The sequence below is a fragment of the Catharus ustulatus genome, chromosome 23 (assembly GCF_009819885.2).
Source record: "Catharus ustulatus isolate bCatUst1 chromosome 23, bCatUst1.pri.v2, whole genome shotgun sequence".
Taxonomy (NCBI): domain Eukaryota; kingdom Metazoa; phylum Chordata; class Aves; order Passeriformes; family Turdidae; genus Catharus; species Catharus ustulatus.
Genome location: NC_046243.1, coordinates 839,081 through 941,134, shown reverse-complemented (window position 1 = coordinate 941,134; position 102,054 = coordinate 839,081). Strand labels below are relative to the sequence as shown.

Sequence of the window (102,054 nt, the reverse complement as noted above, 5' to 3'; positions counted from 1 at the left end):
TTTTGGGTCCTTTCAGGTTCCAAATAATCCCAATTTTGGTCCTTTCTGCAAACAGAACACGAGGTGAGGACAGGAATTTCACATTGACATTTTTATTAACGCCAACTCTTTTAAATCTTTTTTTTTTATTATTATTATTTATTTTGTACTCTTTTTTTTTTGTTGATTTTTTTTAATTTTTTTGCAGAGTTTTTTGATTTTTTTTGTGATTTTTTTTTCTTAAACAATAGCACAAAAATGTCTCGAGGGAGGAGGGGGAAGCTCTGCCAAGTTAAATCTGATTTAAAAAACAAAAAAAAATTAAAATTAAACAGTTAAACCACACCAAATACAAATTATTAAAGAAAAAAAAAAAAGGAAAAAAGGGGAAGGGGAAAAAAAAAAAGAAAATAAATCCCAAATTTGTGGATTTTGTGGTGGTTTGATGGCACATCTTCATCATCTTCATCATTTTCATCAATTTAAGGCTCTGAATCCCAAATTTTTTTTTTTTTTTCAAGGGAAATCAAGGGAGGGAGGAGCTGGATGGGAAATGAAAAAAAAATCAAATTTTGCTGCACCAAACTGGGGGGTTTGTGTGGCTGGGAGAGAAAAAAAAATTTAAAATTCCACAAAGGGGAGGGGGGACAGAAAAGGGGGAGTTTGGGTGGGATTTGAAATTTTTTTTGTGGGATTTTAAAATTTTTTGGTGGCATTTTAATTTTTTTTTTTTAAGGATTTAATTTTTTTTTAATTGGGATTTTTAGTATTTTTCGTGGAATTTTTAGGGATTTTTTGTGGGATTTTAAATATTTTTTGGTACAATTTTAAAAATTTTTTTTAGTGGGATTTTACTTTTTTTTAGTGGGATTTTAATTTTTTGTAGGATTTAAATTTTTTTTTTGTAGGATTTAAAATTTTTTTGGATGGGATTTTAAATTATATTTGTGGGATTTAATTTTTTTAAAGGATTTTAAATTTTTTGATGGGATTTTTAGTATTTTTTGGTGGAATTTGTAATATTTTTTGTGGGGTTTTTAATTTTTTGGTGGGATTTTTAGTATTTTTTGTGGCATTTATGCTATTTTTTGGTGTGATTTTAATTTTCTGTGGAATTTTAAATTTCTTGGTGGCATTTTTATTTTTTAGTGGGGTTTTTAATAATTTAGAGGAATTTTTAATATTTTTTGTGGAATTTTCAATATTTGTTGGTAGGATTTTTTAATGGGATTTTTAATATTTTTGGTAGGATTTTTAAATTGTTTTGTCTGATTTTTAATTTTTTCTGTGTGATTTTTAATTTTTTTTGGTGGGATCTTTAATATTTTTTGTGGTATTTTAAATGTTTTGGGTGGAATTTTTAGGTTTTTTGTGGATTTTTAGAAATATTTTTTGGTGGTACTTTTAATTTTTTTTGTGGGATTTAAAATTTTTGTGGTGGGATTTTAAATTTATTTTGAGTGAGATTTTTAATATTTTTTGGTGGGGTTTTTTTGTGGAATTTTTAATGGCTTTTTTGTGGTATTTCAGTTTTCTTTTGTGGGATTTTAAATAATTTTTGTGGAATTTTTAATATTTTTTGTAGGATTTAAAAAAAAATTTTTGGTGGAATTTTTAGTATTTTTTGTAGGATTTTTTTGGTGGGATTTTTAATTTTTTTTGTTTGATTTTTAGCATTCTTTGCAGGTTTTTTTTGGGTAGGATTTAAATTTGTGTGTGTGTGTGTGATTTTTAATTTTTATTTTTTTAATTTTAATTTTTTAATTTTATTTTTTACAGAGAAATAACACAAAAAAAAGGAAAAGGGGGAACTCTGAAAATCCTCAAGGAATCTCCCCAAAAATCCAAATTCTGCCCCAGTTCCACACAAGACACAAAACCCCCTGGATTTTCTTTTTTAGGGTGAAAAAATGTAAAAAAAACCCCAGAAAAATCTCAATAAATGTCAGGAAAGGGAAAGGAGTTAAATATTTGAATTATTTTCAATTACTGACAAGGCTTGAGGAAGTTTCACAGTTTTTTTTTATGCTCTATTTTATTACTATCATATTTACAGATTTTTCTCTTTATTTTCATTTTTTAATTTTTTTTTTATTTTTTTGTTTGTTGTGGTTTTTTTGTTTTTTTCTCTCTTTTTTTTTTTCTTTCTGCAGAATTGTGGATAAATTTTTTGTTGTTGTTGTTTATTCCAGAAGAGAATTTTTTCCAAATTTCTTGGAGTGTGAGCAGGAACCAGAGAAATTTGACATTCACGGTGCAAATCCCCAGGGCTGGAGGAGGAGGAGGAGGAGGAAGAAATAAAGGAAAAAACACAGCAAAAAGGGAAAAAAAAATTAGAAAATGAGGGAGAAATAAAGAAAAAATAAGGGAAAAAATAAAATAAAAATAAGGGGAAAAATATAGAAAAAATTAGGGGAAAAATGAAAATAAGGGGGAAAAAAATGAAAAAAAAGAAGGAGAAATAAACAAAAAAGGGGGAAAAAACACAAAAAAAAAAAGAAGAAATAAACAAAACATAAGGAAAAAAAAATAAAAAAAGTGGGAGAAAATAAACAAAAAATAGGGGAACAAAACAGGGAAAAAACCAAAAAAAGAGGGAGAAATAAACCAAAGGAGAGGGAAAAAAAAAAAACCAAAAAAGGGTGGTGGAAACCAAAAAATAAAAGGGGGAAGAAAAACAAAAAATGAGGGGGAAAAAAACAAAAAAAAGGGGGAAAAAGACAGAAAAAAAGGGAAAAAATTCAAAAAAGGAGGGAAAATAAACAAAAAAAAAGAAAATAAAAAAAAAGGGGAAAAAAGAGGGCAGAAAATTAGAAAAAAGGGAAAAACAAAAAAGGGAAAAAAACAAAAAAAGAAAAAACCAAAAAAAAGGAAAAAAACACAATAAAGGGGAAAATAAAACAAAAAAAAAAGGAAAAAAAGAAAGGGGGGGGAACAAAAAAAAATAGGAAAACAGACCAAAAAAAAGGGAAAAAACCCAAAAAAGGGGAAAAAAGAGAAAAAAAAAAGGAAAAAAAAAAACTAAAAAAGGGGAAATAAACAAACAAAAAAAAAAACAAACCAAAATAAGATGGAAAAAAAAGAAAGAAAGGGAAGAACTAAACAAAGAAAAGAGCAGGGAAAGGAGAGCTGAACCCAGAGTGTGGATTGGGGCTGTCCTGGCTCCTCCCATCCCGGGGTCACCCGGGGTCAGTTGGGGTCACCCAGGGGTCACTGGGGTCACCCAGGGGTCACTGGGGTCACTCAGGGTCACCCAGGGGTCACCGGGGTCACTCGGGGCCGCGCCGCTGCTGCAGGAAGCGCTGGAGCTGCTCCGAGTCGCGGCGCAGCCAGGCCGCGTTCAGGGCGATGTTCTCGCAGCACTGCTGCACCGTGCGCTCCGCCGAGGGGGCGGGGTGCGACTCGAAAAATGCCTGAAAGGGACAAGGGACAGACAGGGGTCACTTTGTGTCACTCTGTGTCACTTTGGGATGTCACAGCACTGCTGCACCGTGCGCTCCGCCGAGGGCGCCGGGTGCGACTCGAAAAATGCCTGGGGAGACAGAGATGGGACACTGTGTGTCACTTTGGGGACATTTTGTGTCACTTTGTGTCACTTTGGGTCAGTCAGGGTCACTTTGGGTCAGTCAGGGTCACTTTGGATCTCTTTGTGTCACTTTGTGTCATTTTGGGACATTGGGGTGTCACAGCTCTGCTGCACCGTGCGCTCCGCTGAGGGCGCCGAGTGCGACTCAAAAAATGCCTGGGGAGAGAGAGATGGGACAGAGATGGGTCATTGGGGACATTCTGGGTCACTTTGGGTCACTTTGTGTCACTTTGTGTCACTTTGGGACATTGGGGTGTCACAGCACTGCTGCACTGTGCGCCCCACGGAGGGAGCCGGGTGGGACTCGAAAAATGCCTGAAAGGGACAGAAATGGGACATTGTGTGTCAGTTTGGGTCAGTCTGGGTCAGTTCGGGTCACTTTGTGTCACTTTGGAACATTTTTGATTCACTTTGTGTCACTTTGTGTCACTTTGTGTCACTTTGGGACATTGGGGTGTCACAGCACTGCTGCACCGTGCACTTGGCCGAGGGCGCCGGGTGCGACTTGAAAAACGCCTGGAAGGGATAGAAATGGGACAGTTTGTGTCACTTTGGGTCACTTTGTGTCACTTTGGGTCAGTCAGGGTCACTTTGGGTCACTTTGTGTCACTTTGTGTCATTTTGGGACATTTGGGATGTCACAGCTCTGCTGCACCGTGCGCCCCACTGAGGGCGCCGAGTGCGACTCGAAAAATGCCTGGAAGGGACAGAAATGGGACACTGTGGTCATTTTGGGTCAGTCTGGGTCAGTTCGGGTCACTTTGGGTCACTTTGGGACATTTTTGATTCACTTTGAGTCATTTTGGGTCACTTTGGGTCAGTCGGGGTCACTTTGTGTCACTTTGGGATGTCACAGCACTGCTGCACCGTGCGCTCGGCCAAGGGCGCCGGGTGCGACTCGAAAAATGGCTGAAAGGGACAGAAATGGGACACTTCGAGGACATTCTGGGTCACTTTGTGTCACTTTGTGTCACTTTGGGACATTTTTGATTCACTTTGTGTCACTTTGTGTCACTTTGGGACATTTTTGATTCACTTTGTGTCACTTTGGGTCCGTCGGGGTCACTTTGGAACATTCTGGGTCACTTTGGGTCACTTTGTGTCACTTTGGGTCACTTTGTGTCATTTCGGGTCATTCTGTGTCACTTTGGGACATTGGGGATGTCTCAGCTCTGCTGCACCGTGCGCTCCGCCGAGGGCGCCGAGCGCAACTCGAAAAATGCCTGGAAGGGACAGAAATGGGACAGTTTGTGTCACTTTGGGTCACTCTGTGTCACTTTGGGTCAGTCAGGGTCACTTTGGATCTCTTTGTGTCACTTTGTGTCACTTTGGGGATGTCACAGCTCTGCTGCACCGTGTGCTCCGCAGAGGGAGCCGGGTGGGACTCAAAAAATGCCTGGGGAAACAGAGATGGGACACTGTGTGACAGTTTGGGTCATTTTGGGTCACTCTGTGTCACTTTAGCACATTGGGATGTCACAGCTCTGCTGCACCGTGCACCCCACTGAGGGCGCCGAGTGCAACTCGAAAAATGCCTGAAAGGGACAGAAATGGGACAGTTTGGGTCAGTTTGTGTCACTCTGTGTCACTTTGGGTCAGTCAGGGTCACTTTGGATCTCTTTGTGTCACTTTGTGTCATTTTGGGACATTTGGGATGTCACAGCTCTGTTGCACTGTGTGCCCCACTGAGGGCGCCGAGTGCGACTCGAAAAATGCCTGAAAGGGACAGAGATGGGACATTGGGGACATTCTGGGTCACTTTGGGTCAGTTCGGGTCATTTTGGGTCAGTCTGGATCAGTTCAGGTCACTTTGGGACATTTTGGGTCATTTTTGGTCACCTTGGGTCACTTTGGGCCTGAATTCTGCATATTTAAAATTTTTCTTTTTTGGGGACACTCAGAGCTGCCAAACTCTACTGAAATGAAAGAACCAGAAAATTCCAAATCCCTTCCAAAATCCTGATTTAAACCACTCCAACAAATCCAAAAAAACCTAAAACCCCAAAACCCACCAAGATTCGACCCCAAATTCATCAATGCCTAATTAACAAACCCAAATCCTCACCTTCACTTCTGCAGCCATTTTATCATTTGCAAATCCATCCACTGTGAGCTGAAAAAAAAAGGGAGGGAAAAAAAATAAAATTAAAGCTAAAATTCAACATTTCCACCCCAAACTTTGAGAGAAGGGCTTTTCCTCAGGGGATCTTAATTACCTTAATTAATCTGGATATTAAAAATCCACCTTGGTAGCGATTATAAAGCTCCTCCCAGTTGTCCCTTAGGAATTTCCAAGCTGCTTTCCTGCCCTGTTTGCTGCCTCCAGCCACTCCTCCAATCACTGACACCGTGTCCTGGGGACGTACCTCTTCCTGGGGAGGCAAAAATTCAAATTATTTTCACATTTTTTTTTCAATTACAGTAATTTCACGATTATAAACCGCAGGTTACAACACAGGGTGTGATCAAAGGTATTGATTCTATCAGCAGCTGTTGAGGGTGGGGCAGTGATCCTGATCTCTGTGGGAGATATTCTGCTAATGGGTCATATTTTATAAACCAGGTGGGGCAGTGTTCTTTATCTCATGGGGTATCTCCTGTTCATGGCCATGGTTTATAAACCAGGCAGGGCAGTGTTCTTTATCTCATGGGATATCTCCTGTTCATGGCCATGTTTATAAACCAGGCAGGGCAGTGTTCTTTATCTCATGGGATATCTCCTGTTCATGGCCATGGTTTATAAACCAGCTGGGGCAGTGTTCTTTATCTTTTCACAACCCATCCTTCCTCCAGCCAGTCATTTTCTGCTCCTGGCCATTGAGTCCCACTGTGGCACTGATAAAATTACTGCATCCCATTGGGAGTTGCTCCAGCCAGGGGGAAGAGCCCAACATTTCTTACCAAGATAAAAACAGAGGGTTTGGGACACTAAGGGAGCCCCTTTCTCCACTGGACTCCAGAGGAAAACCGGATTTCTCCACATCTCCACTGGAGCTTGGGAGGGAAACTGCACCTTGTACAGGAGCACTGCTCCAGCTGAGCCACATCTGTCACTGCAGGAGGATGCAGCCACCATGGGATGGGACTGCTGCCAACACCCTGCCTGACTGATGGGTGTCAGGTTGTATCTGACAGAATCCTGCAGCTCCTGCCCCAGAGCTCCCAATTCCTTTGGGAATATCCCAAATTTCCCAGGAATTTGGCCCAGGAACTCACTGAAAGTGCAAAGGTGAGAACTTTCTGGATCAGCTCAGGCTGGGAGATGGCTCCGAGGACGCGCTCGATCCGGTTCTTCTCCTCCTGCATGTCGGCCTGCTTGTGCAGCTGCAGGGCAGACACACCCCAGGTCATTAATAATCCATTAATAATCAATTAATAATCCTTAATCCCCCTCCTAATGAGCCCTCTGGGCATGGCAGAGCCTCTAATTATTCATCAGAGTTAATCAGGGATCAATCGGCCTCGCTGGAATAAATGATTAAATGTTCATGTGAAATTATCAATAATAAAAGATTGATAATTATATTTATATTGTATTATTAGTATTAATATTATTCATATTTTAAGAAGCCCTGATGTTCACCAGTTAAAAGAAAGGTCAAGGAGGACAGGGAGAAATTCTCAAGGGAATTTTACACCAAAACCTGGATTTTGGGCTGGATGTGGATAAATCCCAATGATTCCCCATCCCAAAAATAAATTGATTTTATAGAAAGGTCAAACAGGACAAGGAGAAATTCCCAAAAAGTTCTACAGCACAACTTGGAATTAGGGCTGGCTGTGGATAAATCCCATAAATTATTCCTTTTTCCAGGAATAAACTGATTTTCAAAAATTTATAGAAATTTCCAAGGGAATTTCACACCACAACCCCAGCTGTGGATAATTCCCAATGAATTCTCATCCCAAAAATAAATTGATTTTGTAGAAAGGTCAAGCAGGACAGGGAGAAATTCCCAAAGGAAAATTACCCAGGATTTGGGGCTGGCTGTGGATAAATCCCATAAATGATTCCCCATCCCAGGAATAAACTGATTTTCCAAAGTTTATAGAAAGGATTTGGGCTGGCTGTGGATAAACCCCACAAATGATTCCCCATCCCAGGAATAAATTGATTTTCCAAAGTTTATAGAAAGGATTGAAGCTGGCTGTGGATAAATCCCATAAACCATTCCCCATCCCAGGAATAAATTGATTTTCCAAAGTTTACAGAAAGGATTGAAGCTGGCTGTGGATAAATCCCATAAACCATTCCCCATCCCAGGAATAAATTGATTTTCCAAAGTTTACAGAAAGGATTGAAGCTGGCGTGGATAAATCCCATAAACCATTCCCCATCTCAGGAATAAATTGATTTTGAAAAGTTTACAGAAAGGATTGAAGCTGGCTGTGGATAAATCCCATAAAGGATTTTTGGGGAATGAGAGGTTGTGCAGGGTGAGCTCCCACCTTGAGCATGGTGTCCAGAGTGGAGCTGTCCCCGTGCTTCAGCACAGTCACATAGACCTGGGGGAAAAGAGCAATGAAATCCAAAATCAAAAACTTCCATCACACTTTGGGAAATGCAGCAATTCTTACTGAACTGGCTTGGAAATTTCTGCCTGAAAATGCACTTAATTTATTTTAAAATTTAATTTATTTTTCATTTATTTTTGATTTCTGATTCAGTTAGTCTATGACAGCTTTCTGAACATGGTGGAGAAAAGTTTTTTATATTTCAATTAAAGGAATCTTCCTGAACATGGTGGAGAAAAGTTTTTCATATTTCAATTAAAGGAATCTTCCTGATATGGTAGAGAAATTTTTTTTATATTTAAATTAAAGGAATCTTCTTGAACATGGTGGAGAAAAATTTTGTGTTTCAATTAAAGGAACCTTCCTGATATGCTGGAGAAACATTTTTGGTATTTCAATTAAAGGGATCTTCCTGATATGGTAAAGAAATTTTTTTAATATTTCAATTAATGGGATCTTCCTGATATGGTAAAGAAATTTTTTTAATATTTCAATTAATGGGATCTTCCTGATATGGTAGAGAAAATTTCTTCATATTTCAATTAAAGGAATTTTCCTGAATATGGTAGAGAAATTTTTTTTATATATTTTAATTAAAGGGATCCCCCTGATATGGTGGAGAAATTTTTTTTTATATTTCAATTCAAGGAATCTTCCTGATATGGTGGAAAAACAAATATTTGTGTTCCAATTAAATGAATCTTCCTGAATGTGGTGGAGAAAATTTTTTAATATTTCAATTAAAGGGATCTTCCTGAATGTGGTGGAGAAAAATTTTTGTGTTCCAATAAAAGAAATCTTCTACATGTGGAATCCCCAGCACTGCTCCTCCCTGAGTTTTAACAATTTACTGCAGTGATGTTTTTATGTTTTCCTCAATCCCAGCAAAATCTCAGCAATTCCAAAAGCCGGGAAAACAAAACTTTGATTGATCCCACCTCCCCCCCTGCCTCAATCTCACTGTGACCCTTTTGCCAAGGATTGGGGCAGATTTTGGGGAGCCCAGGATCCCCCCAGGACTCACAGGGCTCCTCAGGTCAGCAGACAGGAGCTGCTTCCCCTCCACGTGCTCCCGGAACCTGCGCCGAGCCTCCTCCAGCGTCGCCTTGTGCCCGGCCTTGCCCAGCTTGCCCAGGACCAGGCCCCTCAGCAGGGCATCCAGGTGGCCTAGGAATAAAAGAAAAATGGAAAAATGAGATTATTTGGGAGTTTTCCCCAGTTTTTCCAAGACTAAACCCCGTGAAAAGACAGCTGGGAGTGAGAAAAACAAAAAAAATGGGATTATTTGGGAGTTTTGCCCAATTTTTTCAAGACCAGACCTCTCAGCAGGGCATCCAGGTGGCCTAGGAATTTATAAAAATGGAAAAATTGGATTATTTGGGAGTTTTCCCCAGTTTTCCCAAGACCAGACCATTCAAAAGAGCAGTTAGGTGGCCTAGGAGTGAGAAAAAATGGAAAGAATGGAATTATTTGGGAGCTTTGCCCTGTTTGATTTTTCCCCAAATTCCTAGTTTATTGGCACTCAGGATTCCCAAATCCACTTGGATTTCCCAGCAGTTTTTTCCCCCAAATCCCTGATTTACTGACACTCAGGATTTCCAAACCCATAACTGAATTTCCCAGAAGTTTTCCCCTAAATCCCTGATTTATTGACACTCAGGATTCCCAACCCCATAACTGGATTTTTTCCCCCAAATCCCTGATGCCTTATTCCCAAATCCATTTGGATTTCCCACAAGTTTCTTCCCCAAATCCCTGATTTATTGACACTCAGGATTCCCAAATCCATAACTGAATTTCCCAACAGTTTCCCCCAAATCCCTGATTTACTGACACTCAGGATTTCCAAACCCATAACTGGATTTTTCCCCCCAAATCCCTGATAATTTATTGACACTCCAGTTTCCCAAATCCATTTGGATTTCCCAGCAGATTTTCCCAAATCCCTGATTTACTGACACTCAGGATTCCCAACCCCATACCTGAATTTTCCCCTAAATCCCTGATAATTTATTGACACTCAGGATTCCCAAACCCACTTGGATTTCCCAGCAGATTTCCCCAAATCCCTGATGCCATATTCCCAACCCCATAATTGAATTTTTTCCCCCAAATCCCTGATAATTTATTAACATTCAGGATTCCCAAAACCACTTGGATTTCCCAGCAGTTTTTTCCCCGAATCCCTGATTTATTGACACTCCATATACCCAACCCCATAACTGAAATTTTTCCCCAAATCCCTGATGCCTTACTTCCAACCCCATAACTGAATTTTTTCTCCCAAATCCCTGATAATTTACTGACACTCCAGATTCCCAAATCCACTTGGATTTCTCAGCAGATTTTCCCCAAATCCCTGATGCCTTATTCCCAAATCCACTTGGATTTCCCAGTTTTTTTCCCCCAAATCCCTGATTTATTGACACTCCATACCCCAACCCTATAACTGAATTTTTTCCCCAAAATCCCTGATGCCTTACCCCCAACCCCATACCTTAATTTTCCCTCAAATCCCTGATTTATTGACACTCAGGATTCCCAAATCCACTAGGATTTCCCAACAGATTCCCCCAAATCCCTGATGCCTTATTCCCAACCCCAAAACTGAATTTCCCAGCAGATTTCTCCCAAATCCCTGACAATTTATTAACACTCCTGATCCCAACCCCATAACTGAATTTCCCTCAAATCCCTGACAATTTATTAACCCCCCACACCCCACCCACCCCCCAAATCCCCCCAAATCCCCCTCAAATCCCCCCCCAAATCCCCCCCTACCCTCTCCAGGTTTGGGATCCCAGCCCAGCCTCTCCCCAATGGGGGAGAAGACGTCTCTGACGAAGGCCTGGATGTCCTCATAGAAATCAGTGTGGGACAGCAGCGTGCCCAGGATGCCCAGGTTGCAGCTCAGGTCGCTCCACACCGTGTAGTTGGGCTCATTCACAAAAGCTTCCATCACTTTGAGAACCTCCACGGTGCTGATGATTCCAGCTCGGGCCTGGGGGGAAAAAATAATTGGGTTTTTTAATTATTTGGGAGGGTATTGGGTTGGTTAGTAGGGAAATATAGAGATTAATCCCAATTTTTTTATGGTTTATCAAGTTATTTTATTGGTTATTAGGGAAATAAAGGGATTAATCTCAATTTTAAATATTTTAGCAGGTTATTTTTTGGATTATTGGGGAACTACAGGGATTAATTTTATTAATCTTGATCCCATTTTTTAAATAGCTCATCCATTCTGCCCCAATCCCAGAGCATTTTCCCCTAATCCCATGGGATTTTCTCTATCCCAGGATATTTTCCCCCAGTCCTATGGGATTTTCTCTATCCCAGGATAATTTCCCCCCAACTCCATCATATTTTCCCCCAATCCCATGCAATTTTTTTCCCAACCCCAGTGGATTTTCCCCCATCCCAGGATAATTTCCTCCCAACCCCAGAGGATTTTCTCTATCCCAGGATAATTTCCCCCCAACCCCAGTGTATTTTCCCCCAATCCCAGAGCATTTCCCCCAACCCCAGGATATTTTCCCCCAATCCCATGGGATTTTACCCCAATCTCATTGGATTTTACCCCAATCTCACAGGATTTTTTCTGTCCCAGGATAGTTTGGTTACCCCAATCCCAGTGGATTTTCCCCCAACCCCAGTGGATTTTCTCCCATCCCAGGATATTTTCCCCCAATCCCACGGGATTTTCTCTACCCCAGGATATTTTCCCTCCACCCCAGGATAATTTCCCCCCTCCCAGGTCTCACCAGGGAGAAGAGGTCGTTCTGCAGCCCCAGCCTGTCCACGGGGGGCAGGGACAGGTCCCTGATGGCCGGGATGAGGCTCTCGAGCATGGCCGGGCTGTACTGGGTGCGGTAAAACCCCACCGTGCCCAGGTTCAGCTGCAAACACCAAAAATGCACAATTCCACATGGATTCCTACATTAAATATCTTATCATAATTATTATAATGGTAACAAAATAATAAAATAATAACAATACCCATAATAAGGATAACAATGACTAAAAATGCCACCACATCTCAACTCAAATCCTGCCTTTAATTTCAGATTTTCCAGGTTTAATTCCCAAAAAATTCCAGTTGACATTGTAGGAAAATAGGAAATAAAAAGAGGAGGAGTAGGAAATAAAACAGGGAGGAAATCCCAAATTCCAAAGGGAAAGGGAAATAAAAAAGGGAAAAGGAAAATGAAATGTTGAGGACTCACCTTGACCCAGTGCTCTGGTTTGGTGTCCTTCAACACCACAGTGAGCTCGGGTTTGTCCATCAAAATCTGCATTTTGGCACAGCTGGGGTCCTCACTCGTGCAAATACTGATGGGCACCATCCACATGGGGAAATCCTCTCCTGGAAAAGAGAAAATGGGAATTAAAAATGGGAAAAATGGGAAAAAAACGAGCTCAGATGGGTCCCAGCTGCAGGGCCGGCACTGAAAATGGAATCGGAAGTGAAGGCCCAGATCTCAAGGCCCAAATCTGAAATATCAGTTTTAAAAGTAAAAATCTGAGGGAAAAATGTCAGTTTTAGAGTCAAAAATCTGGGAGAAACGGGAGGTTTAGAGGTGAAAATCTGAGGGGAAATGTCACAATTTTTAGAGGTAAAAGCCTGAGGACAATGCCAGTATTAGAGTTCAGTTTGTCCCTCAAAATCTGCATTTTGGCACAGCTGGGCACCATCCACATGGGGAAATCCTCTCCTGGAAAAGAGGGAAAATGGAAATTAAAAATGTGAAAAATGGGAAAAAATGGGAAAAAATTTGAAAAAACGAGCTCAGATGGTCCCAGCTGCAGGCCCAGATCTCAAGGCCCAAATCTGAAGGCCCAAATCTCAAGGCCTAAAACTGAAGTATCAGTTTTAGAAGTAAAAATCTGATTGAAAAATGTCATGTTTAGAATCAAAAGTCTGAGGGAAAATGTCAGTCTTACAGGTAAAAAAAAAAACCGAGGGAAATTTTAGGCTTAGACTCAATAATCTGAGGGAAAAGTCAGTTTTAGAGGTGAAAATCTGAGGGAAAATGTCAGTTTTAGAGTCAAAAATCTGAGGGAAATGTCAATTTTAGAGTCAAAAATCTGAGGGAAATGTCAGTTTGAGTTGAAAATCTGGGAGAAATGTCATTTTTAGAGGTGAAAATCTGAAAGGAAATGTCGTATTTTTTAGAGGTAAAAGCCTGAGGAAAATGTCCAGATCTCAAGGCCCAAATCTGAAGGCCCAAATCAGAGGCCTAAATCTGAAATATCAGTTTTAGAAGTAAAAATCTGAGGGAAAAATGTCAGGTTTCGAATCAAAAGTCTAAGGGAAAATATCAGTTTTACAGGTAAAAAAACACCTGAGGGAAATTTTAGGCTTAGACTCATAATCTGAGGGAAATGTCAATTTTAGAGTCAAAAATCTGAGGGAAAATGTCAAATTTAGAGTCAAAAATCTGAGGGAAATGTCAGTTTTACAGGTAAGAAAACCTAAGGAAAATATCAGTTTTAGAGGTAAAAACATGAAGGAAATGTCAGGTGAAAGCCTGAGGGAAAATATCCATTTCAAACTCAAAAATCTGAGGGAAATGTCATGTTTAGACTCTAAAATCTGATGCAAAATGTCCGTTTTAAAGTCAAAAACCTGAGGGAAAATGAGAGTTTTAGAATAAAAAATCTGAGAAAAGGAACAGTTTTAGAGTTAAAACCCCCCAAAATCTTCAAATCAACTTTGAAGCCAAACATTTTAATTTAGATAAGCACAGAAAATGAGTGGAATCAGCGCTGGAATCAGCAGTGGCTCCTCCTGAGGACTTTTTATTTCATTTATTTCATAAATCATAAATCAGCTCTGGCCCTAAAATTTCCATTTTTGAAGGAATTTTGAGGCAAAAAATGCCAAGATATGGAAACCACGAGTGGGTGAGGCCCAACTTTGGATTTCCTCAGATTTTCCCACATTATCCAGGCCAAAATTGCTGCTTTTGGTAAAAAAAAAAAGTAATAAAAATTAAAATATCCATTTAAAATTGGGATTTTTTTCCTACTCTTACCTGTATAGGGCCCACTGGCACAGAATTTCTTCTGGACCAACTTCAGCACTCTGTCATCTTCTTGCTGAGAGGAAAAAAAATGGGAAAAAAAAGGAAAAAAAGCAAGAAAATGAGACAAGGGGATGATTTGCAGGTTTAATTCCAGTCTCTGTGTGTCACTGCCCTGGGTTTGATGGAATAATTTGGGTTTTTCCCAAAATTAAAGTACAATTCCATTTTTGCCATCCCCTAATTCCATGGGAATGCACAAAATTAGGAAATATTTTAAATTTCGATCCAAAATTAAAGCATAATTCAATTTTTATCACCCTTATTGCCAAGGGAATGCACAAAATTAGGAAATATTTTTAATTTTGATCCAAAATTAAAGCATAATTTTATTTTTACCTGCTCAGCCTCCACATAAATGAGTGGAAATCCCATTTGTTTGGTCCACGTGTTCATCACAGCAGCGATGGGTTTGCCACTGGCTTTTTCCAGGCTGTCCCAGAGATCCTCTGCAGGAAAAAAAGGTAAAAAAAAAGGAAAAAATGTAAAAAGGAAAAAAGGAAAAAAAGGGATCTGAATCAGGACTGTCAGACTCAGCTTTTATCAAGGACAGGATTGGGAATTTTGGGTTTTTCCTCCACTTTTTATACTTTGGTGTTTTATTGAAATTTAAAAATTTAACAGATGACAGGCAAAAAAATAAATTAAATATTTTAAAACTCCTCAGGGAGGAGAGAGAGGAAAATTCAACTTCTTTACTACTAAAAATATCCAATAAATCCACCTTGTGATATAAAAATTAACATTAAATTCTTCATTATTTTTATTTATTTATATTTATTTATATAATGTTTTATTTCATTAAATAATTTTAAAGTTTAATAATTTTCAATTAAATTTTATTAAACTAAATATTTTTATTTTATATAGAAAATATATTAATTATATACATTCTTTATTAGTTTTTATTTATTTACAATATATTTATTTATATAATTTTTATTTCATTAAATAATTTTAAATTTTAATAATTTTACTTCTCTCAGGTGGGAAATCAGGAATTTTGAGTGCAGAAATGATTTTTTGGTGCCCACCCCACTCACCTGTGGCAGCATTTCTCTGCTGGAACTTGGTCAGGTACAAATTCATTCCTTTCCTAAAATCCTGGCAAAACACAAAAATGGAAATTTCACATTTTTCTTCCCCAAAAATCAGGCTGTAAATATTAAAAAATGCCCTGAAAAATCTGCACCTGAGTAACTTTATAAATTAAAATATTTAAATAAATTTATTTTTTTACCTCATCCCCAATAATTTCTAAAAAATAATAAAAAAAATTTAAAATAAAAAATTTTAAAATGCCCTGAAAAATCTGCACCTGAGCAATTCTATTAATAAAAATATTTCAATAAATTTTATTTTTTTTTACCTCATCCCCAATGTAGTTGTGCAGCATCCTGATGACAGAGGCTCCCTTGCTGTAGGAAATGGCATCAAAAATTTCATCAACCTCGGAGGGGTGGCCCACACTGACCTGGGAAAAAAAATAAAAACAGTGAGAAGGAGCTGGGTGGACAAAAATCAGATTTTTAGAGGTGAAAATAGGAAGGAAAATCAGTTTTAATGTGAAAAAAAGGAAGGGAAATTAATTTTAGAGGTGAAAATTTGAGGGAAAATCAATTTTAGAGGTGAAAATTTGAGGGAAAATGTCCGTTTTGGAGGGGAAAATCTGAAATAAAATCAGTTTTAAAGGGGAATATCAATTTTAGAGGTGAAAATCTCAAGGAAAATCAGTTTTAAAGTCAAAAAGCAGAAGTTTTTTTGGGGGGCAGAGCCCTTCAGAGAGAACAGAACTCCCGGAGTTTCCACAGCTCCGGATTCCGCTTTGCTCATGACAAATTCATTTCCCAAAATTAATTTCACCAAATTTTCCTTATTAAATTAGAATCCCAAGGAATTAGAATCCTGAGGAATTAGAATCCCAAGGAATTCAATCTTTAGGAATTAGATTTCCAGGAATTCCAGAGGAGTTTTTCAGGGCAGAACCCCCAGAGCTCAGCCCCAACTCCGGATTCCGCTTCGCTCATGACAAGGTCATTTCCCAAAATTTATTTCACCAAATTTTCCTTACAACATTTGAATTCCTAGGAATTAGAATCCTGAGGAATTAGAATCCCAAGGAATTAGAAACCTGAGGAATTAGATCTCTACAAATTAGATCTCTAGGAATTCCAGAGGAGTTTTTCAGGGCAGAACCCCCAGGGTGCAGTCACAACTCTGGAATCCGCTTCGCTCATGACAAGTTCATTTCCCAAAACTTATCTCATCAAATTTTCCTTATTACATTAGAATCCCAAGGAATTAGGATCCTGAGTAATTAGAATCTTGAGGAATTAATCTTTAGGAATTACATTTCTAGGAATTCCAAGGGAGTTTTTAGGGGGGTAATCCCTCAGGCAGAACAGAATTCCCTGAGTTTCCACAGCTCCGGATTCCGCTTTGCTCATGACAAGTTCATTTCCCAAAATTTATCTCACCAAATTTTCCTTAAAACATTGGAATTCCTAGGAATTGGAATCTTGAGGAATTAGATTTCTAAAAATTAGATCTCTAGGAATTCCAGAGGAGTTTTTGGGGGGCAGAACCCATCAGGGAAATCAGAACCCCGAGTTTCCACAATTCCGCTTCGCTCCGCGCCGACGACAAAATTCCCTTTTTAACTCCAAGGAAAAGTTGAAAAAAAATTAAAAATTTGAAAAAAACAGGTGGAAAAGATGAAAAAAACCAGGTGTGACTGAGTGCTGACCTCGATGGGGTGGCTGTTGTCCAAGGCATCGAGCTCCTGGGCGCGGGTGTAGTCGGCCGACACGAACTGGGTCCAGATGTCGTACTCGGGGAAGCAGTGATCCACACACAGGTACTCGATCCACGAGGCAAAGCCCTCGTTCAGCCACAGGTGTGTCCACCACTCCTGGGGACACAAAAAACCAGAATCAGGGCAGGAATCATCAGGGAATTGGGTCAGGTTAGGGCAGAACAGAATAGGATTTATTGGAGTTAGAGAAACAGAATTATTTCATATATTATACATATATAATATAGAAAAATATTCAATTTTACACCTGTTTGATGCTTGGTTTGGTGCAGAGCAGAATAAGATTTATTGGAGTTAGAGCAATAGAATTATTTAATATATTATGTATATTATGTATATTATGTGTTTTATTTATATTATGTATATTATGTATATTCCACCACTCCTAAAGGACATAAAAAACCAGAATCAGGGCAGGAATCATCAGGGAATTGTAAAGTTTGTGGTAGAGCAGAATGAGATTGATTGGAGTCATAGTTATAGGATTATTTTATATATTATGTATATATAATATAGAAAAATATTCAATTTTTACACCTGTTTGATGCTTGCTTTGGTGCAGAACAAATAAATATTTATTAGAATAATAGCAATAAAATTATATATCACATACTACATTATATGTGAGCTCTGTGTAAGGACACCCAAAACCAGATTTTGGTCAAGATAGGAAACAGATTTGAATTAAAAATTGAATTTTTATGACCATAAATCACCATTTAAATAAAAAATTAATTCTATTATCACAGTAAGGACACCCAAACCCAGATTTTGGGCAGGAAAAGGATCAGACTGAACTAAAAATGAGATTTTTGGGGGTTCAGGTACCACAAATCACCATTTACATAATAAATTAATTATTTTAACACATTAAGCTCTGTGTAAGGACACCCAAACACAGTTTTTGGTCAAGATAGGAAACAGATTGAAATAAAAAATGGAATTTTGGGGGCTTCAGGTACCATAAACAACCATTTAATACAAAATTAATTATTTTATCACAGTAAGGACACCCAAGCACAGATTTTGGTCAGAATAGTATAGGAAGACTTAAATTTAAAAATTGAATTTTAAAGGGTAAGGTACCAAAAACCACCATTTAAATACAAAATTAATTATTTTATCACAGCAAGCTCTGTGTAGGGGCACCCAAATACAGATTTTGGGCAAGAAAAGGATCAGACTGAACTAAAAATGAGATTTTTGGGGATTCAGGTACCATAAATCACCATTTAATCACCATTTAAATATAAAATTAATTATTTTATCACAGTGATCTCTATGTAAGGACACCCAAACACAGATTTTGGGCAGGATAAGAAGCTGACTGTAAGAAAAAATAGGATTTTGATTACCATAAATCACTATTTAAATAATAAATTAATTATTTTAATACAGTAAGGACACCCAAACCCAGATTTTGGGCAGGATAAGAAGCAGATTGAAATAAAAAATGAGAATTTTGGGGAGTTCAGGTACCACAAATCACCATTTAGATAATAAATTAATTATTTTAACACATTAAGCTCTGTGTAAGGACACCCAAACACAGTTTTTGGTCAAGATAGGAAACAGATTGAAATAAAAATTGGAATTTTGGGGGGTTCAGGTACCATAAATCACCATTTAAATAATAAATTAATTATTTTAATACAGTAAGGACACCCAAATACAGATTTTGGGCAGGATAAGAAGCAGATTTAAATAAAAAAATTGAATTTTGATGACGATAAATCACCATTTAAATATAAAATCAATTCTTTTATCACAGTAAGGACACCCAAACCCAGATTTTGGTCAGGATAAGAAGCAGATTGAAATAAAAAATTGAATTTTAAGAGGTCAGGTACCATGGTGACGAGGTTCCCAAACCACTGGTGAGCCAGCTCGTGCCCCACCACCAGAGCCACCCACTGGCGCGACGACGAGCACGAGTTCTTGGGGTCGATGAGCAGGGCAGTCTCCCTGGGAGAGAAACACAAAAGAGTGGGGAAATGGTGGGGAAATAGTGGGGAAATAATGGGGAATTATTGGGGAATTATTGGGGAATAATTGGAAAAAATTGGAAAAATATTGGGAAATAATCGGGAAAATATTGGGGAATAATCGGGAAAATATTGGGGAATAATTGGGGAATTGTTGGGGAATTGTTGGGAAAAAATGGGGAATTGTTGGGGAAATATTGGGGAAAAGATGGGGAATTATTGGAGAAAATAAAGGGAATTATTGGGGAATTGTTGGGGAAATATTGGGGAATTATCGGGAAATATTGGGGAAAAAATGGGGAATTATTGGTAAAGAAAATGGGGAATTATTGGGAAAAAATGAGGAATTGTTGGGGAAATATTGGGGAATAATTGGGGAATAATTGGGAAAAAAATGGGGAATTATTGGGGAAGTATTGGGAAATTATTTGGTAATTATTGGGGAATTATTGGGAATGATTGGGGAAATATTGGGGAATAATTGGGAAAAAATGGGGAATTGTTGGGGAAATATTGGGGAAAAATGGGGAATTGTTGGGGAAATATTGGGGAAAAGATGGGGAAATATTGGAGAAAATAAAGGGAATTATTGGGGAATTGTTGGGGAAATATTGGGGAATAATTGGGGAAAAATGGGGAATTATTGGGGAAATATTGGGAAATTATTTGGTAATTATTGGGGAATTATTGGGAATAATTGGGGAAATATTGGAGAAAATAAAGGGAATTATTGGGGAATTGTTGGGAAATATTGGGGAATTATTGGGAAATATTGTGGGGAAAATGGGGAATTATTGGGGAAAATAAAGGGAATTATTGGGAAAATATTGGGGAATTGTTTTTTTCCCAATAATTCCCCAGTATTTTCCCAATATTTTCTCCAATTTTTCCCATTTTTTTCCTATTTTTTTCCCAATATTTCCCCAATAATTGCCCAATAATTCCCCAATAATTCACCCAGCAATCAGAGCTGTCTGAAATGAATTCATTAATAACCCAATTAATTAACAACCAAATTAATTAATAACCCAATTAATAATCCAACAATTAATTAACAAAGAGAGGGGAAAAAACCAGAATTTTAAACCATACCTATAAGTAACAAGGCCCCAGTTCTCCATGGCACCTTCATAAAATAAATAGAAAAAAAATAATTTATTATTGATCTTCTTCCTAATGTTGTTGTTTATTTAATTAAAAATTTTAAATTAAATAATTGCAGCAATAAATGGAATTCTTTACCAGCAGCAAAGTCTGCAATAGCTATGAGATCAATTTTGGGGAGGGGGTAGGGGACGTTGAAGTAATCCTTGTAAAAAGGCAGAGTTTTAGCAGCAACCTGGAAAAAAAAGAGAGGAGAGGAGGGGTTAAAGGGGGGAAATGGTGGGGGAAAAATGGGAAAAAATGAGAAAAATTGGGGAAAATGAATGAAAAACCCCAAAAAAACCCATTAAAAATCCTCAAAAACCCACGAAAAATCTCAGAAAAACAACGAGAAATCTCCCAAAAATTGACAAGAAATCTCCCAAAAATTGATGAAAAATCTCCCCAAAATTGACTAAAAATCCCCAAAAATCTCATGAAAATCCCCCAAAAAACCCATTAAAAATCCTCAAAAAACCCAAGAAAAATCCCCCAAAAATGATGAAAAATCCTCAAAAAAAGACGAACAATCCTCAAAAAATGACAAAAAATGCCTAAAAAAACCCCGAAAAAATTTTTAAAAATTACAAAAAATCCCCAAAAACCCAGGAACACAACCCACAAAGTCCCAGATATTTTAATTAATTGAAATTAAATTAAATTTCTCTTTACCTCGAGGGCGATCTTGCCCTGCTCGGCCTTGCCCGCGGGCGTGTAGACGGGCACAGCCACTACCCACAAAAACCAAAACAAAAACCCCAAAAAACAATGAAAAATCCGCCAAAAAAGAGGGGAAAAAGCCCAAACCAACCACCTAAAATCCCCCCAAAAACCCATGAAAAATCCTGAAAAAACCCCAAGAAAATTCCCTCAAAATTGGCGAAAAATTGCCACAAAAATGAGAGAAAAATCCCAAAACCGTCATGAAAAAAAACCCAAAAAACCCCATCAGCAATCCCCAAAAAACCCAAGAAAAATCCCCAAAATTGATGAAAAATCCCAAAAACTGAAAAAAAACCCACAAAAAACTCATTAAAAACCCCAAAAAACCCATGAAAAATCTCTGAAAACCAACGAAAAATCTCACAAAAATTTACGAGAAATCTTCCAAAAATTGACGAAAAATCCCCCAAAATTGAAGAAAAGCCCACAAAAAACTCATTAAAAACCCAAAAAAACACAAGAAAAATAAAAAAAACCCCCATGAAAAATCTCAGAAAAACAACAAGAAATCTCCCATAAATTGACGAGAAATGTCCCAAAAATTGACGAAAAATGCCAAAAAATTGACGAAAAAATCCTAAAAAAATCAACAAAAAATCCCCAAAACCCAGGAACACAAAAATCCAAGATAAACTAAATTAAATTGAATTTCTCTTTACCTCGAGGGCGAACTTGCCCTGCTCGGCCTTGCCCACGGGCGTGTAGACGCGCACCAGCACGGAGTGCAAAAAATGCCCCAAAAATGAGCAAAAAACCCCAAAACCACCATGGAAAAAAATCACAAAAAAACCCATTTAAAAACAAAAAAAACCCATTAAATATCCTCAAAAAAACCATGAAAAATCCTCAAAAAACCCATGAAAAATCTCCAAAAACCAACGAGAAATCTCCCAAAAATTGACAAGAAATCTTCCAAAAACTGAGGAAAGATCCCCAAAAATTGACAAAAAATCCTAAAAAAAATCTACAAAAAAGCCCCCAAACCCAGGAACACAACCCACTAAAAATCCAAGATAAATTAAATTAAGTTTAGATTAAATTTGTCTTTACCTCGAGGGCCCTGCTCGGCCTTGCCCACGGGCGTGTAGACGCGCACCAGCACGGAGTGCAAAAAAAACCCCAAAAATGAGGAAAAAACCCCAAAAAATCACCATGGAAAAAATCCCAAAAAACCCCCATGAAAAATCCTCAAAAAACCCAAGGAAAATTCCCAAAAATTGATGAAAAATCCCAAAAAAATGATGAAAAACCCCAAAAAACCCCATTAATTATCCTAAAAAAACCCATTAAAAATCCTCACAAAACCCAAGAAAAATCCCCCCCAAAAACCATGAAAAATCCTCAAAAATTGACGAAAAATCCCCATAAAAAGATGAAAAATTCCCCAAAAACCATGAAAAATCCTCAAAAAATAACAAAAAGTCCCCAAAACCTACAAATACAACCCACAGAAAAGCCAAGAAAATTCCCTAAAAAATGACAAAAAATCCCCAAAAAACTCATGAAAAACCCCAAAAAAGCCCAAGAAAAATCCCCAAAAAACCCATGAAAAATCTCCAAAAACCAACGAGAAATCTCCCAAAAATTGACGAAAAATCCCCAAAAATTGACCAAAAAATCCCCCAAAAATCCCCAAAATTCAGAAATACAACAACAATCCAGAGATTAAAACAAAATTGAATTTGTCCTTACCTCGAGGGCGAACTTGCCCTGCTCGGCCTTGCCCACGGGCGTGTAGACGCGCACCAGCACAGAGTGCAAAAGAATCCCCAAAAATGAGGAAAAAACCCAAAAAACCACCATGGAAAAAAATCCCAAAAAAACCATGAGAAATCCTCAAAAAACTCATGAAAAACCTCTGAAAACCTACGAGAAATCTCCCAAAAATTGACGAGAAATCTTCCAAAAACTGATGAGAAATCTCCCAAAAATTGACGAAAAATCCCCAAAAATAGACGAAAAATCCCCAAAAAATCTACAAAAAGTCCCAAAAACCCAGGAATACAACAACAATCCAGAGATTTACCTCGAGGGCGAACTTGCCCTGCTCGGCCTTGCCCACGGGCGTGTAGACGCGCACCAGCACGCCGTCGGTGGAGCGCGCCTCCACGAAGTCGTACTCGCCCACCACGAAGGCCACCAGGTAGGTGGACATGACCGGCGAGCGCGCGAACTTCACCTCCACCAGGCTCTCGTCGTCGGGGTACGGCCGCCGCTCCAGCACGTTCTGGGGACAGACACAGGGGTTGGGTGCCATCAAAAATGCGCTTTGGGCAACCCAAAAATGGGAAATTTTAACCTAATGTTGGGTTTTTGAAGGCTGACCCAAAAATTTAGGGGTTTTTACTTAAATGTTGGGGTTTTGAAGAGGAGAGGGTTGTGGAGTGTTTGGGGATTTAAAGGTCTTGAAATTTAAGTCAAAACTTTCAATCAGAATTTTGAGAGCACTTCAATTCACAATTTCAAATCATAATTTCAAATCACAGTTTCCAATCAAAACTTTCAATCAGAATTTCAGGAGAATTTCAAATCACAATTTCAAATCACAATTTCAAATCAAAACTTCCAATCAGAATTTTGAGAGAATTTCAAATCACAATTTCCAATCAAAACTTCCAATCAGAATTTCAGGAGAATTTCAAATCACAATTTCCAGTCAAAACTTCCATCAGAATTTCAGGAGGATTTCAAATCACAATTTCCAATCAAAACTTCCAATCAGAATTTTGAGAGAATGTCAAATCAAAATTTCAAATCAAAACTTCCATCAGAATTTCAGGAGAACTTCAAATCACAGTTTCAAATCTAAATTTTCAATCAGCCCCAAAGCCAGACCAGAGCAATTTGGGGATAAAAGTTGAATTTTTTCACCTAAATGTTGGGTTTTTGAAGAGGAAAGGGTTGTGGAAATAGAAAAATATAAATTAAAATAAATAGAAAAATATAAATATAACCATAAATATAAATAATAATGTTATAATACAATACATGAGAATATATAATAATAATATATAGAATAATATAAGTATAAACTTACCATATTTGACAAAGCTACTCTGTCTTTGGGAACCACCAGGGAAATATCAAAAGTTGCTTTAATTGCAGGCTCATCCCAGCAGGGGAAAGCTCTGCGAGCATCAGTGGCCTGGAAAAAGAAAATCAAAATAATTAATGAGAATTAAAGAGAATTTAAAGGGAATTTAAAGAGAATTTAAAGAGAATTGAAAGAGAGTTAAAGAGAATTGAAAGTGAATTAAATAAATAAATAAATAAATTTAAAAAATTTAAAATACAATAAAATATAATACAATAAAACAAATAAAGATAAAAATAAATAAAAAATTCTTTAAAATAAAATAAAACTAAATAAAATAAAACTACATTTTAAAATAAATAAATAAATAAAATAAAATAAATAAAATTTAAAATACAATAAAATAAAGTAAAAATTAAAACATTAAAAAAATAAAATTAAAACATTTTAAAATTAAAATCCATAAAATAAAAATAAAATAAAATAAATAAATACAATAAATTACAATAAAATACAATAAAATAGAAATAAAAATACAAATACAAATAAAAATAAAAAATAAAAAATGCAAATAAAAATAAAAATAAAATAAAAAATGCAAATACAAATAAAAATAAAATAAAATCTAAAAAATAAAATAAAAATAAAATCAATAAAATAAAGTAATAAAATCTAAAATACAACAAAATACAATACAAGATACAATAAAATACAATAAAATAAAAATAGAAATATAAAATATAAAGTAAAATAAAATTTAAAAAAATAAAATAAAATAAAATATAAAATAAAATAAAATAAATTATAAAACAAATTATAAAAAAATAAAATAAAATAAAATAAAATAAAATAAAATAAAATAAAATAAAATAAAATAAAATAAAACAAAATAAAATAAAATAAAATAAAATGAAATCACCTCGAACTGCGTGACGGCGGCGTAGCGCGTGTCGCCGCTGGCCGTGCTGTACTTGCTGCGGTAGAATCCCTTCATCTTGTCATTGAGCTCCCCCACAAAGTCAATCTTGAGAGTGCCTGTGCCTGCAGAGAAACACCCTGAGACTGCAGGTGACAACAACACACCTGGGACACAAATACAGCTGGGGACACAAATACAGCTGGGGACACAAACACATCTGGGGACACAAACACACCTGGGGACACAAATACATCTGGGGACACAAATACACCTGGGGACGCAAACACATCTGGGGACACAAATACAGCTGGGGACAAAATCACATCTGGGGGGTCTGATCCCAAATCAACCCCAAACAAACGCCCTGAGACTGCAGGTGACAACAACACTCCTGGGGACACAAATACACCTGGGGACGCAAACACATCTGGGGACACAAACACAGCTGGGGACAAAATCACATCTGGGGAATCCCCAGTGAGGAATTCCAGGGAATAATTCCAGGCAGGAATTTCAGGGAATAATTCCAGTGAATAATTCCAGGGTAGGAATCCCCAGTGAGTAATTCCAGTGAGTAATTCCATGGAATAATTCCGGGGAATAATTCCAGGGAATAATTCCAGTGAGGAATTCCTGTGAGTAACTCCAAGGAATAATTCCAGGCAGGAATTCCAGTGAGGAATTCCAGGGAATCATTCCAGTGAGGAATTCCATGGAATAATTCCAGTGAGTAATTCCAGTAAATAATTCCATGCAATAATTCCAGGCAGGAATTCCAGGGAATAATTCCAGGCAGGAATCTCTGTGCAGGAATTCTAGGGCAGGAATCCCAGGGGAGAAATTCCCAGTGAGGAATTTAAAGGAATAATTCCAGGTAACAATTCGAGTGAGGAATTCCAGGCAGGAATTCCAGTGAGTAATTCCCAGTGAGGAATTCCATGGAATAATTCCAGGCAGGAATTCCAGTGAGTAATTCCACGGAATAATTCCAGTGAGGAATCCCCAGTGAGTAATTCCCAGTGAGTAACTCCAAGGAATAATTCCAGTGAGGAATTCCAGGGGATAATCCCAGTGAGTAATTCCATGTAATAATTCCAGGGAATAATTCCAGTGAGGAATTCCAGTGAGTAACTCCAAGGAATAATTCCAGTGAATAATTCCAGTGAATAATTCCAGTGAATAATTCCATGGAATAATCCCAGTGAATAATCTCAGCAGGAATTCCAGTGAATAATTCCATGGAATAATCCCAGTGAATAATTCCAGTGAATAATCCCAGGAGGAATTCCAGTGAATAATCCCATGGAATAATTCCAGTGAATAATCCCAGCAGGAATCCCAGTGAATAATCCCATGGAGTAATTCCAGGCAGGAATTCCATGGAATAACCCCAGTGAATAATCCCAGGAGGAATTTCCATCCCAGCCTCACCTTTCTGCAGGGTGCTGGGGAAGGACAGCGTCACCTTCTCGTCCTCGTTCTGGTAGTTGAACCCCGTGGCGTGAACCTCTGCAAGGGAAAAAACAAAATAAAAACAGGGTCAGAGCCAGCCTGGAAAGGGATTTGGGACCAAAATTCCTCAAATTCAAATTGGGTTGAAAACCCCAAACCTGCAAGAAAAATGGGATTTGATTGTTGTGGTGGGAATTGCAGAGTATGGAAAATTCCTGAAGGACCCAGGAGTGAAATTTGGGCTGAAAAACCCAAAAAACCACAAAAAAACCCCAAAAAACCATAAAACCCAAAAAAAATCCCAAGAAAAACCAAAAAAAAAACCCCAAAAAACCAAAAATCCCCAAACCTGCAGGAAAAATGGGATTTGAATGTTGTGGTGGGAATTGCAGAATATGGAAAATTCCTGCAGGACCCAGGAGTGAAATTTGGGCTGAAAAAACCCAAAAACCAAAAAACCCCCCCAAAAAAACCCCAAAAAACCATAAAACCCCCAAAAAATCCCAAGAAAAACAAAAACAAAAAAACCCCAAAAAACAAAAATCCCCAAACCTGCAGGAAAAATGGGATTTGAATGTTGTGGTGGGAATTGCAGAGTATGGAAAATTCCTGCAGGACCCAGGAGTGAAATTTGTGCTGAAAAAACCCAAAAAACCCCCAAAAACCCAATAAAACCCCCAAAAAATCCCAAGAAAAACCAAAAAAAACCCCAAAAAACCAAAAATTCCCAAACCTGCAGGAAAAATGGGATCTGAATATCATGGTGAGAATTGCAGAGTACGGAAAATTCCTGCAGGACCCAGGAGTGAAATTCGTGCTGAAAAAAACCAAAAAACCCCCAAAAAACCCAAAAAAACCAAAAAAACCCAAAAATCCCCAAACCTGCAGGAAAAATGGGATCTGAATTGTGGCAGAAATTGCACATCATTGTAATAAAATATATTAAAATAAAAAGCTGCTCTCAAATGACAAATTTTGGTGACTCCAGGGCTCGTGTTCCACGCTCAGGTGTCACTGCCAGGGTTGGGTTTCAGCCAGGAGGTGACAGGTGTGACACAGGGAAATGGAAACCTGGCTTGGAAAATTATGATTTTATTTTTTTAATTATATTTTTGTATATAATAATATATAAAATATATTTTAATTATATATATTATTAGACGTTATATTTTTATTTTATTATTATTTAAATTTTTTATTATATATATTATATTTTATTTTATATTATATTTTATTTAATATTATATTTTATGTTATATTTTATTTTATATTTTTTTATTATTTTGGGTTTTTTTTGGGAGGGTTGGTTTGGGTTTTTTTTTTTGCTTTATGGGATTTTTTTTTATTTTTGGGGGATTTTTGTTTGTTTTTTGGGGGTTTTGTGGGGGGTTGGTTTTTTTTCTGAGGTTTTTTTTTGTTTTTAAGGTTTTTTTTGTTTTTTGAGGGGTTTTGGGGTTCATTGAGGGTTTTTTTTGGGTTTTTTTCTGGGTTTTTTTGTGGATTTTGGGGGACTTTTTTTTGCCTTTTGGGGATTATTGGGGGTTCTTTTGGGTTTTTTTCTGGGTTTTTGAGGGGGTTTTTTGGGGGTTTGTTTTTTTTAGTTTGTTTTGGTTTATGGAGGTTTTTTGGGGGGTGGTTTGGGTTTTTTCTGGGTCTTGTTTGGTTTTGGGGTGTTTTGGGTTTTGGGGGGGTTTTGGATTTTTTTCTGGATTTTTTGGGTTTTGGGGGGGTTTATTGGGGTTTTTTTCGTTTTTCTGGGTTTTTCTTTTGGTTTTGGGGGGATTTTTGTTGGTTTGTTTGGGTTCATGGAGTTTTTTTTGGTTGAGTTGTTTTGGGATTTGGGGTTTTTGGATTGATCTGGTTTGGATTTTTGGGGGTTTTTTGTTTGTGTTTATGGGGTTTTTTGGTTGATTTGGTTTGGATTTGGGGTTTTTTAGTTGATTTAATTTGGGGTTTTTTGGTTGATTTGGTTTGGATTTGGGGTTTTTTAGTTGATTTAATTTGGGGTTTTTTGGTTGATTTGGTTTGGGTTTTGAGGTTTTTTTGGGTTGAGTTGGTTTGGGGTTTTTTTAGGGGTTTTTTGTTTGGGTTTTGGTTTTTTGTTGTTTTGGTTTTGGGTTTTTTGTTTTGGTTTTTGAGTTTTTTTGGGTTGAGTTGGTTTGGTTTTTTGGTTTTTTTTGTTTTTGGTTTTGGTTTTTTGGGGTTTTGTGGTCGGTTTGTTTTGGTTCATGGAGTTTAATTTTGGTTTGGTTGTTTTGGGATTTGGGACTTTTGGGTTGATCAGGTTTGGATTTTTATGAGTTTTGGGGTTTTGTTTGTGTTTGGGGAACTTTTTTATAATTCTTTCAAAAACAGTTTTGGCATGGCTGGAGCATTTTCCTTATGGAAATTGGATTTTTTTTTGTAAAAAGAGAAACCTTGAACCTTTTTTTCTATTCTCTGAAGAAGTTTTGTGGCACGGCTGTGGGATTTTCCTTATGGAAATTAGATTTTTTATTTTAAAAAGTGAAACCCTGAACCTTTTTTTAATTCTTTGATTTTTTTTACCATAACAAACTGAAAGAATTTCTTCACCATAAAAAACTGAAGGAATTTCTTTGCCATAACAAACTGAAGGAATTTCTTCACTGAAATAATTTCTTTACCATAAAAAACTGAAGAAATTTCTTTACCAAAACACAATTCAAGGAATTCAATTTTTTTACCATAACAAACTGAAGGAATTTCTTCACTGAAAGAACTTTTTCACCATAACAAACTCAAGAAATTTCTTCACCATAACACAATTCAAGGATTTTTTTTTTACCATAACTCAACTGAAGGAATTTTTCCACCCTAAGACGGAAAGAATTTCTTTACCATAACACAATTAAAGGAATCTCTTCACTGAAAGAATTTCTTTACCATAATTCATTGAAGGTATTTCTTCACTGAAATAATTTCTTTACCATAAAGAACTGAAGGAATTTCTTTACCATAACACAATTCAAGGAATTTCTTCACTGAAGGAATTTCTTTACCAAAACACAATCCAAGGAATTTCTTCGCTGAAGGATTTTTTTTACCGTAACAAACAGAAATAATTTCTCCAGCCCATGGGATGAATTCAGGGAATTCTGTGCTCCCAGGGCAGGGCTGAGCTCCCCAGGCCATGCCACCCTTTGAGCTCAGAGCAGAAATGGGAGCAGGGCTCCTACCTTCGTCCCCCTCGGGCGCGTAGGACGCTGTGATGATGTCGATGTCGGCGCAGTTCATCACGATTTGGTTCGTTGCATTTTTCACCTGCAACACAAACTCCATCAGCAGCAGGAAAAAATACAAAAAAGGGATTCCCACCTGTCTGGGGTTGTAATACAGGATGTGATAAAAGGTATCTGTTCTATCAGCAGCTGCTGAGGGTGGGGCAGTGATCCTGATCTCTGTGGGAGATATTCTGCTAATGGGCCAACTGTTAAAAATCAGGTGGGGTAGTGTTTTTTATATTTTCATAACCCATCCTTCCTCCAGGAGATATCTCCTGTTCATGGCCATATTTTAAAAACCAGGTGAGGAATTGTTTTTTATTTCCAAGGGGGATATCTCCTGTTAATGGGCATATTTGATAAACCAGGTGGGGCAGTGTTCTTTATCTCATGGGATATCTCCTGTTCATGGCCATGGTTTATAAACCAGGCAGGGCATTGTTCTTTATCTCATGGGATATCTCCTGTTCATGGCCATGTTTTATAAACCAGGCAGGGCATTGTTCTTTATCTTTTCACAACCCATCCTCCCTCCAGCCAGTCATTTTCTGCTCATGGCCATTGAGTCCCACTGTGGCACTGATAAAATTACTGCATCCCATTGGGAGTTGCTCCAGCCAGGGGGAAGAGCCAAACCTTTCCTACCAGGCTAAAAAACTGTGATTTTTGAGACACCAAGTAGTCCTTTTTCCACTGGATTCCAGAGGAAAACCGGATTTCTCCACATCCCCACTGGAGCTTGGGAGGGAAACTGCACCTTGTCCAGGAGCACTGCTCCAACTGAGCCACATCTGTCACTGCAGGAGGATGCAGCCACCATGGGATGGGACTGCTGCCAACACCCTGCCTGACTGACGGGTGTCAGGTTGTACTCTGACTGTGTCAGGGTTTGGGGTTTGTTCTTTGTAGTGCTGTATTTCTATTTTAATTTCCCTAGTACAGAACTGTTATTCCTATTCCCATATCTTTGCCTGAGAACCCCTTGATTTCAAAATTATAATATTTGGAGGGAGGGGGTTTGCATTCTCCATTTCAAAGAGAAGCTCCTGCCTTTCTCAGCACACACCTGCCCTCCAAACCAGGACAGCACCTCTCATCCATCCAAAAGCTGTTGGAAGGAGGGTTGGGATGGTGAAGGAGGAGGAGCTGTGCTCAGCTGCTCATCTCCAGTGGGAATTATCAAAAATAAATTTAAAAACGGAGCTGAAAACTCCACAGTGAGACCTTTGTGAATCCAAACCCAATAAAAACACACCCTGAGCCCAGCAGCCTCCTGTGGGCATGGCCTGAGGAACAACAGAAGGAAAACCTTGGAGCACAAGCAGGGATCTGTGGAGATGGTGACCAACACAAGCTCTGCGTGCTCCTCGCTCTCAGAGCTCCAAAAGAGCCAGGACATTTTCCTTCCCCTTTTTTTTTCCTTCACCTATTCTTTTTTCCTTCCCTTTTTTTTTCTTCCCATGTTTTTCCTTCCCCTTCTTTTTTCTTCCCCTTTTTTTATCTTCCCCCTTTTTTTCCTTCCCCTTTTTTTATCTTCCCCTTTTTTCTTCCTCCTTTTTTTCCTCCTTCCCCTATTCTTTTTTCCTTCCCTTTTTTTCTTCCCCTTTTTTTCCTCCCCTTTCTTTATCTTTCCCCTTTTTTCTCTTTTCCTTTTTTTCCTTCCTCTTTTTTTTCCTTCCCCTTTTTTTATCTTCCTCTTTTTTCCTTCCCCCTTTTTCTTCTTCTTTTTTCCTTTCCACTTTATCTTCCCCTTTTTTTTTCCCTTCCCCTCTTTTTTCCTTCCCCCTTTTTTCCCTTCTCCTTTTTTTTCCTTCCCCCTTTTTTCCCTTCTCCTTTTTTTTCTTTCCTCTTTTTCTTCTTCCCCCTTTTTATTCCCTTCCCCTTTTTTTTTCCTTCCCCTTTATTTCCCCTTCCCCTTTTCTTTTCCTTCCTCTTTTTTCCCTTCCCCCTTTTTTTTCCCTTCCCCTTTTTCCCTGTGCCAGCTCTTGGCTCCCCACTCTCTGCTTTATTTACCAGTGCCAGCTATTCCAGCAGGAACAAACCCTGTGCCAGTTCTCAGTTTGAATGCAAGAGCCTGAATACAGAGGAATTCAAATTAAATATAAATTAATCACAAAAGGAGGGGTGAAATGTTTGGGAGCTGGGCAGAAATTGATGGCTGGGATCACCAGAATGATCAGGCTGGATCAAGCTGGGAATGTTGCTTGGGCAGGACAGGATTTCTGGCAGTTTTTTAAACAAAGGAGTAAAAATTTCTTTAGATTTAACACATGAAAAAATTGCTTCCTACCCCAAAATCAGCTCATTAAAACCTAAGAAACTCAATTTTTTTTATTTTTCCCCATTATTATAACCTGGAATCCTCACTCCAGGTATCCAGGGCTGAACTGGGAACCAGGAGCTGCCTCCAGCTCTGGGATTTGGGCACAGGAAAGGAAAAGAAAAGATCCAGAGGGGATGGGGATGGAACAGGAAAAGTGGGAAAAGTGGGAAAAGTGGAATTGTGCAGCTGGAGGAGAGAAAGTTCTGGGCTTCAATGGGGTCAGGGAAAATGGAAATAATATCCAAGGGCCTGGAGTGCCTGGAAAAGGGGAAATGAATTTCCTGGAAATGGGGAAATGAAATTTCTAAGGGCCTGGAGAGGCAGGAAAAAGGGAGGAAAATTAATTTCCAAGAGTCTGGAATACCAGGAAAGAAAAATGGAATGAATTTCCAAGAGCCTGAGGTCCCAGGAAAAGGGAAAATGAATTTCCAAGGGCCTGGAGTTCTAGGAAAAGGGGGGAAATTAATTTCCAGGGGTCTGGAGTGCCAGGAAAAAGGAGGAAATTTAATTTCCAAGGGACTGGAATACCAGGAAAGAAAAATGGAATGAATTTCCAAGAGCCTGAGGTCCCAGGAAAAGGGGAAATTAATTTCCTGGAAATGGGGAAATGAAATTTCTAAGGGCCTGGAGAGCCAGGAAAATGGAGGGAAAATTAATTTCCAAAGGCCTGGAGTTCCTGAGAAAGGAGGAAAAATAATTTCCAAGGGCCTGGAGTTCCAGGAAAAGAGGAAATGAATTTCCAAGGGTCTGGATTGTCAGAAAAAAAAAAAAAAAGGGAAATTAGGGAATTGAAATTTGGGATTTAAACACTGACATTTGAGATTTAGGGAATTGAAAGCTGAGATTTAAGGAATTGAAATTTGGGATTTAAACATTGAAATTTGGGATGTAAGGAAGTGAAATTTGGGGTTTAAGGAAGTGAAATTTGGGATTTAAGGAATCGAAATTTGAGATTTAAAACACTGAAATTTGGAATTTAAAATATTGAAATTTGGGATTTAAAGAATTGAAATTTGGGATTAAGGAAATGAAATTTGGGATTTTCCAGATTCCCACACCCCTAAGGATTGGCCATCCACAATTCAAATCCTCTCTGACCTCACCAATCTCCCAGATTTATCCCCAATTATGGAATTAATTAATAAATATTAATGTCCAAATTCCTGCTCCCCTGCAGTGCTGTCACACCAAGAGGTTTTTTTTTTTCACCTCCTGATGGAATTCAAATCAAATTAATCTGAATTAATCAACCCAACCAAGGTGACACAGAGAAAATTTGATTTTTCCAGGAAAGATTTACAACCCAAAAATCCACTTTACAAAAAAAAAATTCTGAGTTCAGGAAACTGAAAAATTAAAACTTTTCCCCTAAACCCAAAAATCAAAGCTCAACAGTTTTTACCACAAAAATTTGGGGTTTTTTTCCAAGGTTTTTCTAGAAAAAAAAAAATCAGGATGAGAAAAGTTTTTTTATAAATGTCTGGAGATTTTTTTATTCCAATTTATAAATCCAAATCTCCCTGGATTTGGAGCTGTCCAAATTTCAGACAATGTGAATTTAACAATGGGTTGAGCTCTAAAAAAAAAAAAAACTTTCAGTGTTGAGCCTGCAAAATGAGAAAATTAAACAGAGAAAATCCAGAAGTTCCTTAAACAGAAAGTTCTTTAATTTCAGATTTTTTTAAAATTTATTTCCCACAATATGAAGCCAGTTTGATGAGAGGGCAGCAAAGTAGAAAATATCTAAAATGAGCCAGGAGGGTAAAAAAATTCATTTTTTAAGTATTTCCAAAAAAAGGGGTGAAATTCAATATACAGGCAGGAATTCTGGATGTAAATCTGTCCCAAAAAAGGAATTAAATTCAGTGTACAAGTAGAAATCCTGGTTGTAAATCTGTCCCAAAAAAACCCCTGAAATTCAATGTACAGGCAGAAATTCTGGCTATAAATCTGTCCCAAAAAAGGGGTGAAATTCAATGTACAGTCTTTTTGGGGGTAAAAAGGATAAAAATTTTGGGGCTGAAGGAGTTTTTTTGGGAATTAGAAGGGTAAAAATTATGGGGCTAAAGGTTTTTTTTGGGGAGAAAAGAATAAAAATTATGGGGCTGAAGGAGCCTTTTGGGGTAAAAATTTTGGGGCTGAAAAAGTCTTTTTGGGGAGGAAAAAGGTAAAAATTATGGGGCTAAAGAAGTTTTTTTGGGGGTAAAAATTATGGGGCTGAAAGAGTTTTTTTGGGGCTAAAAAGGGTAAAAATAATGGGGTTAAAGAAGATTTTTAGGGGTAAAAATTATGGGGCTGAAAGAGTTTTTTTGGGAATAAAAATAGTAAAAATTTTGGGGCTGAAGGAGTTTTTAGGGATGGAAAATCCTAAAAAAAATCTGATTTTTGATCTGCTGAGAGCTGCCATTCCCTCTCACCCTCCACTCCAGTTTTAATTTAATTTTTAACCAGCAGGGTCACTCCATCCAGCAGATATTGCATAATTCACCTTTTTTTTAACTATTTTATTCACATTTTCATTATTTTATTCTTTTTTTTCATTATTTTATTCACCTTTTCATTACTTTATTCACATTTTTTTCACTATTTTATTCACATATTTATCATTAAATAGGTCAGAGATACATTTAAAATGCTGCAAGAATTAAAGAGCCCAGGTTGGAAATTATTTTTTGTTCTACAATCAAAATTCAGAGTTTTGCAGTTTGGGAATTAACTCCAAGGAAGGGAATTTATGGGCAGAGAAACACCTGGAAGTTGGGATGGTGCATTAAAAAATTTGGGTTTGAAAAAGCTAAAATTCAATGTACAGGTAGAAAATCTGCCTGGAAATCTCCCCCCCAAAAAAACCCTGAAATTCAGTGTACAGGCAATAATTCTGGTTATAAATCAGTCCCAAAAAAGGGATTAAATTCAGTATACAAGCAGAAATTCTAACTATAAATCAGTCCCCAAAAAAACCTGAAATTCAGTGTACAGGCAGAAGTTCTGGATGTAAATCTTTCCAAAAAAAATGAGATTAAATTCAGTGTACAGGTAGAAATTCTGGCTATAAATCTGTCCCAAAAAAGGGACTAAATTCAGTGTACAGGCAGAAATTCTGGCTATAAATCTGCCCCAAAAAAAGCCAAAATTCAGTGTACAAGCAGAAATTCTGGATTTAAATCTCCCCCATCTGGACAGCACAAAACCAAACATCCCCTCTTTGTTCCAACCCTCCCAGGAGCCAAAAAAATGAGAAAAAAATAAAAATAAAAATCAAAATTTGACCCAGACACTGAGTAACACAAATGCCCTGTGCTGATAACCAAGGCTGGAATAATTAAAGCTCCAACTAACAGAGGAAAAATAGAAATAAATAGAAATGAAGAATAGAAATAAATAGAAATGAAGAATTTCCAGCCCAAAATTTGTCCCCACACCCTCAACAAATCAAATTGAAATTCTGGGAGGTGACAAAAGTGGCAGAACAATCCCAGGAGTGGGAGCAGGAAATTCTGTTCCAGTTTCCTTGGGAAAAAAGTTCATTTGAGGATTTATTTTTTAATTTTTTGGGGAATTTTCAGCTGTGATAAATGGGAATTTTGTGGGGTCAGTTCATGTAATTGTTGCACAACTTCAAAAATATTTGTGTGGTTGTAAATTGTATTAAAAAATCTGAAATTAAAGTCAAAATAAAAATTAAATTCAACTTGTCAAGATTTCAGGATTATTCCTGGAACAAACCACAAACAGGTCCCAACTCCTTTTTTAATTTTTTTCTGCCTTTAAAAATCTGCTGCCACTTTTTTTATCTTTTCTGCATCACCAGAGGTTTGATCCTCTGGAAGATTATTTGGAGTTGCCATGCAAGTGGCAGTTATTTATTTAATTTATTTAATTATTTATGATCTATTAATTTATGAATAATTTTATTATTTATAATTTCTTATTTTATTTATCTTATTATTTATAATTTATTAATTTAATAATAATTTGATTTTTTATAATCCATTGATTTTTATTTATTAATTTGTTGCATTTATTTGATTATTTATAATTTATTAATTTATAAACAATTTAATCATTTATACTTTAATAATTATTTTATTTATTTAATTATTTATATCTTATTAATTTATAAATAATTTAATTATTTCTAATTTATTAAGTATTTATTAATTATTGTGGCACTTCCAGGTTATTTATAAATCCTAAAGCCAACACAAGTGTCCAGCCCCAAAGCCAAGGCTGGGAGATTATTTTTTATTTTTATTTTTATTTTTTTTTAAGGGTTTGAAGGCCCCAAATTCTTCACAGAGGGCTGCAAATCCTATTATTGGAGTGAGTAAGAATGATCAAGTGTTTGCTTGTAATACCTTGACTAAACACTAATTCCACTCTGCCCTTAAAGATGCCAAATAACAAAGCAAACAAAGCACTCTGAAAGCTCTGGAAACTTTTTTTTTTCCTGTTTTTTGGGGTTTTTTAAATTTTTTTGGTGTCAAAGTCCGTGGGTCTTATTGCCATTATCCAGCTGGGATGGAGCAGAGAAGTTGGGAATTATTATTGATTAATATTTTTTTAAAAAATAAATAAAACAACAGTTGGATCTTCAAGAGGAAACCCACCCAAAAATTTAAAAAAAAAAATTTTCTTCACCTAAAAATCAAAATTTTGGTGTTTTTACAAAACTCTCAGGGGGTGCTGGAAAAGGAAACATCTCAGAAAAAGCCAACAGGTCCTGAACTGAAATCATTTCACCCCAAAACCACCAAATCTCTTCTTTTCTAGGCCAGCTCTGTACAAACACGCTGCTAGTTGTTATTTTTTTGTTCATCAAATATTATTTTTTTTGGACAGAAAGTATCCTGGGGGTGAGCTGCTTGTTCCTCTTGAATTTTATGGGGTTTTTCTGAATTTCCTGGGGTTTCCTCCCAATTTCCTGGGAGTTTTTCCCAAGTTTTCTGGGATTTCTCTGAATTTCCTGGGGTTTTCTCTCAACTTTCTCAGTTTTTCTCCCAATTTTCTGGGATTTCTCCCAATTTCCTGGGATTTTCTCCCAATTTCCTGGGAGTTTCTCCCCATTTCCTGGGAGTTTTTCCCAATTTCTTGGGAGTTTTTCCCAATTTCTTGGGAGTTTTTCCCTATATTTTGGGGGTTTCCTCACAATTTTCTGGGATTTCTCCCAATTTCCTTGTTTTTTCTCCCAATTTCCTGGGGTTTCTCCCAAATTTTCTGGGATTTCTCTCAATTTCCTTGGTTTTTCTCCCAACTTCCTGGGAATTCCTCCCCAGTTTTTCTGGGATTTCCTCCCCAGTTTCCTGGGGGTTCCTCCCAATTTTCTGGGATTTCTCCCAATTTCCTGGATTTTCCTCCCCAGTTTTCTGGGATTTCTCCCAATTTCCTGGATTTTTCTCCCAATTTTCTGGGATTTCTCCCAATTTCCTGGATTTTTCTCCCAATTTTCTGGGATTTTTCCCAATTTCCTGGGAATTCCTCCCCAGTTTTTCTGGGATTTCCTCCCCAGTTTCCTGGGGGTTCCTCCTAATTTCCTGGATTTTTCTCCCAATTTTCTGGGATTTTCTCCCCAGTTTTCTGGGATTTCTCCCAATTTCCTGGATTTTTCTCCATACTTTGTGCACTTGGCAGCTCCACCAAACCTGTGCAGATCCCTGATCCACTGGAGGCAGCTGGGAGGAGGCTCCTCCTTCAATCCCCGGTGTTAAAAGTTATCCAAAATAAAGATACATTCTTTAGATCTGTTTCAACAACCTCGCCCTCTGGGGTTTGCTTGTTGTTTTTTGGATTTGTTTTTTTTTTTTTCTCCCCTCCTTTTTGCTGTGGGAACACCAGAGAAGCTCACAAAGGATTTTTATTTTCACCCTGGAACCTGTGGGGTCACTGCTTTATTTTCCTGCACATCTCCAGGTGGAACCCACAGCAGGAAATTCAAAATTCCTCCCTAAGGAATCAAACCTGCAAAGGGATCAGCTCCAGCCAGGAGGGAACTCAGGGCAATTCCTGCATCCCCAAAGTTGCCCAGGCTGCTGCTCAGCTCTCCTCTCTCAGCAAGGGCTTTAAAAATCCTCTGCTCCCCTCCCCCCGAGTGTTATTTTTAACCTGGATGATTTCAGTGATCCCATTTACAGCCCCACAGCTGGAACAGGACGAGGACAGGAATAGGGATGGGATTAAGGAGGAAGAGATTGGGGAATTTCTCAAACTCCAACACTCCCCCCCAAAAAAAAAGCAGCAAAGGTTGGAACCAACCCCCGAGGCAGGATCAAATCCGCCAGGAGATTTTAGGTTTTCAATATTTCTGTCACATGGCACCAAGTTCCTCGTGTCTGGTTGGGTCCCCAAAGTCACAAATTGCCCAGCCTGGGACACTCCCCAGGGAAGAACTCGCCCTGTTCTCTACCTGGGCTTCACATCCTGCAGCTTTTATTGCCTTTCTGTATTTATTACCTGGCTTTAAAACCGAGCCACCCCTTCATCACAGCCAGGCTTGGACCTGCTCACATCTCAAAACCTCCCTCAATTATTTATTTTTTTTGTTTAAGCTCTCTGTGCGATCACTTAATTTTCAGGAAAAATAAAACAACAAACCGACCAGTTACCCCTTGATAATTCGGTATTGGAAAGGAAAAAAAAATAAAAAAATAAATTAAAAAAAAAAAAAAGACGTGAAAGCAAATTCGGGAAATGTTGGCAGAGCAGCCAATGAGAATGACTGGGAGAGACTTGAAGGATTTCACAGAACTGGTTCCGGCTCTGAAGCACCAGCAGGGCCGGGAGGATTTTTTTGGGCTCCGCCAAACCTTTTCCTCCCGTCTCTTCTCCCCAGGCTCTCTCCATGGCACCGAGGCCTACCCGGAGCCAGCCTCACCGGGGGGGAACTTCTCCTTTCAGCGCTTTTCCAGCAAAACCCCGCGGCGTCCCCCGGCCCGCCCGGAGCCCCTGAGGGCGGGGAGGGAGCGGGGGGGTCCCTGAGGGGCTCGGGGGTCCCGGGGATCCCGGCCCGGCACATCCCGGCCCCGGGAGGAGCCGCAGCGGGGCTGGGCGGGGCTCCAGGCCGGCTTTAGGGGATCCCGGAGGGGTTTTTTAGGGGGATTTGTTGGTTTAATCCTGAATGGAAGCGCAGGGGAGGAGGCGCGGGGGGAGCCCCGAGGGGCCGCCCTGCACCTGCCCGGCCCTGGAGCGCGGGGACCCTCAGGGCACGGCTGGGGAGGGGTCCCTGAGGGGGAAAAGGGGTGGGGGAGCACCCCGGGGTGCCCTGAGGGTGGGGGGGACCCCTGGGGGCGGGGCGGGAGGAGGAGGATGAGGAAGGCGAGGATGAGGAGGAAGACGAAGGTGGGGGGGCGGCCCTACCTGCACGGCGGCCTCCAGCTTGCCCTCGAAGGTGAAGTCGATGAGGTCCGGCTTGAGGCAGAGCCCATAGTTGAGGGGGGACACGTCGGCGGGCAGCCGCTCGAACGGCCGCTTCTCCGGCATGGCGGGAGCGCGGGGGGTGCGGGGCTGCGCCCCCCCCGGCGGGGCGGCGGCGGCGGGGGGGGCGGGGGGGGGGCGCGGGAAGGGCGACGCGGCGGCTCCGCACGGACACACCGAGAGGGAGCGGCGGCGGAGGATGAGGAGGAGGAAGATGAGGAGGAGGAGGAGGAGGAGGGAGGGGCGGGGGCGCGCGCGCGCTCCCGGCTCGAGGCGGCCCCGGTGGGGGAGTGCGGGGAGAGGAGAGCGGAGAAGGGAGAGGGAGGGGGGGGGGAGGGAGGGAGGCAGGCACGCGGACGGCGCGTGCGCGTGCGCGCGGCGGCGCCACGCGGCCGCGCACGTAGCGCGCGAGGAGAGGGGGGGGGGTGATGGTGAAGGGGGGGGAAAGGAGAAGGGGGAGTTGCGTAAGCGGTGGCGCGGAGTGCGCATGCGCCAAGGGCCGTGCTGTGAGGACACGCCCCCTAGTGAACTGGGCCACGCCCCCCTGAGCTGGGCCACGCCCCCTCCCGCCGGGCTACGGGATGGGGCAGCCCCGGTAACGGGGTGGGTGTTAATGGGGATCCCGGTAACGGGGTGGGTGTGTTTCAATGGGGATCCCGGTAATGGGGATCCCAGTAACGGGGTGGGTGTTAATGGGAATCCCGGTGTCTGTTAATGGGGATCCCGGTAACGGGGTGTGTGTGTGTGTGTTAATGGGGATCCCGGTAATGGAATGTGTGTTAATGGGAATCCCAGTGTCTGTTAATGGGGATCCCGGTAATGGGGTGTGTGTTAATGGGGATCCCGGTGTGTGTGTTAATGGGAATCCCGGTGTGTGTGTGTTAATGGGGATCCCCGTAGTGGGATGTGTGTTTATGGGGATTCTGGTGTCTGTTAATGGGGATCCCAGTATGTGTGTTAATGGGGATCCCGGTAATGGGGTGTGTGTGTTAATGGGGATCCCGGTAATGGGGTGGGATTTCAGGGAGGGAAGAGGGATTTCTGAGGGGGAACAGGGATTTCAGGGAAAGAACAGGGATTTCAGAGAGGGAATAGGAATTTCAGGGAGGGAATGGGGATTTCAGGGAGGGAACAGGGTGGGAACAGGGATTTCAGAGAGAGAACAGGGATTCCAGAGAGGGAACGGGGATTTCAGGGAGGGAACAGGGATTTCAGAGAGGGAACAGGGATTCCAGAGAGGGAACAGGGATTCCAGGGTGGGAACAGGGATTTCAGGGAGGGAACAGGGATTTCAGGAGGGAATAGAGATTTCAGGGAGGGAATAGAAATTTCAGGGAGGGACCAGGGATTCACAGAGACCTGGCGGAGCCGGCGGCACGAACTGGGGCAGGGAGAAAGTACAGACAGCTCTCAGCACATCGTCACAAAAACCCCAGCGCTGCCCGAGCCCGGGTTCATGCGGGGCTGCCGCGGGGCCGCATTGTGCTGCAGAGCCCCGGGGAGCGAAAGGGAGACAAGGGAACAGCTGGAAACAGCTGGAAACAGCTGGAGCCGCGCGGGGGGTTCGGGCGGCTGCCGCCCTGCTCCATCCTGCCAGCTCGGAGGGGACAGCGGGGACACGGGGACACGGGTAGCCTGCGGGATGGGGGGACAGGGGCGCTGGGAACCGCTCCAGGGAATGTTTCAGGGTTTTATGGAACCCTGGAGGGATGCTGGGCTGAAAATCCCGCCTTGCCCTGCAGCGAGGGAAGGGTTGGACCCCACGGTTTGTTGTGGCATGGATGGAATTGGGCTCGACCCGGCCGTGCCACGCTGGGGACACCCCGAGGCCACCGCAGAGGGATGGCAGGAGGAGCCCAGCTGTGGCACAGCTGTGCTGGGGGACTTTGCCAGGCCGAAAATCCCGTCCCCTCCCGTCCTGCACAGCCACTGGAAGGTCAGGGGCAGGATGAAACTATTCCTGGAGGGAAGAGGAGGGGATTGTCTCCTCTGAGCTTTAATTCCCATCCCCGATGGCCGCGGGGTCACTGGGTGCCCTCCTGGCCCCTGAAAGGTCTCGGTGGCCACGGGGCTTGTGCTTGGTCAAGGAGATTTCCACGGAGGTGACAGATGCTGCTGGCAGCAAGAATGCAGAAAAAAGAAATTAAAAAAGAAGGAAGAAAGAGAGAGAGAAGCTCCAGGGGGAAGCCGCCTCCTCCGCCGTGTCCTGACCAAACCGGGTTCTCCTGTAGTGCCAGATCTGCTGCGGAGGGCCCGGGGACAAACGGACGGGATGGGGTGAAACCAGGAGCTGTAATTCTGTAATTAGCCCAGAACCTCTGCAGCCACCAGCCGCCGTCAGGGGAAAAAAAAAAAAAAAAGGGTGGGGAGAAAGAAAAAAATAAAATTCCCATGAGAGTCTTTTTTCTTTTCTTTTCTTTTCTTTTCTTTTCTTTTCTTTTCTTTTCTTTTCTTTTCTTTTCTTTTCTTTTCTTTTCTTTTCTTTTCTTTTCTTTTCTTTTCTTTTCTTTCTTTTTCTTTTTCTTTTTCTTTTTCTTTTTCTTTTTCTTTTTCTTTTTTCTTTCTCTCGCCGGGAGCAGCCGGAGGGCACCGGCTAATCCTGCCTCGCAGGTCTGGGCCGCCGGCTTAGGGCTGGAATTTCTGGCATTCGGGAGCACGGGGACAGCAGCGCTCCGAGCTCTCGGGGCCTCTCATTCCGGGGGGTTGGGAATGGGTTGAATTTCCCTGATTTTCCCCTCTCCGTGTGTGTGCGTGCGGCTCTGCCCGTCCCCTCCCTGGGACAAGTTGCACAAGGATGGAGGGAAATGTGGCCAAGCCCCTGCCTGGAGCTGGAGGGGAGGATTTGGGGCGGGTGCTGAGCCCTGATCCCAGCCCTGATCCCACGGGACAAATCCCCACGTGGTGATTTTGCAAGGAGAGCGGCACAGGTGGGGTGGGGACATCATCCAGTGGCATCTCCCCGGCTCCATCCCGAATTGTTTTAGGGGTGCTGCGGGGCCCACAGGAGCCTCCCACGGGCTCCAGAGCAGTTCCAGAGCTCCCCAAGCGCTGCCCACGGGGGTGAAACCGCCCGGGATGGCATCGCAGGGCAGGGAGAGCCAGAAAGGCTGGGAAAATCCAACCCCAGAGCCCAGGACGGCATCGCAGGGCAGGGAGAACCAGACGGGCTGGAAAAATCCAACCCCAGAATCCGGGATGGCATCGCAGGGCAGGGAGAGGCAGACGGGCCGGGAAAATCCAACCCCAGAGCCCGGGATGGCATCGCAGGGCAGGGAGAGGCAGCCGGAATGGGAAAATCCAACCCCAGAGCCCGGGATGGCATCGCAGGGCAGGGAGAGGCAGCCGGAATGGGAAAATCCAACCCCAGAGCCTGGAGCTGTGGGAAAGAGCCGGGATCGTGGGGATCTGGGGCAGTGACTCAGCCCCGGCTGCTCCAGCTCTGGCTCCCACAAATCGGGGCTTCATCCCGATTTTCCACAGGGCTCCACTTTTCCCACCGGGAATTCTGCGGGATGACCGCTCTGCTATTTTTTGGCCCCTCTCAGTGAGCATCACACCGAATTTTGGGAGGTGTTGGCAGGCATCACACCGAATTTTGGGATGTGCTGTGAACACAACACGGAATTTTGGGAGGTGCTGGGGGAAAGGCAGGAATTTGTGAGGGGGAAACAGGAGTTTGTGAAGCAAAAGGCGTGAATTAATGTGGGGGAAGCAGGAATTAGTGAGGGGAAAGGCGGTGATTTGTGAGGGAGGGAAGCAGGAATTTGTGAGGGGGGAAAAGCGGCGATTTGAGGGGGAAAGGCGGAAATTTGTGAGAGCGAAAAGCGGGAATTCACGAGGTGGAAAAAGCGGGAATTTGTGAGGGGAAAAAGTGGGAATTTGTGAGGGAGAAACTGGAATTTGTGAGGGGAAAAGCGGGAATTTGTGAGGGAGGAAGCGGGAATTCGTGAGGGGGAAAAGCGGGAATTTGTGAGGGGAAAAAAACGGGAATTTGTGAGGGGAAAATGTAGGAATTTGGGGGAAAGGTGGGAATTTGTGAGGGGGAAAAAGCGGGAATTCGTGAGGGGAAAAGCGGGAATTCCTGAGGGGAAAAGCGGAAATTCCTGAGAGGGAAAAACGGGAATTTGTGAGGGGAAAGGCGGGAATTCGTGAGGGGGAAAAACGGGATTTCGTGAGGGGGAAAAGCGGGAATTCTTGAGGCCGCTCCCGGCTCGTCCCCGCTGCCGCCGGCTCAGATAAGGGCAGGGACCGGGATCAACGGTCCCCGGGCACAGCGGAGCCGTCACTACACATTAACCAGCTGTCCGATGGAGCAACGCGGCCTCGGAGCCAAGATCAACAGTCCCCAAAGCGAGCTGGGAGCGGGGCCAGAGAGCGGCCGGAGCCCCCCCGGGCTTCGCACCCCCGGGCTGGGCTCGCCTTGGGCTCCGCGGGGCCGTGGGCGGGTGTGGAGCATCCCCAGGGTGTCCCTGCGGCGCTCGGTTGTTGGGGTTTTAAAGGGTTTGGGATTTTGGGATGAGCCGGTTTGTGTTTTAGGGAGGGGGTGCTGCATCCTGGGTTGTCCCCCGGGATGTTTGGAGGGACTGACGAGCCCCCCGGGGGTGCCAGCCTGTCCTGGGGACATCCGAGGGACCTCTGTCCCCAACTCCCCCCGCCACCAGCGGCAGGGGCTGCTGCGATGCGAAATCCCGAAAGCATCGGACAAAAAACACAGAGCTGCTGGGGGGTGCAGGAGCCTGGGGGGGATTCTGAGGGTCCAGGGGGGGCTCTGGAAATCCAGGGGGGCTATGCAGATTTGGAGGGGGCTCTGCATGGCCGGAGGAGCCCTGCGGGCCTGGGGGGACAAATCTGGAAATCCAGGGAGGGCTCTGCAGATTTGGGGGAGCTCTGCAGGTCCAGGGTGGGGTTCTGCTTGTCCAGGGGGAGCTCTGCAGGTCCGGGGGGGCTCTGCAGGTGCAGGGGGGGCTCTGCGCGTTTTGGGGGGGGTCACCACAGATCCGGGGGGGCTCCGACACCCGCAGCATCCCTCGCTATGGCCCAGGCTGGGGGTCGCACATGACCCGTGTGGGAGATGGGGGGGGTTAACATCCCCCCCTCCCCATTCCCGGAGCCCCCCCTCACTGCGCCACACACGGGGGTCGCCCCTCCGCGCTCGGGGTGGGGGGTGCGGGGTGGGCGGAGCCTCCCTCTCTGGCCCCGCCCCCCGGGGCTCCGCAGCCGATGGAATTTTCCACTCGCGGGCGCGGCGCGGGCTCCCGCCGGCCACGCCCCTTTCCCGCGCGCGCGCGCCCCGCGTGGCCCCGCCCACTCCACTCCCCCTCACACCCCGCGCGCGATCGCGGCCCCGCCCTCCCTTCCCGCCATTCCCCACGGCGGGGAAAAGATGGCGGCCGCCATGGCGGCGGGGCTGGGCCGCAGGGCCCCGCGGCTCTGCTGGAAGGTGGGGCCGGGAGGAGCGGGGTGAGGGAGAGCGTGAAGGGCCGTGGGGCGTGCGGGGCGTGAGGGGAAATAAATCAATGTGCTGGCGGTGCTGGGCTCACTCCGCGCTCTGCTGTTGCCTCTCCTCAGGCTGCGGAGTCGCTGCTCCGTCCCGGAGCGGCCCTGCCCGGTGTCGTTGTGCCGGTGAGGGGCAGGAGGAAGCGCCCGCCGGTGCCCGAGTGGGCTCGGGAGCTGAGCCCTGAGGAGAGGGAGAGGCGGCTCAAATCCGCGGCGCCCATCTTCCCCGACGAGCGCATAGAGCGCACCTTCTTCTTGGCTTGCACTGGTACGGGAGCCAGCCTGGGCCGGCTGATGGCCTGAGAGACTGAATCAGGCGGGATTCCTTCCCCGCTGCTCCTTCTGGCCAGCGGGAGAGGTTTCCCTGATGGCCAAAGCTTCTTAAATCCTGGAATCCCCAGAGTGGTTTGGGTTGGGGAAGCGTTTTCAGTGCCAGCCCTGCCATGGTAGGGACACCTCGCGCTGTCCCTGGGTGCTCCAGCCTGGCCTGGGACACTCCAGGGATCCAGGGGCAGCCGCACTTTCTCTGGGAATTCCACTCAAGCTTCTTCCCACTCTCTCCTTCCCAAAATCCCCTCTAAAATTGATTTTGAAGCCATTTCCCTCCTCTTCCCCGCTATGAGATGGAAGAACAGAGCTTAGGATGAGCTTAGCCCAGGAATTCTCTGCGTGCTCTGATTTCCCCTCTTCATCCCCTCGGTTCTGAGCCTCCTCCTGAGCTGCTTTTCCCCCTCCCAGCTGAAATCATCGATCCCTACGTTCCTCCCGAGGGCGATGCCCGCATGACCTCGCTGTCCAAGGACGGTGTGAAGCAGCAGGTGCAGAAGCTGAGGCAGACAGCGGCGTCCCAGCTGGCGTACGTACCCCTCAGTAGCCAATTCACTCAATTAGCCTGCTGCAGCAGCTCTGCTCGGCCAGTCCTGGGAGATATTCCTCCCCCAGTTCCACCCAGAACCCCCTAAATCTCAAAACTCCCTCAGATTCCCTCAGGACACCCCTGTGTCCCCCAAAAGTCACCTCCAGGCCACCCAAGACCCACTGGGTTTCCTCAAAACTCTCCCCAGGACCCCCTCAAATTCCCTCATTACAGCCCTGTGTACCTCCAAGTCACCTCAACACCACCCAGGACTCCTCAAAACTTCTTCAAACCCCCTCAGGACACATCTATGTCCCCCAAAAGTCACCTCCAGACTACCCAAGACCCCCTGGATTCCCTCTAAACTCTCCCCAGGACTCCCTCAAATCCCCTCACTACACCCCTGTGTCCCTCCAGGTCACTTCCAGGCCACCCAGGACCCCCAAAATTCCCTCAAAACTCCCCCAAACCTCCTCAGATCACCCCTGTGTCCCCCATAGGTCACTTCCAGACCACCCAGGACCCCTCAAAACTCCCCCAGACCTTCCCCAGGACCCCTCTGTGTCCCTTCAGGCCACTCAGAACTCCTCAAAACTCCCCCAAATTCTCCCAGGACCCTCCTGTGTCCCCCCTAGGTCACCTCCAGGCAACCCAAGACCCCCTGAATTCCCTCGAAACTCCCTGCAGGACCCCCTCAAATCCCCCCACTACACCCCTGTGTCCCTCCAGGTCACTTCCAGGCCACCCAGGATCCCTCAAAACTCCCCCAAATCCCTGCCAGGACCCCCCTGTATCCTCCCTAGGTCACCTCCAGGACCTCCCAAATCTCCTCAAAATTCCCCCAAACCCTCCCCAGGATCCCCTTTGTCCCCCCAGGTCACCTCCAGGCCACCCAGGACCCCCCAAACCCTCCCACATCCCCTCAAGCATCCCCTCAGCCCCCCCCTCTGTGAGGGATCTCTGGAAGTTTTTTAGGATTAGGATTTAGGATTTTTAGGATATTTCCTCCCTGCTTTTCCCATTGATGTTGTTCCCCTTCCCCAGGAGTTCCCACCTTTCCTGCTGGGAATGGCCACACTGTGCACTCCTAATTTTTTTTTTTAGGATTCTTTGGATTTTTATGATCATCTGAAGGTTTTGTCTTAGTGAGGGATGTCCAATTCTCAGCTGGTAAAATCTGGGATTGAGTCCTGTAGAATCCAAACATCCAGGACAGCTCTGATTTGTTCTTCCCGTGATTTTTTTTTAAATTTTTTTCCCAGCCTGCGAAAGATCAAGGATCACATCCCAGATTTCAGCACCAAAACTTTCCCTGAGAAAGCCCAGGAGATATTTATTGAGGCCCACAACTCCCTGGCAAAGTAAGGCCCTTCCCTGAGCTGTGTGAGAAAAGCGGGAATTTGTGAGGGAAAAAGTGGGAATTTGGGGGAAAGGTGGGGATTTGTGAGGGGGAAAAGCGAGAATTTGTGAGGGGGAAAAGTGGGAATTTGTGAGGGGAAAAAGCGGGAATTTGTGAGGGGGAAAAGCGGGAATTTGTGAGGGGGAAAAGTGGGAATTAGTGAGGGGGAAAAGTGGGAATTTGTGAGGGAAAAATCGGGAATTTGTGAGGGGGAAAAGCGGGAATTTGTGAGGGGGAAAAGTGGGAATTTGTGAGGGGAAAAAGTGGGAAATTCGTGAGGGGAAAAGTGGGAAATTCGTGAGGGGAAAAAGCAGGAATTAGTGAGGGGGAAAAAGCGGGAATTTGTGAGGGGGAAAAAGTGGGAATTTGTGAGGGGGAAAAAGCGGGAATTAGTGAGGGAAAAAGTGGGAATTTGGGGGAAAGGTGGGGATTTGTGAGGGGGAAAAGTGGGAATTTGTGAGGGGGAAAAGTGGGAATTTGTGAGAGGGAAAGGTGGGAATTTATGAGGGGAAAAAGCGGAAATTCATGAGGGAAAAAGCGGAAATTCGTGAGGGGAAAATGTGGGAATTCGTGAGGGGGGAAAAGCGGGAATTAGTGAGGGGGAAAAAGTGGGAATTTGTGAGGGGGAAAAGTGGGAATTTGTGAGGGGGAAAAGCGGGAATTTGTGAGGAGGAAAAGTGAGAATTTGTGAGGAGGAAAAGCGGGAATTTGTGAGCAGGAAGAGCTGGAATTTGTGGGGAAAAGCAGGAATTTGTGAGCGGGAAGAGCTGGAATTTGTGAGGAAAAGCAGGAATTTGTGAGCGGGAAGAGCTGGAATTTGTGGGGAAAAGCAGGAATTTGTGGAGAACCTCTCTTCTTTCCTTTGCAGCTTTAACAAGCAGAAGCTTCACTCCCTGGTGACCGAGCGCTGCTACCCCGTAAGTGCCTGAAATTTTGGGATTTCCTCAGCTGGAAAACTTTCATGGCTTTTAAAACTCTCTAAATTTCATCCTCTGCCTCATTTTTAATGGAACTTTTCCATATTTTTTTATGGCTTTCTAAACCCTGACAATACCTCATTTTTTTCTGCCTACAGCAAAACAAACCAACAACCAACAAAATATTTGTGTTAATTTCTGAATTCACATCCAGACCGAACCAGAGCTGATTTTTTGCTGGCAGGAACAAACAGATTGTTAATTATTTTAATGAATTCCAAGCTGATTTCTCCTGGCAGGACATGGTGCGTGGCAACAGGTACAAAACCATCCGCTGGAGGTTTGTGGAGTCCCTGGAGCCCCCCAGGGTGGTGCACGTGCGCTGTGAGAGCATCATGAACCGCGGCAACCTCTACGGGCAGGTGACAGTGAGGATGCACAGCCGCCAGGTGAGCGCCTCAAATCCCCTCACAGAGAGGAATTTCTGCCCAACATCCCATCCCAATTCCAGTTTGGAGCCATTTCTCCTTGTCCACGTTTGCTGTCAGTTCTTTCAGGTCACAGTTAGGTCACCCAGGAGCTTTCTTCAGGATGAAAAATTTAAATTTTCCCAGCCTTTCCTCCTAGAAAAATCTGTATTTCCATCTTCCCTCACCAACCCCAACCCAGGGCTGAGAATCCCAATCTTTTTTGGATTGGAAAACCCTTAAATCCCATCCCATTACACCCCTGCCATGGGCAGAGACACCTCCTGCTCTCCCAGGTTGTTCTGACCTGGCCTGGGACACTTCCAGAGATGGGGCAGCCACAGATTCCATAGGAAATCAATTCCTGCCCTCACAGGGAGGAATTTCTTCCCAACATCCCATTTAAATTTCAGTTTGGAGCCATTTCTCCTTGTCCATGTTTGCTGTCAGTTCCTTCAGGTCACAGTTAGGTCACCCAGGAGCTTTCTTCAGGATGAAAAATTTAAATTTTCCCAGTTTCCCCTTGTAGGAAAATCCACTTTTCCATCTTCCCTCACCAACCCAAACCAGGGCTGAGAATCCCAATCTTTTTTAGGTTGAAAAACCCTTAAATCCCATCTCATTCCACTCCTGCTATCCCAGGGTGTTCTGACCTGGCCTGGGACACTTCCAGGGATGGGGCAGCCACAAATTCCCTAGGAAATCATTTCCCTGGTGCCCTCACAGGGAGCAATTTCTGCCCAACATCCCATCTGAATTCCAGTTTGGAGCCATTTCTCCTTGTCCATGTTTGCTGTCAGTTCCTTCAGGTCACAGTTAGGTCACCCAGGAGCTTTCATCAGGATGAAAAATTTAAATTTTCACAGTTTTTCCTTGCAGGAAAATCCATTTTTCCATCTTCCCTCACCAACCCCAACCCAGGGCTGAGAATCCCAAACTTTTTTGGATTGGAAAACCCTGAAATCCCATCCCATTACACCCCTGCCATGGGCAGAGACACCTCCTGCTCTCCCAGGTTGTTCTGACCTGGCCTGGGACACTTCCAGGGATGGGGCAGCCACAAATTCCCTGGAAAATCCCTTCCTGCCCTCACAGGGAGGAATTTCTTCCCAACATCCCATCTGAATTCCAGTTTGGAGCCATTTCTCCTTGTCCCTGTTTGCTGTCAGTTCTTTCAGGTCACAGTTAGGTCACCCAGGAGCTTTCTTCATGATGAAAAATTAAAATTTTCACAGTTTTTCCTTGTAGAAAAATCCACTTTTCCATCTTCCCTCACCAACCCCAACCCAGGCTTAGAATCCCAATCTTTTTTGGGTTGGAAAGACCTTAAATCCCATTCCATTCCACTCCTGCTATCCCTGGGTGTTCTAACCTGGCCTGGGACACTTCCAGGAATGGGGCAGCCACAAATTCCCTAGGAAATCAATTCCTGTCCTCACAGGGAGAAATTTCTTCCCAACATCCCATCTGAATTCCAGTTTGGAACCATTTCTCCTTGTCCCTGTTTGCTGTCAGTTCCTTTAGGTCACAGTTGGGTCACCCAGGAGCTTTCTTCAGGATGAAAAATTTAAATTTTCCCAACCTTTCCTTGCAGAAAAATCTGTATTTCCACCTTCCCTCACCAACCCCAACCCAGGGCTGAGAATCCCAATCTTTTTTGGGTTGGAAAACCCTTAAATCCCATCCCAGATCACTCCTAACCCCATCCATCCTGGTTTTTTTTGAATATTTTGCAGATTTTGGCCATCTATGACCGCTTTGGGCGGCTCATGTATGGAGGGGAGGAGATTCCCAAGGATGTTCTGGAATATGTTGTGTTTGAGAGGTACCTGGTGAACCCCTATGGAACGTGGAGGATGCACGGGAAAATCGTCCCAGATTGGGCTCCACCCAAGGATCCCATCATTAAGGTGGGAAAAGGATGGAAAATGGAGATTTTTTTGGGGAAAAAATGAGATTTCTGGGGGGAAAATGGAGATTTTTTTTTGGGAAAAAAAGGGAGATTGGTGTAGGGAAAAATGGAGATCCTGGGGGAAAAATGGAGATTGGTGTGGGGGAAAAATGGAGATTGGTGAGGGAAAAATGGAGATTCCCAGGGTGAAAAAATGGAGATTCCAAGGGTGAAAAAATGGAGATTTCTGTGGGGGAAAAATGGAGATTTCTGGGGGGAAAAATGGAGATTGGTGAGGGAAAAATGGAGATTCCCAGGGTGAAAAAATGGAGATTCCAAGGGTGAAAAAATGGAGATTTCTGTGGGGAAAAAATAGGAGGTTGGTGTGGGGGAAAAATGGAGATTTTTTTTGGGGAAAAATGGGAGATTGGTGGGGGTAGAAAATGGAGATTGGTGAGGGAAAAATGGAGATTCCCAGGGTGAAAAATGGAGATTTCAAGGGTGGAAGATGGAGATTCCAAGGGGGAAAAATGGAGATCCCAGGGGGGAAAATGGAGATTCCAAGGGGAAAAAATGGGAGATTTTTTTGGGGAAAAAATGGAGATTGGTGGGGAAAAAAATGGAGATGGGTGTGGGGAAAAAATGGAGATTGGTGTGGGGAAAAATGGAAGTTTGGTGAGGGAAAAGTGGAGATTGGTGTGGGCAAAAATGTAAAAAGGAAATCTCTGTGGGGAAAAAAAATGGGGATTCCTGTGGGGAAAAATGGAGATCTCTGTGGGGAAATAATCATTCAAGAATTCCCATCCCATTCCCTTCTCCCTCTTTTTTCCCTTTCCAGAACCCTCTGCTCCCCTTTTTTCCTTTTTCCCTGCTGATTTTTGTCCTTTGCTTTTCCAGACCGTGATGATTCCCGGCCCGGCCCCGGATCCTTCGGAGCAGCGTGAAAAAGTGAAGTAGAAAGTTCTGGAACGTGGACAGGGACAGCAAACAGGCTGGGATGGAAGGACTGGCAATGTCTTGGATGTGGCTGTGCAAATTTGGGAGCAAATTTGGGGGAATGGGCTCCAGCCACTCCAAATTTCAGGGAGCTCTGGAAGAGTTTGGCTCTGTCCTGGAATTCCATGGGAGAACCTTTGGAATATTTGTCACCTCCCTGGGAGGTGGCACAGACCTGCTGGTCAGTCATTAAATCTTCACCAGTGGCTTTTAGCACAGTTGTGGTTTTTTTTTTTTCCCCAAAAAATCTCCATTTTTTCCCCAAAAAGATCTCCATTTTCCCCCCAGAAATCTCCATTTTTCCCCCCAAAAAATCTCCATTTTCCATTTTTTCCCCACCTTAATGCTGGGATCCTTGGCTGGAGGATCTGGGACAATCTTCCCATGCATCCTCCACGTTCCATAGATTCCCAAACTCACATTTTTAAACAGACACCAGGAAGAGTTTAATCTGTGCTGAGGGGAGGTGCTGCCGTTGGGTTGCCATGATAATTGGATTTAATTTCACTTTTGGTTCCTCACCGAGGGCTGGGGGTGGTGGCAGTGCTGTCACCGAGGTTGTGGCACCATCCTGTGGACACGGTGACATCTGCAGCTGCTCCAGCCTGCCTGGCTTGGGGAAAACATTTTGTTTTTCCCATGGTTGGGAATAAACCTGTGAGGCTCCTGCTCTGCTCAGCCAGTTCTCCTCACTCACAGTTTAAAATCCTCCCTGCTCACCCAAGAACAAACTTTTTTCTCCTCCTTGTCCTGCTTTTTAACTCAGCCACTCACAGGGCATGGGAGAGTTCAGGGGATTTTTGTTTCTTCCTTGAGAGGGATTTTGCAGAGCTGTAAAAAAAGAGGAGCTGTGGCTCCTTTTTGCTTCTCAGTGTTGCTTTTTTTTCTTTTTTTTGGAGGGCAGGACCTCGTGGTTGTGCTGTGCTGGGAGAGGAGCCAGCAGTGGAATCCTTGCCATGGCTTTTGGGAAGTCACAGGGGTGTCACAATCCCTCTGTTCTTGAAAAAAAATTCCTTTTCCATCCTCAGCTCAGCTCCCTCTGGTTGTGTCTGGTGGAGCTCAGGGCAGGAGGGGATAAAATTCCTGAAAACCCAGAGGGGAGGAGAGGATTGGGATTGTTCAGGCTGGAAAAGGGGATTTTTGGGGTGACCTCACTGAGGATGGAGCTGCAGGAAAGATGGAACGAGGGATGAAGGGACAGGACACAGGGAATGGGTTCCCAGTGCCAGAGAGCAGGGATGGGAATTTGGGAAGGAATTCCTGGCTGTGAGGGTGGGGAGGGGCTGGGATGGAATTCCCAGAGAAGCTGTGGCTGTCCCTGGATCCATGGAAGTGTCCCAGGCCAGGCTGGAGCACCCTGGGACATTGGGAGGTGTCCCTGGATGGGCTTTAAGGTCCTTTTTTTCCAAAGCTGGGGTTCCCCAGCCCTGGCTCTGAATGAAAAGAAGTTTTTTGGGTGGAATGTGGCTTTTTTTTTTGGGAGAATGGCTTTTCCTTTCAGTCAGTCCCTCTCCAACGTGTGCCACTCAACCCCTCCACTGCTGGATTTCCTCACACTGAGCCTCTCCAAGCACACTCCATAGATAATTCCATTTATTTCCTGTATTTACACAAAATTACACAACCAGGACATTCAGCCTCACACCCCCAGAGCCCCCAATCCAACAGCAGGGCTGGGCAGGGGGAGCAGCCTCCAGCTCCAGCCTCTCCCTCCCTGGAAGGAGGGAGGGATCCATGGATGGATGGAGAGAGAGATGGATGGATGATGGATGGATGGATGGATGATGGATGGATCCATGGATGGATGGATAAGTGGATCCATGGATGGATGGAGAGAGGGATGGATGGATGGATCCATGGATGGATGGGTAGATCCATGAGTGGAGGGACAAATGGATCCATGAAAGAATGGATGGGTAGATCCATGGATGGATGAGTGGATCCATGGGTGGATGGACAGATGGATCCATAGATAGATGGATGATGGGTAGAGGGATGGATGGATCCATGCATGGATGGATGGATGGATGGATGGATCCATGGATGGATAGTTGAATGGATAGATGGATGCATGGATGGATCCATGGATGGATGGATGGATGGATGCATGGATGGATGGATGGATGGATAAATCCATGGATGGATGGATGGTAGTTGAATGGATGGATCCATAGATGGATGGATGGATCCATGGATGGATGGATGGATGGATGGATGGATCCATGGATGGAGCTGCTGGTGCTGGGATCCCCTCACACCCCACCCCCCTCCCGGGGGCTCCCCCCAGCCCTGCCGTGCCCGGGGCCGGTCCGGGAGGGTTCCGTGCTCTCCTCCTGCCCCGGACACACCTCAGAGCTTCTCCTGCTGTCCAAGCTGGCCTTGGCAGGAGCTGATGGAGCTTCCCAAGGACAGAGCTCAGCCAGGCCAGTGCTGGGGCTGGAGCTGCTGCCCAGCCCTGGGTGCTGGATGCTGGGCTGGAGCCGGCACAGGGGCTTGTGCCCGGTTTCCCCGTGGGATCTGCCCCTGGATTTTTCCACAAATGTTGGAGACACAGCAGGGGAGGCTCTGTGGGCTCCCTGTGGCTGCACACCTGGCTGGGAGATTTCCCCCTCTGACCCAAGGGGCTCTGCTGCTTCCCAGGGGCAAATTTCAGATTTCCTGCTGTCGGTGCTGTCCGATTTCTTGGATGGCTCCTTCCCCTCCGTGGTTTTCAGGGATGGCTCCTCTGTGGCCAGGCTCTCCCAAGGATGGATGGACTCTTGGTCTCTGCTCCTTTTCTCCAGAGTTTTGGAGGCTTCTCTTGCAGGGAGTTTCTCCTTTCCTTTCACCAGCTGAGGTTCAGCCCCCTCCCAGGGACAGATCTCAGATTTATCACTGGATTCAACCTCCCAGGGACAGATCTCTGCCTTCTCTGAGCTCTGGGATTTCCCTGAAGGAGATTTGGGCAGTTCTGAGCTCCCTGTTTTGGTTTTATCCAGAGGCTGCTCCGTGTCTGGGGTCTCCCAAGGACAGATTGATTCCCTCTCTCTGCTCGTCTTCTCCAGAGCTCTGGAGGCTTCTTTTCCTGGGAGTCTCTCCTTAGGGGTGGCTGTTCCTGTCTCCATCTGAGGTGCAGCCCCTTCCCAGGGACAGATTTCAGCTCTATCAATGGATTCAAGATCCTGAGACTCCCAGGGACAGATCTCTGCCCTCAGGCTCTCCATGCTCTGGGATTTTGCTGAAGGAGATTTGGGCAGCTCTGAGCTCCCAGTGTGGGCCCTGCCCGGGCGCTTCTCTGGGTCTGGGCTGTCCCAAGGAGAGATCGATTCCCTCTCTCTGCTCCCCCTCTGCAGAGCTTTGGAGCCTTTGTGTGGGGGCCTCTTCAGATCCGGGGTTGCTGATTTTTCCAGCTGATGTGCAACCACATCCCAGATACACATTTCAGCTCTTCCACTGGAATTGGAGTCTTGGGACTCCCGGGAAACAATTTCAGCTTTATCCTTGGGTTTAAGATCCTGTGTCTCCCAGGTACCGATCTCAGCTCTGTCAATGGATTCAAGATCCTGAGACTCCCAGGGACAGATCTCTGCCCTCAGGCTCTCAGAGCTCTGGGATTTCCCTGAAGGAGATTTGGGCAGCTCTGAGCTCCCAATTTGGGATTTGCCCAGGGGCTGCTCCGTGTCTGGGCTGTCCCAAGAACAGATGGATTCCCTTTCTCTGCTTCCCTTCCCCACAGCTTTGGTCTCTTCTTTTCCTGGTTGTTTTCCCTTTCCAGCTGCTGTTCCCTTCTCCAGCTGAAGTTCAGCCACCTCCCAGGTACCGATTTCAGCTCTGTCAATGGATTCAAGATCCTGAGACTCCCAGGGACAGATTTCAGCTCTGTCAATGGATTCGAGATCCTGAGACTCCCAGGGACAGATCTCTGCCCTCAGGCTCTCTGAGCTCTGGGATTTCCCTGAAGGAGATTTGGGCAGTTCTGAGCTCCCAGTTTGGGATTTATCCAGAGGCTGCTCCATGTCCGGGCTCTCCCAAGAACAGATGGATTCCCTTTCTCTGCTTCCCTTCCCCACAGCTTTGGTCTCTTCTTTTCCTGGTTGTTTGCCATTTCCAGCTCCTGTTCCCTTGTCCATCTGAAGTTCAGCCACCTCCCAGGTACCGATCTCAGCTCTGTCAATGGATTCAAGATCCTGAGACTCCCAGGGACAGATCTCTGCCCTCAGGCTCTCAGAGCTCTGGGATTTCCCTGAAGGGGATTTGGGCAGCTCTGAGCTCCCAGTGTGGGCTCTGCCCAGAGGCTGCTCCGTGTCTGGGCTGTCCCCAGCCCCGCTGGACTCTCGGTCTCTGCTGTCCAGGGATCTGTCCGGGCTGGCCAGCGCTGCCTGGCGCGTGATGCGCTTGTCGCCCTTGGAGCCCCCAGCAGGGACCTGCTGTGCCTTTGGCTGCTGGGAGGGAGCTTCAGCCCCTTCCCAGGGACAGATCTCTGCCCTCAGGCTCTCCATGCTCTGGGATTTTGCTGAAGGAGATTTGGGCAGCTCTGAGCTCCCAGTGTGGGCCCTGCCCGGGCGCTTCTCTGGGTCTGGGCTGTCCCAAGGAGAGATCGATTCCCTCTCTCTGCTCCCCCTCTGCAGAGCTTTGGAGCCTTGTTTGTGTGGGGGCCTCTTCAGATCTGGGGTTGCTGATTTTTCCAGCTGATGTGCAACCACATCCCAGATACACATTTCAGCTCTGTCACTGGATTTGGAGTCCTGAGACTCCCAGGGAACGGTTTCAGCTTTATCCTTGGGTTTAAGATCCTGTGTCTCCCAGGTACCGATCTCAGCTCTGTCAATGGATTCAAGATCCTGAGACTCCCAGGGACAGATCTCTGCCCTCAGGCTCTCTGAACTCTGGGATTTCTCTGAAGGAGATTTGGGCAGCTCTGAGCTCCCAGTTCTGGTTTTCTCCAGAGGCTGCTCTGTGTCTGGGCTCTCCCAAGAACAGATCGATTCCCTCTCTCTGCTCCTCTTCTCCAGAGCTTTGGTCTCTTCTTTTCCTGGTTGTTTTCCCTTTCCAGCTGCTGTTCCCTTCTCCATCTGAAGTTCAGCCACCTCCCAGGTACCGATCTCAGCTCTATCAATGGATTCAATATCCTGAGACTCCCAGGGACAGATCTCTGCCCTCAGGCTCTCAGAGCTCTGGGATTTCCCTGAAGGGGATTTGGGCAGCTCTGAGCTCCCAGTGTGGGCCCTGCCCAGAGGCTGCTCCGTGTCTGGGCTGTCCCCAGCCCCGATGGACTCTCGGTCTCTGCTGTCCAGGGATCTGTCCGGGCTGGCCAGCGCTGCCTGGCGCGTGATGCGCTTGTCCCCCTTGGAGCCCCCAGCAGGGACCTGCTTTGCCTTTGGCTGCTGGGAGGGAGCTTCAGCCCCTTCCCAGGGACAGATCTCTGCCCTCAGGCTCTCAGAGCTCTGGGATTTTGCTGAAGGAGATTTGGGCAGCTCTGAGCTCCCAGTGTGGGCCCTGCCCGGGCGCTTCTCTGGGTCTGGGCTGTCCCAAGGAGAGATCGATTCCCTCTCTCTGCTCCCCCTCTGCAGAGCTTTGGAGCCCTGTTTGTGTGGGGGCCTCTTCAGATCTGGGGTTGCTGATTTTTCCAGCTGATGTGCAACCACATCCCAGAGACACATTTCAGCTCTGTCACTGGATTTGGAGTCCTGAGACTCCCAGGAAACAATTTCAGCTTTATCCTTGGGTTTAAGATCCTGTGTCTCCCAGGGACAGATTTCAGCTCTGTCAATGGATTCAAGATCCTGAGACTCCCAGGGACAGATCTCTGCTCTCAGGCTCTCTGAGCTCTGGGATTTCTCTGAAGGGGATTTGGGCAGCTCTGAGCTCCCAGTTCGGGATTGGGCCTGGGGCTGCTCTGTGTCTGGGCTCTCCCAAGAACAGATGGATTCCCTTTCTCTGCTCCTCTTCTCCAGAGCTTTGGTCTCTTCTTTTCCTGGTTGTTTTCCCTTTCCAGGTCCTGTTCCCCTCTCCATCTGAGGTTCAGCCACCTCCCAGGGACAGATTTCAGCTTTATCATTGGATTCAGCCTCCCACGGACAGATCTCTGCCTTCAGGCTCTCCATGCTCTGTGATTTCCTTGAAGATTCTTTGGGCAGCTCTGAGCTCCCAGTCTGGGCTTTAGCCAAAGGCTGCTCTGTGTCTGGGCTCTCCCAAGGACAGATGGATTCTCTCTCTCTGCTCCCCTTCTCCAGAGCTTTGGTCTCTTCTTTTCCTGGGAATTTGCCTTTTCCAGGTTCTCTTCCCTTCTCCATCTGAGGTGCAGCCACCTCCCAGGGACAGATTTCAGCTTTGTCACTGGATTTATAATCCTGAGACTCCCAAGGACAGATTTCAGCTTTATCACTGGATTTAAGATCCTGAGACTCCCAGGGACAGATCTCTGCCTTTAGGCTCTCAGAGCTCTTTGATTTCCCTGAAGGAGATTTGGGCAGCTCTGAGCTCTCAGTTTTGGGTTTATCCAGAGGCTGTTCCATGTCTGGGCTCTCCCAAGGACAGATGGATTCCCTTTCTCTGCTTCCCTTCTCCAGAGCTTTGATCTCTTCCTTTCCTGGCATTCTCTCCTTTCCTGGGGCTGTTCCTTTCTCCAGCTGAGGCTCAGCCACTTCCCAAGGACAGATCTCAGCTTTATCACTGGATTTTGATTTCTGAGCCTCCCATGGACAGATCTCAGCTTTATCACTGGATTTAGAATCCTGAGCCTCCCAAGGACAGATCTCAGCTTTATCACTGGATTTGGAATCCTGAGCCTCCCAAGGACAGATCTCAGCTTTATCACTGGGTTTAGAATCCTGAGCCTCCCAAGGACAGATCTCAGCTTTATCACTGGATTTGGAATCCTGAGCCTCCCATGGACAGATCTCTGCCCTCTCCGAGCTCTGGGCTTTCCCTGCAGGCGATTTGGGCAGGGATTTGGCTGGGGGCTCCTTTCCTTTTTCTGGTGCTCTGGATCCCACTTTTTCTTCCCCTTTGGAAGTGCCCCACGTGTCCTGCCTCACCCTCTCCTTCCCCGATGGAGCTGCAGCCCCTTCCCAGGGGCAGATCTCGATTTTCGGCTGTGGCTCCCCCTCCACCTCCCAGGGACAGATGTTCTTTCTGCTCTCCGTAGTTCCAGCCCGCTGGGATGAAGGTTTGGGCAGAGCTGGGGGTTTTCCTGCGAGCCCCATCCCAGGCTGCTCCCCACGTTCAGATTTGGGGGCTCCCTGCCCGTCCTGCTCTGTGTCCCAGGGACAGATTTCTGCTCGGACACTCCTTCCCTGTTCCCGGCTCTCCCACGGGCACACCTCAGCCCTCCTGCCCTCCGCTTGCTGCGGGGCCACTCTCGGCACCTCCGGTGGTTTTTCCATGCCCGCAGAACGCTGAGAATCCCCCTCACTACCCCCCTTCCCAGGATAAATTCCAGCTTTGGAGCTGGAATCTCCCCGCGTTCCCGCAGCACTGATCTCGCTCCCAGCTCCGCTCCAGCTCCTCCCAGGGCCCCGCTCGGGCTCGGGCTGGCTTCTCCCCTTTTCCAGCGCCTTGTCCGGGCTCTCTGGGATCCCCCCATCCTCCCGGGCAGCGATCGCCTCCTGGCGCAGCAGGGCTCCCCTTGCAGCCGCAATTCCGTGCGGACCAACCTCGCCCCGCACGCTGCTCGGGGTGGGCTTTGCAGGCGGCCTCTCCTCCTCCTGGAAGGACCTGCTGGTCCCCTCGAGCTGTTCCAGTGTCCCTTCCTCCGCTGTGACCCCAGCGACGTCCTCGTCCCCTTCCTGTGGCTCTGCCACCTCCGCGGGACCTGCAGCTCCTTGGTGGCCTTCGCTGGGTGGCTCCGGAGCCTCCGCAGCCCCCGCGTCCCCTCGGGCAGCGCTGGGCTCCTCTGTCACTTTGTCCCCAAGGGCTGTCCCCAGGGCCAGGCTGTCCCATTGTCCTCCTGCCCCGCTGTCCCCCCAGTCCGCGGCTTCCCCGGGGATGGCGGCGTTGTTGTTGTGCTGGAGGGGGAGGCTCTGCCCGCTCCTCTCGGGGCTTTTGGCAGCGGGGGCTGGGCTGAGCCCCCCGAGGGACACGGCCGAGGTCTCTGCCAGCCCGGACTTGTCCCTCCTGCTGCTCCCCCTCTTCCTGAGGCTCCCCTCGCTTTTCCCTTTCAGGATCCCCTTCCCCCTGGAGCGGTTCAGGGCTTTGATGGCGAGTCCCAGGCTCCGAAAACTCTTCTTGGGGGGCGACTTGGGGCCGGGGCTGGTGGCCGCTGTGTCACCGGCGCTCCCTCCCTCTGCTGCCTCGGCCGCTTTTTGTTTCCTGCTCAGGATCTCCTCCTGGACCAGCTCCCAGGGACAGACGTGAGCCGAGCTGGCGCTCGGGGTCACCATCCTGCCCTTCCCTGCCGGGGGGGACGCACTCTCCGCCTCGTCCCCTGCTGTCCCCTCCGCCTTGTCCCCTGCTGTCCCCTCCGCCTTGTCCCCTGCTGTCCCCTCCGCCTCTCCCATCCGTGCCGGGGTCCCCGGCGGTGGCTCCGAGCCCTCCCCGAGCGTCCCCGAGCGCTGCAGGCTCTGGTAGCGAACGGGGGGCGGAGGGGGGATTTTCTTCACGGTCACCCTCACCCTTTTGGGCGGGTGGGCGCTGTCAACGCTGACACTCTTGACGGGCCCGTAGGTGACATGTTTGTGTCCCTTGGCATCGCCCAGCGGGGCCACATCCTCCTGCGCTCCCTTGTCGCCGGGGCTCTGCGGTGTCGCCGTGTCCCTGGGGACCCTCGGGGCCGGCGCGGACAGGTGGCGGCTGCCGTGCCACTGCTCCCTTCGGGCCGCCAGCAGCGCCACTTCCCTCGCCCCGGCGACAACGCTGTGCGACTTCTGCAAGGGCGGGGCGCGGCCCGGGGCTCTCCGCCAGTGCCCCGCCAGGTTTTGAGCGCTGGCCGATTTGCACAGGAGCGGGGCAGCATCCAGCGAGTCGCTGTCGGATTGTTCCAGGTCCATCCCCGCCTGCCGAGCCCCCTCGGGCGGGCTGGGGGTGCGCTGAGCGTCCCTCGGGGGTCCCTCGGAGCTGCGGGATTTGCGCAGGGCTGAGGAGCGGCGCCGGGAGCTCCCATCCCGCATCCTCACGCTGCTCCCCGCGGTATCCACGAGGCGTTTGGCCGAGGAGCTGCGCCGGGAGCTCTCATCCCGCATCCTCACGCTGTTCCCCCCGCTATCCACGAGGCGTTTGGCCGAGGAGCTGCGGCGGGACGCGCTCTCGGCCAGCTCGGCCCCGCTGCGGCGCAGGATGGAGCGGCCGAAGCTGCGGCGGGAGCTGCGCTTCTTGCCCAGGTGCGGGTTGTTGCTCGCCATCCTCCACGTCTTGTGCACCTCCAGCTGCCGGTAAAGCTTCTTCAGCTCCTCCTGCGCCGCGGGCGGGCAGAGAAAAGGGAGAGAGGAGAGCGCCTACAGCGGGGGCTGCGGCTGCGTTGTCCCCGTGTCCCCCGAACCCTCCGCGCTGCCCAGAGGAGCCCACCCGGGTGGGGTCACCCCCTCGTCCCCTCCCTCTGCTTTGCATCAGGAAAAGATTGCGAAAGGCACCTCTTACTCTGCACAGCTAGCGTCAAAAGAAGGTCCTGAGTGTGCCACCCACCCGAATGTCATCGGGGTCGAGACTGTGCTCGCTCCAGGCGGACGCGATGCTGCTGTTCATGCAGGAGCCCGAGCGCCGCATGTCCAGCTCGTCCTCGTACACCTCGGCCGTGATCTCCTCCCGCAGCGGCGAGCCCGTGTGCAGGAACTGCGCGGGGACACGGGGCACTCACTCGGGGGCTCCTGTCCCCGCTCCCCCGCTCTCTGGGATGAGTGTCAGTGGTGGAATCGTGGAATTGGTGAGGCTGGAAAAGCGCTCCGAGGGCAGCGAGTCCAGCTGTTCCCCCAGCGGTGACAAAGCCACCGCTACCCCACGTCCCCAGTGCCACATCCAGCACTTCCAGGGATGGGGACTCCACTCGTTCCAACGCCTGATCACCTTTTCCACGAGAAATTTCCCCAATATCCAACCTAAACCTCTCCTGGCACAGCCTGAGGCCATTCCCTCTGCTCCTGAACCCATTCCCTGCGAGCAGAGCCCGACCTGGGAGCAGAGCCTGACCCAGCTTCGCTCTCCTGTCAGGGACTTGTGCAGAGCCACAAGGTTCCCCCTGAGCCTTTTTTTCCTGCAGGCTGAGCCCCTTCCCAGCTCCCTGAGCCCCTCCTGGTGCTCCATCCCCAGCTCCCTGAGCCTCTCCCGGTGCTCCAGCCCCTTCCCCGGGAATACCTTGGGGATGAAGAGCAGGGCCAGGGTCATGGTGATGGTGCCGTGGGTGTGAGCGAAGAAGAGCAGCAGTGTCCAGTCCGGATGCAGCGAGGGGACAATCAGGAACCTGGGAAGGGACAGGAGGGCAGTGCCAGGTCCTTCCCCACCTCCAGACCCCACAGCCTCCCCACTGCCTGGGCACCCCCATTGTGGGGTTCCTGAACACCCAAACCCCCTTTCCTCTGGAGATCCGAAACACCCAAACCCCCAAACCCCCTTTCCTTTGGAGATCCCAAACACCCAAACCCCCTTTCCTCTGGAGATCCCAAATCCCCTTTCCTTTGGAGATCCTGAACACCCAAACCCCCTTTTCTTTGGAGATCCCAAACCCCCTTTCCTCTGGAGATCCCAAACACTCAAACCCCCTTTCCTCTGGAGATCCCAAACCCCTTTTCCTCTGGAGATCCCAAACCCCCTTTTCTCTGGAGATCCCAAACCCCCAAACCCCCTTTCCTCTGGAGATCCCAAACACCCAAACCCCTTTTCCTCTGGAGATCCCAAACCCCCTTTTCTCTGGAGATCCCAAACCCCCAAACCCCCTTTCCTTTGAAGATCCCAAACCCCCTTTCCTCTGGAGATCCCAACTCCCAAACCTCCTTTCCTTTGGAGATCCCAAACACCCAAACCCCCTTTCCTCTGGAGATCCCAAACCCCCTTTCCTTTGGAGATCCCGAACACCCAAACCCCCTTTCCTTTGGAAATCTCAAACTTCCTCTGGAGATCCCAAACACTCCAACCCTTCCCACCTCAGGATGTCTCCTGAGCACCCCCACGGGTGGGAAAGCTTTGATTTCCAGCCCTACCTGACCACGTGGAAGGCAGCAGAGACCATGAGCTCGTTGTGGAGGGCGATGCCCATGTAGCGGGGCTCGTGGAATGCCGAGGGCACGGCGCGCGTGGCGTAGCACAGGAAGCTGCCCCACAGCAGGAACAGCATCTCGGCTGTGGGGCACAGAGGGGACACCCTGAGCAGCCACACCCAGCCCTGGCAGCTTTCTGGGGGGGCTCAGCTGCTGCCCACCACCCTCACCCCGAAGTTTGGGGCTCAACAGCTGCACCAGGGGATGCTCAGGGTGGGTGGGAGGCAGCTGGGGCACCCCAAACCTCCAGGAGGAATAAAATGATAAGGGAATGAAAACCTCACATTTACGGGATGGGGTACAGAGACTGTGGGGATCCCCAAATCCTTGCAGCTTCCAGGAGGATTAAACAAATAAAATGTCTACAGTCATGGAATGGGGTCCTGGGGCTGTGGGGATCCCCAAATCCTTGCAGCTTCCAGGAGGATTAAACAAAGAAATAAAATGTTCACAATTATGGGTTGGGATCCCAGGGCTGTGAGGATCCCCAAGTCCTTACAGCTTCCAGGAGGATTAAACAAATAAAATGTCTACAGTCATGGAATGGGGTCGTGGGGCTGTGGGGATCCCCAAATCCTTGCAACCTCCAGGAGGAATAAAATGATAAGGGAATGAAAACCTCACATTTATGGGATTGGGATCTTAGAGCTGTGGGGATCCCAAAATCCTTGCAGCTTCCAGGAGAAATAAAAGCACAAGGGAATGAAAGCCCCACATTTATGGAATGGAGTTCTGGGGCTGTGGGGATCCCCAAATCCTTGCAGCTTCCAGGAGGATTAAACAAAGAAATAAAATGTCAACAATTATGGGATGGGATCCCAGGGCTGTGGGGATCCCAAGTCCTTGCAGCCTCCAGGAGGAATAAAATGATAAGGGAATGAAAACCTCACATTTATGGGATTGGGATCCCAGGGCTGTGGAGATCCCAAATCCTTGCAGCCTCCAGGAAAAATAGAAGGATAAGGGAATGAAATCCCCAAAATTATAGGATGGGGTATGGAGACTGTGGGGATCCCCAAATCCTTGCAGCCTCCAAGTGGATTAAACAGACAAAGGAATGAAAGCCCCACATTTATGGGATGGGGTCCTGGCACCATGGAGACCCCCAGATCCTCTCAGCCTTCAGGAAGATTAAAGGATAAGGGAATGAAATCCCCACAATTATGGGATGGAGTCCCAGAGCTGTGGCACCCCCAGATCCTTGAAACTTTCAGGAAGATTAAAGGATAAGGGAATAAAAGCCCCACAATTATGGGATGGGGTCCTTACACCATGGAGACCCCCAGATCCTCACAGTTTTCAGGAAGATTAAAGGATAAGGGAATGAAAGCCCCCAAATTATGGGATGGGGTCCCAGAGCTGTGGGACCCCCAGATCCTTGAAATATTCAGGAAGATTAAAATGATAAGAGAGTGATAGTCCCACAATTACATGATGGACTCCTGGCACCATGGAGACCCCCAGATCCTTTCAGCCTTCAGGAAGATTAAAAGGATAAGAGAGTGATAGTCCCACATTTATGGGATGGGATCCTGGCACCATGGAAACCCCCAGATCCTCTCAGCTTTCAGGAAGATTGAAGGATAAGGGAATGAACCCCCCAGATTTCCAGGTGGGACCCCAGGACACGTCGGGGCCCTCTCACCGATGACCATCATGTAATCCCAGCAGTCGTGGCCGCAGATGGAGAAGTGGAGGCCGCGGTTGGTCTGGGCGCGGATGACCAGCGGGATGTTCTTGTGGGAGTTCTCCAGCATGCCGATGGTCCAGGCTGCCAGGAACCAGAGCACCAGGAGCAGGATGGGCGCCAGCATGCGCAGCACGCGCCCGCTCGACACGTAGGGAGCGCGCTGGGCCGAGCGCGACAGGAACACCTTCAGCACCCTGCGGGCATCGAGGGGTCAGAGCCAGACCAGCCCAGGGAGACACCAACCCATCCTACTGAGACTCCAGTTCATCCCAGGGGACCCCAGACTGTCCCAGTGAGATCCCTGACGGTCCCAGTGAGACCCCAGATTGTCCCAGTAGATCCCAGCAGATCCCAGTGAGATCCCAGACTGTCCCAGTGAGACACCAACCTGTCCCAGTGAGACCCCAGCCCAGAGAGATCCCATCCCAGTGAGACTCCAACCCATCCCAGGAGACCTCAACCCATCCCTAGACCCCACCCCAGTGAGACCCCATGCATCCCAGTGAGACCCCAACACATCCCAGTGAGACCCCAGCCCAGCCCAGTGAGACTTCAGCCCAGTGAGACCCCAGACTGTCCCAGTGAGATCCCATCCCAGTGAGACCCCAGCTCAGTGAGACTCCAACCCATCCCAGGAGACCTCAACCCATCCTGAGATCTCACCCCAGTGAGACCCCAGCCCAGTGAGACCCCAGACTGTCCCAGTAGATCCCAGCCCAGCCCAGTGAGATCCCATCCCAGTGAGATCCCAGCTCAGTGAGACTCCAGCCCATCCCAGGAGACCCCAACTCATCCTGACACCCCATTCCAGTGAGAGCCCAACCCAGACTGAGACCCCCATCCCACTGAGACCCCTGTCCATCCCAGTGAGACCCCAGACTGTCTCAGTGAGAACCCAGACTGTCCCAGGAGACCCCAACACATCCCAGTGAGACCCCAACACATCCCAGTGAGACCCCAACCTGTCCCAGTGAGACACCAGCCCATCCCAGGAGACCTCAACCCATCCTGAGACCCCAACACATTGCAGCGAGATCCCAGATTGTCCCAGGAGACCCCTGTCCATCCCAGTGAGATCCCAACCTGTCCCAGTGAGACCCCAGCCCAGTGAGACCCCAGCCCAGTGAGATCCCATCCCAGGAGACCCCAACACCACCCAGTGAGACCCCAGACTGTCCCGTGAGATCCCAGCCCAGCTCAGTGAGACCCCAACCCATCCCAGTGAGACCCCAGCCCTCTCCACCACAAAGGTCCCAAGCTCCCAGACCTCCCCAATCCCCCCATGGGTGTCCTCAGCACCCAAACCTTCCCCACTGTGGGGGTCCCAATCCCCCAGACCTCCCCAATCACCCCATGGATGTCCTTAGCACCCAAATCCTTCCTGCTGTGGGGGTCCTGAGCCCCAAACCCTCCCCACTGTGGGGGTCCCAATCCCCCAGACCTCCCCAGTCCCACCATGGATGTCCTCAACACCCAAACCCTCCTCACTGTGGGAATCCAAATCCCTCAAACCTCCCCAGTCCCACCATGGATATCCTCAGCACCCAAACCCTTCTCATTGTGGGGGTCCTGAGTCCCAAACCCTCCCCACTGTGGGGGTCCCAAGCCCCCAGCCCCCCACCCAGCCACCTGTAGAGCTTGAGGGTGATGGTGCCGTAGACGATGGCGAAGCCGAGCATCCTCACCCAGCGCAGCACGATGCAGCGGAAGATGCTGGGCTTGAAGTACAGGATGAACACCTGGAGCAGCAGCAGAGGGAATTGCAGCCTGGATCCCCCCCTCAACAACCACCTGCTTTCCAGGCCAGCCCCGTGCCACCCTCCCCCGTGACCCTGCAGCACCCAGCGGGAGGGGAGAGGGGATTTGGGCAGGGATTAATTCCCGCAGCCAGCGGCAGGAAAAGGGATTTGGTTTTCTGAGAAGGTTTATACGGCAGCCCCCAGGGAGAGTGCCAACAAAATTAACAATTAGATGGAGCCGTGCCCTGCTTGGGGCAGCTCCACCCTGGAAACCCCACCCTGGAGCTTTCCAGCCCTGCGAACAGCCGGGTACTCACGGGGAAGTAGAGGAGGAGGGAGCCGAAGAGGATGGTCTCCAGCAGGATAATTCCTGATGTCCGGATCCTCTGCAGGGAGGGAAATGTGAGGCTGCAGCCTCGGAGGGGAGGGGAACCCCTGAGCCTGCAGTGTCGGGGTGCCAGCGGAGCAGGGGGACACGGGGACAGCTTGCCTTGCTCCGTCGGAAGTGGTAGGACACGAGCATGCTGAGGAAGATGGCCAGCATGCAGCACGCCTGGCACGCCAGCACCGCCGCCCGCAGCGCCTGGTCCTCCTGGATCAGGCACGGAGTGTCATCCTCACACGTGGCACAGCCCGGGCGGCACGGGCGGCACCGCAGCCGGGACCCCCCGTCCGTGCCCGCCGCACCTGGGGACAGAGCGATGGCCGGGTGGGGTGGTGGCATTGGGATGGTGGCATTGGGTGGGAGGGTGGCATTGGGGTGGGATCAGAGCACTCAGGTGAGATCAGCACATCCCAAAAGGGATCAGCACATCTCAGGTGAGATCAGAACATCCCAGGAGGGACTAGAGCATCCCAAAAGGGATCAGAACATCCCAGGTGGGATCAGAACATCAGAGTGGGATCAGAACATCCCAGGAGGTATTACAGTATCCCAGGAGGGATCAGAACATCCCAAAAGGGATCAGAACATCCCAGGTGGCATCAGAAATCAAAGTGGGATCAGCACATCCCAAAAGGGATCAGAACATCCCAGGTGGGATCAGAACATCAGAGTGGGATCAGAACATCCCAGGAGGTATTACAGTATCCCAGGAGGGATCAGAGCATCCCAGGAAGGATTAGTGCATCCCAGTGGGATCAGAATATCCCAAAAGGGATCAGAACATCCCAGGTGGGATCAGCACATCTCAAAGGAGATCCCCAGGAGGGATCAGAACATCCCAAAAGGGATCAGAACATTCAGGTGTGATCAGAACATCTCAAAAACCATCAGAATATCCCAAAAGGGATCAGAACATCCAGGTGGGATCAGCACATCTCAAAGGAGATCCCCAGGAGGGATCAGAACGTCTCAAAAGGGATCAGCACATCCCAGGAGGGATCACAGCATTGGGGTGGGATCAGAACATCCCGGGTGGGATCAGCACCTCCCAGGGCCTGGCAGTGCCCCCCACACGTGTTGTGTGTCCCCAAAGCCCCCAGCCCTGTCCGTGTGCCTCTGGGGACAACAGGGACCCACCTGCCCAGGCACTGCTGGCCGCTCCGCCGGCCCCATAGAAGCCCGGCTTGCACCTGCACAGGTACCTCCCGAGCACGAAGCCGCGGCTCTCCTGGGGGACACACTGAAGGAAACACCCTGAGACACATCCCCCACCCCCTGTGTCCCCCCCATCCCCAAATCCCCCCTCCCCAGAGGCTCCAGCACCCCCCAGCTCACGGCTACCTGACCCCACACCAGCACAGCCGCGAGGAATCAGTGGTTAAACATTTCAGAATTAAATCCCAAAGCTTGGCCCCAAATCCCTCCCTAAAACCTAAATGGACACCTAATGCAGCCGAGCGCCCTAATCCTGCCCAGCCGTGACGGCAGCCTCGGGCCGGGCCCCGCTCCCTAATCCCCCCCGGCCGCCTCCTGCCCGAACCCAGCGCTGCCGGCTCCGCTGCCCATTGTTGTTTTCTGGAGGGATGCCCGCAGCACAGCCCGGCCCTCTGGATGCCACCAGGAGCTGGCACCGCATTCCTTCCCCGCTTGGATGGGACCCCCCAAAAGCTGGGGGGTGCTGGTTGTGCCAAGCCCTGAGAATGCTCAGGCAGCGAGCCGGGGTGGGCACTGCTGGAAGGGCCGGGGCGATGCTGCCAAACCCCCGTGCCCGGGCAGCGAGCAGCCAGCCGGGTCACACGGCGGTGGCCAGGGAAGATTTGCACAATAAACCGCTCGGAGCGGTGCGAGAGCAGCTGAGCGAAGCAGATGGATCGCCCGGGAAGAGAGGATAAAGCTGGGGCCGGAGGGAGGGATGCGGGGCCCGGGGTACGGGGGTGGCTGAGTGCGGGGTGCCCCGCTCCCGGTGCCGGTACCTGGGTGCTGTTGAGGTCACAGCGATGCGTGTCCGAGAACCAGCCCGGCCCGCTGGAGCATTGGTCGATGGCCACATCCCGCAGCTCCACGTCCACCCGCACGACCCCCCTGTGACCAGGGACAAGGGGGTGGCGTGGGGCATCCCTGTGCTCACCCCGTGCCCCCCACCCAGCGCTGCCTCTGGGCCAGGGGGGCAATGACAGCGGCCAGCGATGTCCCCCAGACCCTCGGAGCCGTGTGTGGGGAGGCTGGAGCTGGGGCAGCAGCTCCTGAGTGTGAATTCTGCTCCTCGAGAGGGATTTTGGTGGAAGCAATCGGGAAATGGGGGCCGCTGGGGTGACCTCCGCGTGCCCTGCGGGACCAGCGCTGTCCCCTGGGCTCTCCGAAGGGGACACGGATGTCCCCTTGGAAATGGGGCCGTGTCCCCGCTCTGGGGCTGATCCCAGCTGACCCCTTCCCTCCCCACCGCCTCCCTCTGTGGGGTGCAGGAGAGACCCCCCCCCCCAATCCCGGGGACACCCCCAGCTCCCAGGAGGGGGTCCCAGCGCGGCTCCCACCCCCAAGGCAGCAGTGACAGGAGGGTGGCAGCATAGGGGACACCGAGGGGACACTGTATAAAAACACCTGCAGGTGCAGCCACGGGCGGGGCGCTGGGGACACCCCGGGGTGGGTGACACCCCCCAGCACACACACGGGGCACCCCCCAAACCCCTCCTGCCTCCACTTACTTGAACTCGGGGCTGAGATCCGGCTTGAGCCCGTAGAAGGCGGAGGAGAGCGTGACCACCCAGGTGGGCAAGAACTGACCCTCGCGGCACTCCAGGAACGGCGGGGACCAGCGCACGTGGCCCGGGTCGCCCACGTAGCTGTCCCCTCGCTGCCACTTGGGGGTCTCCAGGCTGCGCAGGTCATTGCTGAGCACCCGCTTGCGGAGCGCCGGCACCCGCTGCGCCTTCAGCGCGTTGAACCACTCGTTGTCCCAGCTGAGGTTGCCCAGGCTGGGAGCGGCGTTGGAAACGTCCTGCAGCAAGATCTGGCCGTCCCCTTTGGTGGCCTGCAGCATCAGCCGTGGCTTGGGGGCCAGCGGGTGGGCGTCGAGGGCCAGCACCGCCCTGCGCACCCACGGGTGCCCCTCGGCCAGGCTGCGCACCAGCGCCTGGTACCACTCCACGTCCTCGGCCACGCTGGCCTCGCGGATGTCGTTGGTCTGGAAGAGCATGTTGAGGAAATTGGCGGCGTGGGCCAGAGCTTCGGGAGCGGCTCGCAGGGCTGCCCGCAGAGCCGGGGGCGGCCCGGGCCCGGGGGCTCCCGCAGACACAGCCCCGCTGCAGTTGGCCCGGGCCAGGCGCTCGGCATCGCCCGTGCGCAGGAACGCCAGAGCCGCCGCCGAGCCCTCGCTGTCCCCCGGCGCTCCCGGCTCCAGGGTGGGCGCCCACGAGGAGGAAGGGGCCGGTGACCATCCCGCCGGCCGCGGGGGTCCCTCCTGCGGCCGCTGCCCCGCCGTGAGCACGGCGACCTGCACCCAGAGCAGCGGCCACCGGCACGGCCCCATGGCTGGGGCTCAGCGGAGCCCCCCGGCCCCCGGCGGCCCCTCCGGCCGGCGCGGGGGGCTCATGGTGGGCAGGGACCCCCGAGCTGCCCGGAGCCGGCCCCGCGCTCTGCCGCCCGTTCTTCTCCCTCGGCGATGCCGGAGCAGACGTCACCGGCTCCGAACCGTGTTCAGCGGCTGGCGCTGCCCGGAGCCCCCCCCGCTCGCCCCCGCGCTCCCGCTCGGGCGGCAGCGCTGCCCGGAGCCCCCCGGGCTGAGCCCCGCGGGGATCCCGCTCCGAGCCCCGAGGGGACCCCGCGCTCCGGCCCCTCGGGCTGCCCGTGATGCAAGCGCATCCTGATGGGAAGCCATGGCAACGGGGACGGGAATTTTCCTTGCCCGTATCCCCCTCCCCTCGGCTCCTCGGCGGCCGGGGGGGGACGGGGCGCCCGTGGGGTCCCCGCACGGTGGCGGGGGTGGCGGGATCCAATCCCGCAGTGCCCGACTCCTCCATCGGGTTTGGGGTGGGAATGGGGGGTGGCATCTTCACGGGGTGTCCCTGTGGGGCTGGGGGTGGTGGGTGCGGCAGGGGCAGCTTGTGAAGCCCCCAACCCTAACCCCAGCCCACCCCCCAAGTGTGATGTCCCGCGCAGCAGAGCCGGGGTGCAGAGGGGAAACTGAGGCACGGGAGGACGCTCCTTTTCCTTGCTGCAGCCTCAAACAACACCGACTTTCCCCAGCCCCAGCCCGCGGGGAGGTGCGGGGAGAGCCGATCCCCGTCCCCTCGGCTCCGCTTGGGACGCGCTGCCCGCCAGAACCGGGCAGGAGCCGCGCAGGGCTCGAGCAGCGGAACGCCGCCTGCCCGTGCCTCAGTTTCCCCCAGCGGATCCCCCGGTCCCGGCGGGAGGGACGAGTCCGATGGGTCACGGCTGGAGCTGCGTGTCCGGGAGCGCTCGGTGTCCCCGGTCCCACCATCCGTGACCCCCGGCCCCACCATCCGTGACACCCCCGGTCCCACCATCCGTGACCCCCGGCCCCACCATCCGTAACCCCCGGCCCCGTGGGTGCCGGAACCGCCGGTGGGTGCCGGGGTTCGGAACCGGTCCCGCCCCTGGGTGAAGGAGCTCGGAGCGGCTCCCGGTGCTCGGAGCGGCTCCCGGTGCTCGGAGCGTGTCCCGCCCGAGGATGCCGGTGCCACCCGTGGGTGCGGTGCCGCCGGTGGGCGCGGGGGCTCGGAGCGGCTCCCGGTGCCCGGTGCGTGTCCCCGCGTGTCCCCACGTGCAGCCGGTGGGGGGGTTCGGGGCCGCAACCACCGGGAGAGGCGGGACCGGCACCGGGGGGGCGCGGCCAGCGGCGGAAGCGGCGGGGCGGGGCGGCGGCGTTGGGGTGGGGGGGTCCCCGCGGCCGTGCGAGGGCGGCGGCGGCGGCCGCCGGTCCCGGTGCGGTGCCGGTCCCGGTGCGGGCCATGCGGCGGCCGTAGCCATGCAGCGCGACGGGGATGCGGCGGCGGCCGCCGCGGCCTCGTACCGGGTGCTCAGCCGGCTGCTGGGCTACGGCACCGGGCCGGAGGCGGGCGCGGCGGGCGGCGCCGGTGCCGGTACCGGCGCTGCGGGCGGGATGCCCGGTACCGGGGGGCGGCTGCCGGGGGTCGGGCCGGCTCTGCGCAGCCCGCGGCCGCAGCTGATGGTTTTCCGCAACGCTGCGGCCGAGGGCCGGCCCGGCGAGGACTGCGGCCCGGTGGTGGCGGCGGCGGCGGCGGCGGGAGGGGGGGTCCCGGGGGGCGGCGGGGCCGAGCTGTGCCCGCGGCACCGCTGCGCGCTGGAGCCCAAAGCGGCGGCGGGCTGGGGAGCGGCCGCGCACAACGGGCTGGAGCTGCAGCTGGCGGCGCTGGGGCTGCGCCCGCCGGGGCTGGGGGCGAAGGGGGCGGCGGGGGCGGCGGGGACCCCCTGCCCACCCTGCACCCCCTGCCCGCCCTGCACCCCCTGCCCGCCCTGCACCCCCTGCCCGCCCTGCACCCCCTGCCCGTGCCTCGGGCCGCCCGCCGGCGAGGAAACCAGCGATGCGCTGCTGGTGCTGGAGGCGCTGGAGCCCGACGAGGGCGGCAGCGGCTCCGAGGATGAGCCGGGGTCCCCCGGTCGCGGGGCCGCCCGCGCTGGCGGCAGAGCTGCGGCAGCCCCCGGGCCCGCTGCGCCCCCCGCGGGACCCGGACCCGGCACCGGACCCGGCACCGGACCCGGCCCCGGCGGCAGGAAGGGCTCGCTCCGCATCCGCCTCAGCCGCCTCTTCCGCACCAAGAGCTGCAGCGGCGGATCGGCCACCGGGGACGCCGCCAGCGCCGCCGCCTCGGCCGGGAGCCTCACGGATGTGAGCGGGGCCCGCGGCCGGGAGCAGGAACCGGGCAGGTACGGGCGGGGGGATCCGGGGGGTGCGGGGTGAGCCGGGGCTGTGTGACCGTGGATGGGGGCGGCCCCAGGGCTGTGCTGGGATCCATCGCTGGGATCCATCGCTGAGATCCATTACTGGGATCCCGTACTGTGAGTCATTGCTGTGGTCCTGTGCTGGAATCCATTGCTGTGATCCTGCACTGTGATCCATTGCCATGATCCCTTGCTGGGATCCATTGCCGTGATCCCGTGCTGGGATCCATTGCTGGGATCCACTGCTGTGACCCATTGCCAGGATCCATTGCCATGATCCAGCGCTGTGATCCATTGCCAGGATCCATTGCCATGATTCCATTGCTGTGGTCCCATGCCAGGATCCATTGCTGGAAACCATTCCTGTGATCCTGTGCTGTGATCCATTGCTGTGATCCATCACCATGATCCATTGCTGTGATCCATCACCAGGATCCATTGCCATGATTCCATTGCCAGGATCCATTGCCATGATTCCATTGCCAGGATCCGTTGCTGTGATCCATTGCCATGATTCCATTGCCGGGATCCATCACCATGATCATTTACCAGGATCCATTGCCAGGATCCATCACCATAATTCCATTGCCAGGATCCATCACCATAATTCCATTGCCAGGATCCATTGCCATAATTCCATTGCCAGGATCCATTGCCATGATTCCATTGCCATGATTCCATTGCCAGGATCCATTGCTGGGATCCTGTACTGGAAGGGGATGCGAGGTGCCGGGGCCATCCCGTGCGGCCAGTCCTAGTTGGGATCTCAAGCTCTTGGAGGCCTCATGGGGACCCTGGGGACACTCTCGGGGACTCTTGGAGAGGCTGGCAGAGCAGGGTCGGGCTGCTTCAGGCCTCCATCCTTACTGGGAGTGGCAGAAAAATCTCTGGGAGCATCAACCCCAAAATCTCTGGGAGCAGCAACTGGAGTGGGGCTTGGAGCATCAACCCCAAAATCTCTGGGAGCAACAGCTGGAGCAGGGCTTGGAGCATCAGCCCCATGAGGAGCTAGGGGGGCTCAGCCTGGGGGGCTCAGCCTGGGCAGGACGAGGCTCAGGGGGGACATTTTGGGACATTTTTACTTCCCAAATTCCTGCCAGGAAGGTGCAGCCAGGTGAGGGTCGGGCTCTGCTCCAGGTTGTGCCCAGGGAGGTTTTTGGGGGGATTTGTTGGTGGTGTGACCCTGGCCCTGCCCGTGGCAGGGGTGGCACTGCCATCCCCAGAATTGTCCAGCACGTGTGGGGATGTGGCACTTGGGGACACGGCGTGGTGGCACTTGGGGACACGGCTTGGTGGCCACGCTGGGATCTGTGCAGGGCTGGGCTCGCTGATCTCAGGGGGCTCTGCCGGGTTCTGTGATTCTGTGACCGATGAGGGGACGAGTGACTCGGGGGGCTGCAGCTGCTGGGACAGCTTTGGTGGCCCTGCTGTCCCCTCTGGTGGCCCTGCTGTCCCCTCTGGTGGCCCTGCTGTCCCTGTAGTGACACTGCTGTCCCATTCCCCAGGCTCTGGAACCACTTCTGGTGCCTGGAGGAGTTTCTGGCTGGAGAATGCTCTGGTGGTTGGAGAAGGTTCTGGTTGGAGAAGGTTCTGGAGAAGGTTCTGGTTGAAGGTTCTGACTGGAGAAGGTTCTGGTGGTTGGAGAAGGTTCTGGGTGAGGGTTCCATGACTGGAGAAGGCTCTGGTTGAAGGTTCTGGTTGAAGGTTCTGGTTGAAGGTTCTGGTTGAAGGTTCTAGAGCAGGTTCTGAAGGTTCTGGTTGAGGGTTCTGGTTGAAGGTTCTGGTTGAAGGTTCTGTTGAAGGTTTTAGAGGAGGTTCTAGAGGAGGTCATGAAGGTTCTGTTGAGGGTTCTAGAGAAGGTTTTAGAGAAAGTTCTGACGGTTCTAGAAAAGGTTCTGGTGAAGGTTCTAGAGAAGTTCTGAAGGTTCTGGTTGAAGGTTCTGTTGGGTTTTGTTGAATGTTCTGTTGAGGGTTCTGGAGAAGGTTCTGGTTGAAGGTTCTGGTGAAGGTTCTGTTGAAGGTTCTGATTGAAGGTTCTGTTGAAGGTTCTGAAGGTTCTGTTGGATTCTGCTGAAGGTTCTAGGGAAGTTTCTGAAGGTTTTGCTGAAGGTTCTGATTGAAGATTCTGCTAGGTTCTGCTGAGGGTTCTAGAGAAGGTTCTGTTGAGGGTTCTGCTGAAGGTTCTGTTGGATTCTGCTGAAGGTTCTAGAGAAGTTTCTGAAGGTTCTGTTGGGTTCTGCTGAAGGTTCTGTTGGGTTCTGTTGGGTTCTGCTGAAGGTTCTGTCCCTCCCCGCAGGAAACATCGCCTGACCAGAACCCAAAGTGCCTTCACCCCGGTCCTGTTCAGCCCCCTCTTCACAGGTGAGATTGGGGCGAGTTCCTGCGGGTTTGGGGTTTTTATTTGGGGTGAATTCCTGTGGGTTTGGGGTTTTTATTTGGGGTGAATTCTGTGAGTTTGGGGTTTTTATTTGGGGTGAATTCCTGCAGGTTTGGGGTTTTTATTTGGGGTAAATTCCTGCAAGTTTGGGGTTTTTATTTGGGGAAAAATCCTGCGGGTTTGGGGATTTTATTTGGGGTGAATTCTGTGAGTTTGGGGTTTTTATTTGGGCTGAATTCCTGTGAGTTTTGGGTTTTTATTTGGGGTGAATTCCTGCAGGTTTGGGGTTTTTATTTTGGAATTCCTGTGATTTTTGGGGTTTTTTGGGATGAATTCCTGTGAGTTTGGGGTTTTTATTTGGGGTAAATTTGTGTGAGTTTGGGGTTTTTATTTGGGGTGAATTCCTGAGTTTGGGGTTTTTATTTGGGGCGAATTCCTGCAGGTTTGAGGGTTTTTTGGGGTGAATTCCTGTGAGTTTGGGATTTTTATTTTGGGGTGAATTCCTGCGATTTTGGGTTTTTTGGGGTTCCCTGGCCCAGGTGAGACCGTGTCTCTGGTGGACGTGGACATTTCCCAGCGGGGGCTCGGCTCCCCTCACCCCCCGACCCCCCCGCCGCCGCCGCGCCGCAGCCTCAGCCTGCTGGGTACGACTGGGCAGACTGGGCAAACTGGGAATGGGCTGGGAATACTGGGAATGGGCTGGGGAAGCTGGGAATGGTGCTGGGTATGCACTGGGCAAACTGGGAGCACTGGGAGTGGGCTGGAGAAACTGGGAATGGGCTGGGGAAGCTGGGAATGGACTGTAGGTACACACTGGGCAAACTGGGCAAACTGGGAATGGACTGGGGAAACTGGGAATGGGCTGAGTATGCACTGGGCAAACTAGGAATGGTGCTGGGTACACACTGGGCAAACTGGGAATAGGCTGGGTACAACTGGGCAGACTGGGCAAACTGGGAATGGTGCTGGGAATACCAGGAATGGTGCTGGGTACGCACTGGGAGCACTGGGAATGGTGTTGGGAATACTGGGAATGGGCTGGGGAAACTAGGAATGGTACTGGGTACACACTGGGAGCACTGGGAATGGTGCTGGGTACGTACTGGGCAAACTGGGAGCACTGGGAATGGGCTGGGTACACACTGGGAGCACTGGGGAAACTGGGAATAGAGCTGGGAGTATGGGAATGGGCTGGGGAAACTGGGAGTGGTGCTGGGAAAACTGGGAATGGCGTTGGGATTGCTGGGAATGGCATTGGAGCCCTGGGAATTGTCCTGGGAGCCCTGGGAATGTGGGATCAGCCTTCCCTGTACCTCTGGAAATCCCAAACCCCTTTCCCAGGCTGTTCCCCATCCCTGACCCCAGGGGGTTCCCAATCCCAATCCATGACCCCAAACTCAATCCCTGACCCCAATCCCCAATCCATGACCCCAAACTCCAATCCCTGACCCCAGTCCCCAATCCATGACCCCAAACTCCAATCCCTGACCCCAGGGGGTTCCCAATCCCAATCCATGACCCCAAACTCAATGCCTGACCCCAGTGGATTCCCAATCCCCAATCCCTGACCCCAGTGGATTCCCAAACCCCAATCCCTGACCCCAAACCCCGACCCCAAACCCCATCCCTGACCCCAGTGGGTTCCCAGTCCCAATCTCTGACCCCAGTGGGGTTCCCAGTCCCCAGTCTCTGACCCCAGTCTCCAATCCCTGACCCCAAACCCATCTGTGACCCCAAACCCTCATCCCTGACCCCAAACCCCATCTCTGACCCCAATCCCCATCCCTGCTCTCCCCAGATGATTTCAGCTCCTCGCTGCCCCCGGTGCTGCTCGGGGGCTCGTCCCTGCAGAGTTTCCCTCTGCCCCCGCCGCCGCCGCCCCACGCCCCAGGTCAGCACAGCCCCCTGCCTTTAGTTCTTACATTTATTTTTAAATTTTATTTTTATTTTTATTTTTATTTTTTATTTTCATTGTTTTCTATTACTTCAAATTTCCTTTTCATTTTCCTTTTTCCTTTTCTTTTTTCTAATTTTTGTTCCTGTCCTTTTTTCCTGGGATTTCTGACAGTGACAGTGAGCCTTGGCTGTCCCTTTGGGTGACAGTGACTCTGACAGTGACAATCACAGTGACAGTGACAATGCCCCTGGTGTCTCTGTGTGACAGTGACCTCGGGGTGTCCCTGCCCGTGACAGTGACCCAGGTGTCCCTGTATGACAATGGCAATGTCCCCAGTGTTTCTGTGTGACAGTGACAATGACACTGATAGTGACAGTGACAATGCCAGTGGCAATGTCCCATCCGTCCCTGCAGATGCCTGCCCCTGTGTGACAATGACACCGACAGCAACACTGACAGTGACAATACCAGTGACACTGACATTGACAATGACAGTGACAGTGACAACGACTGTGACAATGTCCCCAGTGTCTCTGTGTGACAGTGACACTGACACTGACAATGACAGTGACAATGTCTCCAGTGTCCCTGTGTGACTGTGACAATGACAGTGACAATGGCGGTGACAATGAAAATTACAATGACAGTGGCAATCACAATGACAATGGCAGTGACAATGTCCCTCTGTCGCTGCAGACGCCTTGCCCCGGTGTCCCTGTGTGACAATGACAGTGACAATGGCAGTGACAATGACAGTGACAGTGACAATGTCCCTCTGTCCCTGCAGACGCCTTGCCCTGGTGTCCCTGTGTGACAGTGACAATGACAGTGACAATGACAATGTCCCTCTGTCCCCGCAGACGCCTTGCCCAGGTGTCCCTGTGTGACAATGACAGTGACAATGACAGTGACAATGACAGTGACAGTGACAGTGACAATGTCCCTCTGTCCTGCAGACGCCTTACCCGGTGTCCCTGTGTGACAGTGACAATGACAGTGACAGTGACAATGACAATGTCCCTCTGTCCTGCAGACGCCATGCCCTGGTGTCCCTGTGTGACAGTGACAATGGCAGTGACAATGACAGTGACAGTGACAATGTCCCTCTGTCCTGCAGACGCCTTGCCCCGGGCCGTGCCCCAGCGGCCAGCGGAGGCCCTGGGCCTGCAGTGTCCCCAAGGCCAGCAGTGTCCCCCGGGCCTGCAATGTCCCCAAGGCCAGCAGTGTCCCCAAGGCCAGCAGTGTCCCCCAGGGCTGCAGTGTCCCCTGGCGCGCCCCGACCCCGGCAGCTTCGCCGCCAGCCTGAGGGAGCTGGAGAAGGTACCGGGATTGGGATTGGGATTGGGAATATGGGCCCAGTGGGATTGGGAATCTGGGCCCAACTGGGATTGGGAATCTGGGCCCTCAGGGACTGGGAATCTGGACCCAACTGGGATTGGGAATCTACGCCCTTTGGGATTGGGAATCTGGACCCTTTGGGATTGGGGATCTGGGCCCGACTGGGATTGGGGAATCTGGGCCCTCAGGGATTGGGAATCTGGGCCCTCAGGGATTGGGGATCTGGGCCCTTGGGGATTGGGAATCTGAGCCCTACTGGGATTGGGAATCTGGGCCCACTGGATTGGGAATGTGGGCCCCTCAGGGGTTGGGAATCTGGCCCGTCTAGGATTGGGGTTTGAGCCCTCCTATCCTCTCTAGGATGGGATTTGGGAATCTGGCCCCTCTAGGATTGGGGTTTGACCCATGCCAGCCCATCTAGGGTTGGGATTTGGGAATCTGACCCCTCTAGGATTAGGGTTTGAGCCATGCCAGCCCATCTAGGGTTGGGATTTGGGAACCTGGCCCCTCTAGGATTGGGATTTGGGAATCTGGCCCCTCTAGGATTAGGGTTTGACCCATGCCAACCCCTCTAGGATGGGATTTGGGAATCTGACCCCTCTAGGATTAGGGTTTGAGCCCCCCCATCCCCTGCCAACCCTTTCTCCGTCCCCAGTGTGGCTGGTACTGGGGCCCCATGACCTGGGAGGACGCGGAGATGAAGCTGAAGGGCAAATCCGACGGCTCCTTCCTGGTGCGGGACAGCTCCGACCCGCGCTACATCCTGAGCCTGAGCTTCCGCTCGCAGGGCGTGACGCACCACACGCGCATGGAGCACTACCGGGGTGAGGAGAGGGTTAATGAGCCCATTATAATTAATATCTAATGGTAATTAATGGTGTTGTGGGCATGGAGCACTACCGAGGTGAGGAAAGGGTTAATGAGCCCATCATAATTAATATCTAATGGTAATTAATGTCATTGTGGGCATGGAGCTTCTGCTCGCAGGGCGTGATGCACCACCCACGCATGGAGCACTACCGAGGTGAGGAGAGGGTTAATGAGGCTGGGCTAATTAATATATTACAGTAATTAATGGTGTTGTGAGAATGGAGCACTACCACGGTGAGGAAAGGGTTAATGAGCCCATCCTAATTAATATCTAATGGTAATTAATGGTGTTGTGGGCATGGAGCACTACCGAGGTGAGGAGAGGGTTAATGAGGCTGGGCTAATTAATATATTATAGTAATTAATGGTGCTGTGAGCATGGAGCACTACCACGGTGAGGAAAGGGTTAATGAGCCTGTCCTAATTAATATATTACAGTAATTAATGGTGTTGTGAGCATGGAGCACTACCACGGTGAGGAAAGAGTTAATGGGGCTGGGCTAATTAATATCTAATGGTAATTAATGGAGTAATAAGGGGAATAATTCCCCTGTGCATTCCCAAAAATCCCCTGGGATAAGGTGACAATTCCCAGGGACAAGGTGACAATCCCTAGGGTGACAATCCCTGTGATAAGATGACAATCCCTGGGATGAGGTGACAATCCCATGGACGAGGTGACAATCCCAGGGACAAGGTGACAATCCTTGGGACAGGGTGACAATCCCTGGAACGAGGTGACAATCCCTGGGATAAGGTCACAGTTCCCCCTGGGACAAGGTGACAATCCCAGGGACAAGGTAACAATCCCAGGGATGAGGTGACAATCCCTGGGACGAGGTGACAATCCCTGGGATGAGGTGACAATCCCTGGGACAAGGTGACAATCCCCTGGGGTGACAATCGTTGGGATGAGGTGACAATCCCAGGGACGAGGTGACAATCCCAGGGACAAGGTGACAGTCCCTGGGGTGCCAGTCCCATGGACCAGGTGACAATCCCTGTGATAAAATGACAATCCCAGGGACAAGGTGACAATCCCTGGGACGAGGTGACAATCCCCTGGGGTGACAGTCCCTGGGATGAGGTGACAATCCTTGGGACAGGGTGACAATCCCAGGGATGAGGTGACAATCCCCTGGGGTGACAATCCCAGGGATGAGGTGACAATCCCAGGGACAAAGTGACAATCCCTGTGATAAGGTGACAATCCCAGGGTCAATGTGACAATCCCCGCTGTCCCTGCAGGGACCTTCAGCCTGTGGTGCCACCCCAAGTTCGAGGATCGCTGCCAGTCCGTGGTGGAGTTCATCAAGAGGGCGATCATGCACTCCAAGAACGGCAAATTCCTCTATTTCCTGCGCTCCCGGGTGCCAGGTGAGAGCCCAAAATCCCCTGGGATAGCAGGAATAATTCCCAAAAATCCCCTGGGATAGCAGGAATAATTTCCTAAAAATCCCTTGGGATAGCAGGAATAATTCCCTAAAAATCCCCTGGGATAACAGGAATAATTCCCCAAAAATCCCCTGGAATAACAGGAATAATTCCCCAAAATCCAGGAATAATTTCCCTGTTCATTCCCAAATATTCCTTATAATAACAGGAATAATTCTCCTGTCCATTCCCAAAAATCCCTTGGAATAACAGGAATAATTTCCCTATTCATTCCCAAATATTCCTTGGAATAACAGGAATAATTCCCAAAAATCCCCTGGAATAACAGGAGTAATTCCCCAAAATCCCTTGAAATAACAAGAATAATTCCCCTGTTCATTCCCAAATATTCCTTATAATAACAGGAATAATTCTCCTGTCCATTCCCAAAAATCCCTTGGAATAACAGGAATAATTTCCCTGTTCATTCCCAAATATTCCTTGGAATAACAGGAATAATTCCCAAAAATCCCCTGGAATAACAGGAATAATTCCCCTAAATCCCCTGGAATAACAGGAATAATTCTCTTGTGCATCCCCAAAAATCCCCAGGAATAACAGGAATAATTCCCCAAAATCCAGGAATAATTTCCCTGTTCATTCCCAAAAATCCCTTGGAATAACAGGAATAATTCCCCAAAATCCCTTGGAATAACAGGAATAATTCCCCTGTTCATTCCCAAATATTCCTTATAATAACAGGAATAATTCTCCTGTCCATTCCCAAAAATCCCTTGGAATAACAGGAGTAATTCCCCAAAATCCCTTGAAATAACAAGAATAATTCCCCTGTTCGTTCCCAAATATTCCTTATAATAACAGGAATAATTCTCCTGTCCATTCCCAAAAATCCCTTGGAATAACAGGAATAATTCCCAAAAATCCCCTGGAATAACAGGAATAATTCCCCAAAATCCCCTGGAATAACAGGAATAATTCCCCAAAATCCAGGAATAATTTCCCTGTTCATTCCCAAATATTCCTTGGAATAACAGGAATAATTCCCCTGTGAATTCACAATAATTCCCTAAAATCCAAGAATAATTTCCCTGTTCATTCCCAAATATTCCTTGGAATAACAGGAATAATTCCTAAAAATCCCTTGGAATAACAGGAATAATTTCCCTGTTCATGCCCCAAAATCCCCTGGAATTTCAGGAATAATTCCCTTGTGCATTCCCAAAAATTCCTTGGAATAACAGAAATAATCCCCCTGTCCATTCCCCAAAATCCCCTGGAATTTCAGGAATAATTTCCCTGTGCATTCCCAGGATAATGAGCAGTGTTGGGTGGGACTGGCCGAGCTCGGATCCCCCTCCCACCCCAAAACCGTTCCCCACAATTCCCCAGAAACCATTCCACTTCCAGCAAACCCCATCATTCCCACCCTCCTCCCTCCCCTCACTCTCCCAGCCCATGCTGAGCTCCAAAATCCCAATTTTTTCCCCCAAATCCAGGTCTGCCTCCCACTCCCGTGCAGCTCCTGTACCCCGTCTCCAGGTTCAGCAACGTCAAATCCCTGCAGCACCTCTGCCGCTTCCGCATCCGCCAGCTGGTCCGGATCGACCACATTCCCGAGCTCCCCCTGCCCAAGTGAGTCCTGGAATTCCCTCTGCATCAATCCCTGGGATTCCCTCCAGCCCTCCCAGGATGTGTGAGGACAGATTTCCCCGGGAAGAATTGGCTGTTCTGGATTTTGGGAGAATGTTGATGTGGTTTGGGGGAATTCGGAGAGGTTTGGGAGTGAGGAATTCCTGGTGGTGGCAGGGATTTGGGAGAGCAGCTCCTGTTCCCCTGGAGGGGCTGGGAATGTCAGAGGGGATCTGCTCTGGGAATTCTGGAGGAGCTGTGGCTCAGGGATCAAACTCTTCCCAATGTTTTTTGGGAATTTCTGGCTCAGGAATCCAGCTCTTCCCAGTGTTTTTTCTGGGAAAGAGGTTCTCAGGAATCCAGCTCTTCCTGGAAGATCCCCTGCTTGCGTTTTGGGAATTCCTGGCTCAGGGATCCAACTCTTCCCAGTGCTTTTTTCTGGAAGATCCCCTGGTTGTATTTTGGGAGTTCCTGGCTCAGGGATCCGGCTCTTCCTGGTGTTTTTCTGGAAGATTCCCTGGTTGTATTGTGGGAATTCCTGGCTCAGAGATCCGGGTCTTCCCAATGTTTTTCTGGATGAACCCCTGGTTGTTTTTTGGGAATTTCTGGCTCAGGGTTCCAGCTCTTCCTGGAAGATCCCCTGGTTGTATTTTGGGAGTTCCTGGCTCAGGGATCCGGCTCTTCCTGGTGTTTTTCTGGAAGATTCCCTGGTTGTATTTTGGGAATTTCTGGCTCAGGCTTCCAGCTCTTCCTGGATGATCCCTGGTTGTTTTTTGGGAGTTCCTGGCTCAGGGTTCCAGCTCTTCCCAATGTTTTTCCTGGAAGAGGCTCTGTTGTCTTTTGGGAATTCCTGGCTCAGGGATTCGGCTCTTCCTGGTGTTTTTTTGGAAAAGAGCGCCTGGTTGTGTTTTGGGAATTCCTGGCTCAAGATTCCAGCTCTTCCTGGAAGTGGCTTAGGTTGTTTTTTGGGAATTTCTGGCTCAGGGATCCAACTCTTCCCAGTGCTTTTTTCTGGAAGATCCCCTGGTTGTATTTTGGGAATTTCTGGCTCAGGGATCCGGCTCTTCCTGGTGTTTTTCTGGAAGATTCCCTGGTTGTTTTTTGGGAATTTCTGGCTCAGGAATCCAGCTCTTCCCAGTGTTTTTCTGGGAAAGAGGTTCTCAGGAATCCAGCTCTTCCTGGAAGATCCCCTGCTTGTATTTTGGGAATTCCTGACTCAGGGATCCAGCTCTTCCCAATGTTTTTCCTGAAAGAGGCTCTGTTGTTTTTTGGGAATTCCTGACTCAGGGATCCAACTCTTCCCAGTGCTTTTTTCTGGAAGATCCCCTGGTTGTATTGTGGGAATTCCTGGCTCAGAGATCCGGGTCTTCCCAATGTTTTTCTGGATGAGCCCCTGGTTCTTTTTTGGGAATTTCTGGCTCAGGGTTCCAGCTCTTCCTGGAAGATCCCCTGGTTGTATTTTGGGAATTCCTGGCTCAGGGTTCCAGCTCTCCCTGGATAATCCCTGATTGTATTTTGGGAATTCCTGGCTCAAGGTTCCAGCTCTTCCTGGAAGATCCCCTGGCTGTTTTTTGGGAATTCCTGGCTCAGAGATCCAGCTCTCCCCAGTGTTTTTTTGTTCTGGAAGATTCCCTGGCTGTATTTAGGAATTCCTGGCTCAGGGATCTCTCTCTCCCCGCTCTTTCCCAGGCCCCTGATCTCCTACATCCGCAAGTTTTACTACTACGACCCTCAGGAGGAGCAGTACCTGTCCCTGAAGGAGGCGCAGCTCGTGTCCCGGCACCGGCACGAGGCACAGCCGGGGACACAGCTGGGGACACAACCTGGGATACAACCTGGGATACAACCTGGGATACAGCTGGGGACACAGCCCCAGGCACAGCCCCAGGCACAGGCACAGCCCTCCACGTAGCGCTGACGGTGAGGGAATGGGGTGGGAGTGGTGGGAAGGGTGAGGAATGGGAATATTGGGAGATGTTGGGGAATGGGGTGAGGATGGTGTGGGAATGGTGAGGAATGGGGTGGGAAGGGGATGGGGATGGGGTGGGAATGGTGGGAAGGGTCAGGAACGGGGTGGGAGTGCGGTGGGAATGGAGTAGGGATGGGGTGGGAGTGGTGGGAAGGCTGAGGAATGGGAATGTTGGGAGATGTTGGGGAATGGGGTGGGAAGGGTCAGGAATGGGGTTGGGAATGGGATGGGGATGGGGTGGGGAGGGTGGGGATGGGCTGGGGATGCGAAGGGAATAGTGGGGAATGAGGTGGGAATGGTGGGAATGGGGTGGGAATGGGGTGAGAATGGGGATGGGGTGGTGTGGGGTGGTTGGGAATGGGGCGAGGATGGGGTGGGAAGGGTCAGGAATGGGGTGGGAATGGGAAGGGAATGGTGGATGATGGGGTGGGAATGGGGTGGGTGGTGTGGGATGGTGTGGGGTGGGTGGGAATGGGGTAGGAATGGTGGGAATGGGGTGGGGATGGTGTGGGAATGGTGGGGAATGGTGGGAAGGGTCAGGAATGGGGTGGGAATGGTGCGGAATGGAGTAGGGATGGGGTGGGAAGGGTGAGGAATGGGAATGTTGGGAGATGTTGGAGAATGGGAAGGGGTTGGGGTGGCAATGGGGTGAGGATGGGGTGGGAATGATGGGGAATGGGATGGGGTGGGAATGGGGAGGGTGGGCATGGGGTGGGGATGTGAAGGGAATAGTGGGGAATGAGGTAGGATTGGTGGGAATGGAGTGGGAATGGTGGAAATGGGGTGGGAGTGGGAAGGGAATGGTGGAGATGGGGTGGGAATTGGGTGGGATTGGTGTGGGAATGGGAAGGGAATGGTATGGGATGGTGGGAATGGTGGGAATGGGGTGGGAATGGGAAGGGAATGGTAGGAATGGGGTGGGAGTGGTGGGGAATGGTGAGAATGGAAAGGGAATGGTGGGGAATGGGGTGGGGATGGTGGGGAATGGGGTGGGAATGGTGGAGGATGGGGTCGGAATGGGAAGGGAATAGTGAGAAGGATCAGGAATGGGGTGGGATTGGTGGGAATGGTGGGGAATGGGGTAGGGATGGTGGGGAATGGTGAGAATGGAGTGGGAATGGTGGGGATGGTGGGGATGGGAATGATGGGGATGGGGTGGGGATGATGGGGAGAGGTGGGGAATGGGGTAGGAATGGGGTGGGATTGGTGGGGATGGGGTGGGAATGTGGTGGGGATGGTCAGGAATGGGGTGGGATGGTGTGGGAATGGTGGGAATGGGGTGGGAATGGAGTGGGGATGGTGGGGATGGGAAGGGAATGGGAATGAGGTGGGGAAGCATCAGGAATGGTTGGGAATGGGAAGGGAATGGTGGGAATGGGGTGGAAGTGGGGTGGGAATGGAAAGGGAATGGTGGGGAATGGTGTGGGGTGGTCTGGAGTAGTCTGGGAATGGCTCTGGAATGGTTTGGAATGGTCAGGAGTGGTTTGGGAATAGTGTGGGAATAGTGTGGGATGGTGTGGGATGGTTGGGAATGGGGTGGGGATGGGATGGGAATGACAACCATCCCCAGACTGTTCTCATTCCCCATTTCCCATCCCCATTCCCCCATCCCCATTCCCAACCCCAATCCCAACCCCAATCCCAACCCCAATCCCCACCCCCCTCTCCTCCAGACCCCAATCCCATCTCATCCCAATTCCTGGTTGTTTTTTATCCTGGCAGGAATTTGTTTTTTCCCCTCCTGCCGTGCTGGGGACGAGGCCAAGCTCCTGCTGCTGCTTCTGGAACATTCCTGGGAATCCCAAAATTCCCAAGGAAATCCCAACATTCCCAGGAAATCCCAACATTCCCAGGAAATCCCAAAAAGGAATCCTGAGGGAACCGAGCCCGGCCCCGCGGGATCCCCGCGGAACAAAGAATGTCATGGCACTACTCCCAACTTTTCCTGGAAGGTTTTTTTGGGATGTCTATGGAAATTTTTTTGGTTTTTAATTTTTTCTAAAATTTTTTTGGGGATTTTCAGCATGAGGAAAAAAAACAAACAAACTGAGCCTGCTGGATTTTGTGATCCCGTTGGATTTTCTGGATTTTCTGATCCTGCTGAATTTTCTCATCCTGCTGGATTTTTTCATCCCATTGGATTTTCTGATCCCATTGAATTTCCTGATCCCACTGGATTTTCTGGATTTTCTGATCCCATTGGATTTTCTGATCCTGCTGAATTTTCTCATCCTGCTGGATTTCCTGATCCCATTGGATTTTCTCATCCCATTGGATTTTCTGATCCTGCCTTGGGAATTTCAAGAGACATTTAAAAAAAAAAAGGAATTTTCTGGGAAGATTCATCTGCTCCAAGGCTGCAAACAGAGCTGGGGGGATGGAATAAATCTTGGGAAGAAATTAATTCCTGGGAATAAATCCTGGGAATAAATCCTGGAATTAATTCCTGGAATTAAATCCTGGGAATAAATCATGGGAATAAATCCTGGAATTAATTCCTGGGAATAATTCCTGGGAGTAAATTCTGGAATCAATTCCTGGGAATAAATCAACTCCTGGGAATAGATCCTGGAATTAATTCCTGGGAATAAATCAATTCCTGGGAATAAATCAATTCCTGGGAATAAATCCTGGAATTAATTCCTGGGAATAATTAAATTGTGGAGTTCTCCACATCTCCCCACTTTCCAGGATTTGGGAAAAGTGCTCCCAGTGCTCCCAGTCCAGGGCTCCACCCCAAACTCCAGGAATTTCCCAGGATCCAGCCTCAATTTTGGGGCAGAATTCCAGCAGGACCTGGCCAGGATTTTGGGAATCACCCTTTGGAATTAAAAAAAAAAAAAAGCAGCTTTTGCTTAATTTTATTTTTATTTTTAATATTTGAATTTTGATTTTTTAAAGTTTTTTTTTTGGTGTGTGTTTAATTTATTCGAATAGTGGCTGTAATTTATTTTCATAAATATATGAGAAAAGTTACTAAATGGTTAAAAAAAAGAATAATAATAATAATAGTAATAATAATAATAATAAACAAACAGACTTTGCAGGCCAATCTTTCAGATGTAATGAAGAAAAAAGAATTAATGAATAATAATAATATTAATAATGGGTTTTGATATGAACCACCAATGCACTTTTGGGTGTGTTTGGTTATTTTTTGGGGTTTGTGTGTAAATATTGTATTTATAGGCATGTTTGGCCTCTTGTGGGGGATTTTAGGAACTGCTGGTGTGGAATTCCTGAATTTTGGGGTTTTTGGGGTTTTTTTTTTCGGTTTTATTTTGCTGTGGGGTCAGCCAGGACCAGGTGTTTGTAAATCTGATTTTTAGAGTCGTTTTTTGGGGTGTTTTTTTGTTTTTCCTTTTTTTTTTTTTTGCTGTTGGGGGTTGGGAAGGGAAGAGAGGAAGGGTTTGAAATAAAAATCTTGGAAATTGTTGGATTTTATTTTAATTTTTTTTGTTGTGGTGCGTTTTAAATCCTTGACTCCTCTCCAAGTCCTTTTTTGGGGCATCCTGGTACCCAAAAATCCATCAGGGTTCCCCCAAAAAATCCATCAGGGGCCTCCCAATGTCCAAAAAATGTTTGGGGTGGGTTTGGGGTGCCCCAAAATCCAGCAAGGTGCCCAAAAAAAAATCAGGGGGAGCCCTGGGTGCCCCAAAATTCCATCAGGGTGCCCCCAAAAAATCCCCTGGATGTCCCCCTGGTACCCCAAAAATCCATCAGGGGTCTCCCAGTGCCCCAAAAATGTTTGGGGTGGGTTTGGGGTGCCCCAAAATTCCATCAGGGTACCCCAAAAAAATCCCCTGGATGTCCCCCTGGTACCCCAAAAAATCCATCAGGGGTCTCCCAGTGCCCCAAAAAATGTTTGGGGTGCCCCAAAATTCCATCAGGGTGCCCCAAAAATCCATTGGGGAACCCCCAGTGCCCCAAAAATGTCTGGGGTGGGTTTGAGGTGCCCCAAAATCCATCAGGGTACCCCCAAAAAATCCCATGGGTGCATCCCTGGTACCCCAAAAATCCATCAGGCATCTCCCAGTACCCCAAAAAATGTTTGAGGTGAGCTCTGGGTGCCCCAAAATTCCCTCAGGGTGCCCCCAAAAAATCCATCAGGGGCCTCCCAATGTCCAAAAAATGTTTGGGGTGGGTTTGGGGTGCCCCAAAATCCAGCAGGGTGTCCCCAAAAAATTTCCTGGGTGCACCCCTGGTACCCCAAAAATCCATCAGGGGTCTCCCAGTGCCCCAAAAATGTGTTGGCCCTTGGGGACAGTGACAGTGGCCGTGTGGTGGCCCTTGGGGACAGTGCTGGCCCTTGGGGACAGTGACAGTGGCCGTGTGGTGGCCCTTGGGGACAGTGCTGGCCCTTGGGGACAGTGACAGTGGCCGTGTGGTGGCCCTTGGGGACAGTGCTGGCCCTTGGGGACAATGACAGTGGCCGTGTGGTGGCCCTTGGGGACAGTGCTGGTCCTTGGGGACAGTGACAGTGGCGCTGTGGTGACTCCTGGGGGCAGTGGTGGCCCTTGGGGACAGCGGTGGCCCTTGGTGACACATCTCAGGGGTCCCAGGGATGGGAGATGGGGCCGGTTTGGGGTCTCGGGGATGAGAACTGAGGCAGATTTGGGGTCTCAGGAATGGAGAACGGGGTGGATTTGGGGTCCCCGGGGTGGGAAATGGGGTGGATTTGGGGTTTCAGGGATGGGGCTGATTTGGGGTCTCAGGGATGGGAACCGAGGCCATTTTGGGGTCCCCAGAACGGGACCGATTTGGGGTCCCAGGGATGGGACCGATCTGGGGTCCCTGTGATGAGAACCGAGGCCAATTTGGGGTCCCCGTGATGAGAATTGAGGCCGATTTGGGGTCTCAGGAATGGGGAACGAGGCAGATTTGGGGTTCCCGAGGTGGGAAATGGGGTGGATTTGGGGTTTCAGGGATGGGGCTGATTTGGGGTCCCTGTGATGAGAACCGAGGCCAATTTGGGGTCCCCGGGATGGGAAATGGGGTGGATTTGGGGTCCCCAGAATGAGGCCGATTTGGGGTCCCCATGATGAGACCCGAGACCGATTTGGGGTCCCTGTGATGAGACCCGAGCCCGATTTGGGGTCCCCCCATTCCCAAGGAAACTTTGGGGCGCCGCTGACCCAGAACGCGCCGGGAATTCGGGATCGCAGAGCCCGGAGCAGCCCGGGGGGAGCCGGGACACCCCCTCGGTGCCCCCCAAAAAAGCCGCTTTTGTGCGGCCGCCCCCGAGCGCGCCTGGAAAAGCCCCAGCAAGGCCGGGTTTTATTTTTAGCGCTCATTTGCATCAGAAAGCGGCGGCTCCGGACAATGGGATCTTTCTTCCCTCTCTCCTCCCCCCTCCGACCCCAATCCCGCGGGAGCTGCTGCGCCCTTGGGCCCCCCCGGGACCCCCGAGTGGGGCTCAGGGGAAGGGGAGGGGGGAAAAATCCCGGTGGGTGTTAGGGTTTGAATGTTGGTCTTAAATCCCATCCTAAAGTTACAGCCCTAAATCCCATACAAAATCCTGGTCCTAAATCCTGTCCCAATCCCAGCCCTAAATCCCATCCCAGTCCTGGTCCTAAATCCCATACTAAAATCCTGGTCCTAAGTCCCACACAAAATCCCATCCTAAAATCCCATCCCAGATACCGGTCTTAAATCCCATCCCAATCCCAGCCCTAAATCCCATCCCAATCCTGGTCCTAAATCCCATCCCAATCCCAGCCCTAAATCCCATCCCAAAGTTACTGCCCTAAATCCCAGCCCTACATCCCATCCTAAAATTCCAGCCCTAAATGCTGACCCTAAATCCCATCCTAAAATTCCAGCCCTAAATCCCATCCCAGACCTGTCCCTAAATCCCATCCCTGAATCCCATCCCAAAATTCTCTCCCTTAAATCCCAGCCCCAAACCCCACCCGTGCCCAGCTGTGCCACATCTGTTTGGGGCTGGCTCCTGGGGGGGGTTTGGCGTGGGGGGCACTGAGGGGATGAGGGAAACTGAGGCACGGGGTGGGGACATCCCAGGGAAACTGAGGCAGAGATCACTCAGAGGGAAACTGAGGCACGGGGTGGATCCTTCCAGGGAAAACGAAAGCATGACCTGGAACCAAGCAGGGAAACTGAGGCACAGGACGGAATCAATCCAAGGGAAACTGAGGTACGATATGGGATCACCCAGAGGGAAACTGAGGCACAGCCAGGATCAATCCCAGGGAAACTGAGGCACAGGATGGGATTGATCCAAGGGAAACTGAGGCAGGGATCAGACTCAATCCCAGGGAAACTGAGGCACTGCCAGGATCAATCCCAGGGAAACTGAGGCCAAACTTGGGGCCGTGCCAGGACAGCCCAGGCCAAGCTTGAGGCCGTGCCCAGGATCTGAGGTCAAGTTTGAGGCCGTGCCCGGGCTCTGAGGCCGAGCTTGGGGCCGTGCCAGGACAGCCCAGTCCGGGTTTGGGGCCATGCCCAAGCTCTGAGGCCAAACTTGGGGCTGTGCCCACACTCCAAGGCTGGGTTTGGGGCCATGCCCAGGCTCTGAGGGCGGGCTCGGTGCCCGCTGTCCCCGGGCTGGGCGCTGGCAGTGCCCCAGGGGTCAGCGGCGCTGTTCCGAGCAAACATTTACCCAGCCCCGAGGGCTTGGCTGGCACCCACGGCAAGGCCGGGCCTGGGCCAGGGACCACCGACCGCGGCAGTGCCACCAAAGAGGGGCACGGTGCCACCGCAGCGCTGGCACGGCCACCAGAGCCACCGGAGAGCGACAGCACCGGGGACGTGATGGATGATGGATGATGGATGGTGGATGATGGATGATGGATGGATGGATGGATGGATGATGGATGATGGATGGATGATGGATGATGGATGGATGATGGATGGATGGATGATGGATGGATGGATGATGGATGATGAATGGATGATGGATGGATGATGGATGGATGATGGATGATGGATGGATGGATGATGGATGATGGATGATGGATGGATGATGGATGATGGATGGATGATGGATGGATGGATGGATGATGGATGGATGATGGATGGATGGATGATGGATGATGGATGGATGGATGATGGATGATGGATGGATGATGGATGATGGATGGATGGATGGATGATGGATGATGGATGATGAATGGATGATGGATGGATGATGGATGGATGGATGGATGATGGATGGATGGATGATGGATGGATGGATGGATGGATGGATGGATGATGGATGGATGGATGGATGATGGATGGATGGATGATGGATGGATGATGGATGGATGATGGATGATGGATGGATGGATGGATGATGGATGGATGGATGATGGATGGATGATGGATGGATGATGGATGATGGATGGATGATGGATGATGGATGGATGATGGATGGATGGATGATGGATGGATGGATGGATGGATGATGGATGGATGGATGGATGATGGATGGATGGATGGATGATGGATGGATGGATGATGGATGGATGATGGATGGATGATGGATGATGGATGGATGGATGGATGATGGATGGATGATGGATGGATGGATGGATGGATGATGGATGGATGATGGATGATGGATGGATGGATGGATGATGGATGGATGGATGATGGATGGATGATGGATGGATGGATGGATGATGGATGATGGATGATGGATGGATGATGGATGGATGGATGATGGATGGATGATGGATGGATGGATGGATGATGGATGATGGATGATGGATGGATGATGGATGATGGATGATGGATGGATGATGGATGGATGATGGATGGATGGATGGATGGATGGATGGATGGATGGATGATGGATGATGGATGGATGATGGATGGATGGATGATGGATGATGGATGGATGGATGGATGGATGGATGGATGGATGGATGGATGATGGATGATGGATGGATGATGGATGGATGATGGATGATGGATGGATCAATGGATCCACGGATCCATGCAGAAATGAAGAACAGGTGGAAGGATCGATGGAGGGGTGGAAGGAGCATTTGGAGTGGAGCCGGGTGCGAGGGGCAGGTGGGATGCAGAGGGAGGATGGATCCATGGATGGATGCAGGGATGGATGGAATCCATGGATCCATTGACGGATGGATGGAGGAGGGATGCAGGAGGAGGGATGCAGGACGGGGAAGCAGCTGGATGGGGCTGGCGGGGTCCCGGGGGGGCCGAGCCGAGGGGAGGGAGGGGAGGGCGGCGGCGGGGTCCGGGTGGGGCCGGGGGGGCCCCCTCCCGTCGCCGCTCACATGACGCCGCTCCCGGGATGCGCCGGGCGGCGCCGGGCGTGGGCGGCGGCGGCGAGAGGCGGCGGCAGCGGGGCCGCACCGGGGCGCGCCGGCTCCGCCACCGACACCGCGACCGCCACCGGGACCGCCACCGGGATCGCCACCGGGACCGGGACCGGCCCATGGCCCGCGGCCGGACCGCCGCGCCCGCCCCCTGAGCGGCCCCATGGAGCAGGTAGGATCGGAACCGGGATTAGGAGCGGCACCAGCGCAGGGAGCGGGACCGGGGCCGGGACAGCTCCAACACCCACGGGCGCGCCCCCATTCCGGGGGTCCCACACCCCCGGGGACCCCTCCTGCTGCCGGAGCGACCCCCGCCGTGCTCCCCACCTGCTGCTTTCTGCCCCCACCCAGCTCCCCCGGCCCCCAGCCTCACCCCCCGCCCTCCCCCTGCTGCCCCGGCATCACCTGAGCCCGCACCGCAGCATCGCCCCCCTCGGCATCACCCCCTGAGCCTCCCAGCGCCCCCCGAGTGCCTCACCCAGCCCAGGTGTGCCCTGGCACCCTGTCCCTGCTCTGCCACCGCCTCCCGGCACAGCCGGGCGTGGGTCTCGCCCGCGATTTGGGGAGGGGGTTTCTGCACGGGGAAGGGGCTGGAGCCGCCCTGGGGTGTGGGAAAACCTCGGGGGGTTCCTTTCGTCTTTCTCCCCATCCCGTTCTTCAGCGGCCAACGCCTCCAGCCCCGTCCCGCTCCGGCCGGGCTCTGCTGTCCCTGCTCGCCGCCCACCGGGGGCTGGGGTCTCTCGGACCCCCCAAGCCGTGCTTCAGGAAGATCCCTGGGGTGGGATCACCTCCCTCCCAACCATCTCCCCCCCAGTTTTGGGGTCCAGCAGCCCCCGGGGGCTCTGCCTCGTGTTTCCCCCTCCTCCCCCATCCCTCCAGCTCAGCCCAGACCCCAGCTCAGGATCTGATGCCTCGTGGGTTCCCCGCACCCCCCGACCCTCCGCGGGTCTGGAGGGGTCTGGGGCAGCTCTGGGGACCCTCACGGAGCCACCGCTGCGGGCACGACACGTCCCCAGCACGCAGCGAGCTCTGCCCGCACGTTGGGGGCCGCGTGCTGCAAAATCCAAACCCCCCCGCACTCCCCCGAACCGGGCAGGGTGGGGGGGACAGCACCGAGGGGTGTCACAGCGTGGCGATGTCACCCAGCCGAGTGGCCACCCCTTCTCCCCACACCCCTGGGATGTCCCCCTCCCCACCGGGGTGACATCGAGGGGTGACATCGAGGGGTGCAGCGTCCCCCCGGGGGAAGGGGCTGGAAAAAAAAATAAAAAAATCCCCTCTTCCCACATCCAGCTGCAATGCAGAGGAGCTCCCGAGCCGCCCGCACGCCTTGATTGGCGGCGACGCCTCTGGAAAAGGAGCCGTGGTAATTTTAGGCCGTGAGCGGCAGCAGGTTGGCATGTGCCCGCCGGCACCGGCAGCTCCGGGAGGCTCCGGCAGCGCTGCCCTCCCTCCATCCCCTCCCTCCATCCCCTCCCTCCATCCCCTCCCTCCATCCCCTCCCTCCTCCCGGGAGCGGCACCCGCAGCCGGGGATGCTGCGCAGCGCCCGGGGCACCCCAAATCCCGGCAGGATCGCGGCCCCTCCCTGATGTGGGATGAGCACGTAAGTCCTGCCTGTGTCCCCCCCAAAAATTCCCAGCCTCGCTGCCGGGATTCCCGAGCCTCTCCCGGCCGCATCGCCCCCTCGCTGGGCTCGCTGTTGTTTATCCCGACGGCCCCGCCGGCGGGCAGGGGAGGGGGGGCTGGGGCCGTAACCCTTTCGTCTCGCCGCCCGCTCAAAATGGCTTCGTGCTGCTGCTGCCGCCAGGGAATGGGAGCTGCCAGCTGGAAACGCCAGCCTGGAGCCGGGAGAGCGCTGGGGGAGCACCCGGCGAGACCCCACCCCAGCGGGGTGACCCCCTGGTCACTCTGTCCGGCTCCGCTGTCCCCCCCGCCACCTCCTCCCCGCGCCCCGCTTTTTTTTTTTTTATTTTTTTTATCTTGATTTTAATTCCCGGGATTAGGTTAAAACCCATCTTCCAGGCAGGATTCCCCTCTCGCTGCCTTTGTCTGCGGCTCCGCAGGGAGCGGAGGGCGGGGGGCTCCTGCTCCCCCCTCCCCACCCACCCAGATCTGCGCGGATTTGGGATTTTTTTGGGGGGAGGGTCGGGGAGCGATGGGTGTGCCCGGGCAGGGCGGTGATTTTCGGGTGGATGGTCACGGAATGGGGCGTGGGGGAGCCCCGCCAGGTGTGTGCCGCTGTCCCACCCTGCACGTGGGGACAACAAGGGCGGGGTGGCCCCCGAGGTGGGGAGGGGGAGACAAAGAATGGGAATTGCTGGCGGTGGGGTCATGGTGGCACCTTTGGGGACAATGCCCAGCGGTGGGGATGGGGTTGGGGACTCTCGTGGAGCCCCCCCAGGTGTGCACCCCGGTCCCGGTGTGTGCAGGGGCCACCTCGGGTTGTGTCCCCTGCCTGGGTGACATCAGAGGGATCCACAGCTGGGTCCTGCCACCAGCGGCTTTTCCACAGCCCGGAGGTGGCCGGGGACAGCAGGAGGGACGCTCGGGAGTGGCACAGCTGGAGGAGGTCCCTGCCCGTCCCATTTCTGTCCTCTCAAAGGGACAGACGCTGTTTGGGCTGGCTCTCGGTGCCAAACCCAGCCGGAGGGGACATTTCCTGGAAATCCCTCTGGCCAGTGGCCAGTGGCAGCCGGCCGGGGTGGCCAGCGCTGCGTGGCCAGGCAGCCAGAGGGCAGCCGATGGCACCTCCCCGCCTGGCACACCCCAGGGACGTGTCCCCTGCGGGCTCTGGTGACACGGGGACCCCCTGGGGCTGCCACAGTGGGGTGGGGACAAAGTGACATCACTCACATCCCGCTGTTTGTCCCCTCCTGCTTCCCGAGGCCGGGCAGGGGACAGCAGTGGTGGCAGTGACCCCGTGAGTCCCCTCAGTGCTGGCACCCACATTGCCAAAAACCTTTCCATGTCACTCCTGGGTGCTGTGGGTGGCGCTGGGCTGGTGGCACCATCCCTGTCCTTATCCGTGGGTGACCCCTGTCCATCACTGGGGTGACACATCCCTGTCCCCATCCTCATATCTGGCTGTCTCCTGTCCATCCCTGAGTGTCCGTGTCCATCCCTGACTGTCCCCTGTCCATCCCTGAGTGTCCCCTGTCCATCCCTGGTTGTCCCCTGTCCATCCCTGGCTGTCTCCTGTCCATCCCTGACCGTCCCCTGTCCATCCCTGAGTGTCCCCTGTCCATCCCTGACTGTCCGTGTCCATCCCTGAGTGTCCCCTGTCCATCCCTGGCTGTCCCTGTCCATCCCTGAGTGTCCCCTGTCCATCCCTGGCTGTCCCTGTCCATCCCTGGCTGTCCCCTGTCCATCCCTGGCTGTCCCCTGTCCATCCCTGGCTGTCCCCTGCCCATCCCAGCTGCAGTGACAGATGTGGGAGCGGCTCCTGTCCCTGTGGCCTCTGTCCTGCCCCGAATTCCCGGTTTTTCCCGGTATTTCCCGGCGTTTCCCGGCGTTTCCCGGCGTTTCCCGGTGTTCCCGAGCCAGCCCCGCTGTTTATTTGCGCTGTCGGGGCCGCGCCTGCCCCGGCGCGCGGAGGAAGTTGTTGTTGACACGGGAGTTTGTTAATGGAGTCACGGGAAACTCGGCTTGGCAGCCGCGGTGTCGCGGGCTGGCATTCCTGGGAATGCAGGGTGGCACGGGCTGGCATTCCTGGGAATGCTGTGTGGAACAGGATGGCATTCCTGGGAATGCTGTGTGACACGGGATGGCATTCCTGGGAATGCGAGGAGACACGGGATGGCATTCCTGGGAATGCAGGAGGGCACGGGATGGCATTCCTGGGAATGCAGGATGGCACGGGCTGGCATTCCTGGGAATGCTGTGTGGCACGGGATGGCATTCCCGGGAATGCTGTGTGGCACGGGATGGCATTCCTGGGAATGCAGGATGGCACGGGATGGCATTCCTGGGAATGCTGTGTGGCACGGGATGGCATTCCTGGGAATGCAGGATGGCACGGGATGGCATTCCTGGGATCACAGGGTGGCACGGGATGGCATTCCTGGGAATGCTGTGTGGAACGGGCTGGCATTCCTGGGATCACAGGGTGGTACAGGATGGCATTCCTGGGATTTCAGGGTGGCACGGGCTGGCATTCCCGGGATTTCAGGGTGACACGGGATGGCATTCCCGGGATTTCAGGGTGACACGGGCTGGCATTCCCGGGATTTCAGGGTGGCACGGGCTGGCATTCCCGGGATTTCAGGGTGGCACGGGCTGGCATCCCCGAGGACAAACCCGGGGTTCAGGCGGGGAAACGCCCGCTCGGGAGGGACTCCGGGCGTGGCTCGGCGCTGGCAGTGACACGGGGACATCGCGTGGAGGTGCCCGAGCCCTTGGCACCGCCCCAGCTTTGGCACCAGGGTTGGGATTCTGTCCCCCTCTGGAATTCTCGGTGTTCGGGGGGTTCATCCCAACCCCCACCTTGGTCCCACACGTGGAGCTCTGTCCCTTTTGGGGACAGAGTGGGGACAATGACCCCTGCCAGCCCTCTCAGGGTGCCACGGGGGGCTGTGCCCTGCCCCGAGCCCCTCCCTGGGCCCATCTGCCCCTGTTGGCTCCAGCCCTGGCACTGGGGTGGCTCTGTCCCCCTCTGCCACGTCCCTGTGTCCCCAAGGCTGTCCTGCTGGCTGTCCCCACCCCAGCTGTCCCCATGCTGGGTGTCCCCATCCCTCTGTCTGCCGTCCGTCCGTCTGTCCAGCTGTTTCCTGTCCTCGCTGTTTCCTTTCCGTGTCAGCCTTTGTCCGTCCGGCTCTTTCCGTCCCCGCGTCTCCCTGTGCCAGTCCCTGTCACTCCTGTCCCTCTGTCCTGGCGCTTCCTGTCCGTGTGTCCTTCCGTGCCTGGCCTTGGCCTCGTCCTGTGCTGCTTGTCCTGCTCAGCTCATGGTCCTTGTCCCTCTGTCCTGGCTGTGCCCTGTCCATCGCTGGGTGACACATCCCTGTCCCCATCCTCATCCCTGAGTGTCCCCATCCATCACATTCCTGTCCCCATCCCTGAGTGTCCCCTGTCCATCACATCCCTGTCCCCATCCTCATCCCTGGCTGTCCCCTGTCCATCACATCCCTGTCCATATCCTCACTCCTGGCTGTCCCCTGTCCATCCCTGTCTGTCACATCCCTGTCCCCATCCCTGGGTGTCCCCTGTCCATCACATCCCTGTCCCCATCCCTGGGTGTCCCCTGTCTGTCACATCCCTGTCCCCATCCTCATCCCTGAATGTCCCAAGTCCATGTCTGGCCTTGTTTCTGGATGTCCCTTGCCTGGTCCTGGTCCCTGGGGATGTTCCCTGCCCATCCCTGGGTGTCCCATCCCTGTCCCTGTCCCTGTCCCTGTCCCTGTCCCTGTCCCTGTCCCTGTCCCTGTCCCTGTCCCTTCCCTGGTCCTGTCCCTTGCCCATCCCGGCGCTGGTGTCCCCTGCTGGCGCCAGCTCGGTACCGGTCCCTGCTGTCCCAGTGTCCGTGTTGATGCTGGTTCCTGCTCCCACCCCGCCATCCCGGTGCCGGTGCGTCTTCCCACTTTTCTGTCCCGGTTCCGGTTTTTGCTCCCTTTCCCACTTTTCTGCCCTTCTGCCGGTTCCCCCTGTCCCTGTGCCAGTCCCCGTTCCCACCCTGCCATCCCGGTTCTGACTCCGCTGTCCCAGTGCCAGTTCTGCTGCCCTGGTGCCGGTTCCTGCTCCCACCCCATCATCCCGGTTCTGGTTCCGCTGTCCCGGTGCTGGTTCTGCTGTCTCTGTGCCGGTTCTGCTGTCCCGGTTCTGGTTCCGCTGTCCCGGTTCTGGCTCCCCTGTCTCGGTTCTGGTTCCCCTGTCCCGGTTCTGTTTCCCCTGTCCCGGTTTTGGTTCCCCTGTCCCGGTGCCGTTCCCCTGTCCCGGTGTCGGTTCCGCTGTCCCGGTGCCGGTTCCCCTGTCCCGGTGCCGGTTCCCCTGTCCCTGTGCCGTTCCCCTGTCCCGGTGCCGGTTCCGTGTCCCGGTTCTGGTTCCCCTGTCTCGGTTCTGTTCCGCCTGTCCCGGTTCTGTTTCCGCTGTCCCGGTGCCGGTTCCCCTGTCCCGGTGTCGGTTCCCCTGTCCCGGTGCCGGCTCCGTGCCCCGGTTCTGGTCCCGGGCCGGTCCCTCCCGCCGGGCGGGCCGTTCCGAGCCGCCCCGCGCCCCGCCCGCCGCCGCGGGCACCCGGAGGAGGCGGAGCCGCAACCGGGGCCGGGGCCGCCACCGGCCCAGCCCGAGCCGAGCCGAGCCGAGCCGAGCTGAGCCGAGCCCAGCCCAGCCGGACCGCGCCGTGCGGGGCCGGGCCGGGCCGAACCCAACGGGAGCGCTCCGTGCGGGGCCGCGCCGAGCCGAGCCGTGCTGGGCCGTGCCGAGCCGAGCCGTGCGGAGCCGGGCCGGGCCGAGCCGAGCCCACCCGCCGCGCCCCGATGAATGGGATCGCCTTCTGCCTGGTCGGGATCCCGCCGTCCGCCCCCGCGGTGAGCGACACCGGCGACACCGGGAGGGACTGGGAGCGGCGCTGGGGGATACTGGGCGGACTGGGAACGGTGCGGGCTCGGCGTAGTGCGGTCTGGGAGGAACTGGGGGATACTGGGCGGACTGGGGAGGGTGTAGGCTCGGGGAAAGAGGGTCGGGGAGGAAATGGAGATGCTGTGTGAGCTGGAGGTTTGGGACTGGGAGGGAACTGGGAGCTACTGGGAGAGCGTGCGGCCGCGACTGGGAGCGCTGGGATGGCGCCGAGCTCTGGCTCTGGGGTGATGCCCCTCGGGGGACAGCACCGCCACCGAACCGGTTCCCCCGGAGCTGCGCTGTGGGTCAGAACCAGCACCGGGGGTGCGGAGGGGGTGTCCAGCCCCCCACGCCACGCTACAGGCGTTGGTGGCCACGGTGGCCTGTCCCCAGCCACAGCGGCGTCGTGGCAGGGCGGAGAGGCTGCAGAAGCCCGGACACCCCGGGACCGGACCCTCCTCCGAATTTCCCGGCTCCAACGTGCCCCAAAACCCCCTGGAGGTCAAATCCATCCCCCAAACTCCGAGCAACCCCCCCGGGATTTGCTGACCCACGCGTGGGCATCGCCGCTGCCCCGGAGGGCGATTCCCGGCTCTGCCAAGAAAAGCCAGCCCAGCCCTGGCTAAAATTCTCATTTCCTGCCTTTTTTTTAATGCCAAATCCTCGGCGTGAGGATGAGGGGATGTGGGGCGGGGGTCTGGTGGAGACCCCGCGGGGTGGGACTGGCACGTCCTGGCTCCGGAGCCGAATTTGGTCTCTGTTTGTTCAGTTCCTGGCTTTTTTTTGGTTATTTTTTGAACTCGGCTTGGGGGTAATAACCGGCCTCAAAGGATTAATTGGGGTGTGCGAAATGGCTCGGGGATGAGGAGCATTAATCATGGTTCCTCCTCGGCTGCGTCCCTGCTCGCCGCGTTCCGCTCGGCGCTCGGGTGTTTTTGGGATGGGCTGCGCGTGTGTGAAAATTGAAATGGGATTTTCGGCCGCGTTTTGGGGTGAAATCCTGGGGGGGCGGCAGCTGGGGCAAGGCACGAGTGGCTGATTTTGGGGTTTTGGGGTGCTGGGGGGTTTTGGGGTGCTGGGGGGTTTGGGGTGTTGGGGAATTTCGGGTGATTTTGGAGGGGTTTGGGGTGATTTTGGAGGGGTTTGGGGTGATTTTGGAGGGGTTCATCCCCACCACGTGTGGGGTTCAAGGCTCTCTGCCATCCTCCTGTGAGGATTTCGTGCTGCGCCAGCAGAAATCCTGCCCAGGGCAGGGACGGTGTCACTGTCCCCGCTGTCCCCGCTGTCCCCGCTGTCCCCGCTGTCCCTGCTGTCCCCACTGTCCCCAAACCCTCACCCAGCTCCTTCCCCCACCCCCTGTACCCCTGAACACAAATTGAATTTCTTCACTCTTTTTTTTTTTGGTTCCTTTTGATTTTTTTTCCCCCCTCCTTTCTCTCTGAACCCTGAACTTGAAAGACAGGAAAAGCCTGTGCTCGGGGCTGCTGCCGCAATCCCGCCTCGCCAGCGCGAAACCTGGCACGGCCACGGGGCTGGGCCGGCTCGGTGCCACCGCGGGCTCCTGATGGTCACACGGGGCTGGGCGACATCGGGGTGGTCACACGGGGCTGGGCCAACTCAGGGTGGTCATACCGGACTTGGTGCCACCGCGGGCTCCTGATGGTCACACGGGCTGGGCGACATCGGGGTGGTCACACTGGGCTCGGTGCCACCGTGGGGTCCTGATGGTCACACGGGGCTCGGTGCCACCGTGGGGTTCTGATGGTCACACGGGGCTCGGTGCCACCCCGGGATCCTGCTGGTCACATCGGGCTCGGTGCTACCTCTGGGTCCTGATGGTCGCACTGGGCTGGGCCGGCTCGGTGCCACCTCGGGGTCCTGCTGGTCACACCGGGCTGAGCGACATCGGGGTCCTGATGGTCACACGGGCTGGGTGACCTCAGGGTGGTCACACCAGGCTCGGTGCCACTCCAAGGTCCTGATGGTCACACGGGCTGGGCCACCTCGGGGTCCTGCTGGTCACACCGAGCTCCTGCTGGTCACACGGGGCTCGGTGCCACCGTGGAGTCCTGATGGTCACACGGGGCTGGGCGACCTCAGGGTGGTCACACTGGGCTCAGTGCCACCCCAGGGTCCTGCTGGTCACACGAGGCTGGGCCGGCTTGGTGCCACCTCGAGGCCTCGCTGGTCATACCGGGCTCGGTGCCACCCCGGGGTCCTGTTGGTCATACGGGGCTTGGTGCCACCCCCGGGTCCTGCTGGTCACACTGGGCTGGGCGACCCCAGGGTCCTGATGGTCACACTGGGTTGGGTGCCACCCCAGGGTCCCGTTGGTCACACCAGACTCGGTGCCATTCCAGGGTCCTGATGGTCACACTGGGCTGGGCCACCCCAGGGTCCTGCTGGTCACACCAGGGTCGGTGCCACCGCGGGGTCTTGATGGGCATACTGGGCTGGGCAGGCTCGGTGCCACCCCGCGGTCCTGTGGTCACACTGCGCTCGGTGCCACCTTGGGGTCCCACTAGTCACACCGGGCTTGGTGCAACCCCAGGGTCCTGATGGTCACACTGGGCTGGGCCACCGCAGGGTCCTGATGGTCACACAGGTCAATGCCACCTCAAGGTCCCACTGGTCACACCGGGCTCGGTGCCACCTCGATGTCCTGCTGGTCACACCGGGCTCCCAGTGGTCACACGGGGCTTGTGCCAGCCCTGGCTGGGCCAGTTCTGACCTCTGTGGTGGGACCTTGGCCTGTGTCACCGCTGGCACCCGGGCTGGGATCCTAAATCCCCCCCAGGCTGGCAGGCCGGGCTTAATTTGGGGGTTTGGGGCTTAAATGGGGGTTTGGGGGCTGTGAGTTTGGGATTTTAGGAATTGTGAGTTTGGGGTTTTGGGGTTTGTGGATTTGGGGGCTGTGAGTTTGGGGTCTGTGGTTTTGGGGGTTGTGAGTTTGGGGTTTGGGATCTGTGAGTTTGGGGTCTGTGGATTTGGGGGGCTGTGAGTTCGGGATTTTAGGGCCTGTGAGTTTGGGATTTTAGGGCCTGTGAATTTGGGGTTTGGGATCTGTGAGTTTGGGGTCTGTGGATTTGGGGGGCTGTGAGTTTGGGATTTTAGGGCCTGTGAGTTTGGGATTTTAGGGCCTGTGAGTTTGGGATTTGGGGTCTGTGAGTTTGGGGTCTGTGGATTTGGGGACTGTGAGTTTGGGGTTTGAGGGTCTGTGGTTTTGGGATTTGGGGTTTTGGGGTCTGTGAGGTTTGGGGTCAGCCGGCATTGGGGTCAACATGGGGGATGCTGAGACTGAACCCAGCTCCAAACTGGGATTTGGAGCCTCCCCCCAGTTCCCTGCCTGGGCTGAGCGGGGTTGCCCTGGGAAGCTGCCGAGCCCTGGGCTGCCCTTTCCTCCTCATTAAAAGGGGAAAAAACAGGATTAGGTTTCGAGCCGGAGCCGTCCCATTAATAAACCAAGTTTGTCTTCGGCGAGGCAGCGAGACCTGATTTAAAGAGGAGTGCAGGGACAGACCTGACCTATTTTAAGCTCTCAAGTTGGAAAATATCGACCTGGCTGCTCCAGCCCGCCAGCGACGGGGCCGGCGGTGCCAGCGGGGCCGTGCCGG

General features: G+C 50.5%; 4 protein-coding genes across 9 annotated transcripts; 2 read left to right on the top strand and 2 right to left on the bottom strand.

Annotated features, from left to right (window-relative positions):
• Positions 1-3,068: 3,068 nt before the first annotated feature.
• Positions 3,069-39,402, bottom strand: NPEPPS (aminopeptidase puromycin sensitive). The gene is made up of 23 exons (XM_033079128.1): positions 39,156-39,402; positions 29,435-29,519; positions 26,217-26,294; positions 24,786-24,907; positions 23,870-23,977; positions 22,859-23,059; positions 20,209-20,305; positions 20,059-20,092; positions 18,832-18,946; positions 16,913-17,077; positions 15,536-15,640; positions 15,210-15,270; positions 14,506-14,615; positions 14,119-14,182; positions 12,307-12,446; positions 11,845-11,979; positions 10,862-11,081; positions 9,105-9,247; positions 8,015-8,071; positions 6,782-6,889; positions 5,782-5,937; positions 5,631-5,678; positions 3,069-3,392 (listed from the first exon to the last, which is right to left on the bottom strand). The coding sequence occupies exons 1-23, from the start codon at positions 39,276-39,278 to the stop codon at positions 3,249-3,251; spliced, it is 2,619 nt and encodes an 872-aa protein (XP_032935019.1). The 5' UTR covers positions 39,279-39,402; the 3' UTR covers positions 3,069-3,248.
• Positions 39,403-44,560: 5,158 nt separating this feature from the next.
• Positions 44,561-51,447, top strand: MRPL45 (mitochondrial ribosomal protein L45). The gene is made up of 8 exons (XM_033079129.1): positions 44,561-44,652; positions 44,781-44,976; positions 45,447-45,564; positions 46,827-46,925; positions 47,832-47,880; positions 48,180-48,329; positions 50,084-50,257; positions 51,136-51,447. The coding sequence occupies exons 1-8, from the start codon at positions 44,596-44,598 to the stop codon at positions 51,193-51,195; spliced, it is 903 nt and encodes a 300-aa protein (XP_032935020.1). The 5' UTR covers positions 44,561-44,595; the 3' UTR covers positions 51,196-51,447.
• A 1,966-nt stretch (positions 51,448-53,413) lies between these two features.
• On the bottom strand, positions 53,414-69,521 carry GPR179 (G protein-coupled receptor 179). Of its 6 annotated transcripts, none has more exons than XM_042779932.1 (12): positions 68,913-69,481; positions 68,184-68,292; positions 67,348-67,450; positions 66,316-66,512; positions 66,143-66,211; positions 65,716-65,825; positions 64,042-64,280; positions 62,340-62,478; positions 61,498-61,603; positions 60,832-60,978; positions 56,634-60,602; positions 53,414-55,085 (listed from the first exon to the last, which is right to left on the bottom strand). In XM_042779932.1, exons 1-12 carry the CDS (start codon positions 69,401-69,403, stop codon positions 53,487-53,489), a joined length of 7,278 nt encoding a protein of 2,425 aa, XP_042635866.1. In that variant the 5' UTR covers positions 69,404-69,481; the 3' UTR covers positions 53,414-53,486. The 6 variants fall into 6 exon arrangements, with proteins under 6 accessions (XP_042635866.1, XP_042635869.1, XP_032934521.2 ...); XM_042779935.1 differs by having other exon boundaries at positions 53,414-54,416; XM_033078630.2 differs by having other exon boundaries at positions 53,417-56,664; positions 57,664-60,602.
• A 1,376-nt stretch (positions 69,522-70,897) lies between these two features.
• SOCS7 (suppressor of cytokine signaling 7) lies at positions 70,898-83,549 on the top strand. The gene is made up of 11 exons (XM_042779914.1): positions 70,898-71,642; positions 71,730-72,114; positions 74,426-74,490; positions 75,046-75,150; positions 76,305-76,397; positions 77,521-77,565; positions 77,638-77,723; positions 78,397-78,565; positions 79,860-79,988; positions 81,503-81,638; positions 83,325-83,549. Exons 1-11 carry the CDS (start codon positions 70,898-70,900, stop codon positions 83,545-83,547), a joined length of 2,181 nt encoding a protein of 726 aa, XP_042635848.1. The 3' UTR covers positions 83,548-83,549.
• The last annotated feature ends 18,505 nt before the right edge of the window (positions 83,550-102,054 follow it).

Bases quoted from the DNA above. Each gene is read 5' to 3' on its own strand.
- NPEPPS (XM_033079128.1), bottom strand. From the start codon at position 39,278: ATGCCGGAGAAGCGGCCGTTCGAGCGGCTGCCCGCCGACGTGTCCCCC. The intron at 15,271-15,535 runs GTAAAAAAAAAT...GTGTTTTGCCAG, and splicing joins ACAACTACATTGGGGATGAG to GATTTTAGGAAAGGAATGAA. The intron at 6,890-8,014 runs GTGGGAGCTCAC...TCTGCCCTGCAG, and splicing joins CTCTGGACACCATGCTCAAG to CTGCACAAGCAGGCCGACAT.
- MRPL45 (XM_033079129.1), top strand. From the start codon at position 44,596: ATGGCGGCCGCCATGGCGGCGGGGCTGGGCCGCAGGGCCCCGCGGCTC. The intron at 45,565-46,826 runs GTACGTACCCCT...TTTTTTTCCCAG, and splicing joins ACAGCGGCGTCCCAGCTGGC to CCTGCGAAAGATCAAGGATC. The intron at 48,330-50,083 runs GTGAGCGCCTCA...AATATTTTGCAG, and splicing joins TGAGGATGCACAGCCGCCAG to ATTTTGGCCATCTATGACCG.
- GPR179 (XM_042779931.1), bottom strand. From the start codon at position 69,403: ATGCTCTTCCAGACCAACGACATCCGCGAGGCCAGCGTGGCCGAGGAC. The intron at 64,281-65,715 runs GTGGCTGGGTGG...CGATGCCCGCAG, and splicing joins ATCACCCTCAAGCTCTACAG to GGTGCTGAAGGTGTTCCTGT. The intron at 60,979-61,497 runs GTATTCCCGGGG...GTCCCCGCGCAG, and splicing joins CCCTGCTCTTCATCCCCAAG to TTCCTGCACACGGGCTCGCC.
- SOCS7 (XM_042779914.1), top strand. From the start codon at position 70,898: ATGCCGGTGCCACCCGTGGGTGCGGTGCCGCCGGTGGGCGCGGGGGCT. The intron at 72,115-74,425 runs GTACGGGCGGGG...CCCTCCCCGCAG, and splicing joins CGGGAGCAGGAACCGGGCAG to GAAACATCGCCTGACCAGAA. The intron at 81,639-83,324 runs GTGAGTCCTGGA...GCTCTTTCCCAG, and splicing joins CCCGAGCTCCCCCTGCCCAA to GCCCCTGATCTCCTACATCC.